Source organism: Anastrepha obliqua, chromosome 5 (genome assembly GCF_027943255.1).
Source record: "Anastrepha obliqua isolate idAnaObli1 chromosome 5, idAnaObli1_1.0, whole genome shotgun sequence".
NCBI classification, from domain to species: domain Eukaryota; kingdom Metazoa; phylum Arthropoda; class Insecta; order Diptera; family Tephritidae; genus Anastrepha; species Anastrepha obliqua.
In genome coordinates, this window is record NC_072896.1 from 36172180 (window position 1) to 36316358 (window position 144179).

At 35.1% G+C, this 144179-nt stretch overlaps 7 protein-coding genes across 11 annotated transcripts; 2 read left to right on the top strand and 5 right to left on the bottom strand.

Moving 5' to 3' along the window:
- Nucleotides 1-2316: 2316 nt before the first annotated feature.
- LOC129247622 (alpha-tocopherol transfer protein-like) lies at nt 2317-64675 on the bottom strand. Of its 4 annotated transcripts, none has more exons than XM_054886812.1 (6): nt 64660-64675; nt 53195-53350; nt 14485-14664; nt 3322-3416; nt 2940-3093; nt 2317-2872 (listed from the first exon to the last, which is right to left on the bottom strand). In XM_054886812.1, the coding sequence occupies exons 3-6, from the start codon at nt 14651-14653 to the stop codon at nt 2385-2387; spliced, it is 906 nt and encodes a 301-aa protein (XP_054742787.1). In that variant the 5' UTR covers nt 14654-14664; nt 53195-53350; nt 64660-64675; the 3' UTR covers nt 2317-2384. The 4 variants fall into 4 exon arrangements, with proteins under 4 accessions (XP_054742787.1, XP_054742786.1, XP_054742785.1 ...); XM_054886811.1 differs by lacking the exon at nt 64660-64675 and adding an exon at nt 54817-55017; XM_054886810.1 differs by lacking the exons at nt 53195-53350; nt 64660-64675 and adding exons at nt 18090-18185; nt 36705-36844.
- A 15921-nt stretch (nt 64676-80596) lies between these two features.
- LOC129248487 (heparin sulfate O-sulfotransferase) lies at nt 80597-82518 on the bottom strand. Its single transcript, XM_054888045.1, has 8 exons — nt 82160-82518; nt 81844-82088; nt 81713-81758; nt 81605-81644; nt 81396-81534; nt 81224-81321; nt 81041-81163; nt 80597-80947 (listed from the first exon to the last, which is right to left on the bottom strand). Exons 1-8 carry the CDS (start codon nt 82320-82322, stop codon nt 80704-80706), a joined length of 1098 nt encoding a protein of 365 aa, XP_054744020.1. The 5' UTR covers nt 82323-82518; the 3' UTR covers nt 80597-80703.
- A 2440-nt stretch (nt 82519-84958) lies between these two features.
- LOC129248319 (zinc finger protein 236) lies at nt 84959-86793 on the top strand. The gene is made up of 2 exons (XM_054887817.1): nt 84959-85246; nt 85302-86793. The coding sequence occupies exons 1-2, from the start codon at nt 85052-85054 to the stop codon at nt 86514-86516; spliced, it is 1410 nt and encodes a 469-aa protein (XP_054743792.1). The 5' UTR covers nt 84959-85051; the 3' UTR covers nt 86517-86793.
- Nucleotides 86628-87767, bottom strand: LOC129248320 (alpha-ketoglutarate-dependent dioxygenase alkB homolog 4). Its single transcript, XM_054887818.1, has 2 exons — nt 86944-87767; nt 86628-86876 (listed from the first exon to the last, which is right to left on the bottom strand). Exons 1-2 carry the CDS (start codon nt 87669-87671, stop codon nt 86678-86680), a joined length of 927 nt encoding a protein of 308 aa, XP_054743793.1. The 5' UTR covers nt 87672-87767; the 3' UTR covers nt 86628-86677.
- Nucleotides 87768-89197: 1430 nt separating this feature from the next.
- LOC129248392 (polyphosphoinositide phosphatase) lies at nt 89198-92157 on the top strand. Its single transcript, XM_054887923.1, has 3 exons — nt 89198-89406; nt 89468-91094; nt 91153-92157. Exons 1-3 carry the CDS (start codon nt 89326-89328, stop codon nt 92043-92045), a joined length of 2601 nt encoding a protein of 866 aa, XP_054743898.1. The 5' UTR covers nt 89198-89325; the 3' UTR covers nt 92046-92157.
- A 1556-nt stretch (nt 92158-93713) lies between these two features.
- Nucleotides 93714-95406, bottom strand: LOC129249211 (UDP-GlcNAc:betaGal beta-1,3-N-acetylglucosaminyltransferase-like protein 1). 2 transcript variants are annotated; one of them, XM_054888896.1, is made up of 5 exons: nt 95271-95406; nt 94837-95185; nt 94646-94776; nt 94083-94575; nt 93714-94023 (listed from the first exon to the last, which is right to left on the bottom strand). In XM_054888896.1, exons 1-5 carry the CDS (start codon nt 95286-95288, stop codon nt 93827-93829), a joined length of 1188 nt encoding a protein of 395 aa, XP_054744871.1. In that variant the 5' UTR covers nt 95289-95406; the 3' UTR covers nt 93714-93826. The 2 variants fall into 2 exon arrangements, with proteins under 2 accessions (XP_054744871.1, XP_054744872.1); XM_054888897.1 differs by having other exon boundaries at nt 93848-94023; nt 94111-94575.
- Nucleotides 95407-100589: 5183 nt separating this feature from the next.
- Nucleotides 100590-129352, bottom strand: LOC129248208 (inositol-trisphosphate 3-kinase homolog). The gene is made up of 4 exons (XM_054887673.1): nt 128795-129352; nt 104899-104994; nt 102286-102407; nt 100590-102099 (listed from the first exon to the last, which is right to left on the bottom strand). The coding sequence occupies exons 1-4, from the start codon at nt 129227-129229 to the stop codon at nt 101283-101285; spliced, it is 1470 nt and encodes a 489-aa protein (XP_054743648.1). The 5' UTR covers nt 129230-129352; the 3' UTR covers nt 100590-101282.
- Nucleotides 129353-144179: the final 14827 nt, after the last annotated feature.

Here is a 144179-nt window from a genome sequence, read left to right on the forward strand (position 1 = left end):
CTGCTTGGCTGCGGGGAAGTTAATGCGGTCGCAAGAGGGGCTAAAGTCACTAGACTCGTTCATAGTGGGATGCCGCAGGGTATTGGCCTTTCGCCCCTACTTTGGCTAGTTGCTATTAACGAAGTTCTGACAATGTTAAATAAGGGTGGGGTTCAGGTAGTAGCATACGCCGATGACTTGGTCCTGATGGTATCGGCACCGTTTCCCTCAGTCATGGCTGAGATTTTGGAAAGGTCACTAGCTGTACTCAGTCGCTGCCAGTTGCGGCCTCCGAGTCAACTCTGACAGCTCCGTGTGCTATTACCAAAAAATATAAATTTCCACCCTTTCAACTTCCCAAATTAAACAACCACGTTCCCCGCTCTCATCGGAAGTTAGGTATTTTGGAGTGATACTTGACTCCAAACTCCATTGGAAGCTACACATTGAAAATCGGGTAAAGAAGGCCGGTATAGCCTTCTCCTCCTGCAAATCTATGTTCGATAAAAAATGGGGACTCAAGCCACAGGTCGTGCTGTGGATGTACAACGCAGTGGTTTTGCCAATTTTAACGTATGGATGCCTGGTAGGAAGCTCTTCGGAAGGACTATAATAACACTAAACTGGGGAGGGTGCAAAGGACTGCATGCATTGGCATCACTAGAGCATGTAAAACTTGCCCCAGTGCTGCCCTGAATGTCCTTTTGCACTTACTTCCCATCGACTTTTCCGTCATTTCCATCGCAGCTCAAAGAACAATCAGGTTAAAGGAGGTTGGCCTCTGGAGGCAATCTCTCAAAGGACATGACAGTTAACTCCATATTTCTCCGAACTTCGTACAGATCTTTCTATCCGCGAACTAGAGTTTGAGGGTCGTGCATTGGAATCTTTCCAAATTGGCAGGATTGGATCGAGGGAAAATCTGCACCGAAGCTTGCACCTCTGTCTTCACGGACGGTTCTAAGATGGAATCGGGAGTCCGGAGCAGGGGTTTTCTCTAAATCAGCCAATTTATTTATCTCCTTTAAACTGTCGAACACTGCTAGTGTTTTTTAAGCAGAAGTCTTTGCGATCCTGCAGGTATGCTAAATGCTTAGGGAACGCGGGAGCGAGGGAGATATTAACATTTTCTCCGATAGTTCGATAGCAGAAGCTGTGGGGATCTTTCAGAGAAGGAGACTGTTGAGCACTTTCTCTGTAAATGTCCGGGCTTGGCAGCGCTAGACGATTAAGATCACTGGGCGCTCCTCGACAGCCTGGGGCAGCGCGCCAACCTCCAATCCAATCAATCTCCTCCATTATATCAACAGCTCTGGCTGGCTGTAGATATCTGCCTGTTGGAGGTCTCATAATGGTATCAAAACGGCGAAGTATTGTAGACATTTGCATCAAATAAATCGTATAGTAAAAAACATAGCTTTAGATTGAGGTCCAGACAACTTTTATATATTTATTTCTATTTTTAACAAGCAATTCTTTCTCATTTAAAAACTATTTTAACTATTTAAGTTGCATGCGATTTTTAAGTACAGTATTTGCTGTAAAGTCATATTTGTAACGGTAAAAGTAACATTTTTAAGAGTTAGGAATGCATTGGACAATAAGAATTAAAGCAATTATTTTATAAAATATTTAACTTTTTACATTTTATAAAATATTTATCTTATTTTAAAAAATATCTATTGCCTTCATTGAAAAACTAAATGTCGCGAGTATTTTTACTTCATGCCAATTGTGTGTTGCTTTCTATATTATAAGTAATTCTGGAAATTTATTTATTTATAAATTTTGCAGAAAATAAAAAAGCCTGCATTCCCTGCTAACCCCAGAAAAAAAATTATTTAAAACTTTCTATTATCGCATAAATTTTGTATTTATTTTTAATTTTTTTGTTTGGTTTTATATATTTTTTTTAAAGATACCCAAAAATTATTCATAAACAAAATAACAACTAACAACTAATAATATTTTAAATAGGTATATAAGTACAGGCATATTTTTTGAGCTGCATTTTTGCATTTAGGCCACTTGTATATATAGCGGCCGAATATAGCTTAATTTCACTACGCATAACATTATTTTCAAATTCATAATTATATCACTTAAGTAACGGAGTAACGGAATATTTATTGACATTTATATTTCAACAAAAGTGCTGTTTGGTCATATTTACCTCCTATCGTATCGCACCCAGCGCTTTTGAATACCCTTTAATAACTCCTTACTGCATATCAAGAAACTGGTAAAACCATCTTTTTTTTTGTTTTTTTTTTTGTTGCTTCAAACACTTCATACAATTCAAATATTTGCTACTACTCCAAATTGTGCATTTCTTACTTTTACAAAATTCGCTCAATCAATCCTTATATTCTTTCCAAGCAATCACCCATCCCTCCCTGGCGCACTCACTTCTTCTTGTAGCCATAGGAGTTTATCGCCACATACTCGTTGTCGCACAGCAGCAGCAGCTCATACCATTGGCCGCCATCGATGCGCTGCAACTCCAAGTCGCCACCGTATGTGGCAGGCAAGCATTTGGGCGAAATGTGTTTGTGCAGTGATTCGCGATCGGTGGAATGGAAATAGATGCGCGAACGCAATTTTTCACGTAAGAATGGCTTGAAGAGCGCAAAGACAACATTGAAAATTTTCGGTTGATTCACGATGTGTATGGCCTTGACACGCAGCGGCACTGAGTCTTGCAGCCAATCGACAATACGCTTTGCGAATGGTGGCGTAAATTGCCAGGTCTGTTGTAGACTCAGGCCGTCCATGTCGAATATCACAATGGCGCCGCAGATTTGTGTTTCCGGCTCTAGCATGGCTGCCTCCAGGAAGAGTACAGCGCCTTTGAAAACTTCATCGAGCGTGACTTGCTTGTGCTTCCAACGTTCTGAGGGGGTAAGAAGTAGAAAAATGCTAGTTCAGCAATAAAATGTAAAGACTACAACTCTACTTACTGCCCAGCTCGAGTAACAAAATACGACGACCGCATTGATCACGATTCGGAAAAACGGTGAGTATGTTGTTTTGGAAAATGTTGGCTTCCTTGCTGGGCACCAGACCGTCGTAGACATTGGCATGCTTCTGTTTGAAGGAGTAGTAGCGTTTGATCTGGAAATAATGATTTGAATAATTAGTTTTATTCAAGACATTTCAAAAATAGTCGGTAAGCGAAAATATTGAATTTCGAAAATCGTTCATTACTTGAAAATTTTAGTATCAATAACTTCGAACTATTGCAGTAAATTCGCTAACATTTTTTACAATTTTCAATTTTTCACAAATAATGATTTGAGGTGAATACTCCTATTGTAATATTTGAAACTTTATTTTACTCACCAAATCACGCGCACTCTCCGGATAAAATTTGCATGGACGCAAAAAGCGTACGAACCATTCATCGTTGTCCTTTGGGTAGAGCAAATCTGTCTCGGCTACAAAAAAAAATTATAAATTCAAAAATTTTAAATAAAATTCATAAATTTTAGTGTATTTGAGCAAAGGAAAGATTTAAGCTTTATGTTGTTGTTGTTGTAGCAGCATAAATATTTCCCATACATATGCGGGAAATGCTGCTGAAGTGACAGTTCTTGCCCAGATATAAATCCGAGTCGCTCCGGTTATGCAACTGTCGTGGAAACGATTTAAGCTTTATAATTCTTAATCGTTATCAAGTATTCATCAAAAAACTTAAATTATTTCCAACTTTGCTATTCTCAGGGCTTTTGCTGTGCCGAACTGGCACAACCTCAGCATTTCCTCGGAGGAGTTGTAGGGAAGATACTATAACTCTGAAGTTCCACAAGTCTTTTAGTGCTAGTTAAGGGCATAACGACCCCCAAGGATCAGTTTTAGGCCCACTACTATGGAACCCTATGTATGATAGCGTACGTAGACTAAATATGCATCCTAGAACGAAAGTCATTGGATTCGCGGATCATATTGCGGTGGTAATTGCGGCAAAACATATCCAAGATATTGAGAGGATCGCCAGCGAATCATCAAGTATGTAGTATCACGGCGCTTGCCATTGCCCGCCAAATGTGGACATGTAGTTGAAAAATCTTTTTATCATTTGATGTTTCACTTCCACAGTTAGCTTCAGGTTGGTTCCAAACTTCTTCGAATGTGCTCCAAGAAGATTTAAGTAAGCACACAGTTTGAAAAAAACAAAAATCGTGCGATCATAAAGAAGATACCCAAAAAATGGCATGACAAAGGCCCATATAAACCTATGCACTTCTTCGGAGACTATTGAGGAGGTTTTTCCCTTGTTGCTAAAGACGTCTGAATTGTATCCCATTAACAAATCACTTTTTTATGTAAAAAAAAGTTCAACGCCTTAAGCAAAAAATTTGAAAAATTAATGCGATTTTGAGACACTTCTATAGAGCCATGGAACTGGCTACTTAAAAGTCTTCTAAGATTTCTAATTAAAAAGTTGGAAATTTTGATGAAAATTTGTTGAATTTTTCTAAACTTCATTAAATTGGTAGTGTCAAAGGCGGTTGATAGTTGTCCAATGAGTTTTACGCGGTTTCTGCTGTCATTTCAACCAGTCTAACAAGCTTAGGAAGAATACGAGTATTAAAATTATAAAGTACGTTACACAGTTTTTGTCTGCCAACAGAATCAAATGTTTGCTTGAGATATACAAATATGTAGATGGTATAGAAGAACGTCGTATTGATTGAATTTTGACGTGATAACGTCTTATAATTCGATTTAGCCGGCTGCACGCACGAAAAAATGTGTCGTTACCTTGCTCATTAGGCGTTACCTTGCTCATTTGTCGTTACCTTGCTCATTGCCGTTACCTTGAATGAACTGCAAGCGAAAGCGCGGAACGAACGACAAAGCAAACGAAAGGCAACGTTCGACATCTTGCTCTCTCCTACTTAAGTGAGCGTATAAGTTAACACATGCAGCCCAACGGCAGCTGTAACATTTTAAAAAATTAAAAATCAACACAGTTCTTTAATTTATATATGTATGTATATGCGCATATATACATATATAAATTCACGTATTTGTATTTGCATATGCCTTCTTATTGATTATTATTAATTTGATTTACTTGAAGAATTTAAAATAAAACCAAGTTTGTTAATAATACCTGTTGTTTTAATGTTATTATTATTAATTTTTTTATTACATATGAAGGAAAAAATGTATGGTATAATAATATTTACCATATACCTTATAAGATATGTTGTATACTAATACATACATGTATATAAACATGCATATACATTTACAATTTCGCGCAATTTTCAAAAAGAATAAATCTATATGTAAAGATGCATACAAATCATATGGACATATCAAATATACGAATATATTCCGTACGCAAGCAAATGTAAGCTAATGTGCTTGAACTGCAAGCGAGAGCGCGGAACGAACGACAAAGAGCACAATCGGCCCCCGCGTTCGGGGTGAGCATATATATGTATGTATATGTATGTATATGCGCATTTGTATATAAATTCACATATTTGTATTTGCATATGACTCCTTCCTGTGTGCATGGTAATGAACCAATTCTCGATGATGATGCCTCTAAGTGTTGTTGACTTATTAACGTCTGATGCACAATCGAAATTGAACATATCTTTCATGAATGTGATAAATGTTTCGTCATTTTTCCAGTTTGTGTAAATGTAACTTGACCTATTCCATTGCAATTCCATTTACCTCCTCCTCTATATCCATACAAAATAGCTATCAAACAAATAAAATTAAAATTTTGTTTTGAAAATTGCAACCATTCCATCAATATTTTCTTATGACGTTGTCACGTTAAACTATCGTTCGTAAACCGACTTTACAGACAACCTCTTTTTCCTTAGTTTGTATAATTACTGCAGTTTTTATAGCTCTGGCTGAGCCTGAAAGTGTACAGAAAATACATTTACATTTCTTATACTGCTATCCCTGTTAGCATAACATTTTCTGTTAGCGCAGCAAAGCTGTAAAAGTAAGTTAACACATTTAAGATTTAACGTAAATTTAATATTACTTTTGGAATTCCACTTTTATAAAGAGTTTTTCTAAAGTGACGCCTAGATGTAGGTAGGTAGGTAAGATCGCAAGAGTACCCCAGGTACACTACAAGTAGCACTTACGTGCCGTTTTAATACCAAAATGTGGACCACTACCTGTGAAAGGATTTAGGGAGGAGATAAAACCGTCTACAGCCATCCAGTGCTGTTGATGTAGCGGAGGAGAGAAAAAGGATCTAGGCTGGAGAATTTCATCTAGTCATCTCCAAAGGGCACGCTAAGGAATCTCATGCGCCTAGCCGCCAAAGCCGGATATTTGCAGAAAAAGTGTTCCACAGTCTCTTTCTCTGCAGTATCCCCACAGCTTCTGCAATAGGGGTTGTACGGAATTTCAAGCTTGGTGGGGTAATACTTGACCCCAAGCTCCACTGGAAGCTGCACATAGAAAATCGAGTTAAGAACGCCAATATAGCCTTCTACGCCTGTAAATCTATGTTCGGCAAAAAAGGGGGTCTCAAGCCACGTGTCGTACTTTGGATGTACAACTTAGGTGCTCTTGGTAGCTCTTCAGAAGGCTACAACGCCACTAAATTAGAGAGAGTGCAGAGAACTGCATGTGTGGGTATCACTGGTGCTTGCAGAACATGTGAAGGAGACAACTTCCTGTAGGACATAGTAGCATCTTGAAGCAGATCTCCCCTTCCTTCTCTGTTATTCGCACTGACCTCTCCATCCGCAAACTGCGTTTTGAGGGTTGTGCTAGGGCTATCTTTCCGAGCAGGCAAGACTAGAAAGAGGGGAGAGTCGCTACGGATATAGATACCTCTGTTTTTACTGACGGATTCAAAATGAAGTCTGGAGTGGGAGCGGGGGCTTACTCTAAATCAGCCATCATTTCGGTCTCCTTTAAACTGCCGGAAATAAGCAGCGTTTTTCAAGCAGAGTTCTTCGCCATCCAACAGGCATGCAAAATGCTTCGGGATCGCTGTTGGGAGGGAGACATTAATATTTTTTCCGATAGTTAAGCTGCAATCGTCGCCATATTGCAGCTCTCTTCCGGTGAACTCCTGTAAGGAAGAACTCAAACGTCTCGAACGTGCAGGAAACATTTTCTTTATCTGGGTTCCTGGGCACAGGAATATAGAGGGAAATGAAATTGCCGATGAGCTTGCCAGGAAGGGGTTCCAGCTGTCCCCTTCTCAGACATCGATATCCCCTTGGCCGTGGTTAAAGGGAAACTACACAACTTCCTTCTAAAAAAGCGCAAGACAGATGGAGGTCTGTCTCATCGTGTGCAATTTCAAAAGCACTATGGCCTCAATACGATAGAAACAGAACGCTTAAGGTGATGGGAATTCCCCGCCATTCAATTTCCAAACTCACTACGGTGTTCACTAGTCACTGGGTGATCGGTACTCATGCGACGCCTAGATGTCAGTAGTGAATAATTCCTAAACGGTAACTTTTTTATGCCATCTTTCACATTTGCCAAGTAGACAGATGTACAATTTTACACGATAGAACCACGCGTTAAAATTATTGAACCTTATTATGAAAAGGGTCGAACTTTAAGAACAACTTATCGCAAAATTCGTGATTTTTTGGTAGAAATAATCGTCCAAATGAGTTGACTATTCAAAGTTCGTTGAAAAGATTTCAAGAAACTGGCTGTGTCAAGAATAAAAAAATAGAAAAAGAACTGGCACACCAAAAACTTGACGTTCTATTGAGAATATTGCTCTTGTAGCGCAAAGTGTTGCTGAACAACTTTCAACATCGATATTCGATTTCTCGACGTTCTCAACAGTTAGGCTTTCATGAATCGACTGTTTGGCGGATTTTACCGCATGGTGGGCATGAACAAAATTGTTAAGAGCCGTATTTAGAACAAAAATAGTGAAAATTGGAAGAATCTATATTAAATTTTTACATTTTTTTATTTTAAAACAACATCTAGGCGCGTCTTTTGAAACACCCTTTATATTTACGTATTATTTGATTGGAAGCCCTTTTATTAGTTTAGTAGCACCGTTTTTTTTTTGTTAGTCCATTAAACCAGATAGAAAAGCTCCACTTACATTTAAAAGCCTTTTAACCAGTTGAACCAATAATGAATTTGCTTTGCCAATAAACGTGAGCTAATAAATAATTAGTATTAAGCATGAAATTCATTACCAAGACTTTTTATAAATATTACATTACAAAAAAATCAACAAAAAAAAAATACGACAACAAATGTTAAATTATCGTCAAAGCAACCGGTCAATTCGTAAGTGCGTAAACAAACTTAGTTAAGATAATTCATTACCAAAATGATGCGAAAGACGAGAAGTAAATAAAAAAATTTGAAAAAAAAATTGAAATTGCCTATAGCTAAATGGTCGATTAGGAGGCGTGTTGACTATGATCAGCTGTAGCTGTACGTAATTTATTTCAGCTTTACGCGAATGTGAAGCAAACTTGAAATTAATATATTTTTGTTTTTTTTTTTATATTCTTATAAAATTTGATTATATTTTTTGCCGTAAAAACGCGAACTTGGTTCTGATTGTTTTAACATTGAAAAAGATATGTTAAGGTGTTCTCTCTTTTATGTGAACACGCACACACAAAACATAGTTGCACATACAGCGAGAGACAGGTGTAGTTAAAAAATATTATGTTTCAGCTGTTTGATAGAGAGTTGGAAAGGTTGGGATTTTCCATGGCAAAAAACTGTAACTCTGTACGATTATGACCCTGATGAGTATAATGACGGCAATGATGACAATTTTGATGCTGATTCAACATTCGGCTGACAATGAATTCGCTTCTTTTGTACTTGTGCACATATACACATACATACATATGAACGTATATATATGTATATTTGCATGTATGTGCATAAAAGCGTTTATTTATTAAGCAATGATTTTTTTTGCCCTGTGTATAACTTCCAGTTGCTCCAATGCTGTTTTGTTTCTTTTTCTTATTTTTGCATAAAATAATTTCGACACCTTTTGTTATTCAAAATGTTTAAGTCGTAGTAACCCTTTGTGATTAATCGCCGTGACCTTCAACTCGTAAAAATTGTGTGCTTTGAGCGAAGCAAATGAAGAGGCGCACACATATGTATATTAGGGCGGGTCGATTTAAAAATCACTCATCGCTCTGTGAAAATCGTATTATAGGGATCAAAATAAGAAACTTTGCCGAAGGAACCATACCTCTAAAACGAATTCTGATGCCCCTCAATTTGGGTCGAACGAAAAATCCCACTTAGACCCATTTAGAGTGCTCCAATCGAGTCCAAATGTATGACCGACCCCCACTAACTTTGGACGGCCGATCCACCCATGCCAGTGGCACACCCCCTGGAACTCCCCTGGAGGGTTCCCCATACAATCATTTCAAAATATTACCATTTTTGACCTTTACATGAGAAAAGAAACTAAAAAGTTCGACCCAAATTGTGGGACATCAGAATTCGTTTTAGAGGTATGGTTCCTTCGGCAAAGTTTCTTATTTTGATCCCTAGAATACGATTTTCACAGAGAAATGAGCGATTTTTAAATCGACCCGCCCTAATGTGCACATTTATATTTTTTATTACTCTACAGCACTTGTAAGTTATTTAGATTTTTAATAAACACCACCCATTAAAAAAATAATAATAATGCATTTAAATTTCAAGTGACAACGCCGGTCATGTTTCATTTAAAATGAAACCGATACACAAAATAAATTCAATTCAAGCACGGCGAAATTATGAAGATAAGGGCATTCAGATGATAAATTTTTTTGTTTTTAAATAATCATAATTAAAGTAAAAAAAACATCGTACTTCAACTTTACAGTTTCAAAACACTTAATCTATAGATAAAGAGCCTTTAACAAGAAGCGCCCAGATGATGTTTCCAGGTTTCATACTTTTTATTCAAAATACGTCTCTTAACAATTGTATTTGAAATATACCATAATTTAAATGTCCTCCATGTGGTAAATGTCTACAGATAAAATCCGCCAAACAGTCGAATCATGAAATCCTGATAGTCGAGAACGGCGAGAAATCGGATATCGATGTTGAAGGTTGTTGCGCTACAGCAATAGAACGGCCAGTTTTTCGTCTGCCAGTTGTTTTTCTATCCTGGATAGAACCAGTTTCTTGAAATTTTTTCACCAACCTTTGAATTGTCACTTCATTTTATAATTATTTCTAAGAAAAAAATCATGAATTTTGCGATCAGTTATTCTTAAAGATCTCCCATTTTCATACTCGGTTAATTTAGCTTAAATGGCTGCCCTTGCGAGGGGTCCACTTGGACAAATATTCAAAATTCGTCCATTGTGATACCATACGGGAGAAAGGAGAAAGGAGGGAAGAAAGGACCTTGGGATTAGAGGACGACGACCATGCACTTACGACGATGCCGTCGCAATATGCGCAGGTGTAGCGAAAAAGTGAGAGCCCATATCTATAAATCTTTAGCCGACGAGAGCAAGGCAGATGAGAAGAAGGTTATGAGATGATTCCACCTCGTCCTCCAGACAGCTTCTATAGAACGGACTTAAGTCAATCCCAAGTCTCACCGCATGGACACCTAACGGGCAATGTCCAATGGCTTTATTAGCCTTAGAAATTCCCTCGAGCGACTTTGCACGGTTTCACACTAGCCCAGCGCTAGCTGAGTTGACGCGAGACGCATCTTTCCAGGAGCAGACCACAGGTTCTCAAGATAACACCAAATTGCGATCATTTTGCGATGAAACCATCTCCAGGATTCCCAGTCTAGCCAACTAGCAGTTTCCCCCCTATGCCGCTGTGACCGGGAACCCAAATGATCCTGATATCGAAGTATTCGGAGGCAATCGAGAGGGAAGCCAATCATTCCCCGACTAATTTCGAACGCACAAACAACGAGCCCAAGGCCCTAATTGGTGCTTAGCTTTCGGTGTTCATATTTACACCCTTTACAGTAATTACTGAAGTGAGCAACCAGTCCACTGCTTCCTTAATTGCGGCCACTTCCCCTTGGAAAACACTACAGTGGTCCAGAAACCATTTTTATAATAAGAATCAATAATTTTAACGCGTTTTTCTATCGAATTGAATTGTGCTTCCGTGTACTTGGCGAATGTCAAAGATGGCATAAAAAAGGTACCACCTAGGAATAATTCCCTGCTGACATCTAGGCGTCAATTTTGAAAGACCCTTTATATAATAAATTCTCTCAAAAAATACCGAGAATTGAAAATTTAAAAAGCCAATTCAAAATGCTTATTGAAATTAAAAACCGGTCTTACGATAAATAAGGAATATCATCTGCGCCTTATGCGGCCTTTGACAGAGCAAATTCACCGAAAAACTACCTTTTTGTGTCTTACAGAGTCACGTATTGCCGTTTTTTTGCCGTGATTTTGAAATTTCTATTTTCGATATATCGGATACATTTCGGAAGCATCCGATTTTTTTTCTCTCTATGTTGAGTTTGGATTTTATTATAACCCAAAAATGTTTGGTACATTTACTTATAGAGCATAAATTTCCTGTCGTAAACAATTAACTTTTATGCCTACTGTAAAAAACCGTTATGTAAAAAAGAGTATACAAAAGTTGCCTTTCTTCTAGTAAAATTAAGATGAATACTTCATTGAATTTTATAGTTCTTTTATTGACAAATGGGTGGGCAAAATAACTTATGCATGACATCTTAGAAAATTTTCCGACTATGTCAGTTTGCTTGTAAATTGGCTAGGAATTAAATGCCAAAGTTTAGTTTGCATGTTAGCTTGTCGCGATAATTCCCATCCCTGCTATTAACTGACAATTATTTAGAAGAAACCCCGTTGACAACATAATCGCAATATTGAATTAAGAACTGTAAGCATTAATTATTGTAATTCGCGTAGAAAGAAAATTGGCTGAGTCTTAATTTGATACGAGCATTGTTTGGAGAGGCGCGTGTGGGGCATTCAAACCTACAATGAATATCTTGTAATTATAAAGCGAATTACTCATCAGGTCAATGTGCAATTTTCATTTGTCGTATGTAATTTATAACTGAAAAGGCGGTAAAAACTTCCAATAAAATAGAATAATGTTAAACAACACACTAGGTTGTTCAATAAGCTTTGCGGTTCGATAAGAGATGGCGTTGCTAGTAGCCTACATTTTTTTGTCATGTTGGCAAACTCTTAATCTTTTGGTCACAGTATTTTCTACAATGGAAAAAATCAAGTATCGTGCAGTGATGAAATTTTTATTTTTGGAAGGTTTAAAAGCAAAGGAAATTTATGAACGAATGTTCAAAGTGTATAAGGACATTTTGTCAACATTTAGTACAGTAGAGAGATGGGTTGCAGAATTGAAACTTGGTTGTACAAGCCTTGAAGTCGATCCACGTCATGGATATTCAAAAACAGCAACAGCACCAGAAGTAGTAGAAAAAATACAGGACATCGTATTGAAAAATCGTTGAGTGACTGAAAGAGATTTAGTAGAAGCTCTAGGCATCTCATTGGCCAGTCTAAGCAATATCTGTACTGAAGTATTGGGTTTCAAAGCTGTGTGCACAATGGGCGCTGCACTCGCTGACAATGCAACAAAAACACATTCGAATGCAACTTTCTAGCAACATTTAGCGCATTTTCGAAAGGATAAAGTGGATTTTGTGCATCGATTCATCACTATGGATGAGACTTGGGTCCATCACCAAGATGCTAAAGAGTGGTGTAAACCTGGTTCTTCGGCTCCGAAACGAGTTCGTGTCCACAAATCGGCTAAGAAGGTGTTAGCATCGGGTTTTTTGGGATGCGAAAGAAAATTTGTTTATGGATTACTTGCAAACTGGTAAAACAATAAATTCTGAATATTATTGCAACCTTTTAGACCAGCTAAAAGAAAAATTTCGTAAAAAAAATTAATCGGCAAAAGAAAAAATGGGTTTTCACCAGGGCAATGCGCGGTGTCACAAGATCATTTTGAAAATGGCTAAAATCCATTAATTAAAGTTGGAATGGGGAAAACGCATGCGTGTAAAGCGTTTTTCTTCAAGTGATGAGGTCATAACAGCTTTGGAAGCGTATTTTGCAGCTCTTCCGAATCTGAATTCAATAATGGAATTCATAAATTGGAATCTTGTTGAATCAAGTGTATGGATGTTCAGGGAAGCTATACTGAATAATAAAGTGTATTTCAAACCGCAAAACTTATTGAACAACCTAGTATGTACAAGTTATAGTGTCATACAATTTTAAACCGAGTTCTATCAAAAAGAAACTACTGTTCAGAGTTTGGATTGCAATTGGCAAAATTATTGTCGTAATTATTCGATTCAAAATATATTTGAAAACTGTTTAAGAATAAAAAGTATCTAAAAATACCTGGTAATGGGAGCTTGCTCGAACTCCTCTACTTAAATATATTCGTACATTAGACCATATCGAAATTGAGTCTGAATTATTTTTGGAAGGTAATTTCGAAGAGAAGGTACCTGTTTGCCAGACATAAGTAATTTTATGGAGATACCTCTCGCAACTTGTAAGCTTCTCATTAAGGACGCATTAATCAGGTCTACAAATCAGAGATGGATTAGCGTTAACACCTGTGAATTTGCTAGGCAAACATGGCCAAGGCTAAATTTACGTCTGTCCAAGAGTATTATAAAGCTGAATAGACTTCAAATCAGGACATAAGTAGGGGCCCTCACAGGACATTCTCTCATAGGAAATCATGCAAAGATATTAGGCGTTAACACGCATGATTTCTGTCGTAGCTGCAGAAATGAGGAGGAGTTGGAAACAATTCAACACCTTTTTTGCACATGCCCAGCTCTAGCCAGAAGCAGGAACCGATTTTTTAAATCCTACTTCTTAACGAATATAGATAATCTATACATTTTAGGTATCAACAACCTTTTACGCTTTGTCAAAAGCTCAGGATGGTTTAATATGGAGAGGGAAATGTAGCTCAGCCCCCGCGGTTCACAACGGACCCATTTCGTGGTCTAAGTGGCATCGTTGTCTCTATGTGCGATGCGGCTGCCAAACCTAACCTAAATTTCGAAAAAGCAATTTTTTAAACGAAACGAAGTGGTCGCTCTTTTACACATCTCATTATATCTTCGGCATTTGTATTCAGATTTTAAGGAGTGATATATCAATGAACTCGTACTAATACACCAGACTCCGGTTACCACCACCCTATCGTACCACCTTAATGATAGTAAATTATTGCTTGCCATACAAGTTTTGTTAAGAAAGGTTTTTTATACGAAGGCAATATACATTTTTCCCCCGGACGTACAGGTCGCCCTAACACACTTTTCGGCACGTCTTCGGAATTTACTTTTTCGATCTTAAAGAATATTACATTGAAGTTTTTTTAGACAATTTTTGTAATGTTCTTTGATCTCAAGTATTCCGTTATTCATGGTAAAACGATTTCAGAAGTTTGGTGAAGGGGGGCTGGTGAGCTCCCCTAAATACATAAATAAGCGTAAAAAATAATATTTTAACTTACCTTCCATTAATCGCTTTAATTCCTTTACGGCCTCTGCTTTGACTTCTGGTGATTCGCGTAATTCTTTTATAGCCACTTCCTTGGCACGCTCTGTAGGTTCGCCCAATTCGAATTGGAGCGTGAAGTCACCCAATTGCACCGAAGGCAGTGCGGAAATATCGGAGAGCATTGTGGGAACCCCTGCAAAACAGAAAGAGGGTAGTAAAATTTAGTACAATAAAAGATGTAAAATGGAAATATTGTATCCTGAAAATATTCTGGAATATACGTTTAAAAAATTCATAGGTGTAGCTTTTTAAAAAACTTATGGTTCAGTCCACTGAGAGGATGACTTATAGCGGCCACTGCCATATTTTTTCTGTCATGGAAAGGCTCCTCACAAAAAATCGTATGCCATTCGTAGGCGGTATAAAGCGATAGATCCTTGCATTTGTGGAAAAGTATCAAGATGCTCTTATATATAAATTTTGAAATTTTGTACTTCTAACCAAACACTCGACTACTCGATAGCCGATGACACATCAACACCGACCGTTAACAAACCCAAAATGTTGGATGTCACCTTCGACTTTTTGCTCTCCTTCAAAGCGCATGCAGCCGCAAATGCCACAAGACGGGCAAATCACTAGCCGACACCACTTGTGGTAAAGACAAAGAAATGTTGCTGGTGACATTTAAAGTATGATAATTGGCCGGTCAGTACTAAATTACGATGCGCCTGTCTGATAGCCTGATGCTAGTGATTCGCAGTGAACAAAGCATCAGACCTGTCAATATACTGCTATATTTATTTGCCAGCCTTCCATGCACCCGGTCAAGAAGTGCAGTAAAATGCTCAGAAAGCAATTTATACCGTAGGAATCACCGCTGCAGAAATTTGATAAAGCATGTTCCACCTCCCAGGCGAGTCAGATGACATCTCTTCGACTACATCTACAAGATCCAGAGCCAAACACAAATGTAACTACTGCAAAGGACAGTGTATAGACAGACATTGAACGACATTCACGGGAGACTCGCAACATCTTCCTAAACTCTCGACTCCGAATGCCGTTATCGGAGTCCAATCACCACGCATTGCAAACGAAGAGATTCAGCTGCCTCGTGAAACCCGCGTAACATTGGCTCAATTACGGTCTGGATATTTTAGCAGGTTAAACTAATACTTATGCATAGTAGCCTTCGATATACTCAATATATGCATGACATGCGAAGGTTCCCCGCATGATATTAACTACCTATTCACATGTCCTCTTATACCCACTCAACTAATACTTCCCTTCCTCTGGACAAAGTCTATCGAAACAGCACGTTTCCTGGGTCTGCAGTTAGTCTATCGTGAGTTAGACGATGATAATCTCTGACTACACCGCATCGGCAGGGCCTAGTAAACGGCTAAAACAACAACAACAATTACTATTACTCGCTAATGTCGAAAACTTGAACGTACAAACCAATGTCACAAAAAATGTAAAGCGGTATTGGTTGTTGAACCATCACTGAAAACATCGTGAGCCTTAGCCGACATTAGTATTTCGCGCGATGTTGAGTTTTCTTTGGTCCAAAATGTTATGGTAGGCATTATTACCATTGACGAAACATGGTTCTATGAATAAATATCGTATCGAAATGGATTAAAACTCATCGGATTAGAACTTTTCGGATTAGAACTTTTCAAACCCAACAAAAAACTCGATCCAAAAGGTTTTGTTGACCGTTTCCAAAATCTATTTGGAATTTTTTCCGCTAGACCAAAGACTAAGATATTTGATGTGCGCGTACTGAAGTGTTTGAGGACGAATGCTTGTTGTAAGAGGCGAAAATTCTGAAGAAATATTTCTTGAGCTACGAAAGAATTTTGAAATTACTGAGGTGAAAGTTACAGAAGAATTCACAGAAGGAGTTGAAGATGATTGCGAAATTGGTTATTGGAAAGAGTTTTGAAGTTTAAATGAAGCAGTGGAAAATTTGTATTTGTCTGCATGGAGATTACTTTGAAGGGACTGCACTACTATAAATATCGATTTCCGCATTGTACAGGAGCAGAAACATTACATGGTTATATGTATTCCTCTCCAGTTTACTCGTATTTGTTTGACTGGTTTGTATACTTCAGACATATCTTCTGCTCAAATATGAACGAGACGGTATCAATAAAACGGTCCGCGGTTGACATATGGCAAAAATAAATTTTTTGTTTTTTGGTAGGACTGTTATAAGCTTACATGGAAAATTTCAGCGTGATATGTCACATAGTTTGTTTTCTGTGCTACTGTAAACAAGTCAAGCTCGAGTGTGTTCTTCGAATTCTCTTTTATGACTTCAATTGTCTTAAAATGTTTTCCACGGAGCGGCAACTCTGTTCTTCAAAAATTCATCCTAAAGTGCTCATTTACACAGCGAAACATTTGGAAGAAAAACATTTTGATCGCGGGAGGAGAAGGGACGGGGAAGAGAGAGGGTATTTTTTTCTCTCGTACTGGCTCCACGCTTTGTACTTCTTCAAACTTAAAGTTGGCTGCAAAACAATTTTTGACAGTTGTTGCATTCGTTTTTTTTCTTTTCTGGAAGAAAGTTCTGAGTTATGCGTTAGTTTTCATTCAAATAGAAGAAGCCAGCGATGGTAAACATTAGATATGCTTGGGATGATTGGGAAATACAGGATAATTTTTGATAGTAAAGTGGGTATGATTTAAAAAACGTATGGGAAATTTAATATTGAACAAACTGTTAAACAAAGTATTAAAACAAACATTAAAATATTTAGCAGACTGTTGGCGAATGTTTTCCGCTTTACATTTTCACGGATTGTGGAAATTGCTCGTGGGTTTTCATTCGCTGAAACATTAAAAGAGAATTTCCTGTGTCCAGCTTCCAGATGTCTCTGGGTGTGAATCGGCACAAACTTCGCTATACTTGGAAAAGTTCAGAATTCTGTTTTAGTTCGTGGCCCTTTTAGTTGATTTAGATATTAGATATTTTGAGCTTTCCCTTTCTCCTTGAGCCTTATATTCCTTGTTACAGTTTTTAAGCTTATTTAACCATCATACAAAGACGTTGACCAAAATTGCGCTCATCTTCTGCACTGTCAAATTCAATCACACTTTACAGAGCACGCCGAAAGAAATGTTCGTGGCATTCTGTTCGGCGATTAGGAGTCTGCTTGACAACAGCACTTGCTCAAATTTATCCGACTGACCTTTGTTCGTGTCTCTTACACTGTAGGCAATTTTTTACAGTTTGTTGTAAACTTTGCGCAACTAATTAATCTTACAGAGTGTAATTGTTGTTGATGCAAAGTAAGCAAACAAAGTGAGTATACATAAATTAAGGTCATTAGAGAGCCCTTATGTAGCATGACTAAGTTGTTATGTATACAATGAGTAAACATGAGTAAGCTCAATGTTAATGGTTTTTTTTTTGTTTTTTGCTTATGTGAAATGAATTTTCCAATGACGAAAGTGCAATATACGACTCTATTAAGAGGTAAATATGTAAATATTTTTTTTTGTAAAATCACATCTAAATTTATTTACTCTTAATTATTGGTGTGAAGGGTTGACAATTTGTTTAACAATTAATCAGTCAGTTGCACAATTACTTACTCATTTTGTTGTATGATAATTCAAATTATCTGCTGCAACTTTTAAATCCAATATCAACGTGTTTGCTGTTTATTATTATTATTGATTTTTTAATCACTGCAATTTTAATTAATTATTTTAATAGCTGAGTATGATCGCAATTAAGTAAATATATGCAATTGTATGTGTATTTATGCTAACCGCTTTAAACCATTTTCTTTTATTACTTTTTCTTTTTTTTTTTTGTGCTTTAAATTTGTGTAACGTGGGTATAAAGGTGCAGTTTTTTCATAACTAACATAGACGCAGAAAACTATTAGTATATTTATTATTCGTGAACAGTCCCAAATTATTAAAATTTAAAAAGTTTTTTATTTGTAGACTTAAGAGATATGAATAGGAGAGCAATGCTGTATACATGGAATTTCCCCGCGGCTAACAAATGCCAACCTTGACATTGGAACGAAATAGACACAGCTGTGCTTCGACGCGTTGCAAAAGCGAAATAAGCGACACACAAACTTGAGCTTGTGCTTAAATTGCAAATTCAAATTTATTATAAAGCACCAAAAATTGTGTTTGCTCTTTTTTCTTTAAGCTTTGGACGCTCATTCATATCCATAAATTATTAGAGTTTTTTATGTTTTTATTGCTTGCATTTTTACTCCATATACTTTTATGTTAAGTACTAAAAATACCCATTAATTGGGTCTTAACTACCTAAGCTTATTATTTATCAATTTAGTGTTTTATTACTTTTTATAAAGGGTGCACAATAAGCTTTTTTTGTTGTTTTTCAATAAACGAATTTAATTGAAGACAAATAAAAGCAAAAAGCATCTAATCGATAATTCAGTTGGATTTCTGCTGGGGTTTATGAACCTGCGATTTGATACCGTTAGGGCTTCTGTAAATATTAACTTTACGAAACACGCAGCAAAATTTCAATATTAAGAAGGAAAATTGCCTAAATCAGCAGTTCAGAAATAAACAAACTCTTTGAATACGGTTTGCCTTGAATCAAATACATAAATTAGAGGGGGAAAAAGCAAATTTTCATTGCAAAAGAGGAGGTAGTCGAGAAGCTTAAAAAAATTCCATCAGAACTATTTCTATCGAAATATTCGCAATGAAAAAATATAATATTTCTCAATATAATGTGTTGCTGTTGTACAGAGAAATGAATTGCCTGTTAACATTTCTCGATAGCATAATAGCAGAGAATGTTAATGAAGTGCGAAGTCGCAAATGTTCAATAACATTTTTCGAGTACTCAATTGGAGATTAACATTCTCTGATAACAGGAAGTCGGGGAAATGACTTCCATTGTTAACTCACAACTGAATGAAATAAACAAAAAAAAGCAAAATAATTTTTTTAGTGTGAAATGGCATCATTTAATGTTTATAAATTGTTTGATTGTTACTTTACGAGATATCAATCACTACAGTCATCTACCGAGAAAATAATGGATTTCTTTTTCCCCCAAACTAATATGTTTACAGAGCAGAACCATTTTAACAGAAAGTTGAGAAAATAGCCTCACATTTATTTGTGGGGTGTCATTAAAAACAAAATTTATATAAAGGATGTCAGGCACTTAAACGCAATATTTTTCGTGTTTTTGCTGAAATACCCGCCGTTGCACACTGTGACTTTTTGTCGTTTTAGGATGCCAAAATTAAAAAAAAAAAGTTCTGCGAAAATGATTTTCTTTCGGTATGTTGTGTAAAAATGACCAAATTTTACGACAGTGTACTCAAAATTTATCAAAACAATAGTTTTAAGAAAGATAACCGTTTCCAAACACAAGTCGGTGCGTCAATTGAATAATTTTTATTTATTATCCGAACATCGCTATGAAGTTTGTCAAAAGATATAATACGAATAAGTATCAATTTCATAAAATTGAGTATTTGCTGATTAAATTTCAACAATTTTGTATTTCAGGGGTAAGTAAGAGGATTATAAAGTTTTTACTATCGATACAAATCCGCTAAGTAAAATATCACTAAAACAGCCATAGCTTAATATTATTTTTGATATTTTACTGAGAAAAACTTATATTGGTCCATCGAGTTCCGTCCATTCTTTAACAGCGAAACGACCTTTAGGATTCTGTGTTTCAGATACTGGAATAAAATTTTGCTACAATTTGCTACCACAGCTTTAAAAGAAGTTTTCATGGCGATTTCTCGGAAAGAACTTTTTGAAATTTGGATGACGAGCTCAAAAGAAACGCGTCGTGATGCGGTGTTAGAGAAAATTTTTGCGGTGATCGGAAGAGACGTGGATACTAAAAAGCTAGGAGAGCGTATAAAAAAACTGTGTTACCAATTTTCTTCAAAGTGGGAGGGGTCTTACCGAGTTAAGGCCCGTGTTTTAGCCCGTAATTACAGTTGGTTTTCCAAGAGTGAAGGCTTTGGAAAATACCGTCTTGATGTTGGGCCATCAACTTCATCCTCTATTAGATCCAATGTAGGTAGACCACATGTGGCGTTTTCCGATTCTTCTCTTCGCACAAAGAAAAGAAAAGCAAAGAGTCTTTTAGCAGTATCAAATAGCGAACAAGTGTTAATGGCGGCAGAAATGGGACTTAGATCAAACGGTAAGAGAAATTCCGCAATATTATTTAAAGAGCTGTGTTTGTCTTCACCGTCAAGAGGTACTGTGTTGAAAAAATCTCGAATTTCGAAAGAGCGCAACAAAAGTTTATCGCCAGACCAAGCACTTGCGCTGATAATAGATGCAAATGATTCAACACATGACTATAATATGCATAGACAGCATACATCAGAAATAAATCCCAAATTATATCCCTCGTATAACTGCATAAAAAAGTCCAAAGCTTTATGTTGCCCAGAAAAAATCACAGCAACCGAAACGTATGCCGAAATTGAGTTGCAAGCGCTTATTGATCATAGTACAAAAAGGTTGTGTAACGCACAAAAAGAAGTATTGCTGTCGATTCCCAGTATTCAAGAAGTTTTCGTGACTTTCAAATGGGGTTGCGATAGCTCGGAGCAAAAACGGTATAAGCAAAAGTTCAGCGAAGAAAATCAATCTGATAGCAGCATGTCTTTTGTTTCACTCGTACTTCTCCAAATGTATACTCTAGTTAATGAACGTAGAGTTGTTATATGGAGGAACCCTGTTCCATCATCAACCAGATATTGCCGTCCCATTAAATTTTTTGTTTGAAAAAGAAACGCGAGATGCTATTGTGAGAGAAGCAAAGATTGTGGAAGACCAAATTTCTAATCTTCTTCCTACAATAATTAATTTGTTATGTTTAATCTTTAGAAACTGTTTATTGGCTTACTATTAATAAAATAAAGATTAGTGATATATTTATCATTGAAACAATTTGTGATTATCTCCTTCATTGAGCAGTATAATGTAGTATAAAAAGGTACCCAGGGGCTGAATGAAATCTTTTAAATATTAGTCATAAGCCTCTAAGCTAAAGTTAAGAAATCTAAACAATTTGTATTTAAATTAGCACTGGAAAATGCTTTTAAAGTAGAAAATATGATTATGTGAAATTTTACCTTATATGTGGGCAAGGAGAAAAAGTGGGCGTATCACGCCCATTTTTATTCTCAAATCAGATTTAGGTATCTGCAACCACACTGCAAAATTTGAATTGAATTGCTCCGTTGGTTTGGCTGTTATTAATTTTGGCATCCTAAAAGTGAAAAAAGTCACACTGTGCGTTGGCAGGTAGGACTGCTGTAAGACGCGAATGCTTGCTTTTAATAATATTTAAATAAAAAAATGTGTGAAAAATATTGCACACTATTTTTATAGAAATTTTAAAAAGAAATCAGCCTTTGAGCCTCCCTTTATAACTTTTCAGTCACCCTTTTTTATTTCCTCTGCTTTTCGTCCGTCACAAATGTAACGTACATACATACTTTGCTTTACAATATACTTGTACATACGGTATGTATGTATGTATGCAGTTATAGACACATAATATCTTGCGTGTTCAAATTCATTACTTTATGCTGCTTAGTTTCATGACTTTCAAGTGTTTAATCAGCTACTCAATAAAAATCAAATATCGGCAAATAATGACGTAATCCTGCGCGATAAGAAAACTTGTCCACACGCTTCGCGAAACCGGTTCACGTGAACATGACTATTTACATAGTCAATTATTGTTTACAAAAAAACAAAAACAAAATTTAAACGCCTAATTTATTTATGCATTTCACAATTAATTACATGGAGAATTCAGAATTTAAGGAAATGCTTTTATATAAAAACAAGCAAAAAACAAATCAAAACAGACTAAACAGACTAAACACTTATTAGGCCTAAATACATAAATTTGACTTATTTAGCGCAAAAAACATTGAAAAAACTCAAAACACACATTTAGGGGCTGCCACACAATTATTGCTGAATATTCATCAATTAATCCGAAAGTAAATTTTTTTCATTAATTTCCAGCGGAATAAGCGATATTTAGCGTTACACTAACTACAAGTAGTAACGTAGGAGTCAGTTCTTGCAAACTGAGTAATTTAATACATATGTATTTCAGATAATAATAACAAATATAGTGTTGCACGTAACATTTTAACTGTTTTATTTTTAACTTCAATTACAGTATGCATGTTGCTGTTCTGATTCTCACAATGTAAGGTCATACGGTAACCGGCTGTTAAATTTCTCTTGTACCTGCCATAAGTATCTACAAACAAAAACGAAGTCTACAGTTACAGGCGCATTGTTCGTAACAGGAGCAGTACACCATCATAATAGATTTATGCTATAGGTGCCTGAAAAGCATTGCGCCTTATGCATTCTTATACATACATACATACATATTATATAAGTGAGCTTCAGAAAGAACATTTTGTAAGCATCCTTTGCTTAACTTAACATGGTTTGATCTCAAAAGCAGAATTTGACTTTACATGTTTGAGAAATGTTTAAGAAAGCTTTTCGCAAACAGAATGGCCATTTAATCAGCAATGTGAGTTTGAATTTATGCTAACTTTTTATGCATAATAGCGCTTGAACGATTTTTGCTGCTTTCCATTATAATAGTTTTGCATCCCGCAATCGAATAGGCGAATCCACTGTAAAAGCAGACCGGCTCACGGCAATGCGTCCATAATTTGGCGAAACATTTATTTTTTAAGGCCATTTTGATGCGAGCTGCCTTGGATAACATCGTGGGAGTACCGCTTAAGTAAGTAAGAATTGTTTAGTGAGCTTTAGGGTGATCGTGGTTTTTTGGTGGCCATAGTTTTTTACACGATAATAATTTCAGTATTGAAATTAAAAAATTCGCCATGTAGCGAAAATTTTTGAATATAGAAAATTGGAATATTTACTTGATAGGGATGATAATTAAGAAAAACATTTTTCTAATAGCGGTCGCCCCTTGGCAGGCAATGGCAAACCTCTCAGTGTACTTCTGCCGTTCGGAGTCGGCTTGAAACAAATAGGAGGAGGAGCTTCGCCAAACACCCAAAAAAGGTGTACACGCCAATTATATACTTAATAGAGTCTCGAGTGGGACATAAAATTAACATACTTAAGCAGAATTATTAAAATTTAATTGCACTATTTTTACCAAAGGTTTCAAAGTATCACGAATGGTTTGAAAGCAACGATTTGAAGGCGAGAATTAAAAGAGAACACACTGCTCGTACATTACCTCTCATTTACACCTTCTATAGTTATGTTTAAACAGCTCTGTTAAAACAGAAATGTTAGGTGGACATCGAGAATTTCACTGTTGAAACATGCCTGTCCGACCAAATGTCATCAATTGGCATCACTGCCTTAGGATCAGCTGTCATTCCATACTTTGACAACTCAATTTTCATTTTTCGGGTTAATTTGCATGCGCGAATACCGCGCTCCGATTTGTTGGACGCCATTTTGAAAATGAAATATTAAGAGAGCGAGGTGCCCATATGAGAAAATCGGACGAAGTTAAAACAGATATTTTATAGATGTTAAGACACACTTGGTAGAAGGTGAAGATGTGGTGTTAAACCGAATATGAGTAAACATAGCGTTGTTCTGATGCGAGTAACTACAAATAAATACTTGAAATTTCGTTAAAGTTTTGAATACTTTTTTACTCAAGGCTTTCGTGCAAGTATTCAGGTGGGTATAGAGTTCGCGGTTAAAGTATTTACTTGCTTTTCTTTCAAGAGTTTTTGTTTTGAAAATAAATGATTCATGCAGTCTTGGTAATATTTGTACATCGGAGCTACTAAAACGATTTGTCCAAATAGAGTTCCATAGTACCATTGCTATAACTACAACTTTAGACTCTATATTTAAATGTATTTACTTCAGAGACCCTGTGGTTCTTCAAGGGCAAACCGAAAACTCCGAAGCTCTCAATACTTCAAGCAATAGTGGGTCGAAAAAGGCATTGTGATGCCTTATGACTTTTGACAACACCCCCGAGGCCTCGTGCTTGTGAAAAAAGGACGAAAAAAGATCTGGGCGAATTTTCGAGACATATAGTGGCATCGATTCCGTTGTCAAAGAGTAACCTGTCAGCAAATCAGCATCTCTCTGCACATTTCAAATATTTTATAAAATAGCAAAGAGCTTTCTCTGTGTGAATTCTCGAATGAGTGCTGTACGAGTATGTAAGGATTATACATAGATTACAAGCACGGATGATTGATTACCAGGTTTGGCCATCCATAGTAAAATTGTGAAACTAACTTCGGCTGCCACATCACCGGGAATTCGACAGCAGAACTCTACCCGCTCATTGTACAAGTATTCACACACCCTTCCAGTGTTCAGAAGGCAACGAAATAAAATGAGGAATGGCTGCGTTGATGTTTTCGTATATCATCAACACAATCTCAATTTTTTCCGACCTCTGTTATGAACAATCCGCTGACACATCCCACGTATCGTCAGCAAATCGGAAGCCGGTTAACGGTCTCACGCTGGCCTTTCTATGTATCGCACGAATAAGCATCGAGTACTTATCTCAGACATTTCTGTGGTATTAATCATTTTTTCGATACTTTTGACAGGCGTCGAGTACGTGGCGGAGTCGAAAAACTCTAGGTAAATTACCATGTGGAAAATTCGGTAATGCACTGAACTCATTGGAGATCGCTTTCATTTGATTCAAGAAAGAAACAAGAAGCAAAGAAGCTTTGCAGCGTTGTGCCCAAAATATGTATAGGTAGCAACAACAAATAAAGTCGAGATTTTAAAGTAAAAATAGGTATTTTGATATATAGAAGAGTATTAAATACTAAGTATTTATCACAAGAAAGTCTACATTATGATGATGATGAATCCTCATTTAACAATAATAGGGCCATTATCGAGTCGTTGGAGCAATATTCATTTACCGTCAAAAGTCAAATCAGTTGTTATCAATCAATGTAGGAATCAGTTGTTTGGAACCCAATTGTTAGTTAGCAGCAGTGGAATAAAGTGTAGCCTTTGTGATCGATTTTAATCTTTACCCGGAGCCTGACATGAAGGCAACTGTACTCTGTAAATCTGTAGAACACATAGTAATAATAATAACAATAATAATAATCTCTCAAGTAAAGTGAAAACTGTCTAATGGCAAGTCTGAAAGTGCAGCACAGGGCACACGTGCAACGCGTGGGTTATCTATTGTACAAAAGTACAAATTTTGTAATAAGTGACTTCAACCAATCAATTGCTTATTATGAATTACACAACTAATAAATCAAGCAGACAAAAACAAAACTTACAGAGCAAATTCGTACAGAATTCATTGTATAGGAGGAGCGGATCTCCTTTATAACATTTATATACATATAATATAATTGGCCGTTACATATTATACTTTCTGGGTATTTGGCCGAGCTCCTCCTCCTATTTGTGCTCTGCGTATTGAAGTTGTTCCACAAATGGAGGGACCTACAGTTTGAAGCCGACTTCGAACGCCAGATGATTTTTTATGAAGAGCTTTTTCATGCTTCCTGCCTGCCTAGGGGTGACCATTGTTAGAAAAAACTTCTTCTATCATTTTGCTGTTTCATGCATGAAGATTCGAACCTACGCACCTCCGAATGGTAGTCACAGATCAACCATCAATTCGGCTACGTATATTTAAAACAAATTCTCATTGTTGAATGTGAACAAAAATGGGACACGCGCACAATTTTTAATTCTAGCAGCAAAAAATTTATGTACTTATATATTGACTGTCACAAAAAATGGTACGCAGTTTTTATTACAGTTTTGTCTATGCTTTTCTGAAAGACACTACAACAGTCGGGAAGCCGAAAGCTGAAAGAACTTTGTTTGATGGGCTCGTTCTGTATTACATCGTCCCTTTCCCCACTCTTCCCTCGCGGGTAGGAGGGCCGTGAACATTATAATGGCAAGTGTAGACGGAAAGCTCCGCACGGCGCACGATATATCTTGTCTGCAGATCTACCTGAAGGAGGTTTAATGTCACCTATAATGTTGTCGATGGCGTCGTTGACATTGCACCGGTCATAATATTTTTCATAATAAAATTTAAAAAAATAGCATATTTAATATATATATATTGCAAAAAATAGTTATACGATTTTTAGAAACACTCACTGTACATACATTTTATTGCTTCCTTTTAAAGCCATTATCTTTACACACGTGCAAATAGTTTGCTGACTTGTTTCACCCGGCAAATTTTGTAAATATTTATTTTCGTTATTAGTAAATAAATTTTTTGCTAGCATATTTATTTCCATAAAAATTAGCATATTTCCGCAACTGTAATTAATACAAAGTCACACAGGAAGCTGTAATGGTTGAGGTAGAACTGAGATAGTGAAAAATTTCTAACGCAAGCGAATAAACGAGTGGTATAAAAGCCGTTTGTGATGGACGAAATTGTTTCCGTGAAACAAAATGAAAAATAACTACCAGCCTATAGTGTGAGGGCACTAGCCTGCCATCCCAGAGGTTGTGGGTTCGAATCCCACGTAAAGCACGGACCTCGCACTTTTCCAAGTTTACCTACTTTTCCTGTTTCTAAACACAAATAAAAATCATTCCTTAACCCCAAAAACTTATCCTTTCCATCCTTACTCCCGCACAATAGTCAGCGCATTATTTGAATTGTGGCTCTTAAAACAAGCAAAAAACATATGGCATCAGTGGCGCCAGCAACAGGAAGCGGGCGACCGTGGTAATAGCGCAGACACACGAAGCACGAAATTTAGCGAAGTTCCCAACCAGCTGCACGATCCTTCTGCCAGAAAAATGTGAAACACAGATGGCGCTCCAAGCAGTAAAAAGGCGTTGTTCCTAAGCAACGACAGGTGGGCATTCCCACTACTTAGGACTGGTAACGGCTTGGTGTGTGCCGGTTAGCACGAGAAAGAAACGACTAGTGCGCCTTGTAGCGTGAAGAAGATTGGATTGGAGGTTGGTGCACTGCCCCAGGCTGTAGAAGAAACGAGCGTAAAGTGACCTTAGTCGTCTAGCTGCCAAACCCAATTTACAGAGAAAATGCTCAACAGTCTCCTTCTCTGACATGTCCGTACAGCTTCAGCAATGGGGGTTAAATGGTAACCCTAGCTTTTCCGTGTGCGTGCTGATCGTCCAGTGACCGGTAAACTCAGCTACAAGCTTGGAAATTGAATGGCAAGGAGTCCAAAGGGCTTTCTGAGTCCTTTGTATATCGTATTGGGGACAAATGGTACATGAAGAAATGGAGCTCCATCTTTTCTGCGCTTTCTTGAGAAATAATTTGTGCAGTTCCCCTTTAACAACTGTCAGGGGGATGCCGATGACCGGGTAGGAGGTCTCTGAGGCCAAATCAGTCCCCTTCCTGACAAGCTCATCAGCAATTCCATTTCCGTCTATGTTCCTATGTCCTGGAACCCAGATCAGAGAAATGTACACCCAGAAATGCACACCCAAGAGATTTGATCTCCTCCTTACAGGAGTTTACTAATTTCGTTCTGCATCAGGGCGTCGTCTTTTAAGTAGTCTCGAGTAAGTACTATAAGATAAATTGAATAAGAGAGATTATTAATGAAAATAATAATGTGCTGGTGGCCGCCGTAGCCGAATGGGTTGGTGCGTGATTACCATTCGGAATTCACAGAGAGGTCGTTGGTTCGAATCTCGGTGAATTAATAAAAACAAAAAAAAAAAACAAAAAAAAAACAAAAAAAAAAAAAAAAAACATTTTTCTAATAGCGGTCGCCTCTCGGCAGGCAATGGCAAACCTCCGAGTGTATTTCTGCCATGAAACAGCTCCTCATAAAAATATCTGCCGTTCTGAAACTGTAAGTCCTTCCATTTGTGAAACAAAATCAAGACGCACACCACAAATAGGAGGAGGAGCTCGGCCAAACACCTAACAGAAGTGTACGCGCCAATTATTTATTTATTTATTTTATAATAATGTGCTGCCTGCTCAGCAGTTTAGATTTGGAAAATTTCATTGCAGAACACAACAAGCCTAGAGAATTTGTAGCCACGTAAAGTCAAGTCTCAATAACCAAAAGTCGACCGCTTTAGTCCGACCTTGCAAAAGTCTTTGACTCCGTTTGGCACAGTGGGCTGCTAATTAAACTCATAGATTTAGAATTTGCTATCCGACTTATAAAGATTGTTCAAAGCTTTCTAAAAATCGTTATTTCTGCGTATGTTTAAGTAATGAATTTTCAGACCTAACGGAAGTTCCAACTGGTGTCCCTCAAGGATCAGTTAAAGGACCTATCTTATTCTGACGTGCTCATGATATAATTAGTAAAATGTAAAGTGCGCTGGATTATATCGCAAATTATTTTCACAGAAGGAAAATAAAACTTAATGCTGATAAAACGCAAGCTATCTATTTTACCAAAAAAAAAAAACAATAAAAAAAAAACAAAAAAACCATTTTGCCTAGCATAAACCTCATTTATAAGAGGCATGATATAAATTGGTCCATCACTATAAAGTAATTTTCTCCCTTAATTAAATGTATGTATATTGTTGACCAACATTACCAAATCTTAAGTATAAGGTATATTTAAGAACTAAGGTAGCGTACATCATATTCTTAAAGTTGAGTTTACAAAAAAAATTTACTTTGAATAAATAAATAAAATTAATTAGGTAAACTTTTTTATAGAAAAACACTTTCGAAAGTTTGCTATTGCTCATCAATCAACTTTTAGATAAAAAAATTATTTCACTTTCGAGGTGTTCTTTGAATTCAAGACCTTTGAATCCGATAAGCTAAGCTTAGATTAACTTCGATGGACTACTCTTAAAGAGTTCACTCAGCATCCAGAAAAAAATTATATCCCTACTTGTAATTAAAACTTCCAGATATTTTATTGTATGCATCCCCCTTTCCAAAAAAAGTGGACATAGACTACGCAAGTACTCGAAATCTCAAGCAAAGTAGACAAAGTGAAAGTTCTGAACGCATTCTATGCCTTGTTCCGTCTACAGCTTCTGTAGAAATCGTAATGCGGGTTCGGAGCTTGGCGGTCATAAAGTTAATAATGGTTCAATGCGCATTACTATTCTCATGATAAATCACATTTTCGTGTTTGAGAGCCTCTGAGATCATTGTGTACTGGAGTTGTGCAGTGCACTCTCCTCGTCATACTCCTCAGCTCGTACGATTAGTTTTACTTCTCAGATCGATTGTACAGTAAGCCCAAAGAAAGTAGATTCCGCTATCACTTCCCGAGTCTCAGAACTCAGTACAGATAGATGTTACGCTGTTGAAAATATTATAAGGATCTTCGACATTCTTGAACTTCAGGTTATTCGTCATCGACCTACATATGGTCTTGCTCTCGATCTGCCTATTTACCAGGAAAGTCTTTCCTACATGGCGGAACTGTCATGCTAAGAAAGGCAATCGTATAGATTTTGGCTTGAAAAACAGGAATTTTTCAGTCTCGCACGAAGAGTTACCAGGGAATCCTCCTCCAACTTCTGGTAATTTCTGAACGCTAAAGTGGAGTCAAATTTAAAAATATGTAACTCCCGTAGACCTGGTTGAAAAGAACGTAGCTTAGAAGTCGTCGCTGAATGTTAAAACAAATGCCATTCGGGAAAAAAGTAATTCACGTCATTTCTCTCAGGTCAGGAGGCCCGATCGGTTCGCCATGCCTTCAAGGGCTCGCTCATACAAAACTGAAGCCAAATTAAATATTATAACTTCTTACACTTCCAAGATTTAATTGAAGTTGTGGAACTTATGAGTCAGTCGAAGGTGGTGCTATGGTACGCTAGAGCACCTGGAGCAATTTATGAGAATAATTTATTCTTAATTTATATTTAAGTGCATACATATGCACGTTTTCTAAAGTATCTAAGGTTAGTTAGAGAAAGTCAAATGAGGCAATGGCTTTTAAGTTTTAAAAGCAGAATTGAATTTAAGCAATTAAAATTAACCGAGGAGATAAAGAATGTAATTAAATTAATTAATAATATTTGTATATGTGTTACAAAACCCAACATTATCTGCTAGAGTTCTTAATACATTTTTAATTGCATTCGATTTAAATTGACCTTTTGAACCTCATAAGTAGACTTGATTGAAAGGCATTTAGAATCGAATTTTTATAAAAAATCATTAATCAATATATACTTGGACTTGAAACTCACCATAGATCTGAACTGTATGCATATGTATATGTAAGTATGTACGCAATTGTATAGTTCAAAAAACTCATTTTCGAATTATATGAAAGCAGAGACATTTTGCCATATTTAAGTTAAAAAAATTATCTCATATATACTCAGATATACTTTGTAAAAAAATATTGAACAATTAAGAAATAATTAAATATTTTACAAAATAAGTAATAATAATTAAATATTGCAAAAAATATGGGAAATTAATTTATGGTTTCCTTTTCTAGGCCAAGATGGGTATACTAAATTTCATTAAATAGTCAACATATCACGGTAATATTATGTACCCAATAAGGGAGGATGGTTCCATATGTAGAAGTCCACGTAAGTGGGGAAAGTTACTGATCGCCATTCACTTGAGAGCGGCCAGGACGATTCTTCTGCATATGGTTTAAGCAGCTCACAACTCCCGTGATTAGCCCAAGTATCCTCTGGGTAGCTTCCGAACACCCGTTCGAGAGCGAGAAACGTGAGAAGTCGAAGCATCCCATTATAGCTGGTTGTGCGCTGGGTTTGGCACCCGCCATATAAAATTCCGCCCAATGAACACACGGGCAGACTAACACTCTATAAGGCTCTCATCATGCCCGTCCTAACGTATGGCGCAGAAGCGTGGACGATGACAACATTCGATAAGCGACGCTTGGAGTGTTTGAGAGAAAGACTCGGCGCAAGATTTTTGGACCTTTGCACGTTGACAACGGCAAATATCGCAGGCGATTGAACGCTGAGCTGTATGAGCTTTACGACGGCATAGACATAGCGCAGCGAATAAAGATCCAGCACCTACGTTGGCTGGGTCATACCGTCCGAATGGAAACAAATGCTCTGGCTCTGAAAGTATTCCATGCGGTACCAGCTGGTGGTAGCAGAGGAAGAGGAAGGCCTCCTCCGCGTTCGAAAGATCAGGTGGAGAAGGACTTGGCTTCACTTGGTGTGTCCAACTGGTGCCGATTAGCACGAGAAAGAAAGGACTGGCGCTTTGTTAAATTCGGTCAAAATTGCGAAAGCTGTTATAGCGCCTATTAAGAAGAAGAGGTTTTGTAAGGTATACCATACATATAAAAGTGATGCTTACACCCTTTATTGGGTGTTTGGCCAAGCTCCTCTTCCAATTTGTGGCATCGTGATATTTCTTCACATATGGAAGGATCTACAGTTTTATGCCGCCTGCGAACAAATGTTTTTTTGTGAAGCTTTTTATATGGGAGAAATGCACTCGGAGTTTTTCCATTCCTGCCACTATTAGAAAAAAACTCTTTTCATCGTTTGGCGTTTCTTGCACGAGGTTCCAAACCCGAACACTACCGAAAGGTACTCACGCATCAGCTCATTTGGCTACGGAGCGGTAGTTTTTCAATCTAACAGTTGAAAGAGGAAAGTAAGTGTAAATTTTCCCTCTCTGAAAAACTTTTAGGTACCCAGAGCCGCTGTTACTACCGAACTTCCATGCCTAATTTTTTCATCCTCATGAAAATATCTTACAGTTTTATTCTTTCAAAATTAGTTCGTACTTATTCCTATTATATGAACTTATTATTTCATTCATCTGGTAAATATGTCTGCGATTCTCAGCTAGCTTAAGCAATAACTATTTGGAATAGCCCATGATGATAGGTTAAGATTAAGGCTAGCTAAACTTAGCTATTCAACATTACATAGGTAAGAAGTGGCCCCTGGCCTTGTCTGGAGATTGTACATGGATGTAGATCTTAATTATGACCCACTATTTTGCAAGTCTTGTTAACGCTTAACGGATAATCATCGTCGATTAGACGAACACTTTTGCTCTTTCTTCATTTTTCGCGCCATTCGCTTGTCACTTTTCTTTCCTGTTGTGGTTTTTTATTATAAAAAGTATTATGGCAAATTTAAATGCTACATTTTTCATGCAAAAATGTGAAATAAAAGGGACTACGTCAATGCGACAAATATTACCTTGTATGTAACATAAGTTAGCTTTCAGAAATTACCCCAAACACTTGATGTTCTGTTAAAAATGTATGGTGACATCTACTAACAGAATCTCATTAGAAGAAAAGAGCTCCTATCCTTTACTTAAGGAGTCATAGTGATGGAAAATTTGTAATCCGTTTTCTTCGACTTTTTGGTTTTTTGAGTTCTGACGTTTTTGAAGTAAATGATCAATGAATATAAGAATTTTAGTAGTTTCATGAAATAATACCAAAAATATTAAAATGTGAATATTGAAGACACAGAGCAAACACAGTTTAAAGAAGGATTTGACCTCAAATTTTATTGAATTCTTATATTGCAAAAAGGTTCTGGTTTTCTATGAGAGGCTTTTCAAGGCATTAATACTCGCACATATCAATACTCGGTCAATCACTCATCCTCCTGGTCTTACTGTATGGCGTTGAGTCCCAATGGACGATGGACGGTTATTAGGCGCAAGACCTATAGTCCGATTTACGTGGCAAATGCATATCGAATAAGATGAAACCACGAACTGTACGAGCTGTACGCCGATATCGACGTAGTGAAGCGCATTAAAATTCAGTAGCATTTAAATTGACCATTCGCTCAACGTGACAATAACGCTCCAGCAAAGAAGGTGCTCCTGTCGAAATGCGCTGGTGGAACTCGCAAAAACCGACCTCCTCATCTACGTTGGAAAGACCAAGTCGACGACGACCTGACCGCCCTTGGTGTTTCTAACTGGCGTCAATGCGCGCAATTCAGAGGCCATTGGCGCAACATTTTGGTAGCGGCCAAGACCTACCATCAGTTCTAGTTGCTAGCTATGTAAGTAAGTAAGTAATACTGGCACACTTAGAGGTTCACTATTGCCGAACGAGATCCGATCAATGTAGGAAAAATCATTTTATCTACTTTTAATTTTGTTCTGTTACAACCTGGGACATATAGATTTATACACTTTTTGAAAAATTTTGTTCAACTATAAACCTAACTAATTCGTCAGCAATCAACTATATGCAACACGCATTAAAGCAGAGCGACAGCTAAACAGGCGATACTTGACAAAGAAACGGACTCTTAAGTCGACGTGGGACAAGTATGATGGGAGGGCAGGCCCAAATGGGTCGGTATAATTGGAAATAAATAAAACTGTGGGAAGATTAAAGTACATGCAACTTTTGCCAAACTGAATGTGAAGAGTAATTGATGTAGAGCCTAGTGCTCAACTGCCCCCCCCCCCGACGATTTTCTCAATATTTAGTAGTACCGGGAGGCGATTGGTGTATTGACGATTGGAGGTTTAGTTCAAGTTAAAGTCCAACGCTGATTTTTGATGTTTCCTCCTCGCGAAAAATAATATAAATAAAAATACAAAAAGGAATACGAATTAAAAAAAAATTAATACCAAAATTTAATTATTTTTAAAGGTTAAAATCTTGATCAAGTTTGGAAATTTTTTTTTATGCCTACAGTGGTACCTAAACCAAGTAGGTACATACGTATATAAGTTTTTAAAATATATTTCATGATTAACTAACTCACCGATCGATTTAAAAAATATGAGAATATGAATTTAATTTTTTTTTTTCAAAAATACAGTTTTAGAACGACCCTCGTTATTTTTACACATTTTCAAATATTAAAAAAAAAAAAAAAATATTACGTATTAAAAAAAATACTACGAATCAAAAAAAAAATTAATTAAATTTTGTTCAGGTTTGGAAAATATTTTTATTTGATGCACTAGAATGGTATCTAAACCAGTTAGGTACGCACGCATATAAGTTTTTAAATTATATTTTATAATAAGCTAAATGGTCTGACCGATTAACGAAATATGAATTTTAAATTGTTTTTCAAAAAAACATTTTAGAAGGACCCTCGTTATTTTTATACAATTTCAAACATTAAAAAACAAAAAAAAATAATTTAAAAATTAAAAAAATACTACTAATTAAAAATAAATTAATACCAAAAATTTTAATATTTTTTATGGTTAAAATTTTGTTCAGGGTTGGAAACTTTTTTATTCCTATATACAAGTTTTTAAAATATATTTCATGGTGAACTAAATCGGTCGATCGATTTAAAAAATATGAAAATATGAATATTATTTTTTTTTTTCAAAAATACGGTTCTAGAAGAACCCTCGTCATTTTTACACATTTTCAATTTTTTTTGTTTTCAAAACAAACAAAAAATATTACGAATTAAAAAAATACTACGAATTAAAAAAAAAAAAATAATGCAAAAATTTAATTATCTTTTAAGGTTAAAATTTTGTTCAGGTTTGGAAAATATTTTTTGATGCACTAGAATGGTATATAAATCAGCTAGGTACGCACTCATCCAAGTTTTTAAATTATATTTTATAATTAGTTAAATCGGACGACCGATTAAACGGAATATGAAAATATGAGTTTTAAGAAAATATTTTAAAAATAGATTTCTAGAAGGGCGTTCAGTATTTTTACACATTTTCATATGCTTTTTTCAACTACGACCCACACAGATGGTACTAGTACTGTGAGCCCATAAAAAAGTAATAAAAAATACTAATATTTTGTTTAAGTTTGGTTACACTATGCGACATTAACAGGGATACTGGATACAAAAAAGGTTCATTTTCGTTGCACTGTGCTATAAATATTTTTGAAATTCAGGTAATTATTTTTTGTTTGAATTCACTATCATTTACTTATTCAATTCCATCGACATATGGAAATTTCAGTCAGATCGGCCAGACAAATTATATGAATTTTTCATAAATTTTCAAGAGTTTTTGAGCTAACGAAACTTTACAAATCCTTATATTTAAATGTAAGAATGCGTGTGCGAGTATCCTCCACTTTCGCCCGGCTATAAATGTGACCTTGGTCCTTCCGCAAAAATGTTTGAAGACTGTTTCATGCTGTTACAACAAAAACAGGGCATCCTCCAAGGCAGTTGAAATGACCCGTACTTGAATATATTCGTCCCTTCAGCAACCTTCCGCAAAAATGAATTCTAAAGTTGTATGCTTCTCTAACTTAACCTTTATTTCCTTATATTTCGGAAATCTGAGCTACGCTTAGCGCATCCATATCAACTTAGCTATTCCAGCTAACAATTTTGTTAGGAATCTAAAGCATTTTTTTATCATGAAACATATTTTCCTACAAAATTGCAAATTCTTACAAAATTTAATGACCCACACCGAAAAGTGAGATTTAATTTTTGCATAGCTTTGGAGATATCAAATTTCAAGAAATCTACTAATAATTAATCATAATTTTTTTAATTTTTGTGCTAATTTGAACACTTCGAAAAGTTGTTTGCCAATTCTTCGTACTGTCTCTAGGTAAATGAGTCGGACATGGAATCAGGAGTTATGCCGAAAATTTATTAAGCTAAAACTGCCACACAACGTTGTGGCTTTGGCGCTTTATGCGCTTAACGATTTGTCCGCCATAGCACCTAGAACGCAAAGGATGGAGTTCTAGCTTAACTCTACCTTTTAACTTATTTGTGAAGAAGAAAAAAGGTTGCGAGTATTTTAAAAAGCTTCCCTATCTAAAAAGTATTCAATTTTAATTTAAATTTGTTCACTAATTAAATATATGCAAATCCTTCGAAATTCATCAGATATTTTTAGCCAAGGAAAAAAAATCGTTGCTCCTCGACTACAAAAAACTGCTATTTAATATTAATATAAAGATTTGCATTTCTCATATTCTCCTTTATTATTAAACCACTTGTCACCAACATTATTTTTTAACTTTATCTCTAATCAAATATCAAATATTTCATCAGATATCATCAAATATTCTACAAATTTTTATTTTTTTTTTTCATTTCCATGCTCTAAAAAAACATTAAATCTTTAAATGAGCGAGTTTTTAAAATTTGCAATGTCACCAATTTTTCATAAAAATACTAAAGCACATTTGCATATTAATATCCAAAACTCAGTTAATACTCGAATATTCTGCCGAATAAAAATCTCTTAATTGAAAATCTTGTTTTTAAAGCGATTTGCAGACAGACACAAACATTTTTATGTAGCTCAATTTTATAATTTACATTTATTTATCTTGTTTTATTATTTTTTAATATACTCTCAATACCGCCACGGAATTCAATATACTTGAAATTAATTTTATACGAATACGAAATCGCGTTTTATTTTTAATCCGTCCAACCAGCTTGCATACCAGTTCAAAGCGAACTGTTTATGCCCTAAGTAGGTAACAGATATTTTATATTTAGGCATCTGCTCCGTACAGAATCCAAAATGATCTTCTGTTCAACACCACAATACATACATACATATGGCTCTGTACAACCGACTTATTCAGTAAGCGCAACTGAGACAAGCTTCTTTTCACCTCAGTTGCGCTTTGGAGCAAGCTGACTCTGCAAATGAACTCAGGGCCTCAACATTGATGGGGAGTTTGTATGTGTGGTAAGGTGAGCAAGCGCGCAGAGTAATAAAAAGTTGTTTTGCTTTTGGAGCGCGCAAGATCAGCTGCTAACTTAAGTTGTGTTGTAGTTGTTGTTGTTGCTGTTTGGTGCTGTGAAGGTAAGTGGCAATCTCTGCTTGGGCTTGGAAGTTCAGATATTCAGTGAGCAGAGCGAACGAATTGCAAGCGGCGCTCTCGTTGTCACAACAATGGGTGGATTTATGTTCTAAGCAAAAGTGATAGAAACATCTCTCTAAGCGTGATTTCGGAAAAAAAGATAACTTAAGCTTTTATTGTTCGTATTTTGAGGATTGCATTGAATCAAGTGGGGGCGTGTATTTTGAGAGACATTTTCATTGCTGCTGTGCTGTTGCATTCACGTGCTGCTTGGCATGTACGAGCGTGGTTGCCTATGTAAGTGTGGAAGATATTTTCATACAATACCTACATTTATGCATATGTACACATACATATATGTAAGTATATACATATACTTATATATACGTGTATGTACATGCATATTTAAGTATGCATGCGCATTTGCATCATTGAGTGTAGTGAATTTGATTGTTTTTTTTTCAAGTATGTACATACACACGTACATGTAGGTACACTAAATGACAAATGTTGACTTTAAGTTCATAGGTAAATATTATATAATATTTAAGTTACGTAATTGCATTATAGCTTAAATATTTTCCCATATATGTATTACTAATTTTATTACTAGGGGATTTGGTACTGTGATCTGAACGATCTATTGGGTCCCCTTCAAAGATGCCCTTCAATGCCGGGCACGATGCCAGCACACGTGAAAAACCTAAGTTCTTTGACACATCATGACAAATTTCTTTTTATTGCCAAAGGCATAAGGTGTCTGGATTTCCATTTGTGGAACAACATCAAGACGCACACCACAAACAGGAAGAGGAGCTCGGTCAAACACCCAAAAAGGGTGTACGCGCCAATTATATATACATATATATATAAAGGGTGATTTTTTAAGAGCTACGTAAAATTCAGAAAAATGCATGAAATTTTTATTTAAATCGATAGTACAGTCTATATAACATAACGTTTGAAGATTATTTCATACAAATGTTGACTGCGACTGCGCTTCAAATGGTCCATCCGCTTAGTCCAATTTTGGCATACTCTTTCCAATGTTTCGGCCGGTATCTCACATTTAAATTCTTTAATGTTGTCTTCCAATGCGTTAATTGAATAGAATAGGCTTGTCTGAATAGACATGAGCTTTAACATAGCCCCACAAAAAATAATCTAAAGGCGTTATATCGCACTATCTGGGTGGCCAATTGACAGGTCCCGAACGTGAAATAAAATGTTTACCGAACTCGCCTCTCAACAAGTCCATTGTTACGCGTGCTGTGTGGCATGTGGCACCGTCTTGCTGAAACCACATGTCATACAAGTCAAGCTCTTGCATTTTGGGCAAAAAAAAGTTGGATATCAATTCACGGTAGAACTCACCATTCACAGTTACGTTACGATTCACAGCATCTTCTGGCTGATCTTCACTCCAAAATCGACAATTCTGCGTATTTACGTACCCATTGATCCAAACATGAGCTTCGTCGTTGAACACAATTTTTCGATAAAAAAGTGGATCTTCGGCCAACGTTCCAAGAGCCCATTCACCAAAAATGCTGCGTTGCGGTAGGTCGTTCAGCTTCAATTCTTGCACCAGCTGTATTGTGAAAGGCTTCACACCTAAATCCTTTCGCAAAATTTTCCACGTTGTTGAGTAACATTGATGGTCATCATTAACACTGGCCGATACAGCTGCGATATTTTCTTCAGTTCGCACTCTACGTAAGCGTGTTGGTGGTTTGATGTCCAATAATGTAAATTTGGTTCTAAATTTAGTCACAATAGCTCGAATAGCCGCTTCAGTGGGTCGATTAAACAGACCATAAAATGGAATAAGCGCGCGATAAACTTTCTTAACAGAACAGGCATTTTTATAATGAAATTCAATTAGTTGCAAGCGTTGTTCGTTTGTAAGACGATTCATGGTTAAATTATAGACCAAACTGAAGATGATTAACAGTGAAACAAAACACGAAACGTGCGTCAGCTGTTTAAACCAACTGTTTAAAAAGATAATAGCTAAAAAAATCACCCGTTATAAGGTGTTCGGAGCAGCATAGTTTCTTCCCAAACCACTTTCAGAGTTTAATTCAGCTGGCTTCTCGGATGATTGTATCGCTGCCTTCCAATCAGGGTACCAGGTTAACATATCTTATACCGACTTCTCTAAGGGCAATGTAATATTAATTAAAAAACTAGCCTACATTGGCTTCCACTCAGTCTTCTTGAATTGGATCTCATCTTACTTGTTCAATTGCCATTGCTTGGTTGTCGTCGACAATGGTCGATCTCTTCCTTTAGTTACTTGCTCTGGGCTTCCGCAAGGTAGTATTCTGGACCCACTTTTTTTGTTTTTGTTCTGTTTATCAATTATATTTGCTCTTGCTTCTCGTTAGCGAGATTCCTGCTTTATGCAGATGACGTTAAGATTTATTTGGCGATCAGTATTTCTCTCGATACTTCTCTCGATACTGAATTGATGCAAATTGATTTAGATAATTTCAATAACTGGTGTATCAATAATCGTCCATCGCTGCAAATAAATAAACTTTTCTAAGCCTGCCACTGTTAAAGACATCTCTTATCACGTATCTAGCATGACCCTGTCACATGTATGTGAAATTAGAGTCCTGGGTGTAAGTAATATTTGATTCGAAGTTTGAAATTAAAATTTGAAAAGGTCGAGCCAAGGAGCACCAGGAGATTTGGTGGCTCCTAAAACACTCAGGTTAAAAAGCCCATTATATTTAAAGCTCTGGAAAGGGGGTAGATAGTCAAGGAGGGAAGGAGAAAAGTATCTGAGAAAGAGACAGGAAAGAATCGAGACAGAGATAGAGATAGTTAATCCTGTGAGAATTTTCCTGATTCTTTGGCAAATCTGTAAATATCCTCCAGTTCTAGAGAACGAATATTACTCATTCTCATGACATCGGAACCCAAAACTCGTAGCCGTGCTCTAGCAAAGGCAGGACACTCACAGAGAAAGTGTTCAGTGCTATCCGCCTCCTCCAAGCATGGCAGGCACATTGGGTCCTCAATGATTCCAATGGTGGTAATATGCTGAACCCATGGGTTGTGTCCTGTAATGATACCGACCATCAACCGAACGTCTTTCCTTCTAAATTTTAGTAGAAAGTTTGACAGTTTTCTGTTCTGATTTGAAGTTTACTTGCTTGCTTGTGTTAGGCGTCATAGCTCCGATTTCTCCGACCCTCATATGCTAAAGGTAGGGTATACGCTTTTCGGATCCTATTCCTACCTATGAAGCGCGATGCTTATTGATCAACTTAAAATTATTCCAGAACAGGAAAATAATCTTAAATTTATCTTTCATTTTCGATTTGATCCGTGGTGCTGTTCACTGTCCGATTCTTCATGACAGGATTTTCTTTAATACTCTCTCAAAATCTCTTTATACGAGAAACGCTTCTATTAATAGAACTTTAATTCAATTTAATAAAATCTTTAAATTTGTTGAGATAGACTTTTAATTTTCGAAAGGCCGTCCAATGAACTTTTTTAAAATTTATTAATTATAAATAGTTTAATTGTAGGTTTTCTTTATAAAAGCCTATTAACCTTAAAATATCTTTACTTAGCCTATAGGAATCTATTATATTCATTGGCAATACGTTTGCAAAGTCTAGCGAATGTCGGTCAAAAACAGAAAAAATACTTTCTATTTAAGTGCGTCAGAGGAGTGGGTTTAAAAAGACATGTGGGGATTTGATTAGCGTCATACGATAAACCTTCACATGCTGGACATTTGTTGGAAATATCTGGGTTAATTCAGGATAAGTAGGAGTTTAGTCTGCTACGATATCGGGGTCGTAATTGTGCCAGAGTAACGGTGGAGGCAGCTGAAGTTCTTCGTCTGCAATGGGTGATGGTTGGACTCTGATAACGACATTCTGAGGGCAAAAGTTCATGAAAGCGTTAAGGATGCTTAGTGAATGTTGTTAATTGCCTGTCCTTACAATGTGAGGTTTAGTAATTTTTGTATATATAGGAGCCGGATCTCGACAGTCAGTTGATTGAGATGCTTTCTGAGGCCCTTGGAACCTCCAATAATTGCTCACTGAGGTGGTTCCTACGGTAGAATCCTAGAAGTAACTACCTGCTGAGCATAGTGCTATGCTCCTTTACACGCCTCGCTATGAAAACGCTGGATTGCAGGCATCAAAAGGCATGGCATCCCTCTTAAATGCAGTATTTAAACAACTCTAAATAAATTGTTTTCCATTTTTTATTAAATTATGCTTCCGTCTTGAGATATGAATACTACCGATTGAATATTAAAATGTTTTATTATCAAATTAAGACAATATTCTCACCAACAAAAGTTGGTTTTCTCAAGGAACGTGTGTTAGGTACAACACTTAGGTATGTAAATATGTATTTTAGGTACACGTGCCAATTTTATGCAATTCATTCAGAAAACATATAAAATGCGTACTACTCATTCACTTTTTATATCAAGATCAGCCATTTATGCCTGGTGATGTATATATGTATATATGTAAATGTGCATATGTAGTGTTAAACATATTTATACACATATCACGTTCAGCTACGCACATGTAGGCAAAAATCAAAGCACATGCACATCATGCCAATTTTTTATTGTTATTTCAATTTTTTCTTTGCCATAGACTAATAACTGTTGTAAAAGCCTTATGAAGACACAACTGACAAATTTTATTATTGTAGATATGTATGTACCATATGAACTATGCATTAGGGATGCAAATATTAGCGAATAATATTGATACCTCTTTTATGGAATATTTTTAAAGTAATCCCGAGATTTCGGGATTGATCCCGGGATTCACATTAGCACAAAACTTTTTTAATATGAGTAAAAATTCCACGACTCAAGCCATTAGAACATGCCATGAAGTAAGGTCATTTAAAATTTAAGGTAAACTGATGATGATGGTGGCAACCCTGGTACTTAACTTGACAATATTGCACAGTCATAGTTTTTAGCAGTTCAAAAAATGGTAATTTTATATTCGTGCAAATGCATAGCCCGATTTATTGAGCTGAGCTAACTGTAAAAAAATATATACAGTAAATATTCGATACTGGCGACACAAGTTTTTTTCTCATTGCGTACTCAGTACAGTATATTTTGTTTTTATGCGGTATATACGTTCTGCAAGAAACAGCATAAAAAAAACAGCATGAAAAAAGCTACCAGTTCTATAGTAAAACTATAGATACGTTTCAAAAGCGCTAAGAACTGCATAAATGTGAAATAATGTCCCATATTAAAACTATAGACACGTTCCATAGACCGCATGAATCTGAAATAATTAAATAAAATCGCATAAACAAAAAATTGTATTTTTGAAAATTATATCTTTATTTAAGAAACGTCAGAATCGAAACATAAATTTACATCGTCAGAAATTGAATCAGACAATACCCGCATGTTGCGCATCCGTTTAGGATTTGGCATAAAATCACTTCCGTCACTTGAGGAAATGTACACGTCTGATCTGGATGGAGATGCAGGCGGTTCCATACTTGTAAGGTTGGCATTTTTGATATAATGTGTAATGAGTTTTTGCTTAGCTGGTTTAGAATCTTGTTTATAAGTACAATTCCCGATATTTCGACATGCATTTTTTAATTTAAAAAAATCGCACTATTTCAAAACCGCATAAAAAAAACCCGCATGAAAACAGAATCTACTGTACTTGCGACATTAGAAAACTTTTACCCCGATACTTGCAAAATTTTTGTTTTGTCTTTCTCTTTTCCTCTTTTTACGTTGAAACTTAAGCTTGGGGAAGTACCGTCGATGTCATTCTGGTAATGACATTTTTTGAATTAAATCAGCTGATTGAATTTAGGGGAAGTACCGTCTCATTCAATTGCTGACGAAATGACAGTTTTGCGTTAATTTTTGCATGGTGTAGTCTCATAATGACAAAGAGAAAATTTACACTGCTTACAATAAAAGAAAAAGATGACTTTCGGAACAAATTAAATGCGGGAACTTCCATTAATGCATTAACTAAAAACTTTCACGTGCATAGAGCATCAATAATTCGAATTAAAAAATATGAACAATACATAAAAAAGTTTGTTACGCAACTGGAATCTGGTACAGATAAAAGGAAAACTCTTAAGATTTCTGAGTTTCCAAAAATGGAAAAGGCGTTGTTCGATTGGTTTGCGAAGCAAAGGGCTAAAAACTACCGCATTACAAGTGTTATGCTAAACGAGAAAGCCAAGTTATTATATTGCAAAATTCAGGAAAAGGCTGGAAACTTCCGCACTAGCAACGGTTGGGTTGCAAACTTTAAAAAAAGGCATGAAATATGATGACTAAAAATTTTCGGAGAAAAATTATTAAATAAGAGTAACTCCATGAGCCCATTGTTAGAAAAATTTAACAAAACAATTATGGATTTCAGTCTCACAAAAGCGCAGATATGCAATGCCTATCAGTCTGACTTATTTTGGAAGCTCTTAGCCGATAAAACTCTTAAGCGCACAGAAGAAGCATCGGCTCTGGAGCATGAAATCTCTAAGGAGAGCACGTTAGCTTGTACAAATGTTGCTGGAAATCATGAAGTAAAAATAATATATTAATTATTGGGAAATCGGCGAATCCGCGTTCAATAAACATTTTTACTGGATGACCTTAGCTTTATTTGAAGAATGTTTTCGCAGAACATTTGCTCCAGAGGTATAATAATAATAAATAAATAAGTAAAAGAGTTCTTTCGTGCGCAAAATCTTCCAAGAATATAATTTTTTCTTATTGATAATACTCCATGCTCTCCCAAAGAAGGCGAATTAAAGAGCTACGACGGCCAAGTATCGGTAATGTGCTTTCCTCCAAACTGTACGGCTCAAGTACACTCCATGGAACAAGGCGTTATAAGACTTATAAAATAGAACTACAAAAAATACCTCTTAAGTCACATTGTTGCTCGTGGAGAAACTATCGATGAGGCACTGCGAAATATCGACCTGAAAAATGCAATATGATTTTAAGCCAGTGCATGGGATGCTCTTACTGCACCTTCAATTCAGTCAACGTTTCAAAAACTGTTTGAAAAAGCATCTAGTCAGAGATTGTGACGATACCATTCCTCTTTCGGAGTTAGGATTACAGATAGCTGATGATGCATCCAATATTCGATTCATTACAACTTTGCTCTGAAAAGTAGAACCATTGCAGGCAGTCGCTCAATCTGAAATCGAGCAATGGATTGTTGAAACTCATTTGGAACCCACAACTTTAAGGGGTCCGTGCCAGTGGTCTAGAGCTCGAAAACTTAGGGTATTTTCAGGAATTTTTTTTTTACAATAAAAAAAATGAAAAAAGATATTTAAATTTGTAGAAATTTTTAATTTTAATCATTTTAAAAATTGCGCTGAAGTTGACCTTCCCGAAAAATTGAACGTTGACGGTGTCGTCTATTTATCTGAAACACAAAAACCAAAAAAATTATTAACCAGTATGACTGTAGTTCCGTACTAGAAAAAAATGGCGCGGTTTTGAATTTGGCATTCTAAAAATCGGGTTCAGTCAGTTTTTTAATAAAAAAATGCGAAATAATTGAAAGTAAGGTGATAACCATTGTTGTTGTGAACAACTTATTAAGATTTCAGACGATTCGGTTGAATAGTTTTTTTTTTGTTTGACAACACCAGGCCGAAAAAAGTCCTTTCGAGATAAATTATTTCAATGTTTGAGGTACAGGAGCGCGCGGACCGCTCTCTGCCTCGTTAATGGGCAGCAGAAGCTATAATATTATGAATTTCCACATGAAAATTTCACAGTATATTCTTAAGATACTATACTTTCGAAATATCGAAAAAACAAGAAATCAATTTTTTGAAATTGCTAGACCACCGGGTCTCCTTAAATGAAGAATACTGTAATGAAGACGGCGAAACAGTCGGTGAAGAAACTAACGACGTAATGGAGGAGGAGGCAATACCAGCATTCAATATACATATGCTTGCTTAAACAATGTTATAACGCTGCAGGGGCTCAGAATCAGTGAGGTACTGAACATGCGAGGGTGTACAAAATTTAATTAAATATAATAAAAACAAATAAACTTGGATTGGTATCAGTAAAAAAACTATTTTGTATGAAAAAAACCTCAGTATTTACGACAAATTTGCACCGAGCCCGGTTTTCATTACGTGCAGGAATCGAGTCTTTACTGTATATAGAGGGTGGCGCAAAATTAATCAGCCAATCTAGTTTTGATTAACTTTTTTATTAAATAAAAAAATGATTTTCGGACAAGTGTCAAATATGATTGACGAACGCTGCAATTTCAAAAATTATAAATTGTCCGATAGGGTGATTAATTTTGCGCCACTTTGTATATAGTTAAACTAACCGCTTATGCACTAGAAAATGCTTTTTTTAGCTTGATTTGTGAAAATTTTTAAACAACAAAAACTGACTCTGTTGGACTCGATATTAATGTTGCAGTAATCAATGCAAATAATTGTATACCAAATATACATAAATTCAAAAAGTTTTTTAATTTAAACCGCTTTTGTTATAAACAAATTTTGTAATAAACAGGCTTTTACTTCTTTCAATTCGATATTTAAAATTTCTCGGCATCCCAACATTGGCTCAAGCTAATCCCTAAATTTCCGACGCCTGAACTTTTTTCGGGATGCCGGGATCCCCCTCCCTAGCATGACAAATTATGGAAGTTAGAATCACGCTTTAGCTTTTTATGATATGGTTTCAACGTGCTTCTCATTCAGGGAGTTTTTATTTTATCAAATTTTTTATTACTTTTATTTCGTTTGACGTAATTTAGCCCATTTTGACACATAATGATGTGAATTTATAATGAGTATATTTCGCTTGTCTAGTCCATAATTTTTTGAAGGCTTCGAAGTACATTGTTCTTTGGCGTCTGTATTGCCATTTGTTAGTTCAAGGGCAAAGTAGTGTGGCAGCGGGTATTATATTTCAATTTTGTTTAATACGTTTTAAGTAAAATGATGGTTTTATGCTGCAAGGGAGCGAAGCTGGGTGTAAATCTACATTCTTGGCATTTAAATTTAATGCTTAGGTCAAGGATGGATTTTGGTTTTACATATAATACATTTTTTCCTAGCACGCGGTTTTGCCAATCAACTTTACATTTAATTTAAAACTAAAGCCTTTTCATAGTACTTCAACATTAACATATACGACTAGAATGATTTTAACATAAAAGTTCCTTAAACTAAACTTTTACACCAGTTCATTAACAAATCAATCCAATATATGTAACTTAACTATAATAATAAGATAAGGGCTGTCTAAGGTCATAGCTGTCGCTGCAGACACAAATAGATCTGCCTCTCCATCTGTTTTCCACAACAAAGTTCATCGCTTCTTAAACAGTATACACCTCCGCTTGAAACACAGATGCATGCATTCTAAGAGTGCAGTTTTGTCCTGCTGGATTCCACGTAGACCCCAGAACCGGAACCGTGCTAGGTCCTGGAGCCATGCGTGACAATGTGGTAGACCAATCAGAGCATCTAATGCCGCGCCTGAAGTAGTCGGAAAAGCTTCGGAGCAACAAATACCCACAGTGCGTTGTAATCTCGATAAGGTCTTCCTGACTCCCACGAGAGACACCACTGATGCATAGAACCTTGCTAGGAGAAAGACCCCACGTTTTCCCAAAGACACCTTTGCACTGCCAGACTGACTTCCAAAAAAGTTTACTATCGAGAATTACTCGAAATATTTGATTTCTTTAGATAGTTGGATTGAGACTGCTTTTAGCTTAGGCAGAACGAGTCCACCTAGCTTCCTCCTTCTCCTCCAGCATCATTGAAGGTGGTGAGTAGAGGATTGATCGCCATGCACCAGAGCAATGGAGATAGCACACCATCTTGAGGGTATCCTCTATTAACCCCGGATGACACCATCAGATCCTCCTGCGCCCGCACCGTGAGAATTATTTGGACTAGCATTGAACGAATCCAATTCACAAGCACCCGGTCTACACCATGTCTACCGGCAGAGCTGCACATACTGTTAAAAGCCCCCTCTATATCCAAAAAGATGCCCGTAGCGTAGTCCTTCCTGTTGATGGCCTGCTGTATCCTAGCAACAAGGTTTTGCAGTGCCGACTCGCAGGATTTTCCGCTTTGATAGACAAGCTGAAATGGCCTGTCCTTGCTTAGAGGAGGCGGATAACACTCAGCATTCTCTCTTGTGATTTGCTCGATCAAGGCTGCGAATTTTGGGTTCTGATATTATGAGAACGAGAAAAATTCGTTCTCTCAAACTGAAGGATATTTTCAGATTTACCAGGAAAATTCTTACAGGTCTAGCTAGCTCTATTCTATCCTCTTTTTTCCTCCTTTCCTCCCTTTCACTTTCCAGAGCTTTAAATATCATACAATGGGCTTTTTAGCCTGAGTATTTATGGAGTTACCAAATCTATTGGGGTTTCTTGGCTCGAATTTTCAAATTTCAACATTACTGCAGGTGTCTAGTTCGCAAGTATCAAATACTATTGACGTACCTCGCTGTTTACAAAACTATAACAATTTCTAATAAGGTGATTAATTTCGTGACACGTATTTCCATTTGAAAACGAATAATGTTAAATTCTCCGAATTTTAATTAGTTGCCATATTTAGTTTTCTTACGGGAAATGTAATACGTGAACGAAACTATTGCAAATCTTGCTATTATATTTTAACAGTTCAAATTAAGGGTCCCAGTGGTCTAGAATTTTCAAAAACCGATTTTTTTTTTTGTTTTTAGGCTTTTAAGAATATGCTGTCAAATTTTTGGAAGGATATTTTCGACTCCACAGCCGTTTTAGCAGGTAGAGTCAGATTCGTCACGCGGCCACTGTCAAAACTCAATTATCTCAAAAATACTTTTTTTCGGCTTGATGTTGTCAAAAAAACAAAAAACTATTCAGCCGAATCGACTGAAATTTTAATATGTTGTTCACAACATCACTAGCTATAGCCCATACTAGAATCATAATAATATTTCAATTATTTCGTATTTCTTTGATATTAAAAACTGAAAAAACCCCGATTTTTAGAGTGCCAAATTCAAAACCGCGACATTTTATATTTTTTTTATTCTAGTACGGGACTGCAGTCATATTGATTAATATTTTTTTGGGTTTTTTGTGTTTCAGATAAATAGAAGAGCCAAAATGGACAACACTGTTCAAGTGCAATTTTTCGGGAGGGTCCACTTCAGCGCCATTTTTAAAATCATTAAAATTAAAAAAAAAAACATTTTTATTTTTGTATGTAAAAGAAGTTAACTAAAAAGCCTAAAAAATTAAAATATCGTTTTTATTTTTTTTTTTTTTGGAAAAAAATCCTGAAAATACCCTAATTTTCGAGCTCTAGACCACCGGGACCCTTAAGCACATCCTTTAGCGGTACAACATTTCACTTCTGTTAGACGGTACATAACATTCATGTAAATGCCAACAGTCTGTTTACGGGTACTCGTATTCAGTTCGCGGTCGTGAGTGCACGAAAATAGCAAATGCATCTCTTGCTACTGAAGGTGCAGTTAAGGTAGGCAAGATATGTTAAAATAAAATCAAGGTCAGACCGGTTCCATTGTTGCCGGTTGGAAGTGGTCTAAAGGGGATTTTTTTCAATTTTTTCATATAAAAATGCTTTGTGCGGGCATACAACTACATATGTATATGTATGCAAACATAAATACATTTTAAACAGTCGCTTATTTGCTAGTGATTCAACTGGAAATTTTCAGCAAGGAAATGCCAGAAACTGGATGCGAACAATTGCTTTTAAAAACTACTCTATACTTATAAATATGGAGTAATACATAAATATATTCATATAGTAGACAGTCACTTGGGTACACGCACAAAGGTGCATACTATTGTGTTCAACGCCATGTCATCACAAACATCAACCTTCACAGTAATGGAAGTAACTGTTGTCAAAACCACTTTGTTTGTGCTATCACGGGGGTCATGTAGGGGTTTTTATATATATAGCTTTTAATTACATATTTAATTTCATTTTATTTTTTTTTAATACTTTTTTATTATTTTTTGCTCACCGAATGTGGCGCCGCCATTGAGATGAGTTACCGGAATCTCTGCACTTATCATTGCCATCTTATTGCTGCTGTTGTAATTTAATGTTTTTCTTTTTTATCTCGTATTGCTGGCGCATGCAATGCAAACTGGCCGTTCGAGTAAATATAATTACTTGCATTCACTTTTACTGAGATTTGAGAAAAATCGTTATTGACAAAGTCACAGTTGAAGCAGCGCGACGAGTTTAAATGCTTATTGGAAGCAAACAAAACGCAATGTCTTACGCTGAGCAGTAGGACAGACGCTTTACTTAGCTCATAAAATTAAACATACGAATATTGCATTAAAAAGCCGGCTATTGCATGTGTACTTATATGTATGTGCATATGTATGTAGGCATAGAAAATACTTAGTGTATGTAAATGGGGCGATGTCAAAGGGCGCGGAAAGTGTAAACCAAATCACAAAAGCCGAATACAGCAGTGTAATTAGTTTGGCATAATAGCTGCTCTGCCGTTATCCGAAAGCTAAGCACAAAAAGTCACACGCAACAATTATTTTACACAATTTTTAAATGCACTATTATTTATTCATTTAAGGGCCTGCTATTGTACACATAGCTCTTATTTTAAACTTTTCCCACAGCACAGCTGATGCTTTTAGTTGTATTTGTATTTTTATAACTAATAATAACACTCGATTCTTATTTTGCAAGTGGTGAATTTTTGTTGCTTGAAAACCGCTATAGACGATCCGCCACGAACGACCTTCGCTCCTCAACTGTATGACTCACTTGAGCGCGTCAACATTTTATGCTAACATTTCTGCTGACTGCCCACTATAAATTGGGCGAACAATAACAATAACATAATAATGTTTATAACAAACGCGCTATTGGCATCTTGAGCGCGTAGCGTCATAGCACTAGGCCATGGTAAAGCTTGTGTTGTTGATTGTGTGAATTTTGATGGTCAGAGTCTCTTGACTGTCTCTCCCGGAAATGCACTATTAACATGATTGCATAGTAAACATATACATAGGTACATATGTGAACATATTGAAGGCGTACATGCGCTGGTGGCCATGAGCTCTGTTAACAACAGCATATATAACATTAGAACACCGCATAACTAATAAAAAGTAAAAACAATAAGTACTCTTTACTCAGGGAGAAACAAACTCATAAACAAAACCAAACTCACAAATAAAAAACAAACTAAAAAACAACACCCACCTAGTTTCACCGCGAGAGCTTTGCCAGTTTTGCGCATGCAAACGAGTGGCGGCCCTGTTTATGTTACTCAAGTTGGCACTTTAAATGAGAGCACTGTCGACAAACATATGTTGGGCATATTTTTGCAATATGTGAGAATTTCCTTGAAGCAACAAGTTGTCACACCGTTTTTCATCGCTTGGAATTGACCAATTATTTCATATATGTCTTAAATGTAACTATTTCGTATCCAGTGGTCCAACTTTTTGAGTCATAGATTTTGCTAACACTGACTTGGGATTTAAAGCTATAATAATGCAGGAAGTTTTGCAATGTCAAATGCGAGTATGAGTAAAAACGAAGTGTTTTTGAAGTATGTACTACAGATGCATCAAAATTTGACCAGCATTTGGTTGAACATATTTCAAGGAGCAAAGTTTCGTGTAACTGAAATATTAAATTGAGGCTCTATGCTTCAATGGGAGATAAAGGAAACGATGATGAAGATGATGAAAGTATTAAATTATTTGAAACTAAATTGTAGTAACTATTAAAATTTTTCCTCAAAATTATATTATAATATTGTTGGAATAAAGCGAAATTTATCTTAACATCTACATGTATGTATATACATATGCACATATACATATGTAATAAATCTTCCAATCAATTTCTTAATTTTCAAAGAGATAGATGTCAACACCCACTAAAATATTTGTTTTATAGAATATTTATTGAATTTATTATTAAACTGAAATTTGTGACAGATTTTTACGTTGGACCTGAAATTCAAGTTGCATCGCTGGCAAAAAAAAGAAGATTTTCGAATACACTTTTCTTAGAAATACTTTATACCCATTATGTATTAGAAAATGGTGGCAATATCAAATAATGCAATTTTTTATTTAAACTAATTTAAAAAAATTTCATTCCATATCTATATCTAAGTATTTAACTAAAGTGTTAATTTGCAAAAAAAAAATCAGGTTGTAACGCTATCAAAAAAATTTGTTTAATAGATTTTTCATAGAAATAATGTTTATGGCTCGAGCCGAGAAGCACCGAGAGATTTGGTAACTCCTAAAACGCTCAGGCTAAAAAGCCCATTCTATTTAAAGCTCTGGAAAGTGAAAGGGAGGAAAGGAGAAAAAGGTAGAAGTAACATAAAGAAAAATATAGGATAGAATAGAGGTAGATAGACCTGTGAGAATTTTTCTGATTCATTAGTAAATCTGAAAATATCTTCCAGTTTGAGAGAACGAATTTTACTTGTTCTCATAACAACCGAACCCAAAATTCGCAGTCTTGCTCTAGCAAATGCGGGACACTCACAGAGAAAATGCTCAGTGCTATCCGCCTCCTCTAAGCAAGACAGGTAAATCGGGTCCTCAATGATTCCAATGGTTGTCATATGTTGACCCTATGGATTGTGTTCTGTAATAATAGCGATCATCAATCAAACGTCTTTTCTTCCAAGTTTTAGAAGAAAGTTCGACAGATTTCTGTTCAGGCTTATCACAAAACACTTTGCAGTTCTGAAACGTTCTAGACCGGACCATCGCTCTTTATGTGAATTGCATACATAATCGCTGATCCACTTCATGATTCCTGCATAATTGATTCCGATTATTGGTTCCAGCCCCTGTGGGGTAACCGCTGATCCACAGTTGTCCAATCCATCGGTAATCTCGTTTCCTTGAACACCGGAGTGCCTTGGAACCCATATAAGTACAAGTCTGCTCTGTCTTGGAACAGAATTAGGCTTCTTTTTAGATCTTAAACAATTTCTTGAAATAAAATTAAAATAAGAAAAATCATATTTAAAAAATTTTAGTTTTCGTTTTTCATAGAGTGACACATATTCGTATAAACGCACTCATAATTTTAGTTTTCCTACCTTCTCTCTCTTTTCTCAATGCATTGCTCACAACATCTTCTAACTTACATTGTTTGTCAAACTAACGGAAATTTCGATTGCATGCAAAATTCAAGTTTCGCTGTTGTTATTATATTTAAATCTTTGCATTTTAAGTATCATACTAAAAATATGAAGTTATTCGTATAAACGCATCAACTTAATTTTTAATATAGAACTTCTAATATTGTAGTTTATTTGTCCCCTCTTTTATTATAGTTATATATAGGTCCTATTTATAACTGACGCTTACACACTTTATTGGGTGTGTAGTCGTACTCCTCCTCCTATTTGTGGCGCGCGGCTTGGTGTTGTTCCACAAATGGAGTGACCTACAGTTTTAAGCAGACTCCGAAAACAAATGGTTTTCATGAGAAGCTTTTTCATGACAGAAATACACTCGGAGGGTTGCCATTGCCTGCCGAGAGGCGACCGGTATTAGAAAAAACTTTTTCTTCATTTTGGTGTTTCACGGAGATTCGAACCTACGCACTCCCGAATCGTGGTCATGCACCAACATATTCAGCTACGGCGGCCTAATTTTTTAATTATTCAATGATAATATAAGAACTTATTTAATGTTAAGCCATCTTGCAGGGCTTGCGCCATTTTGAATGTCAATGTAATAAAATTGTGCAAAAAATACATACTAAATTACGCGAATAGCATTGAAAATAATGAGTTACATTCTTAAAAAGTTACCACAAAGTATTCCATAATATAAATGCATAAATATGTATGTACCAATGTATAAATAGGTATTTAATAGGTACATTTTTATAATGTATGAAGAAATACAAGCTCATACTCACCAAGTTTCAAGAACAGCAGTTGAAGGAAGAAATATAAAAGCCGTTCGGCGAAAATCTCTCACAATGCTTAATAACAGAGGAAGCGACGCCTGAGTGTATGTACGAGTATATGTTAAGTATGTATGACCACTGAAGAAGACAGACGCAGCACGAAAGCTAAAATTTGAATGTTAAAAGTCATTGACGGTAGGAAATTAAATGTAAATAAACTTTTAATTGCATGCAATTTCATTCTATAATTATTATTTTTCCTTTTGCTGATTTGGTTTCGTGTTTGGAATTTTCATGCACTTTGCATACACACATACACACTAAGCCGGGTCGATTTGTGGGGAGGCAAAAAAATCGCCCATTGCTCTGTGAAAATCATAGGGAATCAGAATTCGTTTTAGAGGTATGGTTCCTTCGGCAAAGTTTCTTATTTTGATCCCTAGAATACGATTTTCACAGAGCAATGAGCGATTTTTAAATCGACCCGCCCTAATACACACACATGAATCATGTGCACTTTACAATAAATATAATACTATATATGTTCATGTGCATATGTGTATATGTGTATATGTGTATATGTGTGTGGATGTACACTATGTCAAGAACCCTTTTCGCCGCTAAGAAAAAAGAGGCATGGCAGCGTTTTTTTGAAAATATCTGCTAAACATTTAAGTTTCTTGTTTAGTTTCTCTCCCTCTCTCTCTCTCTCTCTCAGTTTAGTTCTTGTTTGATAAACATTTTGCACGTTTAGATATTACTTAATTGTTTTTTTTTATCACTTTTATTTTTAATTGTTTTTTTTGCTACTTTGAGCAATTTTTTTAATAAAAAATAATTTCGTCTTTGGAAGTAAACCACATTTTGTGTAATTTGTTTTTTATAAAAAATATTTTAGTCTTTAGATGTAAATCCCACTTTGTGTAATTTTTTTTTTTTTTTTAATACAAAACAATTTTAGTCTTTAGTAGTAAACCACTCTTTGGATAATTTTTTATTTTATTTTATAATATATATTTTATATTTTATAAAAAAATATTTTAGTCTTTTGATGTAAATCACACTTTGTGTATTTTTTTTATAAAAATTAGTTTAGTCTTTAAACGTACGTAATTTTTTTGTTATAAAAAATATTTTAGTCTTTAAAAGTAAACACACTTTGTGTAATTTTTTTTAATAAAAAATATTTTAAAAGTAAGCCACACTTCGAGTAATTTTTTTTATAAAAAATATTTTAGTCTTCAAAAGTAAATCGCACTTTGTGTAATTTTTCTTTTTTTTTATAAAAAATATTTTAGTCTTTAGAAGTAAGCATTGTGTAATTTGTTTTCATTTTTAAATTTAATTTATTATTTTTTAATATTTTAGTCTTCAGAAGTAAACTACACTTCGTGTAACTTTTTTTGATAAAAAATAGTTTAGTCTTTAGAGGTAACCCACATTTCTTTTAATTTTTTCTAATAAAAAATATTTTAGTCTTTAGAAGTAGATCACCTTCGTGTAATTTTTTTTTCAAAAAATATTTTAGTGAGCCTTGTGTAATTTGTTTTTATTTTTAAATTTAATTTATTATTATTTAATATTTTAGTGTTCAGAAGTAAACCACACTTCGTGCAATTTCTTATCCTTACTTTGTTGACTAGAATCTGTGTTTGCTGCACTTTTGTATTATTTACATTCACTAATTTTCTCTTTACTAGCAAAACTGTCGTCCTTTTTCTCTAGGCGCAGTTCTACAAATTATTCCCTTTTCACTTGACCGGCCTTATTCACGCGCGCGTATATGTACCGTATCTTGTTTATTCCACAAACGTTTATGACTTGAAATACACTTTTAATGCATTTCAATTTTATACTGATACTCATTTGACTCGCACGAAGATGTGCCCACTCAAATCGGACGACAAAAGTGAATCAATAAAGTTTAAAGTAAATAAACTCGCACGTACTCGTACGAGTACATATATAACTAGAAAACCAATCTACGTGAAATGCAATTTTCTTATTTACTTTGCATAGCTGTGTGTGTGTCCGTGTGTGTCATGCTTTATGAAGCGTTTAAAAAATTATAATCTTAGATGGAAAGAGAAATAATAGACTTTTGCTAATTTTTTGCATTTTATTCTACTTGTTTGCAAACAGGTATTACAATTATTCATATAGGCCAAAGAGCAATGCACTTGAAGAAATTGAAGCGATTAAAAATGAATCAGAAGGAGTTTACAATATCCAGCTCTTTCAATGACTGCCTGCCCGGTAATTGCCATGAGTAGATGCCAAAGTATCATAGTTGATAGCCTTAGGTGTTTTGTGAGTTGCTACTCTACTCTATCGGAGCGCATTAGAGCCCTAGCCGAGCAGGTACTGGGTGAATGTCAATGGGTTTCAGACCAAACAGATCCGTAATAGATTAAGCTTTCCTATTGGCTTGGGGAATAGGTTGATAGCGTTTTTTATGTTTTCGTTCATTTTACAACGGTTTGTTTGCTATTTGGCCAAGGGTAAGTATTCATTCGATAGAGCTCTTTCTGCTTTACAAAACTGTGTTAATTGTATTTTTGAGTTAATTAATTTTGAGGCTTAGAAATGGAATACTCAGTAGGCAAAAATCAACATTTTTGACACCTGCGCGTCTTTGCGCTTTCCTTTTCATCGAGGTCAAAACGCGGCCGAAGCATCTCGCTACATTTGCGATGTGTAGGGAGAAGGTGTCATAGGTGAGTCTACAGCAAGGAAATGGTTTGCAAAGTTCAAAAATGGTGACTTTGACGTCGATGACACGTTCTGCAGCGGAAGGCCTTCTGAATTCGATGAAGAACATCTCAAAGCATTCAAATCTCAAACCTTGAAGGAGAACGATTGCCAAACCAGTCGTGAATCGGCGGAAAAAATTGACTGCGATCATAAAAGTTCATTCTCCATCATCTTCATTCAACTGGATTTACTGAATAATTGGGAGCCTGGGTGTCTCACCAGCCCAACGAAAAAAAGCAAAGAAAGTCACCTTAAAATTTCTTCTCAGCATCTTGTCCGCCATTGAGCAACACGCGGCCATAAATTGAGCTTTTTGTACGGAATCGTCACGCGAGATTAGAAATGGTGTCTGTACATCAATATGAAGCAAAGAAAGGAATGGGTGGTTCCAGGTTAAGCATCGTCATGCGGTACCAGCTGGTGGTAGCATCGGAAGTGGAAGGTTTCCTCTGTGTTGGAAAAATCAGATGGAGAAGAACTTGGCTCAACTTGGTGTGTGCGACTGGCGCCGGTTAGCATGAGAAAGAAACGACTTTGTTAAACTCGGCGAAAATCGCTTAAGCGGTTATCACTTTAATCAAGAAGAAGAAGAAGGTTTCTCCTTAAAGTTTCTGCGAATAGCCCAAAAACTGATTGCGGTGGCTTGATTATCTGTCACGATCAGTTTCACGTTGTGTTAAGACCCGTTAAAGGCGACGCGGAATGCTAGGGAGTACCCTCTCTTCTTCATATGACACCACCAGCTGGTACCGCATCGAATAAGCTGAACCTTTATTCGCTGCGCTATGTCTATGTCGTCGGAAAACTCATACAGCTCATCGTTCCATCGCCTGCGATATTGGCCGTCGCCAAAGTGCAGAGGTCCAAAAATTTTACGCAGAATCTTACTCTCAAACAGTTCAAGCTACGCTTCATCAGATGTTGTGATCGTCCACCCTTCTGCGCCATACGTTAGAGCGGGCATGATGAAAGCCCTGAAGAGTATTAGTTTTGTTTGTCTGTTCGTCGAGAGAGGACTTTACTGCTCAGTTGCCTACTTAGTCCAAAGTAGCACTTGTTGGCAAAAGAGATTCTGCGTTGTATTTCAAAGCAGACATTGTTACTGGTGTTAATGCTGGTTCCTAAATAAACGAAGTCTTTTACAACCTCGAAATCATAACTGTCAACAGTGACGGGTGTGCCGATACGCGAGTGTACCGACTGTTTGTTTGATGACAGGAGGTACTTCGTTTTGTCCTCGTTCACCACCAGACCCATTCGCTCTTTATCCAGTTTCGAGAAGGCAAAACTAACAGCGCGGTTGTTAAGGCTGATGATGCCAATATGGAAGTTGATGTTCTGCGAAGAGATATTTCATTGAAACAACAGAACATACACACGGCAGCAGAAGTCTGTGTACAACGATTATTTTTACAAAATATGCAATGATTTTTATGTTACCTAAATATTTTTTGTTTATTGTTTTATAGTTCGTTTAATAAAATAAACCATTTAATATAAATCAAAATTTAAAACTTTCAAAAAAACATCAACGAACTAAAATTGTTTTTAGCGACATTAGCAGTTTTATAACTATTTCAATTTCAGTACAATAAAATGAAAATGTGAAGCGGCTCAAAATCCACATTGATTTTTGGTATTTTTTTCTGCTAAGATTCTTGCGAATTGTTCTTTTTTTCAAAAATTTCAGCCATCCTTACCAAAACTCAATGTGTTGTTGTTGTTGTAACAGTGTTTATTTTTAGCTGCTTCACACTTGCATTATTCACTCATATATAGAAGCAGTCTTTAGTCATGTCCATTTTCACTTTCCCCGGAGTGCGGAAAAAAAGTATTGAGAAGCTGGGTGGGTTTTTCTAGTTTTTTCGAGGAAACTTATGAGCCAGGTAGAGGTATTTTACTCATCAAGGCTTCAAACATATAAGGGCCATTATTTTTAAAAAGTTAAGTCTATAGAGAAAATATTTTTTTTTTAATTTATTTACATGTTGGGTGGGCTTTTCTAGTTTTTTCGAGGAAACTCATCTGTCAGGCATAGGTATATTCCTCATCAAGACATCAAACGTTTCATAAGAGATCAAATATGACCCTCATATTCTCTTTAAAAAGTTAAAATCTCATCCGAAACATTTTATAAGTCTTGAGAGATTCTAAAATGAGATTCTCCAATACAATATTTTTATTCTCCATGTACCAAAGACTTTTCAAGAAATACAATTAGCATAAGCCGCAAATGAATCGCAGCAAAAGTGAAGTTTATAGAATGAGAAAAAATTGTATTTATGAAAAAATTACCTACACTAGTCATATACAATTTCTACTCGCACATGCCACACGTAGTACTCATCTGTATTATGTAAACTGAGGGCAGCAGAGCGAATCATTCTGGTTTTCGCACTTTTCTCATCTCTCCTTTTGCAACCCCTCCTATCGAAATTTTACCGGTACTGAGGCATGCGAGTGCTATTTACAAGTATCATAGTTGTTGGGAGCTAAAATACTCGTACAACATTTTAATATTGCACAACTGGTTATGTTTGAGTTAAAATGAGAATTGAATAGTCAACATTACTTGCCAAACGGTATTGAGTGTTATTGGAAGGAAAACTGCATCGTTTCATTGGACCGCAGAGGTTAAGAAAGCTCGAATTCAATTAAATTCATGTATACGTGTACATATACATACATACGTAAGTGTTCATAAGTGTCATAAGTCATACTTTTATCTTCTACATAGATCGCTGTTCATTCATTTTATGTGTATGTAAGTGCTCAGTTACTTGTAGTTGTTTGCTTTATGCGCATGCGCGTATGACCAATCTGTCGTCGTCACGTATAAATTAAGTTAAAAGTCAACTTTAAATTCAATTTTAACTTTTTTACTAAGAAATATAGTGTGGCAATATAAGAGTAGTAGTGCACATGCCGAAGTAATTACTATTTTTTTGTAATTGTACAATTAATGCAAGATAATTTCACATTTTATGATTTGTTTGTACTTTACACTTTCTGTTGCATAAATAATTTTTTTTTGTGCTATCTCCAGGCCACTTTTTATTGTAATTGGCGTAATTGTACACTTGACAATTTATTTGAATTTATAAAAAAATATAATTTTAGTTTCTTTTACTTTTTATTTATAAAATTTTGTTTTAGTTTACTATTTATGTAATTTTTATTCTATTTTATTTTAGTTTATTTTGTTTTCATTTATTTTATTTTAATTTAATTTAACGTTTTCTTTTATTTCATTTATTTATTTTTTTAATTCATTTTATTTCAGAGTATTTTATTTAATTTTTTTAAATTTGGTTTTTTCTTAATTTTATTTAAGTTCGTCTCTTTTCTTTCGACGTGATAACGTCTCATAATTCGATGTAGCACCAAAAATGGTGACGTGACATTGCTCATGCGGTGTTACCTTACTTGAACTGTAAGCGAAAGCGCGGAAGGAACGACAAAGAGGCACAATCGGGCCCCGCATTCGGCAACGTTCGACATCTGGCTCTCTCCTACTTGAGTGAGCATATATATGTATGTATATGTGCATTTGTATATAAATTCACATATTTGTATTTGCATATGCCTTCTTCCAGTGTGCATGGTAATGAACCATTTCTCTGTTGAGAATAGGACGATGATAGAAAAAGTAGGAAATGAAAGGGAGTGTTTCGAGTGTAATGTGTCTTGAAAAAGGCAAATCGATAATGTTGCCTCTTAGTGTCGTTGACTTATTAACGCCTGATGCACAATCGAAATCGAACATATCTTTCACGAATTTGATAAATGTTTCGTAATTTTTCACGTTTGTGTATGGTAAATGTAACTTGACCTATTCCATTGCGATTCCATTTACCTCCTTCTCTATATCCATACAAAATACCTATCAAACAAATAAAATTAAAATTTTCTTTGGAAAAATGCAACCATTCCATCAGTATGTTCTTATGACGTTGTCACGTTAAACTGTCGTCAGTAAACCGACTTTACAAACAACCTCTTTTTTATTTGGTTGTATTTTGATTATTTTTTTACATTAATTTTATTTCAGTCTATTTAATTTTTATTTATTTTTACATTAATTTTATTTCAGTCTATTTTATTTTTTATTTATTTTTACATTAATTTTATTTTAGTCCATTAATTTTACTTTTTGTTTTTATTGTTTAGTGCCATTTTGTTTATTGTTTTACATTAATTTTCAGTTAATTTTTTTTTTGCATTCATTTCATCTCAGTTTATTTTATTTTTTATTTATTTTTTTACACTAATTTTATTTCAGTCTATTTTATTTTTTTAATATGGGAATAAGTTTCCGCCCTCGTAAAAGAGGTGTCCCTGCTGATTAATTTAGTGTTCGCTCTAGAAAAGATCCTTTTTCAGCTGACGTCAAAAATGTCTGCATTCGTCCCGAAAAAACAGCATTTGCGTGAAGTCATGCTTCATTATTACCTTTTAAAAAAAATTGCAACGCTCCAAGGAGTAGGAACAGGAATAATTGGGCCTAGAGCACACAAATCCCTAACACTAAGTACAGATACCACGATTTTCCATGCGGAGCTCTTCGCCATAATGGAAACAGTGGAAATCATATCCAAAAGAGGGTTCGAGAGAGTACAAATTGAAATACTTTCGGACAGTCAATCGGTTCTCAAAGCCTTGAGTAGCTTCACATTCAAGTCAGAAGTCCTAATGGAGTGTAACAATGCACTCAACAAACTGGCCAATCATAATCATGTCTCACTGATTTAGGTACCAGGACATGAGGTACACGAAGGAAACGAGAAGGCAGACTTTTATGTCAAAAAAGGGGCAAAAGGGCTATTTATTGGACTAACCCCGGCTTTAAAAAAAAATATATAGAAACAAAAATTGTCCAAACTAAAATCAGGGAACACTGGAACGGCACAAGCGGCCTTAATCACTCCAAAAAGGTCACTTTACCTGTAATAAACACTTTAACACAATAGTGTTACCTAGTACAAGATCATGTAGGTTCTGATGTGATGAAGAGGAGTCTACGGAACACTTAATTACCAACTGTGAGGCGTTAGGCCACATGAGAATCCTGGGCTCGCACCTACTAAGGGAGGAAGACCTACAATTGCTCCCTCCTAAGGAGCTGGTTCGATTCCTCGGAATACTATGTCTAAACAGTTGGATGTTGACAGATCAAACGTCGGAAAACGTTTGCCCGCGATTGGAATAGTCCAGAAAGCAGTTAACTGCGTGCCACGTCAATTGAAGGAGAAAGATATCGAGAGAAGTTTGGTGACGTATAAGATGCTTCTTGAACAACAGAAAAGAAAAGGTTTTCTACATAGCATCGTCACTGGCGATGAAAAATGAATCTATGATATTATGACAACCCTAAGCGTCGAAAATGTTGGAGCTTGCCAGGTGAACCAGATCCATCGACATCCAAAACAAAAATAAAATGCATGCTTCAAAGGTTATGTTGTGCATCTGGTGGGATCAGAAGAGTGTCATCTATTATGAACTCCTTAAACCATTTGAAACCAGAAACCAACTGGCGATCGTTACCGAGTGAAGATAATGCGTTTCAATCGAACTTTCAAAGAAAAGTGAACAGAATGGGAAGGTAGACATGACAAACTGATTTTGCTGCATGACAACGCCAGGCCACACGTTGCTAAATCGGTCCAGAAATATTTAGAGAGACTGAATTGGGAAATCTTGCTCCACACGCCGTATTTGAGAGACATTGAACCTTCGGATTACTATCTGTTCCGATCAATGCGGTCAACCCTTATTGGAGAGCGGTTCGCTTCTTACGAGAGCATCGCAAACTAGTTCAATGAATGGATCAAGTCAGAATAACCGGAATTTTCCGTCAGCGGAATCCGTATGCTGCCTGAAAGATGGAGTAAAGTTGTAACTTCCAATGGCACATACTTCACATAATATCATGGATTATTTAATATTTAATTGTTTAAATAATTCGTCTCTTTGGTTAAGAAAAAACGGACACTTATTCCCATACCCAATATTTTAAGTTATTTTTCACTCATTTTTTTCGTTTTATTTTATTTTTAAATTTATCTTTATTTTATTTAATTTTGCATCTGTTATTTTTATTGTACCTAATATCATTTTATATTATATTTTATTTTAATATTATTATATTTTTAATTTTATTTTATTATTAAAATTTATTTTTTCAATTTTTTTTGCTTACGTTATTTTTTTATATCGCTTTATTTATGTTACTTGATTTTTTATTTATTTTATCTTATCTTATCTTTATTTTATTTTAATTCTTTTTATTTCCAGTTGTTTTCCTTTAATTTTTTTATTTCATATTGTTTTTAAATATTTTTAAAATAATTTTTAGTTTGTTTGTTTCATTTTTTTAAATCATTTTATTTCTGGTTTTACTTGGTTTTATATTTATTTTATCTGATTTTAATTAAATTCATTTTATATCATATTTTAATTCAACACTATTATATTTTTATTTTATTTTTCACTTTTTTATATTATTTGGTTTATTTATTTTATTTTATTTCATTTTTGAATGTTTTTTAATTTATTTTTATTTTATTTCACTCAATTTTATTATTTTAATTTTATATCATTTCATTTATGTTTGTTTTTTGATTTTTTATTTATTTTATCTTATTTTAATTTTGTTTAACTTCTTTTTATTTCCAGTTATTTTCACTTAACTTTTTAATTTATTTTATTTTCGAATATTTTTAAACCTAGATTTATCTTATTTATGTTAGTTTTATTGCATCTAATTTCATTTTAGGTTATATTTAATAATTTTAATAATTTATTTTATTATTATCATTATTTAATTTCAAGGCCGCGACACACGAGCTAGCGTTACGAAAAACCGTCACGAAATGTATAAGCCTACGGCATACAAGCTATTCTCTTTCTCCGCTTTGTGCGATGCTTCGTGGTCTCCCCACTCTGTAGATACACATGCGCGTGATATTACAGGGGCTAGGAGACGCAGACGCCTAGACACGTAGAAAACGACGCGGATTTGTGTAGTCCACGTGTTCATTAAAACTAATATTATAATTAAATAATATTTAATATTTAAATATATATTCAGTGAAAGTGAAGTTAAAATTTGCAAATTAATTTCCAGTTAGAACAGGTAAAAAAACAGGATAAATTGTTATAAATATACTATGTTAAATTTAGTATCTATACGACGAAATTAAATATCAGTATATTGTGATTATGAAAGATCTATCTTACACAGTTCACAGGTACTGTTGAGGAAAAACTGCTGTGCCTTACTAAACCCGATTTGACACCACTAATTTGAGTATTTGTAAGTATAATTTTATAATAGTTATATTATTGTTTGAAAACTCTTGATCAAGATTCAATGTATACAACAAAGAGAAGGATTGTCAATATACTCTTTTAATTGTCAAAGTCTACGTACTCATGCTACTAACGTATTGAATCCAGTTATGGAAAAATGCAATGTGATAGTTTTTCATGAGACTTTGTTGCGTGAAGACGAGGAAAACAGTTTACCGAATTTTAACTGCATCAACCAGTGTAAAAGAAGTAATGTTCGAACCGTGAATGTCATCACACCACACTTACGATTTACAGCTGTACAGTCAACATCAAATGCAGCTATAGCAGAAGATGTCGGTGATATTTACATTTCTGTGTGCCGTGCGATAAATGGACAAAACATAGTAATTGTGGGTGTCTACATACCTCCGAATTCATATAGTAACGATATTATCGTGTTTTTACATGGTTTGTTATTAAGATACACTCGTGATGGTGGTAAACTTCTTCCTCAACGCGACGATCTGAAACCTCTCATATTAACTGGAGATTTCAATGTAAATTTTGCATCGGACACTTCCATGAAATTAATAGAATTTTTAGAACATCAACTGAATTTACAAATGAGCAATGACCGCTATATTTCAACAACAAAATCAGAAACAACGATAGATGCCGTATTTTCTCGCTATATCGACACAATCGAGTCAAGAACATATGTATTATATATACCCTATTTCAGTAACTACAAACCGATTGTATCCTTTGCTGCTATTGCACCATCAATACAAAATGTGCAGGCTATTGAAGCACGGACTAATGTAAAAATTTCGGAAATAAATGAATATTAATATTATCCACTATTATTGTATGTAATTTTGTAAAAAATCATTTCAATCCTCATTAAAATATTTAAATTTAATCCAGAAATTAAGAAGTTTCATTTCACTTTTTTTATTTTTAAATATTTTTAAATTTATTTTGCGTGTTATTTGTTATATTGCTTTATTTTTGTCATTTGATTTTAGATTTATTTTATCTTTTTTTAATTTTTTTTTTATTTTTAGCAATTTTTCACATATATTTTTCATTTGATTTTATTTTTGAATGTTTTCCAATTTATTGTTACTTTATTTCATTGTATTTCTGTTGTTTTTCTTGTAACTAATTTCGTTTTATATTATTATTATTTTTTTTTTTTTTTTTTAATATTGTTATATTCTTTTATTTTATTTTATATTTTAATTTATTTCTATTATTCATCATTTTCATTCATATCATTTTATCTGGTTCTTTATTTATTTTATCTTATTTTAATTTTGTTTCATTTCTTTTTATTTTATGCGATTTTCTTTGATATTATTTTTGTCTTTTTGTCTATATCATCCACAAGTGTAATAAATTGTTTCTATGTTGGGAATACGCACTTAGTAAATATGTATACCCGTTTAATTGGCAAGAAATCGCAAATTCAAGTCCCGTTCTAGTTCACTTCTCAATAACCGTTTGGCATAGTGCCCCGCTTGCGATTAAAACGTGTTGAACTAAATACTCAAGGGAGACCCCATTACTTTTAAGTAGCTACAATAATAGATATTTCGTAGACTAATTTGTATGTTTTAAAATTGTGAAATGGTGTGAAATGGAAAAGAAAAAGTAGTCCTATAGAATTGTAGGTATATGAACAAGCAAATATGTATAGGTATATGCTTGCACAAACATATATACATAGTAAATATTGGGTACAAAAGTAAAAAAAAACCCAAAGTGATTGCTATATATATATTTTGCACTCCATTACCTATTCACACAAACAAATTAATTTGTATTTACTTTAATCGCTTCTGCGTACATTTTGCGTCAAAGCCCTTTCGGTCGAGCACTTACTCGCAATCACCTGTCCTCGAGTAAGTCCGCCCGATTCATTTGCATTTCACTTGTTATACATTGCAATTCAAGTGCGAAACTAAGCGAGAAATGACGGAATTGTTTGCGGTTAAAATAATGGCGAAATTCATCTAGTAGAAGCTGCTTTGCACTGTAGGTGGTTGTGCAACAATTACAAAAATCAATGGGCTTTCGCCTCTTCTTTTTCTTATGAAATGAGGCCTAAGATATTTTAATCGGCTTCAAATAACAATTGTAACATTAAAGGAAGTATTTCTATACTTACGAGGTGTATTTAAATAATAAAGTGAATTTTCATTTTTCTCAAAAAATTTTATTTATTCATAAATTTCTGTTTTATCTCCTTCAATTAGTCCCCCTCGGATATAATACATTTGTCCTAGTGTTTTTTTTCAATCCTCGAAGCATTCTGATATGCACTTTTTAGTACAGGGTTGGCCATCTTAAACTGACCCATGTGATTATTAAAAAAATATGGAAAAAGAAACATTTTTTTGTGTTTCATTGTGAAAAACATTTAATTTAGTTCAAGGAGATTCGTTTACATCACTTTTTGAATATGATATCGCGCAAGTGGTCACCCTTAGCTCGTATAGCGTAATGTGCCCGTTTTTCGGCGTTTTCCATAGTTTTGGCCAGCGTCTCGGCCGATATGGCGGCTATTTCCCGTCGGATATTGGCCTTAAGTGCGCCTAGTGTCTTTGGCTTGTTGACGTAAACCTTAGATTTCAAATTACAGTAAAAAGTTATAGGGTTACTCAAAGGGTCAGTTTAATATGGCCAACCCTGTATGTCCTTGAGCTCTCTCAGCGATTCTGTTTTTATCTCCTCAATCGCAATTTTTATCTCCAAACCGTCCTTTCATGGTTCTCTTCAATCTTGGGAACAGAAAACAGTCGCAAGGAGCCAAATCTGGTGAATACGGTGGCTGACGCATGATAACGGTGTTGTTTTTGGACAAATAATCTCTCACAAGTAAAGATGAGTGAGCAGGTGCATTATCATGACCCAAAATCCCTGCATTTTTTCACAATTCCGGACGTTTCTTTCATAATACTTCACGCAAACGGCACATAACTTTAGAGTAATACTCCTTATTTACCGTACGACCTTGTGGTAAGAACTCCTGATGCACTACGCCATGGTAATCGAAGAAAACATTTAATCGAGCTTGGCGAGTTTTTTTAGTATTAGCTCTCCTGGACTCTTCCATTGGGACGATTGGGCTTTGATTTCAATGGTTATGACACATACCCATGATTCATCACCAGTTATGACCCTTTTAAGCAAATTTGGATCATCGTTGACGTCATTTAACAATTCCTGAGATGCTTATGCGACGTTGCATGGCATGAGCCAACCGATATGCCAATATGCCGACATCCTCAGCAACTTCTCGAACTCTGTCGACGATTCTCCATAACAATTTTCTTCACTTTCTCAACATTTTCATCGGTTGTTGATATGCTGGGGCGTCCAGGGAGTGTGATTCGAATGGTTATCTGGAAAGAAAGTAAATGTTCGAGGTCGAGCTTTTCTATGTTTTAAGCGAATATTCTTTGTTACACAATGTGGCTGCAGATTTTGGCAGTAACAGGAAAGTGATCGCTCCTGAGTTTAAGTGCTCATTATCGTAAGCAAAGCATTCGTCCCGCACTGTCTGATCGATTTGATAACTCTCTGTAAATGCGTGTATTTTTTTTTAGGGTCCGTAAAAATCAGACAATTTTTTTGCGGAGATTTTGAAAAATTTAATTTTTGACTGAGTCCGTTTGTCTTCTTGTCCACTGTACCGGGAAATACAATAAATTTGATAGGGATTCTGGGAGTCTTGCACTATAAACGCAAGTGCCTGTTTTAATAGTTTTTCTTGCCCTTACCCGTCCATAGTGTACAGGTCGTGCTAACATTTGGCCTCACGAGGATATTTATATGAAATTTTAAATAAATGATATATCAATAAAAATGCTTTTTATGAGCCTACACCTAAACAAAAACTATAGTTCGCTCATATTTTCAGAGAATTCATGCGCTCGTAAATACCATTTTTAAACTACGTCAATTATTTGCATAAAATTGTTTGGACATTATTTCATTGCTCGCGAGTTGCCACTTTCATTACCATATTATTACCCAGACAGCAACTAATTAGCGATTACGGATAATAACATCCTCCAATCCTAAAAACTAAACCGGTTTTTATTTTTCTTAATATTACGGCATTGTTTTAGTATCCGAGTTGTTGTAAATAATAAATATTAAAAAAAATTGCACTGCACAGGTGACTTAAGCGAAACAAAAAGGTCAAAACCATTTACATGGGAAATGTAATTGCATACGAGGGCCATCAAAAAGGCTGTATTTATTTAGTTGGAGAAAATTATTAGCATATTTACAGTTTTTTTTTATTTTTAATTTTATTTTTAATTTGCAATATTTTTTATTTCCTCTATACAATCTATTCTTTTAAACTTTTTTATCCATAGTTTGTAGATTCAGCTTTAAACATCTTTAAGGGGGGCCTCTTATCACTCGGCTTCAAAAAATCTATTTTTTTTACTGCAATCGATAGATGTATTATAGGAGAATATGTCCTCAAAATTTTATAGCGGCATTCAAAGTGATTTCGGAGTTACAGGGCTGTGTACCGTCCCTCGTGTGAGTATACTGTCTACCTTCTGAAAACTTTGAAACACGTTTTCTCAAAACCATGTTTTTGAAAATGGCGGGTAAGACTTATAAAAACGACGAAAGTTATGGTTTCAAACCGATAATCTATCTAAAGATAATTAAAATTCGCAACTAATTAACTAACAAAATACAAAAGAAAAATCATTTTTTAATGTTATTTAACACCTTTTTTGAAAAAAATAGCGAAAAAAAGCACTTTCTTTTCAATAATTAATTGTGTGTTCATTTTTTCATATTTTTATACAAGAGTAGTCTATTATATGCGGAAAAGCTCGCTAAATAAGATAATATTTTTCTTTTGAGTTTTTTACTAGCGCGAAACCAGAAGCTGTGCGAGATCCCTCTTTAATCATGCCTTCAAATAAATGCAAAGGATTATTCCTGTGTGTCGCTTTTTTCGCCTCGAAAAAAAATTGAGAAAAAACACCTTTTTTTGAAGCCACTGATAAGAGGCCCCCTTAACGATTGTTTACTCTGGCAAAAAAGAAATTTCTTAATGTCTTGTTAACGAATATATGCCAATCAACTTCTGCCAGAGCTTACCAGAAGATAAGCTGCCGATCAGCTGACAACCAACCATCATGTAAAAAATATTCAGTAACTTAATTTCCGAGAATTCTCTCTCAATGAGAAAAATATCAAAAAAAAGTGCATGAACGCAAATCCAGTAACGATTTGCAAGTTTGACGAACAGCTGATTAAATTGTTGGCAGGAAAAATCACAAAAATTTAAAATTTTTTCACTTCCGCACAATTTTGTTGCCACATCCTCGTTCCCAACTTGTTTAATGGTCATTTTACAGCATGACTATACCCAGTCTGTACGGTTTAAGAACCCTATTAGGTTGTTGACGTCTAAGCCAGACAGTTGTTCGAGACTCTCGAACAGCGTTTTGCCCAGCGTTAACATTTTGTCCTTCCATAGGGCAGGACATTCACAGAGGAAATGGAAGATTGTTTCCGTTTTCTCCGGTTGTTTACAACTGTGGCAGTATGTGTTGTGAGGGATGCCCATTTTGGCTGCTTGTTCTCCGACAAACCAAAAGCCAGTTTTGACTGCAGTTAGCCTCCACGTGTCCCATCGTTTCATGTTTATTAATGTCAACGATTGCTTGAGGTTGTAGGTGGGCCATAACGTTCTGCTGATTTTGCATTTCGTCTGGTCTCTCCATCTACAATCCGCGACTCGGAGGTATTTTAGGGAAATTGTACTCTTGACTGCACCTAATGGTGTGAATACTGATTCTGCAAGAGCGTTATTCGTGGCAGACCCCCCTCTTGCCCAGTTTATCTGCTTTTTCGTTACCTTCAATATTCCGATGTCCCGGGACCCAGTTTAAGGTAACATTGTGGTTTTCACTCAAGATGAAAAAGCTATTCCTACTTTCTTCCACCATTTAGCCTAAATGCGCTCATGGTTGCCGTCTTCTTGTAGGTCTATTGGAATAACGTGTACCAGTGCGTTGAGGGCCTCCCTAGGACATGATCTGATTGCACCGACCGTTACGGCAGAGGCTGATCTTCGTATTCTGCCGAGTAATTTGGTATTGTAATCTCTCCCTAGAGCTTTCTCCCAAACTACCGATCCATACGATAAAATTGCTCGCATAACCGCCTTATAGAACGTATGCTTAGGTTGAATACCCCATCTTCTTCCAAGCATACGTTTACAGGCATATAAAGCAATTTCAGCTTTCCTTACCCGTTCTTCGAAGTTTGGAGTCCAAAATTACCCTAAGTACTTTGCACTGGGTGAAAGTGAGAGAGTTTGTCCGTTAATATTTGGTAGAGTAAAGATTGGTAACTTATATCTGGTGGTAAAAAGCATGAGTTCTGTTCTACGCGGATTTAAAATTAAGCCATAGCCTGTGGCCCAAGAATTAAGCTAGCCTAATGCCCTTTGAATGATCCCCCTGGTCGTATTAGGACACAGTCCTGACGCCATTAGCACCACATCATCAGCGTACGCCACTGGCGTACACATAACCAAAGAAGTGGAGATAATACTCCCCCCTGTGGAGTACCCCTATGGACTCTCTTATGAGAGTTATGCTATATAACCCATGTTAGCTTCGATGATCTTTGTTTCTAGCATAGATATGATCCAATTGCTGACAAAATTTTCCATCCCAAAGTCTATTAACACCTTTTGAATAGCATCAGTGCTAACATTATTAAAAGCGCCCCGTATGTCTAGAAAAGCTGCCATGGTATACTGTTTGTTTACTAGGGACCCCTCTATTGTTCGGATTACCTCGTGAAGCACTGTCTCCGTCGATGTAAGCATGCTATGCAGTTGATAAACTAGAACTCTCCAGCGATTTTCTAATGTGCATATCTAAAAGCCGTTCAAAATTTGTTCAAATGGAAGGATGACAGACTGATTGGCCTAAAGACTCTAACAAGTTTCCAGCTTAAAAGGTGAGAATGATTTGATTGCGGGTGCAACCTTCTCTTTCGTTCCTATTACATCGACAAGAAGCTGTGGGTCATATCGGCTCTGCCGGATTCTCTCAACATCACTGCCATGAGCGCTACATCCCGGAAAATGAGTATTTGAAAGAAGCTCTAGAGATTCTTCTGCCGTAGAAGTCCAAGTAGCATCTGGCCTCTTGACCCAAGAAGCCATTGAATGATCTTTGAATAAAATGCGGGCAAGCCTCTCAGAATCTCTGGTAGATTCGAAAGAAGAACAGAAATCTCTACAGCTCTCTTTCTGGCTGCCTGTGCTGCAAAAGATATTAGAAATCTTCCTAGCCATGGAATCATTTCATATGAATTGTAGTTTTTCATATTTGGATTCAACTAACCTGACATCAGCTGCCTGAAAATTAAATTATTATTTCAATCCATCATTCGGTTAAGTTGCCATCATTAAAAGGCAATATTAACCGGTGAGTGCAGGAATAGCCATAAAATTATGCTTTTGAAGATTGTGAATTTCGACATTAACAATAATTCTTCAGTCTCAAGTAATAAACATTTATTGATTGACCTGAATGACAGCTAACATTTCAGATAAAGGGTGTCCGGTGGCAGAATTATGAAGTAAAAGAATCACTAATGATGAAAGTTTATCTAAATAACTAATACAAAGAAAACAAGTACAGGGTTTATAATTTTTTTTTTTTTTGGATTATTTCCTACAAATTTCCACCGTTACGTTGGGTACACTCTTGGAATCTGCTTCCGTACTCCATGCCACTCTGCCATTGGAGGCACAGCGGCATGGCGCTGAAATCATGTGGTTGAACTAAAGGTAGGGTTCTGTAATTGTTGACGGAAAAAATAGTCGTTTAGCATGCGGTGGTAAGATACACCGTCCACAGAAATTGATTGGCCCCGACGATTTCCAAAAAAATATGGTCAAATTATTCCACTGCTTGTCAATGCACACCCAACTGTCACTTTGGAACTGTGAAATGGTGAAGTATCTTGATTGATGTTTTAATAGTGGGATCTGTCCTTTAGGTGACCAATAACACTACACAAGATAGTGTTTACCGTACGAAATCGCTCCTGTCTTGTCTTGCCGAAATTTGTAAGCAAATTTTAATCGATAGTTTTAAGTGCTTGCACGATTTGAATTTTGAAGGGGTGTAGTCTAAGATCCTTTCTCAGTATTTCAAGCACAATAGATAGTTTTTGGAAACCCCAAAGTAACCGTTCTCTTGCGCACGGACTGACCCGGATTAACATGCAAACTTGTAGCGACGAGCTCAATATTTTCATTTCAGAGCCCGAAACCTTGGCACCCATGAACGAATGAAATCTTCATGTAAATGTCGAATGTTGTAACAAATTGTACGGCGAGCTTGACTTACATTTTCAAATATTACATGGTTTAATTTAATCTATAAATTCATTTGGTTGAACCGCTTTTTGTTTTTGTTGATAAATGCAAGACAGCTGATCGTTCATTTTGAAATCACTAGAAGTACTAGTACTACAACTTCCGACTAGGAACAGTTGCTCAGTTCATCTCTCTCAAAAGTATTGCCAGATAGAGATTTCTTCAGTAAAAGAACGACTTATTGTAGATTAGGTTAGGTTTTCGTGGCTATCGGCTTAGAGTAGCCAACTCTGTACCACTGTCCACCAGAGGCGTAGCGAGGGCGAGGCGAGTGAGGCGGCCACCTTAGGCGCCAGACCGAGATGGCGCCGAAATCTTACGGATATAATATATAATTTTTTTTCGTGGTACTAAATTGTCACCTTGCCTCGGGCGCTGAAAAAGCTCGCTACGCCTCTGCTGTCCACCATCACGGGAACCTTACTGTTCATTTTTCATGGAACCAGTTAGGTTCGCTTATGAAGAGAAGGATAGTATAGTATTTTCTTAACAACCTTGCTCTACTTCTTGCTAAGGCTAAACAATTACAGAGGAAGTGTTCTACTGTTTCTTCCTCTTCCTCGTATCTACAACTTCTGCGATATTCATGCGAAACTACTCCTAGCCTAGAATAGTGCCTACCTAACAGCCAATGATCGGTGGCACAAGACACGACCTTCGAGATGTTCTCTCTTGAAAGGTTGAGCAATTTTCCTGATCTTTTCTTATCTATTTGCGGCTAAATTAAGGGGTTATATACCTTGTGGTCCGGTGAAATTAGCGAAAGTTGGGTTTTTTTTTAAAGATATGTAGCAATAATTTTATTGTATAAAAGTTTTTATTATTGGATATTACAATGCTTAAAGAAAAAAAAAAGGCTTCGTTTGTGTAAAAATATTTAAAAATGGCGGAGTTATGGCGTTTTCCCCCAAGACCCTTGTTTTGGAAGAGGCTTGCGGTGGACGCGATTCAAGTCCACCAAGTCAACTGAAATCAAAAAATCGAAAAGATTTCATTAGTATAGGGTTATATCTTCTTAGTGAACGATCAATATATTAAATATTTTGATTTTTGTGAAAATAGGAACATGTTTTTAAAAAACTCCACTTCTACAGTCCTAAAATTGGCATTAAAAAATTCATATCTGCAAAATAAAAATTTATACATAAAAAGTTTATCGTTCACTAAGAGGCGACATCAATTACGAACAATTTAAAAAAAAATTATAAAAATCGGTTGAATACTTTTTTTGCAATCGCGTCCACCGCAAAAGCATTTTTGGAAAAACACGTTTTTGAGATAATCGCGTTTAAAGTTTCAAGCGCCGCATGAGGCCGTACGCTCAGGACGTGACGACGCACAATTTAAAACGCTGTAACTTTCGATCTATTGCTCAGATCTCTATGAAATTTTTGGAAAATGTTCTCAAGGGATTGTACTTTACGATAAAGAAATAAAATTTATTTTGATTTTTTTGAAAAACACAAGCTATATAACCCCTTAACCTGGTTGTAACGACAGTACTTTCTTCTCTCCATGACCTATTGGTCGCCGCAGCCGAATGGATTGGTGCGTGACTACCATTCGAAATTCAGAGAGAACGTAGGTTCGAATCTCGGTTAAACAGCAAAATTAAAAAAAAAAATTTCTAATAACGGTCGCCACTCGGCAGGCAATGGCAAACTTCCGAGTATATTTCTGCCATGAAAAAGCTCCTCATAAAAAATATCTACCGTTCGGAGTCGGCTTGAAACTGCAGGTCCCTCGATTTGTGGAAAAGACGCACGCTACACATAGGAGGAGGAGCTTGGCCAAACACCCACAATGAGTTTACGCGCCAATTATATATCCATATATATGACTTATTGGCCTCCTGGAGACTACTTGATGCGCAAGTTGCCATAGGAATCCCAATATTGCCTCTGTTTTCAAGCAGGGGAAGATTAGTAACATTTCTGGCTAACTCATCGGGCTTGCAGTTTCCTTCAATATCCCTATGTCCCGGAAGCCATATAAGACTGACCTTGCAGATGGTGCTAATATCATTTAGAGCTGCCAGGCATTCCCTACCAACCTTTAATCTTAGTATAACTGCCTCCATTGATTTTATTTATTTATCGTAGTTTTTGTTAAGGCGTGCGTGTTAAGGTACACAGTTACCTCCTTTATGACTAAGACTTCTACCTGGTAGACGCTACAGTAGTCCGGAAGTCAGAGAGATAATTCTAGTCCTAATTCTTTTGAAAAAACTCTATGGCCTACTTTATTTTCTAGCTGGGATCCATCCATGTGAAAATTGAAAACAGTTGCCATTTCCCCCTTATCATAGTGATACTTATTACTATCATCTGGCTCCAGATCCTATTTCATTCTTGGAGCCATCGGTAAAAAAAATATCCGTCAAACCTCCCTGAATGCATTCTGAATTGCTCCATTGACATCAAACTTCCTTCCAAATGAAACTATGGGTCGTCAGGTCGTCTTTAGTTGCCAGAAACAGCGGATACTCCTCAGATAGTAGGTTCAATATTTCTCTCTTCCAATTTCCGTTTTGTCGTGAACAAGCCTATGGTTGTTTTGTTCGGATCAACGGAAAGACCTTGTCTCATGCACCAGCCATCGATTTTGTCCAGAATCCTCTGCACTTTCGTGCAAAGCCTCCTTAGGGATTTACCCGATGTTAGCGCACAGACGTCGTCCGCATATGCTTGGACATGAAAACCGAGTTGCTGCATCTCCACTAGTAAAGAGTCTACGATCAAGCACCACAAAAGCGGAGAAAGAACACCCCCATGGAGACATCCTTGCTTGGCTCTGGCGGTGATTAGTTCGTCACTGTTCTCACCAGCGGTTAACAGCCTCTCAGAGCAACTACTCATAGTATGTAGTGTAGAGCCGTGGCCAAACCGGCGGGTTCTCCATTGCGCCATACTATTAAGTCAAAGCGTTGAAGCGGCGACCATGTGTTTTCCTACCAGATTTAAAGCAGACAAGTTAACTCGCATTTCCAGTGTTTTATTAGGGGTGGTCCTTAAAGCGCCAGTGACGACTTCTTGTAAATTCTGATTAAATCCTATGAACCGAACTCGTAAAGGAACAGACTAGGTATTTACGCTGTTTACTATGGAGGTAATATCCTTTACCGCAATTATATTTGCCACGTCACTGCTGTTTCAATACAAGTGGACTTTAGAGTGTTTGTTCCCAGGAGATATGTACTTTGTTTCGTCATTCCCCACTGCTGTAGGTAAGACCAATTTCAGACCAATTTTCCGAGCAGCTGAGGTTCGATATCGCCAAAAAACCTTGGAATGTTGATTTTAAGTGGATCCTTAGTTTATACCCATGGAAAGAAATCGTTTAACCTTAGATCATACGTTTGGTGAGTCAAACTCATTAATCATTCGATCTTCGATCCTACAATAACCTGATTATGCCACACAGAAGAACATTTATGTTGAATCTAAAAAAGAACGTAGCGCACGCCAAGTTTCATGAACTGAACTACGGTTTTCAAAATGAAGTTGCTATGGCTGCATCGATTCATTTTGATATGACAAAACTGCCATTTATCGAAATGGTCGCCACTCGCAAGAGTTTTGCTAGCTTAAAAGTCAAGTCTCTAAACCAAACACCCTTTACCACTTGAATATATGTAATGGCAAGAGAAGCATTCTGATGCCTGTAATGGCAAAGTCTCTGGTACAAAGCAAATCTCGTATGCTAATTTGTTTTGATTGAAAGCCTTAGCAATGTTTAACAGAGTGTTGAAATATCTATCAGTTGCGCAGCGAGCTTACAAAATCCAAAGTCTATATTCCACACATCAAGTTGATGATTAAAGCCCAAACGCTGTGAGCCGACTGTTCTTTGCCCTTTCTAATGTAGATATGCATACATAAAACGTGATTTATATTTCAACACGTATTTAAATTTAATTATAAATTTATCGGCGCTCATCGGAACACACAGATATGCTTACGTAACGTCATACATATGGACAAATACGTACGTACGTACTATGTAGTTAGATTCACTTGAAAACGGGTATTTTAAATAAAATTGTTGACTGAATAGTATTTCTTGGAAAGTTTTCTGATTTTCATTGCGAATATAATAGAATAGCCTTTGGCCTCAGGTCGGGAAAAGATACTCGTACATTTTTAAATTAAGGTGAGATACAAAATGCTTTCGTAGATCTTAAGGGGGTGGTAGGGTTTAGCGCTAAAAAAAAACACTTTTTTTTTTAATTTTTTACAGAAATATGGCTTAAGATACTTTAATAAAATCAGTTGCATGTTATTGTACATCTTTTCAATAAGTTTTTAAAAAATATTAATAATTAAATTTTGGCAAATAAGCCCATGACAGAGTTTTTTTGGAGATATGTTTTTCGAGAGGTGCTCTGCGGTGCCAATCGGCATTCGTCATAGAATCATCTGAAACCAAAAAAGTCGAATTTTTCAGTTAAAGTATGACGTAATGCTCCCCCCCACATGAATAAAATTTTTTTTTTTTCATTTTTGTAGTTTTGGTGGCAAAAAAACGTAAAACGAGCATTTTTGGCGAAAAATTTCGCCATATTTGTATGTGAAAAACAACCTTAAAAAAAAAACAGTGTGGGGGGGAGGTATTTTTGATTTAGAAAGCGTGTGCCAAATTTGAAAAGAATAGGTTGAATAGTTTCGGAGTTGTGATTGGCACCGACTTTTAAGAAGTCGTTTCGGGAAAAACGCGTTTGAAAAAATGACTCTGAAAAATTATCTATGCTCCGCATTCGAGGTAGAGTGCCTACAAAGGCTATAACTTTGAGAGTTCTGCTCCGATCCACTTAAAATTTTGACACAACATTCTTGAAATGATTTACTATAAGATGAGTGAAGAAAAAAAATTTCGATTTTAAGACCGGGGCGTTTTCCTGTAATAACAAAGACGGTGACTGGTGACTGACATCCAGAGCAATCTTAAATTATGGAGGGAACACTTCTTGAACCTGTTAAACAGTGATAGCTGCGTCTGTCACAGAGAATGTGAAGATCCCGATACCCCGATCGTCGACGCTTGGAATTGACGTTCCGCTACCCGACCATGACGAGGTGAGAATAGCGATAACGCGGCTAAAGAACAACAAAGCCGCGGGCGCCGACGGACTGCTGGCTGAGCTATTTAAACATGGTGGCGAGGAGCTGGTAAGCTGCATGCATCAGCTCCTATGCAAAATATGGTCGGATGAAAGCATGCCTGCCGATTGGAATTTAAGTGTGCTCTGCCCAATCCATAAGAAGGGCGATCCTGCAATTTGTGCCAATTACCGCGGGATTAGTGTTCTAAACATCGCCTATAAGGTTCTAGCGAGCGTATTGTGTGAAAGGCTGAAGCCCACCGTCAACCAATTGATTTGAAAGTCTACCATCGACCAAATATTCACAATACGCCAAATCTTGGAAAAGACCCATGAAAGGAGAATCGACACACCCCATCTTTTCGTCGATTTCAAAGCTGCATTCGACAGTACGGAAAGAAGTTACTTGTATGCCGCAATGTCTGAATTTGGTATCCCCACAAAACTAATACGGCTATGCAAGATGACATTGCTCAACACCAGCAGCGCCGTCAGAATTGGGAAGGACCTCTCCGAGCCGTTTGATACCAAACGAGGTTTCAGACAGGGTGAATCGCTGTCGTGTGACTTCTTTAACCTGATGTTGGAGAGGATCGTACGAGCCGCAAAACTTAATCGCTCAGGCACAATTTTTTATAAGAGCGTACAATTGCTGGTGTATGCCGATGATATTGACATCATCGGCCTTAACAACCGCGCTGTTAGTTCTGCCTTCTCCAAACTGGATAAAGAGGCAAAACGAATGGGTCTCTGGCGGTGAACGAGGACAAAACGAAGTACCTCCTGTCTTCAAACAAACACTCGCGTATCGACACCCACGTCACTGTTGACAGTTATAATTTTAAGGTTGTAAAAGACTTCGTGTATTTGGGAACCAGCATTAACACCTATAACAATGTCAGCCTTGAAATCCAACGTAGAATCTCTCTTGCCAACAAGTGCTACTTTGGACTAAGTAGGCAACTGAGCAGTAAAGTCCTCTCTCGACGAACAAAACTAACACTCTACAAGACTCTCATCATGCCCGTCCTGACGTATGGCGCAGAAGCTTGGACGATGACAACATCCGATGAAGCGACGCTTGGAGTGTTCGAGAGAAAGATTCTGCGTAAGATTTTTGGACCTTTGCACGTTGGCAACGGCGAATATCGCAGACGATGGAACGATGAGCTGTATGAGCTTTACGACGACATAGACATAGCGCAGCGAATAAAGATCCAGCGGCTTCGTTGGCTGGGTCATGTCGTCCGAATGGATACAAATGCTCCGGCTTTGAAAGTATTCGATGCGGTACCAGCTGGTGGTAGCAGAGGAAGAGGAAGGCCTCCTCTGCGTTGGAAAGATCAGGTGGAGAAGGACTTGGCTTCACTTGGTGTGTCCAATTGGCGCCGGTTAGCACGAGAAAGAAACGACTGGCGCGCTTTATTAAGCTCGGCCAAAATCGCGTAAGCGGTTATCGCGCCAATTAAGAAGAGAAAAGACTTCGTTTATTTAGGAACCAGCATTAACACCGATAACAATGTCAGCCTTGAAATCCAACGTAGAATCTCTCTTGCCAACAAGTGCTACTTTTGACTAAGTAGGCAATTGAGTAGTAAAGTCCTCTCTCGACGAACAAAACTAACACTCTATAAGACTCTCATCATGCCCGTCCTAACGTATGGCGCAGAAGCGTGGACGAAGACAACATCCGATGCAGCGACGCTTGGAGTGTTTGAGAGAAGAATTCTGTGTAAGATTATTGGACCTTTGTACGTTGGCAACGGCGAATATCGCAGACGATGGAACGATGAGCTGTATGAGCTTTACGACGGCATAGACATAGCGCAGCGAATAAAGATCCAGCGGCTTCGTTGGCTGGGTCATGTCGGCCGAATGGATACAAACGCTCCGGCTTTGAAAGTATTCGATGCGGTACCAGCTGGTGGTAGCAGAGGAAGAGGAAGGCCTCCTCTGCGTTGGAAAGATCAGGTAGAGAAGGACTTGGCTTCACTTGGTGTGTCCAATTGGCGCCGGTCAGCACGAGAAAGAAACGACTGGCGCGCTTTGTTGAACTCTGCCAAAATCGCGTAAACGGTTATCGCGCCAATTAAGAAGAAGAAGAGATGATCATCTTTTCTGTCCCATATGAATAACAATACCATATGAAAGGGATATCGAAGCGTATTTTGGCTCCAAGAACAAACAATTTTTTGAGCAGAGAATTAAAAATTTGCCTAAACGTTGGGAAGACATTGTAAATAATGAAGGAAAATATATTATTGATCAATAAATACTTTAAACATCTTTTTTTTCTTTAATTTTAAAACCACCTTTAAAAAACGCAGAGAACTTATGGACTGACCTTTAAGAAAAAGCAAAAAACAAAAATTCAATTTTTTGAAAATTTTGACTATCACAAACCCATTAAATAATTCGTAACTTTGGCTAAGCAAGGATGCCCAATAAAAATTCCGAATATTCCAAATATAAATGTCATTTTTATTGTTGTAGTTTTTTTATGCCTAGAATTTCATACGCTAACGCAAAACATCATCCAGACATTTTGCTTAGTTGATATTCTCAGTACACATACATACATAATTTAAGTATTGTTTAATAAATTTAAACAAAATATTTTTACTTTGAGTACAGTGCATTACATTATGCTGAACGCATGAAGTTTTTAGCAATACACATTCGTATATATATTTTGTATTTGCTTTTTTATTATTATTATTTCACATTTAGCTACTTTCTTTTACATTTAATTCCATTTATACGTGCAAATTCTTCACAAACCATAAACTATTTTAAATTAAGTTCTCATTTTGATATTCACTTTTTATGTGTACAAGTGTATGTATGTATGTATGTACATATACATGCATTTAATATTAGATATATTTCCTAAGCTTTCCTTACGTTATTTTCTGTATTGTCGGTATAAAAACGTTTTGGGTTCTTGTTATGATTTTTACTTACAAAAATACGCGATACATAAATAAATAAATGTACTTCGAGAAGGAGCAAAATACACCTATGTATGTTGTATGTATGCAAGTATGTATGCATGTGCAAACAGAAATAATAGGGTGTGTTCATTTCGTGCGTGTGTTTGCACGCGCAATTCCGCATACAATTTAACTAACATTTTAAAATTACAATACTTTATTGTTTTTAACTTTGTATACAAATGTAAATCTTACTAAAAAAATTCTGATATGGTATATAAAATTTTTGCTATGCTTTCTTAATGTATTATAGTATGTATGTATGTATGTAAGTGTGTAGGGTTGTATGCATGTATGTACGTATGTACGTATGTTGCATTGTTGCAGTTTCACTAGTTATTGCTTACAATAAGGGTTTTGATTTTGCGCGTTCCTAAGACAAACGCATATAAAGTTGTGCAAAAAAAACTAAATTTGAACTTGTAAAAATATAAAATTTTTACCTTTTATAGGTTAGTAAATGTCTTCCAACAAAGTTCCCCGCATATATCGAGGTATAATGGGTATTTTTACTTATAGGCCTTATTATTATGAAAATTGCATATAAATAGGCAGTGCATAAGTTAAAAAATAAATAAATAAATAAAAAATAAATATATTTTGAAAACAAAAAAATACTAAAAATTTACTTTAAGTCTGCTTATGCACTTATAAAACACCCTTCATCACAAACTAAATATAACTAAACTTATTGGAGGGTTGATAAACTGCAGTGTATGCATGCAGTTTTAGGGAATTTCGCGTTAAAAACAGCCGGCTTCACTATTGCACTTTTTTCTTTTTCTTTTTTTTTGCTATGAAATGTTTGACATTAACAATCAGCCAGCTGCCAACCTGCTTTGCAAATATTCTGCATTTTCTTTTACGCTTTTGTGCATTTCTTGCGCATCTTCGTCTTTTTGGCGAAAGCATACCGCAACTGCCATCATTTTGGCCGTATCTTTTCATACATAAATTTTTGCAAATGCTTATTATCCGGCACCGTCAATTTGCGTTTATTGTATTCGAATTGTGCCAATGCGAATTCGTACAATTCATTTTCCATTTGCCAGATTTTCGATTTATGTATGGTATTGATCGTTTCGTCATTCGGTGCAATCTTCCATGACGTTTGGCGCAGATGTGATTTATTGGAATGTTGATAGTGTTCACGAAAACCGTGAAATATGCTGAAATTTGCCAGTAAAAAAGCAAAGTGTTTAATGAATAACTGTTTTATATATATATATTTTTTTTTTTTCTACTGCAAAAAGGGTATTTACCGCGGCAAAGAACGTTCAAGCATATCGACAAAATCTTCCATTTGCTCTGTCACGCCAACCAGAAAGTATTCGTTTACCAAATTATGTTTAGCTTGCCCCAGTGCCCATTCACTACCGGGCTCCCTATGAAAATTAATAAAAAATGATATAAAATATAGAGTGCATTAATAATTATTTGCTTGCCAGCACTCCGCTGCATGTCCGCAAAAGAATGGTATTTGCAGCCACATATTCTTTGGATCACAGTCTGGTTGCTTCGATAGCACGCATTCGTCGAAAGTCTATGATGGTAAATGGTACGCGAAATTATATGGTATGTGTAAAAGCTTCGTTTAAAAACTTATGTTGTACTTACAATTTTATTACCCGCTTTTTTACGTACTAAATTCGGACGATAATTATCACCATAGCGTAGAAAATAATAGTATGAAACTAACCTATCCAAGGGCTTACGAACTATATTAATGTATATAGGTTTGTGCGCAATTTGAAATCTGTAAATCAAGTGAACGCAATGTCAACGCTATAAATTAAAATTTATATATGCCATAATATTATAATTACTTGGAGAAGTCCAAAAACGCCATGTGACCATGATAGAGCGCTATAAAAAAAAAACAAGTTCAATTCAGAATCATAGGATGGGCTACATTACTTTACAATCACTCTTACCTGGCTTCATTTCGTGCCACTTGGTCACATTACGCACAAACGTTATCTGTCGAAAACCAAGTAAGTAATATTATTAATCATTTTTATCCATAATTTATAGTAATTAATTGATTTTCATCACCGCTACTCACCTGATTGGGCAGCGATAGCACATGCATATTTGCCGTCACATTTATATGCAAAACATGAAATTTATTACGTTTGCACAAATCATAAGCAATGTTAACAAAACTAGTGGAGCCCGTTTTTGGTACGCGGTTGTACAGCACTACTAGCTGCTCGTCATAATCGAAGTTATCTAATGTTAGTGTGCCTGAAAAAACGTTATCTGCATCTTTATTAGCAGCCACTGCTATTCTGCTCAACGGTTTGATGGCTGCAAGTAACACAAATATTTTGATTTACGTAAATATGTGTTTTTACAAACTTGCCTACATTTACACTCACCATTATTCCAGGTCTCTTCAATGCGAACCTCTGACGACCAAATGAACCAGTAAGCTCCTAACGCCACCAAACAAAGTGCACAGAATGCAAACCAATGCATAGGCTTCCAACCAATCAGCATTTTCTTCAGTTTCTTATGCCCACACAATAGCCACTTCATCATTATCAACAACAACACAAGATTTTCCTTCGGCTAAGATATGAGCAGCGCTGTATTGCGCTCATTTTCGTTGGCATTCGTATATTCGTGCTAAATTTAAACGCATTTATGTTAACTTAATTACTTAATCCTTGCTAAATTTAAACAATTTGTGATACGAAAGCAGCTGGTAGACTTGGGAATATGAAAACACCCTTTACTCGTTGACTACAAATGAAAAATTGTAACGTGATCAGCTGTTTCTGATTAAATAAATGACAGCATTACATACAGCGAGTTGCCGGACCAGGAATTTGTATTTAGAAATTTTATTTAAATGTTATCTAAAATCACGTTCACATATGCATTAATTAGCAATAAATCCACAAAATCAATCTACCCGTTCACACATGGTAGATTAACTGTAAAATTGACAATCAGTCAAAACTGTTTTGAAACGTTTTTCTTGTTGTTGTTGTAGAAGCATAACATTCCCCATACATATACGGAGAATGCTGCTGTGGTGATAGTCCTTGGCCAGATATAAATCCGGGTCGTTCCGGTTACGTAGAACCAACTGTGGTGGGAACGGGTCGTTCCGGTTACGTAGATCCGACTGGGAACGTTTTCTTCGAAGAAATTGCTTTGGTGGAATATTTTGGTTTGTTTAATTATTATTAACGATATGAAGAAAAGACAAGGAGAGGGGGTAGATAATTTAATTGCGCAATTGGCTGCTAGTAATAAACAGTTGGAGGAAATCCGTAAACGATGTTTACTGAGGTAACAAAAAATTAGGGTACGAATACGCATTCGAAATTTGATATTACATTTTTTAACAAATAATAAGAGGAGCAAGCGTTTATGGACACACGTTTTTTCTGTAAAAGGAGTGCATACAAACCTGTTTTCTTTGCCGGCATCCATTTTATTTAGTTTTTACATTGACATTTTTCCTTACAAGCGTAAAAATAATGATCTGTTGCACAGAAAACACAGGGTTGTATGTAAAAAAGTGTGCTAATAATCCAGGATTATTTTATAATCTCAAATTTCGGGAGAGAAATTTTATATGGGTGTAGTTTCGCTTTTTAATTACGGATTGGGAGTTAAGCACGAAAAAATAGATACTCTACTTATATGTGAACGTACTTGAAGGCAGAATATTTGGTGGTTATTAAATTTAAAGACCACAGAGCAAGAGTGAACTCTCAAGAAAAAATTTCTACCGCCATATGCAATGCTCTAATTAGTGTTCTCGTTGACCGAATTCGAACTGTGCGACAAACTTAGTGAGCCTTGAAAGTTGTGGAAGAATTATTCGTTAAAAACAAAGCTTAAAGATTATAATGAGGGCCACTTATAAGGCTATCACAATGGGGCCGTTGCGGCAATTTGACGAACGTGACGTGTAAAACCCACAGCACGTACGCGACAATGTAAGTATTGAGGCATATAAACCAAAAAACATCTGCTGTTTTTCTTGTCGTGAAAGCAAATATTATATTTCATTGTGTATAGATAGGTTGTTGTTGGCTAGGAAATTATTCAAATGAACAAAAAAGAATTTATGGTAGTAGAAGACGATGGGTGCAACCATAACTTCAAGATGGGGCCGCACACTCATTTTTCAGGACCACTTGGTTAAGCCTAGCCTTTTCTCTACTCTTTTAAACTCTCATAGAAAAGACAAGGGTTTATTTTTATCGACTTAATTAATTTAAATCCCATTTATTTGCTGCATTTAATTTGATATAAACAAAAGAACACCATCGATACAAATTTGCGCTGTACACAAATTTTCTTCCTTGAGCAGTTGCCGTTTTCGCCTTACTTTGCCGTATGGCACGTGTGTGGCGCCGTCGACTCAAATACACATAATCTATTTTGCTGTTAGTCAAATTTGCTGCCGCAACGAACGAAACGGACACATTGTGACGGACCTACAAGGAACGCCCCTGAGGCAAAGTCCTTGATAAGATGTAAATCAAAATCCATTTAAACTATTTTTTTTTTTTTGTAAGAGCATAAGCATTCCTCATAAATCTTTCTGGAATGCTGCTGATGCGACTGTCCTTATCCTAATATAAATCCGACTCGTTCCGATAACGTATAACCGACAGTCGTGGGAACCGCGGTTTTAATTGTCAAACAATTGTAATAAATTATTTATATTAAAATAAATTTCTATTCGAAAGCTCTTAGGTTTCTTAAATTTTATTTTATTTAAAAGTCGTTAATCAGTTTTTTTTTTGCGCCTCCAGTTCAGATCTTATTAGCTGTCAAATTGACGAAATCTAAGAACAACAGTTAAATAGGTGACAGTCAGTTGTTGTTGTTGTTATAGCAGCATAAATATTTCCAATACATGTACGGGGAATGCTGCAGGAATGACAGTCCTTGGCCGGATATAAGCCCGGGTCGTTCCGGTAACGTAGAATCGACTGCTGTGATCGGTTCTTGTCGTTCAGTTACTTCCGTTATAATCTGATATACGAATTTTTTTAGAAGTGCACACTGAAATTAATATTTCCCAACTTCTCATTAGTCAAACAATTTTGGTACATATCCTATATTGCTTTCTACGAACCATGCAACCAAACTGTACCACCGTGCGTTACTGCTACAACAACAACAACAACCGTGCGTAGTGTAGAGTTTGACAATTGGTGCGTAGAATAATGTCAAAGAGAAGTAGCTTTCTGTGTTTGTAGCCGTTGCTAAATTATTGAATCAACAAACATTTTAAACAAATGGAAATTGAATTAAATACTACTAATCTACGTAAATTGTGCCGTATTTGCTTGGGAGCAGGTGAATATAATTTGTGGGAGCACAATGTGTGTTGGAGCAATATTGCGATGGGAAGTGATGAGATGGAAGCAAGCAGTCAAGATACTAAATTTATAACTGTACACGAAGTACTACAAATGTACAATGATTGGCAAGTAGGTTTGTAAAAAACTCCGTGTAAATTCGGTTCTAATCGCATTTGCATGGCAGCATACAATACTGGACATGGATGAAGAAATACAGTTGATATGCAAAGACTGCTTGAACGAGCTTCAACCTCACTATCGCTACTACAGACGCTTGCTTGATGCAAATAAACAAATGAAGCAGCTTTATGAGGAAGCGCTTCAACAGGAAGGCAATAAACCAGAATTGATGGCAGAACAAATGATTATTGAAGATGCGGGATTTGAGAACAATTTGTCAGAGTTTTTCGATATAGCACCGAAACAACCACAAGCAGACCAGAGTGCAAATATTATAATATATTCGGATAAAATAGATCTGGCTGCATCACACACACAAACAACAACAACCAAACAAGCACAAAAGCGTAAATTCGTGAAAAATCCGACATTTATACTAACAGGTGGTGTGACACAATTACTTGCACATGCAACAGGCGCAACAAGTTTTGGGACGACACAAGAAATTTCTGCTCAGTTACCAGAGACGAATTCATTATGCAGTCCAGCAAAACGGAAACGAAAGGAAGTGGATATGGAATTGCCTGAGCAAGAAAAAGAAGCAAGTAGTGATTTAATTACGGAGCACACAGTGAATGCTGTTAACCTAAGAATGGCTGGTGGTAATACATGCAGCAACAGTCAAGAAGTAGAAGATGGTGCTGTAGTAACTTCAGTAGAAAAAATTGTCCAAGGAATTCCGCCTAATGAAATACTAAAATTTGGGTTTGACCCTGATGAAGAATTCCATGAGCTCGTTACCACCAGCCAGGAGAAAGAGACGCCACTTGAAAGTGAGAACGAAGAACAGGCTGCATTGCCGTTCTCAACACTCAGGGCAGATGATGCTGGCCGCTCCATATACGTGTGCAAATATTGTCCTCAAGCTTTTACAGCACCCTCCTTTTTGCTTACTCATGCGCGAAAGTCGCACGCCTGTAAGTATTGTAGTAAAGCGTTTGTAAAGACCGTGGATTTATTTGCACATGTCAAAGAAGCTCATCAGGAGCACAAGTGTGACATATGTGGCAAAGAGCTTAGTACCAGTGGCAATTTGCGTGCGCACATAAGGCGCATACATCGGTTAAAAATGCCGAAAACTATGCCGACTCAGTTATTTGCAAAAAATCGTACTAACCAGCGGATGAGTATTATTAATGAAGAGAGTGGTGATGGTGGAGGGGAAAGTGCTTACATTGACGAAACCTCACAACCGATGACGGCTGAATATCTTGACTGAAGAGTATTTCTGATTTAATGTACATATAAGAATTTAAATGTGGTAAGAATTTTACTCAGTGGTCAAAATTGTTTCATCAAAGAATTATAAAAAAATGAAAAATATCCTTTTCCAGCTTTTTTATTTTTAAGAACGATTACGATTATTAACACTATCTTAAATTACAATTCTTTCATGTCTAACCAGTAGTTCTGTGCATTTAGTGTTACCTCATTGCCCTTCAATTTGTCTTCTCCATCAATATACATTGGTGTAAATTCCCTATAAGCAATACATACTCGACGTGTTTTGATGTCTTCACGCAAAACTGAGTGCTCAAATTGATAACGCGGAGGTCCGTACATCACAATCAAAGACAGGCTGAAAAGTATTAAAAATGAGCATTGAAACTTTGCAACAAATATATAGACATGAGCCGGGCGCTTACTTTGGCATGGGCACCCGTATAACTTTTTCCTTAAATAAATCAAATTCTTCCTTATCGATCAAAGGCAAAATCAATTGTTTATCATATTTCGACACCAAATCTAAATTATATTTAGTTGGCGTAGCAGAGGCATCGAAGGCAGTCAATGTGAGTACCGCATCACCGAGACAGTTCACTGTTACCACACGTTCGCCCCATATCCAGCAATCATCTACATGTGGATCAATGGATGCACCCTTTGACGGTTCATACTCCAATGAGCATTGTTCAATAGTTTGAAAGTCGGCCAACAAAGGCACCTGTCGTAAACGCTCCTGTATGAAACGGGTACTTTGTGGGAAACCATTAAAAGTGCCATTTTTTAACTTTCGTTGTCGAAAATTTGTCTTGGGTCCGAAATTTTGTTTGCGACGCCCACTTTGGGATGTTGCCCAAGGTAACGCATCTAAGCTTTGTATTAACATTTCACCCTCAGTTGTACTAAGAAATTGCTCTTCCACATATATTCCAGAAAATGGCAACCCTTCGACATTGTTGTGTTCTGGATGTTGAGCGCGCACCTCCCACGGATCCCAGCCTTCAAAGAGCCGCTCACATATTGGGCAAAATGAAAACGCTTGCAATTTTTTCAGTTGGTTCTGTAGTGAGGGTTTTAGAATGTTGAAATCTTTTTCACACTGTAGGCATGTGCGTACACCTTTGCAGCCACATGGACGTATGGTATTCATTTGAACGTTTTTTGTGTTTTGAATTATTATTTTATATTTACAAAATTGCACTGGGAATAATTTACCGACTATTGATGTTATCCGCGCTGTTCGCAATAAGAACAGCTGATTGTCGGCTTTGCCATATGGTCGATTCAGGTAACAGGTTTGTTCTTACACTCTTATCAGTAATAATTATTCAGCCGTAAAGTTTTTGAGCAAATGGCCACGATGTGCAAAAGAGTCGTGCTCGTTAACACAAAAATGTTTAACCTTGAGTTTACATAAGACAATGCTCTGCAGGCAATTTAAATACTCTTAACCTGTCATAATGACGAAAAAAGTTGTTTGCGTAGCCCAGGCTCTCAGCCAATTCATTTTTAAGCAACCACCCTATGCTGAAAACAGTGAACACCGTACGCAGTCCCTTACCGCAGTCCCTTACCATGCACAAGAAATCACCCCCGAGAACAACTAAGTTCTTTTAATTACATATTTACACAATACATCGGTTCGTGTGGGTATGTGTTTGGTTGTATCTACACAATGTTGATATTTTTGCTTACATACTTTTTCACACATCCGCGTTATCAGTTACAATTTTTCATTGTTTATTAAACCAAAGCCAAAACCAACAAATGCAAATAGATCATTTATCTATAATTAACATTATTCAACAGCATTTTTAAGCTATTTTAACATAATATTATAATTTTTCTAAGTTTATTTTGTAAATGATTTCGAAATGTCGGTATTACGGGATTTTTTAAAAATCTTGAAATAAAATCTGCGGTACTACGATACGAAAGGAAGGAATTTTTCATTTACATGGGGTTCTCATTAGTTTGATCAAAACAGCTGAGAGGGGATTGCGTTTACGGTGTTCACTGTTTTCAGCATTAATGTCGTTGCGTACAAATTACTCGATCTACTTCGATTCTTTCGCGAATTACAACGAAACGTCGCCGAATTGGTCACTAACATAAAATAACTTGCCAAATTTACTGTCTTCGAAAAATTAAGCCTAGTGACGAAGTCAATGTACGAATTCTGAAATTTTAGTAAAAAAGTGTAAATGTATTGATATAGTTTTTGCATAATTGCCCCATGTAAATGCTAAGTATTAGGTATTGATAATTTTATTCAAGGAGGACTTCGCTAACACAAAAAAAAATTTGTCATAATTAAAACGACAAAGTTTCTGTTCGATGCAAGGGGCCCTTCATTTTGTGCCAAAAATTTTAACCTGCACGCATTATCCATTTCGAAAACTTGTGATTTGAAAGCTTGTGGAACCATATCTTTTGTGCACCTCTGCTCTTGTGCCGGTTTAAAATTTACAGTTTACAGAAAATGGATTGAAACACAAAAATGAGTATAAAGATATATTTATGGTAGTTTCTAAACCAACTCAGATCAAGTGTTTTTTTTTTTCAGGTACCTTGTGATTTAATCCTACTATTTCTATTATTTTTTCAAGTCATTCCGGCTGGTAAGCAGTTTTGTATGCTACACAAAAGTCATAAATCTGGCAATGCCAATTGTGTTATCACCAAAGTAAAAGTCAGCTGAATTATAGGATTGATCAACATAATTATGTGAAATCGCTTGAGAATATATAATTAATTACAGCCAAATTGTATTAATCACCAAAATAAGTTATTGAAATCGCAAAATGAATAACGACAATCCAAATATATTCTTTAATCCTCTTATTAGTGCCATACAAAAGGTGGTGCTTTACGAAACCCGCACAGTGAGTAACTATCAAGAGGCATTGCGTTGGTAAATAAATTGCTCATTTGTAACTGTTTTAGCGCCTCTACCTTGTTGGCAGCAATAATCGAGAGACACGCTTCCGTTTGCTTACCATTGATCGTACCCAACATGACCGTGTTGTCATCGATGAGAACCCGAATGAGTTGAATGCACTTGAAATACGCCGATTCTTGGTTACACTTGGCAGTTCACCGCGCGTTACATCCGCCTATGGCGTACTTGGCTTTGTTCGTTTTCTGGAAGGCTTTTACTTACTGCTAGTCACAAAGCGCAAGTGTTGTGCACACATTGGCATGCATTTGATATATACCATAAAGGATACGGTGATGGTGCGCGTCAATGAACCGACAACATTGCGTACACCCCATCCTTACGAAGAGCGTTACAAAAAAATGTTTCAAAGCATCGATTGGCGCAGCAACTTTTATTTCTCCTATTCATACGATTTGACGCGCACACTGCAGTATAATGAGTCAGCACCACGCTTTGTTGGCCCCAATGTGGATTTGGAGCAAGATGAGCCTCTTCCGGATTGGAATAAACTTACCAACAATGTAGTTGCGCCTGATGAGCGTGTGAATTATGCGTTTCGTAGCAACTCGCGTACGCGCTTTGTCTGGAATGCGTTCCTCTTGCAGCCAATGCGTGGCGTAATGCTCAAGGATTGGCTGTTAGAGGTAACACATGGCTACATTAGCCAGTCATGTATTAGTGTTTTTGGAAGGCATGTTAATGTTTGTTTAATTGCACGTCGTAGTACGCGGTTTGCGGGCACACGATTTCTTAAACGTGGCGCTAACTGTCAGGGCGATGTTGCGAATGAGGTTGAGACGGAACAAATTGTCACAGATGGTCAACGGATGTGTTCTTTCACACAAATGCGTGGCTCAGTGCCTTCGCATTGGTCTCAGGACGTTATTAAAATGGTACCAAAACCACAGATCCAATTGGATATTTGCGATCCATATGCGCAAACACCAGCGCGTCATTTCGATCGTTTGCTATTCCACTATGGCGCACCAGTTATTATATTGAATCTGGTAAAGAAGCACGAGAAACGCAAGCACGAATCGATTATATCGAAGGAACTGGTCGATAGCATACGTTACCTAAACCAATTTTTGCCGCCGCAACACCGCATGAAGCATATACATTTCGATATGGCCCGCAAGAGTCGCGGTGGTGGCAATGTTATGGAAATGTTAGCTGACATAGCGGAGAGCGTAGTGCAGCAGACCGGTATGTTTTTCAAAGCGCGTGGTAGTGAATACACTTTCCAAAAAGGCATAGTGCGTACGAATTGCGTCGATTGCTTAGATCGCACAAACACAGCACAGTTTGCTATTGGCAAATGTGCGCTGGGGCATCAACTGGAGCTTTTGGGTTTTGTCAAATCGGCAAAACTGGAATTCGACTCGGATTGCGTAACGATGTTGGAGAATCTGTATGAGGAGCATGGTGATACGTTGGCTCTACAATATGGTGGCTCTCAATTAGTGCACCGTATTAAAACTTACCGGAAGACAGCAGCGTGGGCCTCACAGGGTAATGACATCATGCAAACGTTGAGTCGCTATTACAGCAATACGTTCAGCGACACAGAAAAGCAGCACAGCATAAACTTATTTCTAGGCTATTATATACCTAGCAGAAGTCACACAAAACGTATGTTTCTTATGTATGTAAGATTTGTTAATTTTGTTTAATTTTCCGGCAATTGCAGAAAATCAGCCTATTTGGGAACTCCAAACAGATTACTACATGCATAACGTCTACAAACCTCTAACACCACAAAATGAAACACGTCTTATAACGGATTGGGTGCGTCACAAGGTGCGCTCCTGTCTACCCTACTCAACCTCTGACTCAAATAAAATTGTCAAGGAACTATTTCGTGTGCATTCCAAAGGTCTCGAAATGATCGATGCTTACTCTAACTATCATCAGTCTTTCAAATGGACTGATCTTAGTGAGCACATAGCATTCGAGATAAGCCAGCTTGCACTGCGTTACATGCCAACATTTCGCACAAATTACTCACCATTCCAGCGGCAAATTCAGGAGCGCAAAGCACGCAAAAATCCCAATCTAACGGGGCAAAGTTCTACTAGTTCCACCAATAGTAATTCATCGAGTTCTACTTCCGAAGCAGACGACAGCTCATCCGATGAGGATTTAAGTGCAGGCTATGCTATTAAGGATGCCAAGCAAGCTGAGTCGGTTGAACAGGATGCATTTACACTTGAATCGCTGCTACCGCCTATGGAGGAAGTGTATGGATGCAAGATTACCAACCCATCCAAAGCGAACATGGCCATTTACAAGAAATATGTGCAAATGGGAAAATTATGTAGTGGAAGCAATAGTACTTTTGCGCTCTCGCCTTCTGGGGCGCCACGCGAACGCGATAATGAAATGGCTAAGCTTATGCGTGGCATAAATTTGCGTCCACTAAACGACTACGGCCATGATACATACTTGAGTGTTAAGCCACCAACAGTGAGCGAGGAAAGTCAGAAAATATATGCTGAATATTGCAAGGTGCCGCGTAATTTTAATGCAGTGCCGAGATTTGAAGAGTTCGATGTACTCTATCGTTACGTGCAGATGCTTTAAGCTGTTGAGGGATTTGAGCAACAGTTTTAAAAAAATTAATGTTACCAATGTTAATATCGTTTCCACGATATTCCACGGTTCTCCGTTACCGGAATGACGCGGATCTATATCCGGCCAAAAAAAAATACTCATGTGGAATATTTATGCTGTTATAATAACAACAACAAACTAAATATTGTATACAAGGTGGCACAAAATTAATCATCCCATTTTGTTTTTGAATAACTTTTTTCCTAAAAAATGTTTTGAGTGATGGAAATCTTTATTTTGACCCTTAAGCGCTCCATTGGTTGTCTGTTTGTATGCTGGAGCTGTCTAGTGTAAAATTTGATTAACGTACAACGCCATTTGCAAAAATTATAAATCTTCCGGTATATACCAAATCTTGCCATAAACCGTTCGAGCAAGAATTCGCAGAAATCTCCTTAGAAAGCAGAAAATCATGTCCAGGGAAATGAATGTATCAACAAGATCTATGTCAAGACCAATTAGAGATGATCTCTACATAAAAGTCCTCCGTCTCCCAGCTGGTCATCTTTTGACAATGCGATTGAAGAATATTAGATTCGATAGATGCCAGCAATTTCTTCGGTGACACCCGGCCAACGGCCATGAAAATATTCTTTTCGCAGAATAGAAAATTTTCGCTGCTGAAAAAGTTTTTAATAAGTAATACGACAAAATCTATGATAAAACTTCTAAAGACGCAAAAATTGTTGTTCCAAGGGTTCAGCGTGACCACCATCAAGCCTCCGAAATGGTTTAGTGGGGTGTGTGATGTAAAGGCGTTACATCTCTTTATTTCTGTACCAGGGGCAAAAATGTACCAGGAGGATGTCTTAGAAGGCGTGGTGAAACAGTTGAGCAATGGTCTCTTCAATGGAGAGCGTCGAATCTTCCAGCTAGATTCCGCTTCTGCCCATAAGCCACTCACCAGTGGCTAAAAAAATATTCCTGTACTCATAGCCGCAGAAGATTGTGTCATCACTAATTCTATCGCATCTTCATTGGCATCTCTGTAGATTCATTTTAGATTATTTGTTTACTATTCATTGTACATGCTATTTTTCACACAGTTCATTCTTTTTTCTGGATATGAACTCATTTTATGTAAATGTTAGAGTGAACTCAATAAAGTTGGTTATCCTGATCTGTTAGTGGTGACAATTGGACTACAGTTTGTGGTCAGAATTGGAGAACATTACCTGTCGAAGACCTCACAGCAATTTGGAGAGTCTCAAACAATTTTTGGTTTGTGCGGCGACGTCAAGCAAATGGTGACCATTTCGAATGAAAAATAAAAAAATTTTTAAATGATAACTAAAACTAACTTCATTAAAAAAAGTATTATAATTTCATATCTATAACGGACTTAACTTGTAACAGAAATTATGGCAGGACAAGTTCGATATACATATGTATAATTGGCGCTTACACCCTGTTTGGGTGATTAATTCCAATAGGGTGATTAATTTTGCGCCGCCTTGTATATAGCATGGCATACCTATATTATTTGAGTATAAAGTATTATGATTAGCCTTTAAGCTTTTACTACACTCGTGTACGCAATTTTCAATTGAAATACTCCACACAAAACCACTTCAGCGAAAATTTGCTTTTCTCTGCTATTCATATGAATTTTTAATAAGTAATATAAAAATGGTTTGCTGTACATTATCACAATTGCATAAGGTTGGGTAACTCACAATGTTAATACAGCAAAATACATATAATCAATATTGTGTAAAGTAATGCTCCATGCTCCCTTTGCTTCGCCTAACTTACGTAAATAATACGTAGTCCCTTCCTTCGCTTAAATTTAAACTATTTAGATTCTCTTCGAAAGCACCATTGGTGAGATCTAATTTCATGCAAATAAGCAGTGGTGGTCGCGCGTGCTTGAAATGCACAATGGGCACTAAGTATGTGAAGCGATGCGCTGCCTCATCGTAATGATTGTATGATTTATTAATTTTTTCTGCAATAAATAAAATATATTTTTACTCAAAAAACTGCATTAGCCTCAAACTAACTTACTCTCATCCACATCGCAAAAGGCACGCACTTTGCATTTTTCCGCTTGCGGCAAGTCGCGAAAAAATTTACGTCCCCGCTTTCCAGCATTCCAAATTGTGAAACCACTGCGCCACGGCTCGCGACACAGCACATGCATCAGCAAATGTTGCATGCGCAGTTGCCAAATCGTGTCCGCTACAATTGAGAACGTCGTAGCCGCGGGATGATAACGATAGAGTAGCAAGCAGTCGTTGACGCGCATTACGCGTCCGCCGCGGTCAAGGTGAGCATAGAAAAAAATGAGATCTTCTGGTGTGCCATAGCCGTGTTCACAAAAACCCTGAGGTATGCGTTCGTAGACCTGCCGATGGCATAGCCATGTTGGCATGATGACTGTGGGGCCATTAGCAGTGTAAATTTGTAGCGTCAATTTTAAGTCGTCTAATTCGTTTGCCCAGCGTGCGAAGCGACACGTTGAATTGGCAGGCGCGCGCACGAACTTGCAACCAATAAGCTGAGAATATAATGCGAAAACTTTGACTTAATTGAATTATAATGTCATTAAAAGTTTACTCATTACTTACAGCATCTTGGTTATAGCGCGCTAGCGCGTATTGCTGCTGTATACGCGTTGGCAGCATTTCATCGTCTATATCTTGAAAGCACAAATAGAAGCCGCTAGCAGCTTCTATAGCGCGATTGCGTCCATACCCCACTAAACGAAGTAAGTAAAACCATTAATGCTTTTTCATGCTTCTGAGTTTGAAATGTTCACCTCCTTTAGAATTTCCGCTTTCATTTTGCACAATATGCATTGGTATCCGGTAGTTATTAAATTTGTGTTGCCAAAGTTTCAACATATCCGCTGTGCCATCTTTGCTGCAATCATCAAAGACACAAACCTCAATTTGAAACTTTTGTTTCTGTTCCACTTCCTCCTTTGCCGTAGTGGACGCCACATATGCCAGCAACTCATTACCATCCACATTGTTATGCTGTTCTCGGTGCATTTGTTTTGGTTGCAGTTGTTGTTTTTGCAAGCGCACAGCTGTGCATTGCTGCAGTATCGACCGAAAGCAACTATCAATCCACTTTTCACCGTTGAGAACTGTGACAATTATCGACTATTTCGGCATTTTTGTGTCCGCGCAAGAAAAAAATAATAATAATACACCTTGATTGCCATTTAATTTGAACACTTGCACGTACCACTGTATCCTCGTTCATTGATGGAGACAGCGACAACAAATAAATGAACAGTTGCCGGCAGCAACACAACCAAGGCGATTGGAGTAGAGCTAGAAGAACACTGCGTTGCCAGATGACGTTGTCGAAATTAAACCAATTCAACCTTTAAATTCAGAAAAATAATATCTTTTTCAATGATATGTGATAAAAATATTTTCTTTTTAAACCAGTAATGAATAATTGGTTTAGCGGCAAATTGTTTTAAAAGTTATTAGTCGATCAAGTACAAGGAAAAGCTACATCAATCTGGCAGCAATATCTTTAACTGTTGTGGATGGCATTCGAGAGAAATTTAGTGGAATTCGTTTGGTCGCGCAATTGAACGTTTGGAAGCGTAATTGAATGAAATACATTTTTTTAAATATCTTATTAGTCGTTTAGTTAGAAAATTGTAACTCATTATATTCTGTACTAGTACTAGAAGAGCTTGTGTTTGTAGGTAAAAGTATATGTGTTTGCAAGTGAACAAACGTGATGTAAAGTTGATGCCGTCGGTTAGAAAAATGCAAGTTAAGCGTCAGTGGTACATATATTATATAAAACTTGCGAACTAACGTGCAAATTAATCGGAATAGAAAAAATCACTGGAGATCATTTTTTACAAAAGTCAGCCCCTGTTTGGTGTGCATGATGAAAAAACTCGAAAGGTAAGGCCAATATCAGACCGTTAACCCATGTGAAAAGATTTTTAAAGGTGATGGTGAATTTGACAGATATGCCCACGTCAAAATTTAGCCTTAGCTTAGTGAAACACAAAACGAATGACGTAGAAACCAAAGTTCCCCTAATTTTTTTTTCTCCACACCTAACGAGCAAACCTGATATCTATCATCCTTGCCGTTAACCGGCTCTCAGTAAATATGAAAGAATCAGCTGATTGGCTTACATAACTGGGGTCATGAGAGCGGTTTGTTTACGAAAAAATTGAGATTGTCTTTGTGATATACGCAGTCATCGCCAATGCTACTTCGCTGTTGTCTGAACAACGTCTAATTGGATGAGTGTGTGAATACATGTGAAATGAGCGGGCAGAATTCTGCTGCCGCGTACCCGGTGACGTGCATGGTGAAAATATGTTTTATGGTATGGCCGTTAGCTGGCTCTCAGCGAATCAGCATTAGCTGATGGGCTGACGTAGCAGGGGTAATGAATCGGTTTGTTTACAAAAAAAAAGTAAGAATGTATTAGTGATATACGAAAAAAGTCAACACAATGTCACTTCGTTGCCATCTAAACAACGACTGATTGGACGAGTGTGTGAATGCGTGTGAACATCAGGGATGAGCTCCGGAGTGAAGAGCTAGGGCTAAGGGAGGATTGCTGGCACCAAACTATGGAGCTACGCCAGGCGATATCCTTGAGGTTGAGGCATTTTGACCAATTGCAGCCAGAAGAAAGGTACATGCTTAATCCAACCCAGATCTATCCTGAGTTTATTAAAGGAACTGGGTCTGGATGAGGTACTGTGTTGAGTAGGGGACGAAAAAGACCATTAGGTCGAAGTGCAAACCCCATAAATCATATCTAATCGAATACATGTGAAATGATAGTGCAGAATTCGGCTGCCTCACAATTTCGTTTTTCATTATCGTTATTGGCCAAATCTGGTAAATCTATCGTCCTTCAGCAACTGAACAGCAAAGTCCCTATTCAGAGAAGGAGAATAATCTGTTGGCGCCGCATCATTTCCATTTCCATTCTATATAATGGCGATTTACACGGCCCTTGAGAGGTCGGTCCTATATCTAAAGCTTTTTGACCTTTTTGTGGTGAGCAACTGATATTAAATGGCGCACACTTCTTTAACATGTTGATTGAAAAGTCAGCATAATCACCTTACAATTCCTAGGAAATGGAGTAGAAATTATCCATTTCCTGTAAATACCAGGTGGTTCAATAAGTTTTGCGGTTCGATAAGAGAGGGCATTGCTACTAGCCTAAATTTTTTTTCGTTTTGTTGGTACACTCTTCATATGAACGTATGTGAAATTTCATTTCAATCTGTCAATTCATCATTTGCTTAGAAACCATTTAGTATCGCCGTGTCACTGTATTGACTATAATGAAAAAAATCAAGTATCGTGCGATGATTGTATTTCAATTTTTGGAGGGCTTAAAAGCAACAGAAATTTATGAACGAATGTTGAAAGTGTATACGGACTTTTCGCCATCAATTAGTACGGTAGAGAGATGGACTGCTGAGATTAAATGTGGTTGTACAAGCCTTGAAGTCGATCTACGTCAAGGACGTTCAAAACAGCAACAGCACCAGAAATCGTAAAAAAAAAATACAGAAAATCGTATTGGAAAATCCTCAAGTGACTGAAAGTGATTTAATAGAAGCCCTAGGCATCTCATGGGGCAGTATAACCAATATGTATTTTGATTGAACCTATGGGGATCAGAAAGCTGTGTACACAATGGGTGCCGCATTCGCTAAGAATGGAACAAAAATACATTCCAATGCGACATTTTGAGCGTTTTCGAAAGGGTAAAGTGGATTTTGTGCGTCGATTCCTCACTATGGATCAGACTTGGGTCTATCACCATGATCATACCTAAATCAAAACAATAGGCTAAGGTGTGGTGTGAACCTGGTTCTGAAACGAGTTCCTGTCCAGAAATTGGTCAAGAAGTTGTTAGCCGCAGTTTTTTGAAATTCGAAAGAAATTTTGTTTGACATTACTTGCAAACTTTTTTTTTCACGAGGTCCACCGGACCTGGTGGTGGACCGCATGAAAAAAAAAAATCTTTTGCAAACTGAGTCGTTTTTCACAATTTTTTTCTTCAGTTGGTCTAAAAGGTTTTTCCAGTTTGCAAGTAATCCTCAAACAAGCATTTTGACAATGGCTAAAATCCATGAATTAATCTTCGAATTTTTGGATCATCAACCGTATTCGACAGATTTGGTCCATCTGCTTCCAGAGCTAAAAAAATATATGCGTGGAAACCATCAAATGATCATCAAATGATGAGGTATAACAGCTGTGGAAGCGTATTTTGCAGCCCTTTCAGATTCTCACTTCAGTGATGGAATTCATAAATTGGAATCTCGTTGGAATAAGTGTATGGATGCTCAGGTGGACTATACTGAATAATAAAGTGTATTTCAAACCGTAAAATTGTGTTTTTCTTATCGAACCGCAAAACTTATTGAACAACCTAGTATATCCGCCCCAAACAAGTTTTTTGCTTAAGGGGACCTGGTGGTCTAGAAATTTCAAAAAATCGATTTTTTTGTTTTTCGATATTTCGAAAGTATAGTATCTTTAGAATGTACTGTGAAATTTTCATGCGGAAGTTCCCAATATTATAGCTTCTACAGCCCATTAACTAGGTAGAGAGCGGTCTGCGCGCTTCTGTACCTCAAACTTTAAACTCATTGATCTCGAAACGACTTTTTTCGGCACGGCGGGGATGAAAAAAAAAAAAACTATTCAACCGAATCCCTTGAAATTTGGATATGTTGTTCACAACATGTATCGCTATCGTCGAAACTAGAATCATAATTTTATTGAAATAATTTGCTATTTTTTAAACTAAAAAACTAGTGAAATAAACCCGATTTTACGAACTTTTTTTTTCAAAAGCGCGCCATTTTGTCAATTTTTCATTTTTTCGATTTGTTCTAGTTCCGACCATAACTGCACTCTTTCTGATTAAGAATCTTCTTGAATTTTATGTTTCAGATGAGTAGAAGTCTCGAAATCATCTACGCGGTTCGGGTTCGATTTTTCGAGATTTCATAATAATAAAGGCATTTTTATAATAATAAAGATTGTTTCAAAAGTAAAAAAAAAACTTTTTGTATGCTCAATAAACGTACTAATAAGACCGAAAAGTTGAAACATCGTTTTTTAAATTTTTAATGGCAAAAAAAATCCTGAAACTAGGTGAAATTTTCGTGCTCTAGACCACCGGGTACCCTTAAGGGGGGAAGCTGGTCTAGAGCGCAAAAAATGGGCATATTTTATGAATTTATTTTGACTCAACAAAGGAATCAATCGAAAATCTTGTGAAATAGGTTTAATAATATAGCTTTCATGGTACAAATACAAAATTTTTCGTCTGAATTAATTTCAAAATGGCCGCTGTCCAGCAGTTCTCCTAAGGCGCCTTTTTTTCTAGTGGGTCCATTGCCGAAGACGTAAACTCCTTAATTTTTGTCCTGGATCAAAAAATACAATTTTTTTAGTTTCTATATAACAACAGAAAGAGACGTACGTAGGATTTTTTCGATATTTTGTTTTTTCGCGAAATGGTGCACGTTTGAACAAAAAGTTACAATTTTCACTATAAAGAACGATATAAAATTGTTGATTAAAAAAAAAACTATGTAATATAAATAAAAAATCCTACGTACGTCTCCGGAGAAAGGTATTTCGAATGTATTGTCAAAATTTCGTAAGAATCGGTAAAGATTTGTTCGAGTTATGTCTTCGGCCAGTTTAAAAAAAGTGATTTCGAGAAAAACGCGTTTAAAGTTGTAAATAGCGTTCGGGGCATACCTGCGAGGCACTGCCGTCGAATGAAAAATTTGGGCATTTAGACATTTTTGCTGGCATCCCTCATTTGGTATATTATTTCTAAGACCCTAAAGCACCTTTTAAGACAAAAAAAAATTTTTCGATTTTTTCAAAATTCTAGACCAGCTTCCCCCCTTAAGGGGGCAGATACCTGTAAAAGATATAAGATAAAGAATTGGCGTACACGATAACTCGAAAAGTTATTGACCGATCTATCTGAAACTTTGCACACATTTGTTTTATGATATTACTTCTATGGGAATTTACAATTCGAAAATTTTTCAAAAAAATAATTTTTTCGAAGCAAAAATAGTAGGACAATTCGCCCCAAAATTTATTTTTTTAAGTATTTTATCCCGCAAAGTTTTTTTCCCATTTTTTTTTTTGAGTTCATATAGAAATTATGACATTAATAAACAAAAAAATTTTTGGTTTTTTGTATTCAAGTCACTGACGCCAATGCTGCAATGCCCGCCTATTGAGAAGTCCCGTTGTGACCGTCTTGGAAGAATTGAGTGTACATCCGCCATTTTAAATGATTAAAATAAAAAAAAAGTTTTTTATATTATTTTAATGTATAAATAAACTGTATGCGAATTTTGAAAAAATATATTGATTTCTTCTATTTAAATAATTTTAATGAAAATCAGGGAAAATATGGCCTTTTACATGTATCTGTCCACTTAAGTATCCGTTAAATTGAAACAATTTTTTTTTTAATTTAAAATTCAAATAGATTATTTATTTCGTACTCACTTAGTAGCTTTCTTTTTTTTTTAATAATATAAAAAGATCGTAAGACTAAAGCTTAAACATAAACATACATATGTAGCTACAAAAAAGGATCATACAATTATTTATTAAGTAACTTTCTAGCTGCAAAATTACAGCTGTCGTTTAATTTAGATTTTACACTTTTCATTAATATACTTAAACAATAATTCCTGTTTTTTGTTGCATCTTCAGTTTAGAAATAATGAATGTATGATTTTTGTATTTACAATTTCTGGAACTTGATGGGCATGAGCAGCATAAAGCAGCTAACTAAAATACTTTTAAATTGTTTATGGTAACGAAATCTTTGCGGCAAAATCTTCATCATTTTCGTATGTAGGTATGTGAATTAATGATATGAAAATGTAATTGTGATTTTCTTTTGTTTGTTTATAGGTTGTTTCCAATATGGAAAATACAAAAGTAAATGAAAGTAAATAAATTCAATGCTCTATGCAACTAATATTCGTATAAATGCACACAATGCAAATCAGTCTTCTGGCAAAATAAGAACAAACATGAAACACCTACACATACAATTTGTTTTGAGCTAGGAAATATTCACACATTTCGTTTGTTTTATCTTAATTCATATTATTCCCCTAATATGAAGGAAGAAACGTCAACGTTTCTGAACCACCGTTTCGCAGCACCGCTGCTGTTTTAGTGCGCTTTATATTTGCAAACACTTTCGACTGCCATGACTTGCATAAACATTTTCGAATGCGTTGACAAGCTCATCCATGCCCTTGAGTAGGCCTTCCTCGCAGTTGCCGGGTATCCAAGTCGCACGATGATTAACACTAATTCCCACTGGTAAGGGTCGTGACTTAGCAAAATCGATTAACCAAGCGCCAACCTTATCATCATCGTAAACAATAAAAATGCTGGAGCCAACGACTTCGTGTCGCTGAAAGAATGCTGATTTCTCCATTACTAAACGCAAATGTTTTAAACGCTTGATTAGTTCTTTGGTTACAGAGCGCTTAGCACCCAAGAACTGCTCTATGGTTTGTGTAATTTGATCGCTATTGCGTACCGTCTTCAGATCTTTGACGGGCGGTCGTCCGCGTAGGCGCAAAGCTTCGATGCGAAAACCTTTCGATTGCGATGAAGACATCGATTCGCGAAAAAGCATGTAACGTAGTTTGGTGATTGCCTGTGCTTCGTGCTCCTCTAGCGTTGGCGCCAATGGATCGACTGCCATCATTTTCTTATACAAATCCGGACGCAGCGTCTTGTTTGTGACTTCCGATTCGAGAAAAGTGCGACAACCCATTTTAATGTCCATGACACATGGATCTTTGAAACCACTCAATAGATCCTGTAGTTCGATAAAGTACTCGCCATTTACTTCTTGTGCGCCATAAAACTGTGGTACAATCTTGGCGGTTTGCGGTTCCTGCGTGAGCATCTTATAAGCGAGCACCTCATTGTCCGTCAGATTGGCCACGCGTTTGCGTACAATGCCGGCAGTGGTGGGGACAATGCTAAAATAAAGAAAGAAAAATAAGAAAGGTAAGTTAAGTGTGTCGCAAATAAATGAAGTTATAGGTAAGGAAAACTAGAAGATTTGATTGTGATTTCGACTGATTAATTGTGAAAAAAAAAAAACAAAAGTAGAGCATAGAATTATTTGACAAATTCAGTAGTGGAATACATATACGAGTGCTTACCTCTCTGGATGTCCGGATAGTTGCATCCAACCGGGCGGTTTAACGTTTGCGTTAAAATGCTGATTGTTTTGATTGTGCTCCAGCAGCGCAGGCGTTGCGGGTGCGCTCAATTCCAATGCGTTCTACAATAAAATAAAAATAATACAAATCAGTTGTTTACTCCAAAGCATGAAATAAGGAAAATTGTTAAAGCGGGCAAATGATTTTGCACTTCGCCCAAGAAATGCGTTGATAACAGAGTACTATATGGCGCATGTATAAGTATATGTATATGTGTGTGTACTTATAATATATACAAAATAGCATACATAGCAATGCGTATAGGTATTTTTTATGCGTGCGTATGTAGAACAAGTGATTAAAGTCTGTCTTTTGAATGTCAACGCGTGTTGCCAATGAGGCGGCTAGACCGCCGCCAGACATCAATTTGTGTTTAAATTCTATTGAAATCACTTAGTTGATCATTCACAATTCGTGTGTGAAAATTTGGGCAGTAAAATGATTTATGATGAGACGAAGTATTTTATGCTTACGAAATCATAAATGACTTAGTTTAAAATTACTATGGTTTGGCTTAATTCTTTATGAGGTCACGGTGATGGTACCGAAATGACGTTGTTAGAGACTCTTGAGCGCTTTTCGTTAATTTAATATGAAAAATTTAGTAAATATCGAAAATAACACCCCGGAATTGAAATAATGCCAATACTATGAAATATTTGCCGCTAATTACCGCTTGCATACTCCTCTTCGCACATTTCAATAGATTTGGGCGCCATTAGCAGCGGCGAACAAAGCTTCGTTTTCATCTCTCGCGCCTAATTGAAATGCCAACTATGTTGTTGGAGAGACACAGTTTCCAATAACATAGGCGACACAAGGGAATTGTTTGTTTTCGTGTATTTGTCATTTATTGTACAACGACAAGGAAAAAGGTCACAAGTGACGCAGCTAAAGGGGTGAGTGAGTACAAAGTCTGAGATTTGTTGTGCGGCAGAAATGCAAAATGAAAATAAATGCAAAATATATATGGAAGTAACTATGTAGAAGCAAGGACGTGCTAACAGTGCGCTAGTAGTTTTTGGTTTTTATAACAACAAAAACGAAAATATTAAAAAACGAATTAGCTGCGCTTAAGCTAAAATATACAACCTATATACAAGTATAAAGCGCTTAACAATTTCAAGAATCTAAATGATAAGCGGCCGCCATAGCCGAATGGTTGGTGCGTAACTATCATTCGGGAGTGCATAAGTTCGAATCCTAGTGCATGAAACAGCAAAATGATGGCAAACGTTTTTTGTTAAAGCGGTTGCCACTCTTCAGGCAACGGCAAACATCTGAGTGTATTTCTGCCATGAAAAAGCTCTTCATAAGAAAATATATCTGCCTTTCGGAGTCAGCTTAAAACTCCATTTGTGCAACAAAATCCAGACGCACACCACAAATAAGAGGAGGAGCTCCGCCAAATACCTAACAAAAGTGTACACGCCAATTATTATTATTTTTTTTTGTGATATGATGAAGCCAATTCATTTTTTAATTTGCATGCCCGCACAAATGAAAAATGTTTCACGCGCTGAATGCCTGATATGTGCACTCACTCCAGCGCTATAACCTTTAATTTAACCTCATTTGCTTCTACTTTTTGGGAGTACGTTATTTTTCCAAATTAAGAGCTCCGCAACATCACACAGCAGATTGTCAGACAATAAATGCCAATGAACAACAATTAGGGTTTTTAATTGCTTGTAGCTTACGAAATTTCCAAATGTTAAGAAGGTTTATCAATATTTTTTATTTTTTTAAAGAAAATGGCACAAATGAAATAAGATTAGGTGCAAGTCGGTACGTGCGCGTCCTAGGTTGATGACAAATATACTTAAATTTCGACGCGTTGGCAACAATGACCACTTTATTCCTGGAAGTTTTAATATTTAATTCATATATATATTTTTTTGCGCGTACTAAACGTTTAATTGAATGTTGAAATCTTGAAAATGAAATGTTCGTTTGGCAACAAGCTTGGGAGTAGAGAATAGAGTGGCATAATATAACAAAATCATGGCAACTCTGCTGGGCTTGACAGCGTACGAATTGTGCACAAGTTAAAATGCGGTGTGCTAGGATGCGCTTATATTTGTTTTTGTTGTTTAAAGCCGGAAGTCAATGCCTTTATTATTTCACATTTACAGTTTTCTTTTTCATTAAATTTTACGCTAAACATTTCCATATGAATGTTATTTCGTTTTGCTGCTTTCTTTCATCACAAATACTTAACAGCAATTGTGTATACAGAAAAATTTTTACCTTCTGCTATTGAACTGATTGCTTGTAAAGTAAAAGAGGCAAACAAATACACGCACACATAAAATATTGTACAAAATCAACGCTCTGGGCAATAAAATTACAGTTTTAATCGCATATCTCGCAAGCTGTATTTATTGTTTGTGCACGCAACTTATTTCTTTGGCGCGAACGAGCGTGTGTGACGTGCGGTTGAATGTTGGTTTTAAGTATGGAAAATTTTTGCATTTACTGTGTTAATATTTGATGTAGTTAAATAAAAATATTGATATAAAAAATATTTGCAATGTATGCGTAAATACTTACAATGGCCAGAAATTTCAACAATGACATCCGATGTGGTGGGGGTAGTATATCACGTTGATTCAAATAGTCGGCCATATAATTTTCAAAGTCGTTTTTCTGCAAGGAAATAGATGAAAGAATGTGACGCGTTAGTTGGTTGTTATGAGGTAAAATGTTAAAAAAATTGGGGTAAAATTTAAAACATAATTTTATTTTTATAAGAAAATACAAAATACTATTTAATGATAAAATGTTTTAAAAGATATATAATAAAATGTGATATAATTTTTATGAAAGAGCCACTTAGAAATATTTTAAAATTAAAATCCATTGTTTTATACTTATTAAAATACTGGGAAATGTTCTTAAAATAAAAAAAAAATTGCATATTATCTAAAAAAAAAATTGGGATAAAATTATTAAAAAAAAATGTTTTGAATTAGAACTTAAATATTACGCAGTTTTTATTAAAATATCGCTAAAAGTATTAACAAATATTGAATAAATTTGTGTGATAAGAAATAAAAAAAAAAATTTAAATATTATGCAGCTTTTATTAAAATACCGCTAAAAGTATTAACAAATATTAAAAAAATTTGTGTGATAAGAAATTAAAAAAAAAAATTTAAATATTATGCAGCTTTTATTAAAATACCGCTAAAAGTATTAAGAAATAATGAATAAATATTATAGAAAATAAATAATAAATCATTCTTACAAATATGTCGCCAGAGATATTTTTTTAGTTCTTCTTAAAAACGTCATCTAAAAGTATATTCCCCTAATTCTCTGTTTACACGAATTTTATTTAACACGAGTTAGAAACAAAAATAATTCTTTTTTTACACAACTTGTTTCGTTTTAACACGATTTTCAATATTTTATGCATTTTTTTTTGTAATTTCATATAGCAAATAGAGTGAGATTTCTCGACGCATGCACGAAGCGTTTAAATTAGTCGCAGAAAAAGTCTCTGAGACTCGGTAGATTTTGCACTCGCGTTTCATAATTTATTTCTAGTAATATAATTAATGAATTAAAATGTGTAAGCACGAAATAAATTCTTAAGTGAACTGTAAAAGGAATTTTTTAATATTGTTTTCACCTAAATCTCTTTTTACGCGAATTTTTTTGGGAACGTATCGAACGTGTAAAAAGAGAATTAGGTTAAAGAATAAAAAAAAACATTAAAAAAATTAAAAAAAAAATAAAAATATAATGCAATTTTTGCTAAACCGCTATTAAAAATTAAAAAAAAAAAAAAATTTATACACCAAATAAAACTTACTCTATTTTTATTTCGCACTACTTCTTGCCTATCCAACCGTTACGCTGTGTGCATCCCGTTAAACTGTACGATCTACAACTCACACAATCCGAAGTATTTTTAAGAGTTTCTAATATATTTCATTTTGCGTAACAATATGTGACATTTTGTCTCTTATCAAAAAAATGTGTTTCATGATAAGCGTTGGTAAAGCATACAACTTCCAAGCAACCCCTGTGCGCTTGTAGTAAAGTAGAAATGTTCATATGTACATGTATGAAAAAAAAAACAACCACAATAACAAAATCATAGCCTAAGTAATTGTTTTTGCAGACATCAATGCTCACTCGACATTCGACAGCTTTCAAAAACAATTACCTGCAAAAATAATGAAATGTTGGATGATAAAGTATTGTAACATGCCATGCTCGACAATTAATCGAAGAGTAGGAAACAACAAAAAAAAGATAAATAAATAAAAGTAAAAAAAAAAAAAATAAAAATAAAAAAAGATAAAAAAGCGAAAAAAGCAATTACATGACTTTGCTGATATTTGCAAATCACTAAATTTTTTATCAAACACACTTTCGACAATTTTGGCTTGTGCTTGAAGTGGGGGGTTAACCATATCTGCATGTATTACCTGTTTGCAAACTTGTCGACTTCTTTAAACGCTGCTAAAGTGCCGCTTGAGGAGCAGCCAAATACAGTACATACATACGTACATATAAACACATTAAAGTGCCGATAGCTGCGCGTGAATTTGCTTTTTTGCAATCTTAATTGATAAAGTTCTTGAAGCGCGTGTGATTGTAGTGACAGCCAGCAATATGACAAGAAGTTTATGAGAAGCTCAGCAGCATTAGAAAATGAAAATAAGTACAAAAAAAAATTCAAATAAAAATAAAAATACAAATCAAAATTTTATTCAAAAAGCACACAAGTAACAAATAAACAAACGCTTTCACATCGCACACAGTGAGTGCTGTGGGCAAGCTTTTGCAGCGCTACTGTGCCTACTTACTATATATGTAGGTACATATGTGTGTATAGTATGTAGGCAATGCGCTTTCTCTCCACTCATCAATACTAATGTGCATTATTTGACACGTGAAACAACAAATTGATTTAAAGAAAAGAGAAGTAGAGAGTAGGGGTGGGATTATTTTCGAATAATATTCGAATAAACATTATTCGATTGCTTTGAAATTGGATTGATGCGCAAATGCATGTGTGTATGTATCTATGTATGTATGTAATTTCAAAAAATTACGCAATAGAAGAAATTAAATAAAAATATCACTTACTTTTTGTTGCTAATGTGTGTACAACAGATACATGTCAACAACAACAGATACATACATGACATATGTATGTATATGTACATGTACCTACCCTGCTGAGTGGTCAATAGTAGGTAGATATTTCTTTGTATATTTAGTTATAAGACACTATTTGTGATAAATAATTATCATAGTAAATGGTTTTTGAAGTATTTATGTACGTATGCTTTTGCTAACGCTCTTCCTTTTAAAGTAAACAATTTTTTTTAATTCGATAATAAAATATATATTTTTTATTTCTCTTAAAAAGAAGTCTGAAATACATAGATTACGTATTTCAGTGTCACATGCAGTTTATTGCCTGAAATGTCCATATACATACATATATAATTCTCATCGCCAGTTACCTAAGCGTATGCATGGTCGTAGGACTGTCTGCACTCGTTTATCGGGCTTAGGTCAGTCAGTAGCAGGTAGAGTATATGGGTATATGTATGTATGTGCATATAATAGTACTGCGAAAAGCAAAAAACCTAAAACAAAATAATTTCATGCCTCAAGCAAGAGTAGTCCGCTAATCTAAGTAAATATTTACCAAAATATGAAACAAAAACAAAGCGCCGACACAGTAAAAAGTAGGTAGTATTTTCATTTAACACGTTCCCTGTACGCTTAGCCACATATGGTTCAGTAAACGTGCGCCTGATAAGCACTGATACGTTCCTGAGCCATATGTGTGTCAGCATAGAAAAAGTTCCCTGAACCACATGTGTTTCATGAACATGCAGAAGCAAAAATGGACCATATGTGTTTCAGGTAGAAATACCCTGCATCCGTTTTTTTTGTTTAGTTATTATTATTACTAAAGCTATCCTATGACTACAAAAAAACAAATTTTTCAAAAAACCCTGTTGGACTTGACGGTCAATTTTGCATTTTTGTATTGGGACAGGGAACGTGTTAATATAAGCCTTTGCGTGGTTTTTGAATTTGCATACATAGGTACATGCACTTGTACAGAAACCGATTAGTAGTCCGCTTATCTAAGTAAATATTTACCAAAAATATTCGAATAGTGAAGTATTCAAATAGTAAGGTATTCGAATAGTGAGGTATTCGAATAGTAAGGTATTCGAATAGTGAGGTATTCGAATAGTAAGGTATTCGAATAGTGAGGTATTCGAATATTAAGGTATTCGAATAGTGAGGTATTCGAATAGTAAGGTATTCGAATAGTAAACTATTCGAATAGTGAGGTATTCGAATAGTAAGGTATTCGAATAATGAACTATTCGAATAGCATTATTCGAATAAACGAATAAAAAATTCGAATAAATATTATTCGAATTACGAATACCTCTCGAATAAAAGATTTTATTATTCGAATAATTTTTATTCGAATAGTCCCACCCCTAGTAGAGAGTAATAACTACACTGCAGTGAATTATTTATCGCTAAAAATGAGCAATTAAGCAGTTAAGCGCACATTATTTAAGATTTATTAGATACAATAGTGACCACAAATATACATACATACATATCTGTCTACTCATTCAAAGTTCATAAGAAATATTTAAAAATGCATTCAATGTAATAAACGCGTCTGAAATGTGTTATTCACGAGTTGCGGTCGTATGTTAGCGCGAACCCATGCAGGTCATATTGCTCCAGCATGTGAAATCACTATACTTATATGTATGTATGCATAGATAAGCTGATTGATTTGTTAATGTCTACATACGTCAATCGATTTCTGTTTTATGTATTCATTTCTAGAAATTCAAAACCAAGCGAATTCGCAAAAAAGTAATAATTAACTTAATTGTTTCACAGCGTTTTGCAGTTTTTAGGCGAAAAGAGAAAATTATAAAAAAATCGTATAATAAAATAGAAAAGTTTGTGGTAATAAAAGCTGAATCAGACACACACATTTTTGGTGATAACTATTTTAGGTATACAGTAGGTTCTGTTTTTATGCGGTAGATACGTTCCGCAAGAAACAGCATAAAGAAAAAACAGCATAAAAAAAGCTACTAGTTCTATAGTAAAACTATAGATACGTTTCAAATGCTAAAACCGCATAAATCTGAAATAATCGCATAAAAAAGGGCACTAGTCCCATATTATTACTATAGATACGTTCCATAGACCGCATGAATCTGAAATAATTAAATAAAATCGCATAAACAAAATATTGTATCTTTGAAAATTATATCTTTATATATCTTCTATACTTGTAGGGTTAGCATTTCTGATGCAATCTGTGAAGAGTTTTTGCTTAGCTGGTTTAGAATCTTGTTTATAGTACAATTCCCCATAGGTCGACATGCATTTTGTAATTTAAAAAAAAACCGCACTATTTCAAAACCGCATAAAAAAAGCCGCATAAAAACAGAACCTACTGTATATACACACATACATATACGCACTTCAAGTGTTAATTAGCGATAAATTTTTCAAAAATGTATGCGTGCATAATGGGTGGCAATTCACAGAAGGCGGCAATTGTGCGCATTAGGATTGGTAACGCAGCGTCCGAAATCTGTTTGAAGATATGCATGTAAGTACAGCGCAAGTGATAAAAATTAATGGCATATACTCGTATATACCATATCTGTATAGTATTACATAACCGATAGTAATCGAGTATTTCGCCAAATGCTGTATGTAATTAAAAATGCAAATGTGCGCCGCTTCTAAAACGGAAAGCTTAATAGAAAATCTGACGACTAAACAACTCGTAACAGAAAGACGCGTCAATTGTAGATTTCACATGTCTGCGTCGCAGTGGCGTAGATAGCTTCTTGTCATGGCGGGACGGTGGGTATTCTAATATGAGCTTTTGCAATGTAACCTAAAAATTTTTAAACGAATTTACAATGAAACATTTTTTTGTGGGAACTTATATCAAAAACTTGGAGTTGGATTTAAATATAATAACCCATGCGACCGCAGCGAACAGCTGAGAACTGTCACTTCAGCAGCATTCCCCGTATATGCATGGGGAATGTTTATGCTGCTATAAGAACAACAGCAACCAGCCGAGAGCAATATCGCGTGCTTATAGCAACGTTCGTTTTGTTTTGGGTGATGAACTGTAATGATAACGGTAATCATATGTGCCTGCACTAAGTCCGCTCGAATAATCGTAGTAAGGCATTTGTGAGGCATTTAGAAAAGTATTTAAAAAAAAAGAAAAAATACAGCAGTACTGGAGAGGATTTTTTTAGAATTCAGGTGTATTTGAAATACGTCTAATGCACAATTTTTTCTAATAATTATAACCAAAATTGTAAATGTGTATTGTGTATACGACCTTTGCTAAAATTTGCTCCCACGTAACTTGCCGATGCTCAGCATTGTTGGAAATTCATTTAAGCGCTATACAAAAATTAATGTTCTTTATAAGAGATCTTAAAACAAACAAAAAACATTAGAAGATGTATGATATTTGAGAGCATTCCGATTTCAATAGCGTACTTTTTAAAATGACATTTCTCACGCAGGCAACAATTTCTCTTTAAAGTTGTTAAAAACGTGGATTTGAAAGAGAAATAAATATAAGAATAATAAATAAAGCTGATAAAGGTAGATAAATATATAAGTACGCATATGTATGTATGTATGTATGTAGATTACAAAATGTTCGCGCACACTCAAGCTCGACTTGGCCGCAAATCAAAGCGTGATTCATATATTTTTTATCGCGGTTGCTATACATATTTTAATATATACGAGCATACATACATATGTATATTAGCTTGGGGAAAAAGAAGTTCATTATTTTTCTCTCTCTCATTTATAATGTATTTCTTTTTCTCCAAACTAATATAATGTATCATCCCCTGGCATGGAAACAAATCCCCTTGATACCTCTTCATCGACGCTACTGAGTAGCCACTATCGCATAGCTTAATCGCAGCAATTTTAAATCTGAACTCGAATTTGGTTTAAATAAAATAATAATAATAAATATAAATATATAAAATATAAATAAATTGCAGTAACTATAAAATTATAATGCATGCAGCTCTTCTGTTGTTTGATTTGCAAAAATCTACATAGTTTTAACGAAGTGCCCACAAAACGGCTGTTGTTACTTGACGTTCTCTCTCGGAATGCTGAATTAACATGGTATTGCTAACACAAGCCTTTCTACATACATACATATGTTTCTGTTAAAATCAAACGTATGTTTATGTGTAGTTGTTATTAAGCACATTGTCCACACTCTTTGAGCGCTTAAGCTGGGTAATTAACACTTCCGAACATTTGCAATGCCTATATAATTAATTATCTAGCTCAAAAAACAAGAAGAAAAAAACAATAATAATGAATAAATAATACAAAGTGTGTGGGTCTTATTGACTTATCCATTATCGAAAATCATTTCATTACATATTTCAAATAGTGCAAACATTGTAATTGCTTTGTGATACAGGGTAATATCCACCCCCATTAAAATCGAGACTGACTTTCCCCGCCACATAAGGAGAGAAGAAAAAATACACGTGCACATACCTACAGTAGTTATGCCTATGCAGTGTTATCTAAAAAAATGTTTTTTTTTTGGTTTTGTTTTTGGGTTTAGTTATCTCTTAATTGTTATCAACAAAGCAATATTTATCTACGCTAATAACACTGCATGATCCGCGTTCAAAGGCGCTTTTCAGTCAAACAAAACATTTTTTTTTTACATTTATTCTGTTATCTAAATATTCTGTGCATACCCTTTACGTTATTTAGTAAACTAATGGCTAATGAAGGCAAAAAGTTGTGCAGTAAACAGCTGTGTTCAATGCATAGTAAATGAAATTAGCTGCGAGTGACAGAGACTATTGAGAAGGAGGTAAATATGTAAGCATGTAGGGGAAAGAGGATGAGAGTAAGCTGAATATTAATAAACAGCTGTGCTTTTTGTGAGTTCGTCAGCTGTTAGTTGCAGTTGTTGTATGTATATAATAGATAAATATGTAGTTGAATAACTAAAGAAAAAAAATACTAATTCTTAAAATTTAACTAAAAATAGTTAGAAAATTAAATATTTGTGTAAAAGATAGAAAAAAAAAGCTGAAATAAGTTGGTTTGCCTTTTTCAATAACAAATCAAGCTTTTAGATGTCGCTGCGTACTAGTAGCTTAATGCCTTAAACGCGCCTTACCGACATTTAGTTTACATTTAAGGTCTAGTGACGACCTTAATTTTTGGATCAATCGATTGTATGTAGAAGTAACTGGGTAAGAATAGACAACCAGTTACTCGTTTTTTGCTTTTGCTTACTTTCCGATGGGATTTTGCGGCTATTGTGTTAATTAAAAAAAAAAAACCGGTACGCTATATTTAACGCTACTTCAAAGAAAGTATAAAATCGGCGGCCCGATTTATTGTGCAGCTAAGTGGCAATTAATTGATTTAGTATCTAAAATAAAATAAAGTCAAATTAACCACCATTTATTTTTTGGTAGCGGGATAAAGTCCAGCGTTAAACACTCGATTTTGCTTATATGTATTTTATTTTTTAAATTCTTTCGAGATTTTTATTTTCTTAATTTATTAGGGAAGGCTGCCCAGATTGTATATTGATAAGTAAAACAAGTTAGACTTTCATTAGCATCAATTGAAGTCTAATAAAAAATCAATAAATTTTCTAAGTGTATGACTCAGTTCGAATGGCGTCAGCAAGTGTGCCTAATTTATGAACGGAATACCGCCTTTCAAGCAAAATCTAAAAAACAAGCATAAAAACATACAAAAATATTCAAAAAAAAAATTGCAAAAAAAATTAAAAAAACACACGGCATGTGCACATATCTGTGAACTTTTGACAAGCCAAATTAAGTGACTTAAGCAGGCGTTGATTTCTAGATTATGAGTTGAGCTTTCACAGCTAAATATTTATGTACTATGTAGCTAAGGCTAGGCATGATTAATGGCTGAGCTGTTACTTTAGCGCTCGCCAATTTAGTGTTGCTTTTATCCATAGAAAGTGCTAAGTCAACATAAGCTGTTTTGTAAGAATCTTCTATGAATAAGTAAAATATTCTATCCGATAAAAATCAGAAATCAAATACAAAAAAGAAAAAGAAACAACAGTTGTTTTGAAACCTAACCACGACAGACGAGGCAGCTTTAAAAATAATTGTAAAAACAATTGTACAACAAAATACCTTCACGTATGCGCGCTGTTAGTTCAAATAAATGACATTTGTTATTTGTTTGTTTCTATCTCAATTATTTGCATAACAATTCAATAAGAAATTATTGAAAAATTATTCAAGAAATTGCTGAAGGTTTTCCTAAACTGACGCATTAACAATTTCTTGTTATTGTAAATTAATAAGTATATATGCATTTATTTTTAGACTTTTAATGCGAATTATTATTATTAGTAAGCAAACCATATTTGCATTATTAATTCAAGCGCATACTCGGGGTTTTAAAAACTCTATGGAACGAAGGTGGGGAAAACATTGCAGTGAATTATTTTAAAATAGTATTTTAATTGAATGGTATGCACTTGCATTTAAAAAATTGCATTTTTATCTTGGTATAGGGTGGCGCAAAATTAATTAACCTATTGTAAGATTTATAATTTTTTCACATTTGTGAACTAACAGCCAAGCAATGGAGCGCGTAAAGGTCAAAGTAAAGATTTCCATCATTGAAAACAATTTTTTCTTTTTATTTAGCAAAAAAGTTATTCAAAAACTGCAATGGATGATTAATTTTGCGCCACCTTGTACTATACATAATAATAGATAGAATATTTAGTAAAATTAGAGCCTGTAATTAACACTAATACACGTACACGAGTCTCGAACGTTTGTCTTAAAAGGTGTGCTGATAATAATAGTTCGCTGGTCGATTGTTCAATCAATTAGTTGGTATTATATAATTTGAAAATAGATTATAAGTAGAAGTGATTTCTACGTTGACGTATTTCTTTATTTGAATTTGCATTTATTATAATAGGTAAGTAATTTCGGAGCCAGAATGAAATAAAAAAATACCTCATGGACTGGGCGGCTGACTGGATAAGTGAAATAATGAGTTAAGTCTGGGTTATAAATACATGAAATAAAAAGCACACAAAATAAATGAAATGAAAGGAAAAAATAAATGAGTTAAAAAGGAAAAATATGGAAAAGGAAAATAGGGAAAATTTATGAAATGGAAAGAAAACATAAATGAATTCAAAAAGGAAAAATAAATGTTTTGAAAAGATAAATTAAATTAAATGAAAAAAATAAATGAATTAAAAAAAGAAAATAAATGAAATAAAAAGAAAAAATAAATTAATTCAAAAAGGAAAAATAAATGTTTTGAAAAGATAAATTAAATTAATATAAATGAAAAAAATAAATGAATTAAAAAGGAAAAATATGAAAAAGGAAAATAGGGAAAATAAATGTTTGAAAAGAAAAAATTAATGAAATGAAAAGAAAATAAATGAGTTCAAAAAGAAAAAAATAAATTAATTAAAAAGAGAAAATAAATGCATTGAAAAGGAAAAATACATGAAATAAAAAGACAATTTTCATGGAAATAATAAAATAAAAAAAATGCTATTTTCCAACTAAATCAGTCGGAATAAAAGACGCAGAAGAAGTGAAAAATTTGTGTTGTATGATTTTCTTAAATAACGGTAGATTATTAAAAAGCGAAATAAAATGAAACAAAAATTGATTAAACCAAAATTTGGAGACGGTAGATTATTAAAAAGCGAAATAAAAAGAAACAAAAGTTAATCAAAACTAAAATTTGGAGAAAAGAAAACAAAAAAAGCTATTTTTGCAATCGTATCAGTAAGAATCAGACTAAAAGCTGCAGAAGAAGTTACAAAATTGAGCTCCACTGCGATTGGGCAAATACAAAAATTACAAAATACAAAATAAAATTAAATAAGGCTAAATTGTAAGTAACTAAATGAAAGAAATATAAAGAAAAACCATGGGATAACACAACTGCATTGACAGAAGTCTGTAAATGCGCATATTAAACCTCGATGAGCCGCGCCTCCAAGACAAAATCAGATTGCCGCGCGAATGCATTTTGTTCATAAGTTTTTGCGCGCAAGTTTTCAGTATCTACACATAAATTTTGCAGTAAGTTATAAGCATAAAATAGTATAAATAATGCATTTAAACATAGCATAAAGCAGAGGAAAAATATTGAAAATTCTCGTGCGCATGCGGATCTCTTAGCACCAGTCAAAGCAAGCAGCGCGCAAGCAAATCGCACGATAAAGTTTTCTAAAAGTTTTTATATTAAAAAAATATATTTATATCTCACTACTTTTTGCAACCATCGCGCAAACAAACACAAAAAAAAGCTCAACTAGTTAACGAAGAATTTCAACAAATTTAACGCCTTTGCACAGGTTCTTTGTTGATTTGTCAGCCACATAATTCGCGTTTCGCATAAAAAACGTAATTTTTATTAATGAATTTCAACGTGAGCGGAATTAATTTATGGCAACATAAAAAATAAAATAAAATAAACAAATGAAGGTATATTGAACACAACAAATATTTTAGTTGGCGTGGCCGATAAAGGAGAATTATGGCAAGATACGCTTGTTGTTTGTAAATAAGTTGGCTGCTAGAAGTGTGCGAAAGTAAAACGAATAGAATGTTGCAAGAGCGATGAAAAAAGAAACAACTCAAAGAGGATGTTTTTTTTTTTGGCAGTTAAGCGATAAAAAATTACCGTGAAGTCAGAAAGAATGCGTGCACGTGCGTTAGCGTTAAATCCACGAATGAATATGTGGTATGTAGGTATATTCACAAATGTGTATGTGTGTGTGTATACGCTTTGTAAATTGTGATACATTATTTTTAAGCGGTTAAAATTATCATTAGACGCCTTGTTGTAAACTAATATTTTACTATAATAGATTGCATTCTTACAATGACAAGTGCCAATTGCATGCCAGCTTTTGTTGTGACACGTGTCCCATATACATCTACATACATACAATTTTTATGCCTATTCGGGCATTGAAACGTCAATGACAGCGTTGTAGCTTTTGTATTTGTAAACAGCATTGCAGCGGTTGCCATATCTGTTTGGTTTCGTGCGTTGCTACCAATCAGTAGTCTCTCATTTCGATGGTCAAAGTGAGCATGAAATAACGTGTTTTCTAATAGTTGTTGTTTCTTAACAGACAATGGCTAACTACTGAGTGCTCAAATACCATTAAAAAGCCTCTTATAAAAAACCATCTAACATTCGGGGGCGGCATACAACTGTAACTCTCTCTCGCTCTATATTTATTCGGAGCGCAAAACATCAAAGGTTAACCGTTAATTGGAGGAGAAGCACGGCCAAGCACATACAAAATATGTATGCGCCAATTACATATATGCATATATGATATTACATACATATGACATGTAAAGTATGTACGGTATTGCATTTGCCAAGTAAAACAAAAACAAGTTCACAGAAAATTACCGCATGCTAACAACAAAATTGTTATGTAAATTATACTAAATTATGATAGATTATACTTATTGTTAGTAATAGTATTTTAAACAATGCTGCCTGTCGCGTGAGTACAAAAACAAAGTTTAATACATACGAGTAGTTCGTTCATGTTGTTTCTTTTTTCACCCAAAATTGTTAGGCAAAAGCGGAAATGTCACTTACACATCCGTCAGCCGTCAGTCGTCAGCTTGCAGTCAAGCACGTCAGCTGTTCGTACGTATGCAATAGGCACGTTAACTTCATACGTCATTGGCACGTCATGTCCTCGCTAAAATGCAAGCACATGCCGGCAAAAAGTAGTATTTTGTGCGATTTGTGTATGCAAAATGCATTTATTAAACAAAAATTTACATTTTCATAATGCACATATTCCAACAAACGGCCGTAATGGCCTTGTGTATAGGTACATATGTGCAGGACAAACAGGCCGAAGGTCTGCGGTTCGATGCCCACTGTGTATATTAAATATCAAAAAAATGCTTTTTTTAATATGTAGCCTTAAAGGCTTATCGCAAAAATCAGCTGCCAGTATAAAAGTATAGGATGACTGGAGACGTGAGACAAATTCGAGACACACACCATAAATTCCAGGAGCAGCTGATAGATGCGCCATACGCTTTGTATTTACAATTTCTGGGGCTGCCACAATAAAACTTTTGAAAAAAATAAACATGTGATGCATATACATATTTGAGTGTATATAAATAACGGCATGTACATACATACATTGTGGTTACACCTCTTTTTTGCGCCACCCAGTGCCTGGTAACGAACGGTAAACTTTTATTGATTGCACGGTGATATGAAATTTGTCAGAAGAATAAACATTGGAAATTTTTAAGGGAGTCACTGACGCGTCAGCGCTAATTGTCGTGTATTATTAGATTTCATGAAAAATTAGTAAGTTTCTGCCAATTTCAAATGTCGTTGTAAGTTGTGAAATGTGGCTATAGTTTGCCTAAGCGATTAGCAGGCCAGTCAAAATCGAGTTTATTTCAATATAATAATTAATTCAGTATTCAACGAATAACCTTGCTGCAATATATGTGCGTCTTATGTATTGTTAGGTTAGGCGGTCACCCATTCAGTCTACTCGCACTTTGTTATACCTTAGAGAGGCCTACAATTTATTTTAAGTCTCTTAAACACAAATTTTTCATTCTGTATGAATTTCTTCATTTCAGTGAATGAAGGAAGGAAAGTAGTTAACGTTTTAGTGGTAACAGTACTAAATATGTGGCAACGACTCCATCCACAACTGGGACATTAAAAGTGCTCGAGTAATTATTCGCTGCGCGCATATTTCAGTTAATATATGCCACATTTTTTAAATTCTTAACATGTTCACAGACTATTTTTTTTTTTTTTGTTTATTTTAACGCTTACATACATTTTTCGCCTTACTTTTGCAGCTTCATAGCATTTTTATTGCATTTTTTTGTTTTTGTGTGTAGCAAAAAGGTTAAACTGTGTTAACAGTGGCTTAATGCTATTTAACATTTATTAATGCTTTATTTAAATTATTTGCATTGACGTCAGCACGCAGCGCTGTTGTCAGCTAAGCATTGTGTTTGTATGGAACCGTTTTGTTGGTATTTTCATCAAATTTCTTTTGTATGGAGTGGTGTATTTGACAAAGCATTTTGTTGGCGGCATACGCTTTGAACACTTTTACCAATCAGTTCACAGTTGTAGAGGTGTAAAATAAAAGAGAGGAAAAGTAGCTGGAGAAGCTGGGGAAGCTAGAAAACCTATGCCAATTCTTTTTAACATTAGTGTTGGAGCAAAAAACAAAAAAACCAAAAAACAAAAACTTTTAAACGAACGCGTCATCACTCGGCAGACCGGTTCAACGTACCTATAGCGATTTGTATTACCTAAGAAACGAATTGTATGCGACTTTTCTAGACAAAGTGACTGGGACTTGTGCTTTTAGCGAGCAACACTAATATAATTAATTTTGTTGTTTTCTTGTTTCTTTTTATTGTTTCTGTTCCCAAAACCAGTTTTAATATTAAAGTAACACTTAACTTTAGTAAAAGAGAGTTGCTGCTCAACACCACTACTACAATCAAGTCAAGCCTCAATTCAAATTGATGTTGCTGTTGCCTGTCAAGCTCGCTATTCTGAATGAGTGTTGTGCAGGAAAAAGTATTGAGCATGAATGTATGTACAGATGTGAAGAACTGTAATTAAAATACACACCTTTAAATTGCTTCAATATGCCATCAGGTTTTCTTTTTTTTTTTTGTTATTTAATAAGATTTGCACTTGAAACAAAATTTTTATAAATTTTTGTATGGTAAATCAAGTGCTTCAGCTACCACGCAGCAGCTTAAGTAATTTAAGCACGTGTAAGTAAATATAGCAAAAGCAAAATATATGAGATCAAATAAAATAAAATATTATTTTACTTAAAGCTACGTATGCCACTATCAAGCGATGCAAAAATGTTTAAGAAATTTAGAAATTTTTTTTGGATTTTTTGTTTGTAAAATTTTTTTTATAAGAGCAATGTATGCCGTGTAGCTGCCTATAAATGCAAAACTTCCATCTAAAAATATCATAGTTTGAGCAATTTATGGTGTGAAATTTTCTAATGGAGTAGGCAGTTCATAAAAAATTTACTATACATATTTGCTAGTAAAGTTTATTTGAAGATTTTTGAAGTAAGAAAAGACGAAGTTTTATGCAGAAATATGCAAATAATATTTTCTTGAAGAAAAAGTATAACAAAAAGTAAGAAAGTAAAATCAAAATTATTTTTGATAGTTTCTTATATTTAAGCATTGATGATAATAAATTTTAATACATGAATTCTGGATTAAAAGAGGCATCAAACCCCAAACAGAGCATCTTGAGATGTAGTGTAACAATTGGCGCTGACACCCCTTTTACTGGACATTTGGCCGAGCTTTTCCTCCTATTTGTGGTCTGCGTCTTGATGTTGTTCCACAAATGGGAAATGTATGCTAGTTGAAGAAATTTATGCTAGATTAAAATAGAGCTGACGAAGGTGATGAGGAACTGATCTGGGATCTGTGGTAACAAGAATGTTGACGATGAGGCGTAGGCTCGGAATAGTGATTTTTTAAATATTTTTTTGCTTTTCTTAAAACTCTTCATCTTCCAACATTTAAACCGCTGTATTCTGTCTTAAGTTCAACGGCCTTAAAATACAATATCAACTTTTTTTTCCGAAAAAATGCAACCTTGCACACCAACGGGTATCAAATTATACACAGGCACTCGTGTAAGTGTACTTCATTCGCGTTTATGCCGCTTGACTTTGATTAGACATTTCTTCAATACCAAAGCGATTTACGACTGCTTATATACAATAACGGACATTAACATAATTACTTGCCACTAAATGGCTTAAGTGATTTTTGCACAGCTTATGTGAATATCTAAGACATATACGATCGTTAAGCGTTCTATGCTGCCTCAGAGGCCTTGTTAAACCTATTAAGTGTTCACCTTCTTTTTGCACTTTAAGCTACACTTTTAACAAAAAGTCAATGTGCTTTGCAAAAAAAAAAAAGAGCCATGTTCAAAATTTATGTAGGTAGTCCAACATGGCGTGAATAAAGCTGATATGAGCGGTTTCACGTGTATGTGGAGAGATCATGAACTTGTGATAGCGGCCAAGTGTGCGAATACATAACAACTGTCAATATGGGCTAAAATGTGAATGTACTACCTTGTTTAACGTTTCAGCCATACAGTTGAGAGCGACCCTCAACCTCAATCTCAAAGGTGCAGCAAACGATTTTGATAAAAAAAAAAAAAAAAAAAAATTATAATAAAAATAAAAAATATATATACATAATTGTATAAAAAATAATCGAGAATAAAAAGAAAAAAGTCATTTAAATTAAGACGCGTAACAATATGAGAGCGCGCCGTCACTGCTAATGTGCGTATTGCCGGAAATACCCGCAATTTGGCAGGAGATAAAAATGCAAGCTGTCAAAATGTTGAAATATATTTATGTGCGCTGATATGATTTTTCGCAATAAAATTTGCATAATTACATATACACGACAATTTATTGCAAAAGTCAATAAACCCCAAGCATAAATGGGCATGAGGGGCACTGCTTTGCCGACCAGCCGACTTACATTTCACGGCTCTCAATACTCGGTCGCACAGCCAACTAACGCCACTTTGTCGCCTGTGGTCAACATGTGATAAATGTCAATTTGCTATAATTAATTGTGTGTATGCACACATGATGTTTGACGTCTGTCAGCGCTTGCTTTACATACCTACGTATGTACATATAGACATACTTTAATTAAATATTTATTTATAAGGGATTTTTAATGAAAAAGTATTTTGAGAAGACAAAAAAAAAATAATAATTGTAGACTTGACATGCATACAAAAAATATATTTTATTACATCACTTGCCCCATACACTCTGTGTCAATAAATCTTAGCCAGAATACCAATAGCTGTGACAAATTTATGCTCGTTTTTTACAACTATCAACTTATAACTCAATTGTTGGTGTTTTGAGATCTGGTAAATCGGCGCACACCGGCTTACTTTTGTGTAATTAAATATGCATGCATGTAATGATTTTTTATTATTTATTTTGTTTGTTTGCGTCTATGTCAATGACATTACGTAAATGTGACGGCGAATTGACGACGACGGCGGCGAGCATGGATTTGTAATGTTGTCAGCAATTTGATATTTCAATGAATGAATTGTGTTATGTATTGTGGTGACTATTTTTAATTGATTTGTCATAGATACAGTGTTTCGATGACTTTAGCTTTTGTTTTGGCTTTCTATGATGAGCCAGCATACATACATACATATAATGAGTAGCATTGCTATAAATAACTGACAGTAATTGACAATTGAATTGTCAAAGCCTATTAGTGTTGTGTTTTTTCATATATGAAATTGTGTCAAAGCAATTTTAGCTGATTGGCTGGGTGCGAAGAAATTAAAACAAAAAATCATAATAAAAAAGAAAAATTAAAAATAAAAAAAAATTAAAAAAATATTAAAAAAATATTACAAATATAAAAAAATTTAAAACAAATTTAAAAAAATGTAAAAAATAAAATCAAAACAAAAAAATTATAAAAAAGAAAATTAAAAATTAAAGCAAAAATATTAAAAAACAAAATTAAAAAAAAATTAAAAAGATTCATAAATACATTCAAATTAAAATTTGAAAAATTCGAGCCCAGAAGCACACTCAGGCTAAGACGCCCCTTGTATTTAAAACTCTGGAGAGTGAAAGGGAGAAAAGTTAAGGACGAAAGGATGCTCTCCTTTAACCTAAAGGAGAGAGGGAGAATTTTCCAGATTCTTTGGTAAATCTGAAAATATCCTCTAGTTTGAGGGAACGAATATTACACATTCTCGTGACATCGGAACCCAAAGTTGCTCTAAATTTTTTTTATTTCACCATACAAAACGAGTGAAAATTCATGGTGAGATATAATTCCCCATCGTTTCAGCTTCTATGCAATGCATATTTTTTCCGGTATATGAATTTGAGTTACCACCAAGGCTCAAAAATACCTACTGCTAACATTGCAAGCGTAATTGGACACTGTGTGGCCATTTCCTAACTTACTAGCTCAAATTTATCCAACCTTGTTTGCTCAAAAGTAGTCAGCGCTCATTAACACGTTGACTGCCGCGCCGGCACCCATTGCCCGGCGCATGGCTTTTCAATGGCGCCGCGCCGGGCAATGGGTGCCGGCGCATTGTTTTTGGTGTGGTGGTGATGCACACTTGCGGCGCTGTGTGATAACCAGCAAATTTCGCTCGGCAGTCAACGTGTTAAAGATTCCCAAACAAAAAAAAAAAAAACAAAATAAAATAAAAAAAAATTAACAAGTAAAAAATAGATAAATAAAAAAAAATGGAAAAATAAAAAAAAATCAATAACATGCCATGTAAAGTAACAAGCGATTGAAATCAGTATAAAATTGAGCAGACATTTTTGTAAGTAAATTCAAATATTTTAATCATACGCGTACGCGATATTATAATTCCGTGGGTGCTATTAAAAAATAATCTTGATAATGTGTCGCCAACGTAGCTATTCGCAAAATGTGTTACTTAACGGCCACCACCACCAAAGCGCACATTTTTCACTAATTGCATTTAACCTTAAGTTTATCAATTGAAAAAAATGTTATAAATAGAACAGCTAAAATGTCATAAATGTCAACGAAATCCAGCAATGCAATCGAAATTATTTCTATTCAAAACTACTGTGCTATTATAACAAAAAATTTGAATGAAATATTTAATAAAAAAAAATGTAGCTGCAGTGCCCAAGAAAGCAAAAATTTTTTCTATGCAAAATATTAAAGGAAACCTTTGTTGTTAGGAGCGTTCGATACTCGTATGTAGCCGCTATGCGCATACAAATATTTAGACACGTAATTTATGAAGGTAGAAATATTTTAAAAATATAATTTTTATGGCTGTTTTAATTACTGTCAACTTTACTCGATGATAACCTCGCTTCGTTGCGTGATCCCTTAGTTTTGTGCGGCAAACTTTTCACTTCGACGCGCTCCCACGAGTTTAGAATGTGACAGGAAATTTGTTTGCTATGCTATTTTTATTTAATTTTTTTTCTTAATAAGTTTTTAATAATGCAGTATCGAAAGCCCGTTATTAGTGTGCATCAGGCGCTTCAAGTGAAATGCTATCTTGCAGTCTGCATGGGAGCGTGAAAAATGAGCTAAGCAAATGGGATGCGATCAGATAATAAAAATGTAATTTAGTCTACTTTGCTCTGGAATGTCGCCGCCGGTCATGCCTTTATTGTTAACAATTATTTGCATGCACATGCATACAAGGTGGCGCAAAATTAATCAATCAGTTTTGTTTTTTAAGAATTTTTGTATTAAATAAAAAAAAACATTTTGAGTGATGGAAATCTTTATTTTGCATTTTATGCGCTCTATTTGTATACAAGTATCAATTGTATGATTGACTAATCTTCCGATAGGGTGATTAATTTTGCGCCAGATTTGATTGACAAACGACGCCATTTGCAAAAATTATAAATCCTCCGATAGAGTGATTAATTTTGCGCCACCTTGTACTTCATATTTTTGTTATTTTTTTTTTACATTATTGGTGTTGTAATAGACATTCCTGATGTATAAGTAAATATTTGCACCTAAATATTTGAAATAAATTTTACATGCATTAGTAATCCTGTGGGAATTGCAATAATTAACAAACAGCTGGACTGACGGCCTTGTGTGAATGGTTTTGAAATCACTTGTTTCAACAAAACATCACTGTGCAAATAAAGTCAGTAATAAGCTAGACACATACCTAAAGTTCCAAAGAATGTGTGTGTGTGCGTGTGTGGGGAAGAGTATACACCAATATTTGAAGTGACGTTATTAGTAGGAGAAAGTGTTGGATTTTGAGTACTTAGAATGACTTAAAATAAAGGCAGAGAAGTAATTTTTATGAGCGGCGATTTTCCTGCTGATCAATTCCCCTTCAAGATGCCCCTTAAGAGGAATAAGTACAAAGTGGCCCAAAATTAATCATCCACCTTAGTTTTTGAATAACTTTTTTACTGATAAAAAAAAAATGATTGTGAGTAACGGACTCATTTATTTTGCGCTTTAAGCGCCATTGGTGCTTGTCTGTTATACTGACGCAAAATTAATCAATGAATTTTGTTTTTGAATAGCGTTTTTACTAATTAAAACAAAAAACAAACATGATTTACTTGTCTTGAAAAATAAAAATATGTCTAAAATCCAATTATGTCAGATTATAAATCTTCCAAAAGGGTGATTAAGTTTGCGCCTTCTTGCTTAAGTGAAAAATAAAAATATGTTTAAATCCAATTATGTCAATAAAAAAATCTCAAAAACCTATTAAAATTACAATATATTGAATGAATTGTATTTATGTTACTTTGGTAGCTGCCCTTTTACAACATCTAAATTATCATATCTCATATTTTTTTCTTGCTTTTTTCACTCCTCTTGGCTGCAAGGGCGCCTCATCTGATTCACTCACCAATAGTGGCTTTCATTCGCAATTATCCACACTTTCTTCTCTTTTTTTTTGCTTCTTTTTTTCATCATTTATGCATAGCAGTAATCGCCACCGCCATTCGCCTTCAACAAAGAGCACCGCCCAGTACAAGAGAAAACCGGATATCCGCATACAGTAGGTTCTGTTTTTATGCGGTAGATACGTTCCGCAAGAAACAGCATAAAGAAAAAACAGCATAAAAAAAGCTACTAGTTCTATAGTAAAACTATAGATACGTTTCAAATGCTAAAACCGCATAAATCTGAAATAATCGCATAAAAAAGGGCACTAGTCCCATATTATTACTATAGATACGTTCCATAGACCGCATGAATCTGAAATAATTAAATAAAATCGCATAAACAAAATATTGTATCTTTGAAAATTATATCTTTATACATATATCTTCCATACTTGTAGGGTTAGCATTTCTGATGCAATCTGTGATGAGTTTTTGCTTAGCTGGTTTAGAATCTTGTTTATATGTACAATTCCCCATAGGTCGACATGCATTTTGTAATTAAAAAAAAAACCGCACTATTTCAAAACCGCATAAAAAAAAGCCGCATAAAAACAGAACCTACTGTATTTGATGAATAAATGCGGACACACATAAATTTCTTTTAGTATACCAATTGACGTCACTACAAAAACTAACTTTTTGACAAGTGTTAAGCGAATTTGTAAAGTAAGCCAAAGAAGAAAAAAATAGAAAATAAAAGAACACAACTATTATTGCATAGAAGCCATTCATGCTTTCGTTTTACGTCTTTGAATTAAAAATGAGTCGAATATTTTATGTATTAGTACAATATCGGGCCAGTCAATGGGAGTAGGAAAGAAAGCAAATAAAGTAACAATACCGAGAAATAATGCAAAGCAAAAAAAAGCAACAAACAATTTGAAAAATTGCAGAAATAAAAAAAGGTAGTAACTGTGAAATACTGAAGAAAATTAAAGAGCGAAGAAAGACGTGCAAAAATTACAAAAAAACTAGAGAAATTTAAAAAAAAAGAAAAAAAAACTACGTGATGATTTTGATGAAGGTAAGAAGATGAGTCAGAAATTAAGATAATGAAATTAATGAAAGGTTGAGCCTACTGCTGTAGCTCCAAATAGCTTTAAGATTTATGTTGTAAGCTAATTTTAAGTAACAAAATAACAAAAAAAAAAATTAATGGCTGTTTGAAGCGAAAAGAAGGCACTTAAAAAATTTCACAAATGACTAAGAAAAGATGCGAAAAATGACAGCTAAATAATTTTTGTGAGAGAATTTTTTTGAAAACTGCGTAAGAAATTCGAAGCGAACTTGGTACAATTTTCAAAAAGTTGAGACATGAAAAGAAAAACGACTGCTAGGTAATCTCGTTGAAGGAAACAAGGTGCGTAATGCAAAAATAATATGAAAAAACTCCTTTGGAAAAGTGCTACAGAAATCCAGAGCGAACGAAAAAAAACGAAGAAATATTTGAAGATTAAGAAAAAAATGCGGGTAAAGGCGAAATTGGGTGAAAAGTTATTGAAAATATAAAGGAAAAATTATTGAAAATCTCGAGAATAAGGGATAATAAAAAAAAATAGACAGAAAACGAAAAAATATTTGAAGGTTATGAAAATTTGAATGAAAACAAAAATGCGAGTAAAGGAGAGATCATATGACAAGTGTTTGAAAATATATAGAAACAATTATTGAAAATCTCAAAAATAACGGATAATCAAAAAAAAAAAGACACAAAACGAACGAAAAAATATTTGAAAATTAAGAAAAAATTTAAATGAAAGCAAAAATGTGATTAAAAGTAATTGAAAATATAAAGAAAAAACTATTGGAAAATCTTAATAATGAGGGATTATCATAAAAAAAAAAACATAAAACGAAAAAGAACGAAAAAATATTTGAATGAAAGCAAAAGCAAGGAGAGATTATATGAAAAGTTATTGAAAATATAAAGAAAAAATTATTGAAAATCTCAAGAATAAGTGATAATCATAAAAAAAGAAACAAATAAGTACAGGCAGGAAATTTCAGTGAAGGTAACAGATGAATAAGAAAATAATAGAATGAAAAAAAAAAAATAAAAATACATAAATAAATGAAAAATATTTCTACAATAATATATTTAAAATTCAACTAAAAAAAAAATAATAATATAATAATATTATAAAAAAACTAAGATAAAAAAAATACTAAAAGTTTTAAGAAAAGAAAATAATTAAAAGAAAATCACAAGTAAGTTATTTCTGTGAAGTTAACAATCTTCGTAAAATAATAATAAAAAGAAAAACATGAAAATTATTTCTAAAATATTTAAAATTCAACTAATAACAAAAAAATAAAAGATTTCTAAGATATTTAGAATTCAATTAAGAATATAAAAAAAACTTTAATATAAAAAGGGTACTAAAAATTTTAGGAAAACTAATAATATTAAAAAACAAAAATTAAGATAAAAAAGCTACTAAAATTTTAGGAACAGGAAATAATTAAAAGAAATTTACAGGTAAGTTGATTCAGTGAAGTTAACAGTATGAGTAAGATTATAATAGAATGAATTGAAAGTAAAAAAACTAAAAACATTATTTTAAAAATTAAAACAACTACTAATTTTTTCGATAACAAGGATAAATAATAAAAACCATAAGTCTGAAATTGTAGTGAAAGCAATTCACTTTTCCAAATCAATAATGATTTTATTATTCAATAAATAAAAAAAGCAAATAATTTGAAAAAATTATTAAAACTAAAATTAAAAAGCTAATACGCAAAACTAATGAACAAAAAACCACAGGTGAGTAATTCTTGCAAGGCGAAAATTAAACGGATTAAAAATAAACGAACTTGCACACCACCTATCTTAAGATAAAAGCAAATACATATGCGCACTGAAATTTGAAAAAGCGCAGTTATTAAAAACATTACACCTACATTTGCACAAAAATACGATTTGAAAAATGTAGTCATGAAAACAGACGGTAGGTGATTAATTGTTGTAAATAAACAAACAAGTAAAGAAAAAAAAAAACAAAAGCGCGCCTAACAAAAAGAAAAGTGCAAAACAAGATACAAATGTTAACACCTTGAATAAATCAAAACGAAAGAAACACTTCGAAACAAAGCCAAAATAAATTCTAAAAGAAACATCAAAAACAAGCCATTGTTAACACCTTGAAAAAATAACAAACAATTTGAAAAAGTGTAGATATCGGGCTATCTGGCAAATCGTAAACATTTGCACCGCAAACTGACAAAACTACTTCAGCGAACGGTATATTTCGTATCGGAAATAAATCGAGAAAAGCCACATATGTATGTGCATACATACATACATATAAGCACAGACAGGGCGTTGACTGCGCCATTTACATTTAATGAACTTATCATATGAATTTTAATATTACCCACATGCTAAAGTCCATATGTAACAAATTTTAAATTTTATTTTCATTCACAAGGCTTGTGCCGTGAGGTTGACGATAAAGGGAATATCAGATTACAGACTGAGTGCCGACTGATTGTACATATTTGTTTAATGTATACTTATAGTATTTGCATATGACTTAAACGAATTGAAAATATGTTTTTGGCGTATTTTTTTAATTTTAAGGAATGTGTTATGTCAACAATTCATATATGTACTATGTGCGCTACTTGAATTTCTCTCTTATTTAAATAAATAGATAATGCCGAAATAATTTTGCTCTAGTTATTAATATTGATACAAAAAATTTAAAAATATACAAAGTAAAAAAAAATTATATATACAGATCATTCTGCATCGCCCTAATAATTGTCCATCTCAGTTATACTTGAATTTAACACATCATAGTTTTTACTCACCTCATTATTATTATTGTTGCTAAGGCAATTTTGCATTTGCTGTACATTATCCACATTGTTGTTACAAGTACTGTGCTGCATTGCGCCACTCTCACTAACGTTAGCTCTACTTGTTGTTGTACTATTTGCTCTACTACTGCTATCCAATGCAATTAATTTCCATAGTTGTCGCAAACCAATATTATCCACGCAAGAGAACCGCAGTTTCTCAGTTGACCAAGCCATGGCGGCGGCGGCTACAGTAACTGCGGCAGCGGCCTGTGTGGTCGTCGTTGTCGACGTATGATGACGTGAATGCAAATGGCGGTGGTGGTGGTGGTTTTGATGATGATGACTTTTGTGCTGATAGTGGTGTGCTGTAGTTGTTGCTGTTTGTGTAGCGTGTTGTTGCAGCAGTGTAGAAGTCATAGTTTCCATATACAGTTCGAAGGGGAAAATTGCGAAAAAAATTCTCTTTTTGTGCTAATATATACATACATAAAACTGTTTTATGTTTGATGTTCACTTCACCGTTTATTGGCTTTTTGTTAGTGTTTTTTTGTTTTTCAGATCTGGTTACTTTTTAAGTTTTCACTTGTTAGTTAAGCTTTGAACACTTTTTGTAAACTACTTTCCACATAGTTTCTTACAATGCACTATTTTGCTTTACAATTTTCTATGTTTTAAACAATAAGTCACTTTTATTGCTGCTGTCGTTCACTATGGCAACAAGTAACCGGTTTTACAAGTTTTCACTTTAAAATTGTAGCTTATATTTTATTATAAATCTTTTCAATTGCGTTATTTTTTGCATTACATGCACACTGAGCATTGCGCTTTTGTTTTCAAATAAACGTGCTCTATTTGTTTTAATTGTAACTTAGATTTCTTATATCAATGCGCGTCATTCATTTTAAAGGTATTTGCTTTCTTGCTTTGCACTAAAGAAATACTTAACGATCTCTTCCCAACGTTGCATTTTCTACAAGATTTCACGGTGAACTGGTTCCCACTGCTCAAACGTATGTCTTTTTATTAGCAAGCAGTGTGCGGTTTGGATGGCAAAGTTAACAGTGGCATACTCTCGTAAATTGAACGCTCACCGATCGTTGGTGAATGTTATTAACAGATCATTTAGGTACGTTAACAGAGCTGAGCGCCAACTTGGGCTGATCGGTAATGTTCTGGTGAGCGCACTAAGTGGAGTGAGAAGCATGCAAAAATACATGCACGCAAATAAAACACGCACATACATAGCATACAAGTTGAACGGTGAGCGAGCGAAGCTGGTGTGAGTAATTAAAAATAAAATTAAATTGCTATGTATAGATGATTATTTCAGCCGTGATTACCATCTATGCACCGTTACAATGATTCTCATTTTTCATACTTTTTAATTCGCTGTCTCAGATTTAAATATGTACTCTGAGGCTCTCATTTCTCTCTCTCATTTTGTTAGTTAAATATTCAGGTAATATCTTCGTTTTTGTTTTTGTGTGCGAAAAGTGATTAAATGGCATTCTTTCAACGAAATAATCATTCTAGTCCACAAACTTATGTTTTAAATGTTAAATTTATTCGTAAATACGCCCACTTTTATGTACCTAGAAACATATTTGGCATTTTTTTTTCTAAATATTGCTACTACTAATACTAGGCGTTGAAAAAATAATATGTACTCATTTGCATGTATGTACTTATGTAAATATGTGGATCATACAAAAGCAAAAGGTGTATCATATATAGGACCCATGGATTTTGGTGACTATAGATCTGTTCATGTAAAAATTATCCAGTAAATGCCCAGAAACTTAATTTCCGAGAATTTGCTCTCAAAGAGAAAAAAAAAGCAAAACCAGTAGAAAATTGCAAGATTTAGGAAGAGCTGATTAAATTGTTGGCGGGAAAAATTACAAAAATTAGAAAAAAATTCAGTTGAGCTACCTCGCATTAAATAAAAAAAAAAAAAACATAAAACAAATTAAATACAAAATAACGAGCTTAACATCACATGATTTTATTTTGTCCATAATAATTTATTTCATTTCATCAACGCTGTCAGATGAAAGTCATTCCATTAACAATTCTATTGTTTTGACAATTACCGCTTTTTCATATTTTCCTTGCTTTTTATTGCCAAATTTGTTAAAAAGATACCTTCAATGTTTTCGATTTGTACTTCGGAAACTGCAGCAACGGTAACGTAACTGGAGACTGTGGTTCAGGAGTGCATACCTCCGATTGCCGATTCCTATTTAATATATGACTTCAAATAAACTTTATAAATGTTATCTAAAATAAATTTACATACATTCTCCATTTTAATATATTAAATATTCTTTTTTAACTTTAAATTTGACTCAATTCGCAAATTTTAATTTGTGTTTATATTTACTATGTTTTTCTCTCTTGCAAAAATGTATCCAGTAAAAACTTTCAACTTCCCCTCAAAATGAAATGTAATTTTTCTCTCTCATTTTCCCCTACTTTGCAAGTTTTGTGGATATACCAAAACTTATATACCATCATTTTTAACAATTGCTACAAATTATTTGCTTCATTAACAGACCTAAAGACTTCTCTTCCCGGCAAATTCTATCCCCTATCCGTCAATCCTGAAATAGAGTCCAGAAATATGAAAGATTGCAGCATATTGGTTAGGGTATGAGAGGAAGGACATTCAATTTTTTGGATAGACATCCAGCCTAGTATGCTATATAACGAGTGGCGCAAAATTAATCATCCAATTTAGTTTTTGAATAACTTTTTACTAAATGACAAAAAAAAAATATTTTGATTAATGGAGATTTTTATTTTAACCTTCACGCGCTCCATTGCTTGTCTGTTTGTTCGCAAATGTCAGCTGTTTAGTTCATCATAAGTGTTAAATATGTTTGACGTAAGACGCTAATTGCAAAAATTATAAATATTCCGATGGGGTAATTAATTTTGCGCCATCTTGTGTATGTTGAACTTATGGGATAATAAATAAATAAATAAAAATAAAAAAAAATAAAAATGTAAATAAATAAAAGTAAATAAACGAATAAAAAAAATTAAAAAATAAATAATAAATAAAGAAATAGGTTAAGTTAGGTTAGCCTGGTTGGCAATAAGCCACGCATAGACCTTTTGGTCCCTAGCGATAGCAGATGGAGACCGACCTCTATGAATCTCTAAAGTGGCGAATCTAAGTAGGGCAGGGAGCTCCGCTTTTGAGGCGTCTTCCAGACCCTCAAACAGTGGGGCTCCCAGGCATCTTAGTCGCGTTTTTGATAATATATCAAAAATAAAGAAATAAATAAATAAACAAATAAAAAAAGCATAAATAAATCAAAAAAAAAAAATATATATAAGAAAATAAAAAACAAAATAAATAAATAAAAAATAAAATAAAATAAAATAAAAATAAATAAACAAATAAAAACAAAATTAAAAAATACATAATAAATAAAGAAATAAATATATAAGTAAAGAAATAAAGAAATAAATCAGTAAAGAAATAAATCAGTAAAGAAATAAATAAATAAAGAAATAAATAAGTAAATAATCGCGCGTATAGTTCATCAAAATCTAGCGGTTGCCATGTTTTAAAGTAGTCCACTACGTCATCAGCTAGAGGAAGCAGAGAAAAATGGTAAGTGAATGCGTGGGTTTTTTGACTCATAAAATCAAGTTTGCCGAAAGTTACTAGAAAGTTGATGGTCCATGACTGGTTGCTTTCAGTCGCTTTATTCATTACTAGAATTTCTTAGCTAAATAAAGCCCTTAAAGTAGCAACGCTCATCGTTTGAAATTCTAGCTTTAGTCATTCAAATCATGTTTCCTGCGCCTGCATACATTTTTATTTGCTCATCATCGCATCAATTGATTCTTCGGAAAGCCCATTTGCTACGTCATTACAAATTTCTCTATAAATGTGAAGCTACGTGCAATTATCACTTTTCGTCTGCTTGTTTTCTTTTTGGGGATTTTTCGAAGTGGTATTAATTTGAAAAATGTCCCCAATCATTTATGGGAATTTTTATATGTATGCTTTCGAAGCTGTATATGGACGTATTTTGGCATGCCAGTACGCACGTACGTACATATGTATTTATATATGTATGGTTTATATTGATACAACTACTGATGAAGTAACAAACATTGACAATTGTTTTCACCAGTGTTAGTTATTTCATAAGAGCAGCTACTACCCTCGGAACGGACACAAATAAATAAAATCAACTTTTATTCGATTATTTGTGCTTCTTCTTCACATTTTGCCCGTCTGTAATCGATCGTTACGTTGGCGCTGCTTACCGAGATGCATTTACATTTATTCTTCTTATTGCCAGCTGGCTAATCGGTGGTTTAAAATATTAAATCCCCATGAATGATTATATCAGTCAGTGACTTTGTTCGGTACAAAAATATTGACCATAATTGGGTTTTTAATAGGCTTTTTATAGCTTAGCAAAGAAATTTGTAAAACAAAAACAAAAATTACACTTTATCGAGATTCAAGGGCAGAAATTAATCTATTCATTAGCCTTGAGCTTAACAAAATATTTGTGATAAAATAACAGCGTTTCTCAACATTTTCTTCTCTGACAATGTCACTCATTACAATTCCTTATCTGCTTGAAATCAAAATAATATTGTGATTTTTTAACCAAAATATTTGCGTGGTATGACTACATCACTGGAGAAATTTTTCTAGCGGCTAAAAAGGACACACCATTAAGTTTGGAAAAAGAGAATAGCCACTATTTCATAAGTGCCGAGCACTCAGTTTGTAGAAGGTGGCGTGATTAGAGTAGTTGATTTCTGCTTCTTCATTTCTCTTTTCATTTAGAGTTGGCAGTAAAATGGAATGACGGAATGTTGTTGATGTGCTGTAAATGCTATCTCTTTGTCATTCGTTCCATTCTTCTATTCTCTTTCCCTTGACATTTCTAGTTTTATTCTAAGTGTTGTTGTTGCGCGAATGCTACCACCTTGGGTAGATTCGCCTTGTTTGTAGTTATATTATAAGAAATTCGTGTAATTGTGGAAAAAAATGAATCGCACAGCTAATAAATCCTCTCCATAGGTGTCATGCTCTGTATAGCTCTGTTGGAGCAACATACACTGATAGACAAAAGTCTTTTTTCAACGCTATTTTTGTGCTTTTCGCCCATAACTAGTCAGTAGAATGGGTGTACCTCACAATGACTTCTACAGGAGTTGCGGGAATGAAGAAGCAATTGAGTCGATACAACACTTCCTCTGTGAATGTCCTGCACTTCAAAGAAGCTGTGTCAAATATTTTGGCGATTATTTCTTTAAAGCCCTAGGAAATTTACAAAATTTCTCACTGAAGGGACTAGTTACCTTCTTAAAAAGATCTAAATGGTTGGAGCAACTTAGTTTGGGGATGAAAGTCAAATGCACGTATCACAATGGGCCTTAGAGCCACCGAGGGTCTTGTTTTAGACAAGCATCCTGACTAATCTAGCCTAACCTGTCTGCCTGTTAGTTTTTAGTTCTAAGTGCAACTGTATTATGGGGTTAGGCTCGAAAAATGATGATTTTAAATAATTTGTTTTTGCTAGCCAATTGCTTTATTTTTCAAAAATAAAAACATAGCATTAATACATCATGTTCCGACTTGACTTTAGGAAAATTTCAACAAAAAAAATTAATAATTGTAAAAGTTATCGCTGTTTGTGTGGAGCCCGTTTCTCCAGAAGTCCCTTGCAGTGATCATCACAAGTCCTTGGAGATTCATCTAAAATCAATCGGACAAGAGAAATTAGTTTTATTAATAGATAATCTTGTGCCTCATCGTATCTTTTTTGTTTTTTTCAAAATTAACAATATGGCAGCCTCAGAAAATATATTTCAGATTTTCGAGAAAAAAGCTGACCAGTAATTGTTTAAAAAAAATCGAAATTTTGAAAAAAAAAATCCTTTGATCACCAAGCGGTTTTTAAGTTACAGTGATCACCACTTTAAAAAGCATAGTTTTGAAAAACACAACGCATTTAAAATTTTGCTATCGACTTATGAGCGCCCGAGCACTCTTGTTAATTGTTGAATAAGTCGAAAAGTATTTGTCGGATTTACTTCAAATATTCACACAATATTTTTAAGATATTATACTTTAAGAAAATACAAAAAATACCCAATTTTTTGAATATTCTGACTAACCCCAACCCCTTATACTAGAAATAGAATTTTAAGTTTTGTAACTTTCATTCGGGAGATGTATTATAAAAGCCTAAAAATCGCACATATACATCCATATTTTTTAGATAAATATGTGAATAAAATAAATAAACGGAAATTTTCATATACCGCTATCTCGAAAAATGGAGCTAATATAAAAATTACGCCATTAAATTTAGAAGTCCTCAATTAAGTAGGATGAATTATCAATACCTTTTTTCCACATTTTTAACTTGCTTAGTGCAGTTGATTTTCTATATCAAAAAAAAATTCGACCTATTTGCCTACAGCTACTCAATGGCATTTATAAGGTCACTTACTGAGTCAATTAACTAGAACCGCTCAATTTTTATTACAGGTCGATATCACTTTTTTTCTAATTCAATTTGTAAGTTAATCTTCATTCATCTTTCTTTTCAGATTTTATTTGTACTTATACTTGCAATTAGCTGTTCGTATCAGCAGATTTTAAATACTCAAACTTTTACTGTGCATTGCAGTGTAAATCTTTTGCATTAGATTGATAAGAAAAAGGTTTGCACTACAAATATTTCCATTTATATGCCATTCACATTGCACAAGTCTATTTTCATATAGTACTAGCACACATACATACATACTTATATGCATGTATGTATATATGAGCATTCGCTCTAGCAAAGCATGCGACAGAAATACGAGTGAATCGCGCCAATCGTTTGGCCCTTCGTGCCGCGAGTGAAATTAATATATTAAATTTTAATGCCTGCATATATGCACACACACTTGCAAATGCATACCTTTGCGCATAGCAAAGATAGCAGCTATGCACTTCCCAGCTGGAAGTAGTTTTCTTAACCCTTACTGTATTTCAGTTTTAGTTACATACATATGTATCTGTTTTATTGAATACTAGCGAATAGGTTAGGTCAAGTTAGGATAAATGGGTGCCCACGCGAGAGGCCAATTTGGACAAAGAATCAAAATTCGTCCATTGTGATGCTGTACAGAAGGAAAAGAATCAATCAGAGGCAAAAAGGAAGAAGGGCTTGGTGATGGGGGATGACGGCCAACGGTGACTAATTACATTTGTATTAACCGTTACAAGCTACTGATGAAATTTATCAGGTGTGTGATATTTAAACCTGCTAAATCCGCAGGTGTAGCAAAAAAATGAGAGCTAAGATGTCTGAAATTTAGCCTGACGGGGGCACATTTGCATATTTCCGCGTTAACCCAGCGCTCGTTGAGTTGATGCGAGGACCATCTTTCTACGAGTAGACGACCGGTTCTCATCCTCTAAATTTAGAAAAATTCAGGATAAATTTAAGTGGTTGAAAAGAGTTTGAATAAAACGGCAATTAAAAAATTGAAAAAAAGTGGGTTTGACTTGTTATTGACTTATAAAAAAGGGAGCACACAGTTTTCATATTTGCTTTGCCTCTCTCACTTATCGCGCTTAGTGGAGTTTGGAGCACAAGGAACAGCAATTTTTTTTTAATGTTTCTTTTATTTCCAAATTTTAATAATAAAATTTATTTTTATTATTATTTTTTCTTATTTGGTTAGTGCCTCTATTCAAGTGAACCAATAAATTCCAGCTGCTGCAGTTTTACAGCATTTTTACAGCAGAAATACCATTTTCTATTTTTTTAGTTCTAAAGATACTATTTTCAAGCCATGTAAAAAGTTATTATGGGCAATTCTACAAATTTACAATTTTTTTCGAGAAAGCAATTGGCGTTGAAATGTGAAATGCTTAACTCACCATAGATAAAGTTAGTTAAAGCGATTAGTGTTTCAATGCATCGCAACGTGTAAATTATAAAATTATTCCAAGAAATAAATGAAAATAACGAAACGAGGACAGCGCGGAACTGCAATCTTTGCGTTTATGCACTTATACTTACATACATATATGTATACACATATAAAGGGCTTTCCAATAAGAGGTGTTATTTTGATATTCAAAAAAAAATGTTATTTTGTAATATAAATAATCGGATGTTTATTTCATTAAAAAGAGGAAGGTATGCCGTTAATAGTGGAAAATAGCATCACCACGACCACGCTTACAGGACAGTATCCTTTTCAAGAAATTTTCCATAACCGAATTGCAAAGTGGCTGCTCTATGTCCTCGATGTGTCCATTTGGCTGTCAACACAGAATAAAAAAGGCGAATTAATTTTTTGTTGTCTACTTTTCCAATACTTTGCCGTGACAATCAAACTTACAAAAAATATTAGTAAACAAAAAAATATTGGAAAAAAAATGTCCGAAAAAAATACGAAGTATCGGTTAGCAGCTTATGGGGAAAAATTGTGTTTGCAGAGGAAAAGTGCAAAACGAAGTAGGCTATCAGAGGCTTGTCAAAATATAATATAAATTTATTAAATATACTTGCGCCTTCATGTGTGTAAGCATATACATAGTATAAATAGAACACATTAAGGATGCCCAAATTTCCTAACGGAGCCAAATTCTACGACCTTTTAGCATTCTTGGTGTCTTTATTACTCAAAAGTAAGAATATAAAATTTGAGTGGACCCAATTTAGTTTAAGTGGGCCCATAATAAAATTAAAATTCATGTCGTTATGTGAAAAAAATAAATTTAAATATCAGGTCAGTCCATAAGTTCGTGCGTTTTTTAAAGGTGGTTTTAAAATTAATAAAAAAGATGTTTAAACTATTTATTAATCAATAATATATTTTCCTTCATTAATTACAATGTCTTCCTAACGTTTAGACAAATTTTAATTCCCTGCTCAAAAAATTGTTTGTCTTTGGAGCCAAAATACGCTTCGATATCCCTTTTTATAGCTTCTTTTGAAAAGTAGTTCTTGTTACTCATATGGGATTGAAGTCCACGGAAAAGGTGATAATCACAAGGCGCAATATCCGGAGAGTATGGTGAATGTGGCATTAGCTCCCATCCGAGCTCGTTCAGCTTGCCTAATGTTTGCCTTGCGGTATGAGGTCTTGCGTTGTCGTGGTGAAACAAAACTTTGCGTCTATTCACTAGAGGCGGTCGATTTTTCTTAAATGTCCCATTCAGGTTTGATAGCTGATGGTAATAATAGCCAGCAGTTATCGTCTGGTTTGGTTCCAGAAGTTCATAATAAACAATACCGGCCATATCCCACCAAATAGACAGGAGAATCTTCTTGAGGTGATGGCCATCTCTAGGGGTCGGTTCTGGTGTTTCATCTTTATCTAACCATTGGCGTTTGCGAACAGGGTTATTGTAAAGGACCCATTTCTCATCACCAGTGACGATACGGTTCAAAAAACTTTAATTTTCTAGCCGTTACAGCAGCTGAAAACGCCCATTCACTCTCTGCTGAAGTTTGCGGACGGAAAGTCTATGCGGGACCCATTTTCCCAGCTTGGAAACGTTTCTTAACTGAACCAGCTGCCTGTGAACTGTTCCATGCGATGCATTTAACCTCTGAGCTATCATATCGACTGTCAAATTTGGCTCAGCTTCCACGAGTTCGAGCAAGGCGTCGGAGTTAAAGACTTCGAAGACGTCGCAGTTACCACTTCGGAATTTTGAAAACCACTTTTGTGCAGTCCTTACACTCACGGTATCCACTCCGTGAACAGTGTTTATTTCTGCAGCAGCAGTTGTTGCATTTTTACCACTTTTATAAAAAAAATACAAAATATGCCTCTTATACGCGTTCGAAGATTCCATTTTATTTTTTAAGAATACGTGCTTCTATCCGCGATTAAAATCATTTGTTGAATGCACAATATATCAAAGAAAATATAATTAGTTCCGTTATATTCCGCGAATAATTATTTGTATGCAAAAATCGTACAAAAGTGAAATTATGGGTAAAATACGCACGAACTTATGGACTGACCTGTTATATTATTTTCTATTCCGTTAATTTAATTGAAATTAAAAAATTGACTAATATTTGCCTTTTTAAATTAAAAGTAGAAAAATCGGTATTTCTTTCGGCAAAGAGTATTTTTGATCTTCAATCTCTTCTGAGGTCTACCACCAGTAAATCCACGATAACAAAGCGGGAAAGGTAATCAAAATTGAAAGAACTTGAAAGTTGGACACCTCTAATGTATATAGAAACACACATAAAAGTAAATCCACAATGCAGACGATTTTGATTTCATTATCAGTTTTTCTTCGCTGACGTCAAACGAATGGCTCGAGCGAGTTATTGCTGATTTCGACACAAAGTGAATTTCTATAGTAAATGTAGCTGCATTTGTATGTTGGTGCATATACGTATGTATAAGCGTGCATGTAATTTCATATATATGTATATGTACACTTGTGCTCACAATTTTCTCAATATTTCTTAAGCTTTCAAGAAGAAAATTCTCAAAATCATATCCAAAGAAAAAAACAAACAAAATTGCCAAAAATCAACGCGAATTTGGAGCGATTTCAAACTTTTGGTTTATTAAAGTAAAATTGAATGGATTACAAAATTGTTTACCCAGAAGTTCTGCAAATTCTGTAAAAATTCAGGTTAAAAAATTTAAAATTTTAATGATCATTTCTTGAAATTTGTTAAAAATTTGTGAATATCGCACAAATTTTAGATCTTTTGAATTATGCTTTTAAAAAAAGTTAACGGAAAAAAGTTTGCATAAAAAATATTGCGAATATTGTAAAAAGATGAAGTGACTTAATTATGTGAGCACCAGTGTAAAATTTGTTTTGATCTATATAATACTTATTTATAGCAAATTCATTGTAAGTAAGAAGTAGAAAAAAAAAACAACTAAAAATATAAATCATTAACTCATGCTCCAGTGGAATTTGCACAAATTTAATTTAATTTATAATATAAACAAGGTGGCGATATCAATTGAAAATCATTTTTATTCATTAGATTATTTCCTTATTTATAAAAAAAAATTTGTTTTCAATGACAATAATAAAAAAATGGCTTCCCTTGACGTAACACATGCCACTGCAGTTACGCCAGCTCAGGTACGTCTGAAAAAAAAATTCGGTCCATTATTCATTAGGATATATGTATGTATGTCGCTATGGTGGGTAGCACATTTACAAAAAAAAAAACAAAAATGTTCTATATATTTTATCTGTTTATTGGAAAAACAAAAAAAAAAAACGATTTTTGCACGTTGTCGGTCTTAAAAAAATAGAAAAATCTTTTTTTTTATTTTAATCATTTAAAATGGCGGATGTACACTCAATTCTTCCAGGAAGGTCGCAACGGGGCTTCTCAATAGGCGGGCATTGTAGCATTGGCATCAGTGACCTGAATACAAAAAACCAAACATTTTTTGTTTATTAGGGTCATAATTTCTATATGAATTAACAATAAATGAAAAAAAATTCGAGGAATAAAATGCTTCAAAAAACCAAAAGAAAATGAATTTTGGGGCGAATTTTCCTACTATTTTTGCTTCAAAAACTTGTATTCACATAGAAAGTAATATCATAAAAAAGATGTGTGCAAAATTTCAGGCAGATCGTCAATAACTTTTCGAGTTATCGTGTACGCCAATTCGAAAAATATAGGTTTGAGAAAAACGCGTGCAAAATTTGAATACAACGTAACCATACCTCTCCCAGCGCTCGAACGCAAAGAATACCTAAATTTACGTTCTAAAATTTTTTTTTGACATATTCTTAAAGGATTATATTAACATTTTATGAAAATTTTTTTTTTCGAAATTTTACAGATATCTGTCCCCTTAAAGAACTGTAACGTCTAAACAACAACGAATTTCAATGAAAAAAAGTATAAACTATCATCTTCTCTTCTTAATTGGCGCTATAACCGCTTCCGCGAGTGAAGCCAAGTCCTTCTCCACCTGATCTTTCCAACGCAGAGGAGGCCGCCCTCTTCCTCTGCTACCACCAGCTAGTACCGCATCGAATACTTTCAAAGCCGGAGCGTTTGTATCCATTCGGACGACATGACCCAGCCAACGTAGCCGCTGGATCTTTATTCGCTGCGCTATGTCTATGTCGTCGTAAAGCTCATACAGCTCATCGTTCCATCGTCTGCGATATTCGCTGTTGCCAATGTGCAAAGGTCCAAAAATCTTACGCAGAATCTTTCTCTCGAACACTCCAAGCGTCGCTTCATCGGATGTGGTCATCGTCCAAGCTTCTGCGCCATACGTTAGGACGGGCATGATGAGAGTCTTGTAGAGTGTTAGTTTTGTTCGTCGAGAGAGGACTTTACTACTCAATTGCCTACTTAGTCCAAAGTAGCACTTGTTGGCAAGAGAGATTCTACGTTGGATTTCAAGGCTGACATTGTTATCGGTGTTAATGCTGGTTTCTAAATAGACGAAGTCTTTTACAACCTCGAAATTATAACTGTCTACAGTGACGTGGGTGTGGATACGCGAGTGCGCCGACTGTTTGTTTGAAGGCAGGAGGTACTTCGTTTTGTCCTCGTTCACCACCAGACCCATTCGCTTTGCTTTTTATCCAGTTTGGAGAAGGCAGAACTAACAGCGCGGTTGTTAAGGCCGATGATGTCAATATCATCAGCATACGCCAGCAATTGTACGCTCTTATAAAAAATTGTGCCTGAGCGATTAAGTTCTGCGGCTCGTACGATGCTCTCCAACATCAGGTTAAAGAAGTCACACGACAGCGAGTCACCCTGTCTGAAACCTCGTTTGGTATCAAACGGCTCGGAGAGGTCCTTCCCAATTCTGACGGCGCTGCTGGTGTTGAGCAACGTCATCTTACATAGCCGTATTAGTTTTGCGGGGATACCAAATTCAGACATCGCGGCATACAGGTAACTCCTTTCCGTACTGTCGAATGCAGCTTTGAAGTCGACGAAAAGATGGTGTGTGTCGATTCTCCTTTCATGGGTCTTTTCCAAGATTTGGGGTATTGAGAATATTTGGTCGATGGTAGACTTTCCAGCTCTGAAGCCACACTGATAAGGTCCAATCAGTTGGTTGACGGTGGGCTTCAACATTTCACACAATACGCTCGCTAGAACCTTATAGGCGATATTTAGAAGACTAATCCCGCGGTAATTGACACAAATTGCAGGAGCGCCCTGCTTATGGATTGGGCAGAACACACTTAAATTCCAATCGGCGGGCATGCTTTCATCCGACCATATTTTGCATAGAAGCACCTTACCAGCTCCTCGCCGCCATGTTTGAATAGCTCACCCGGCAGTCCGTCGGCGCCCGCGACTTTGTTGTTGTAAACTATCATAACATGAAAAAAATCGATTTTTTCGAAATTCTAGACCAGAAGGTGCCTTAAGCTTTAAATAATAAATGCGAAAAAACAAAATTTCCAATATTTATTATTATTTTTTCTTATTCGGTTAGTGCCTCTATTCAAGTGAACCTATACATAGAACAATATTACAACTCCTGAAGTTTTACTGCTTCGAAGTACCGTTAGGTGGAATAATATTTTGGAGCATGTTTATTTTCGAGCAAAGTACAGTCTTCACTTGAATTATAAGAAAATTCTCAAAATCATATCCAAAGAAAAAAAAAAATTGTCAAAAATCAAGGCGAATTATTGCAGTAAAATTGAATGGATTATAAAACTGCATACCAGAAGTTCTGTAAATTCTGTAAATTATCAGAAACCCTTGTATTACTAGATCAAATAATATTACCTTAATAACTGTTTTATTCCATAAAAAATATTGCATCTAATCAAGTGAATGTATTTGAATGCTGTATTTGAATGCTACAAAGTCTAGGAAAATTACACTGTGTGACAAAAAAAAAAAAATTAAATATACTTTTATGGAGACCTAGCACAACTGGTGGCTATAGAAAAACTAAGAAAAATGGTATAGGAGAAATTTCCAATACACCCCCAAAATCTCATTTTATGGCCATAAAACCGTTTTTCAGTAGGTTGATGTGAAGAATAACTCCTAACTTCGCCAATTTCCATCCGATTTCGAATTTGCTTTTTTAGTTCGAAAGAACAAAAACAAGCCTTTTTGACAGTGTGTTGACATTTTTTCTGAAATGACAACTGACGAGACTGTAGACGGAAGTATTTGGAATTTTTTTATTTTTTCTCTATTTTTTCAACTTTGACATAATTTTTACGATATTATCCGATATTGAGGATTTTTTTTAGTACCCTACTGTTATACTAAATTTAATTTTGCGTCGAATGAGCTATATTTGACTGTAATTGAATTAAAATTAATAGAGTTGTGTGAGTTTTAAGATTTTTTTTTTTTACTAATTTGGTATGTAGTATGCATCGAAGCATAAAAATGATAACAAGTGTCATTATAAACACATAATATTTATTGGAGTATTGTGCAGTGAAGCACTGTACGGTATGGTACGGTGCGGTACGGTTCAGTACACAACGGAACTGGTTCCAAACTTAAAAATGCATTGGAAACGGCCCTTTGGAGTTTAGTATGGTACGGTACATTTGTCATTCTCTTCATCAGTTTTGAATACATCTCTGTAAGAAATTCGATCATCATCATTCATCTTAAGTCGTCCTCAACTAAATTCCATTGTTTAAATCGAGAAGCGAGCGTTTCAGATTGTCTTCCCGATAGAAGTAAATCACGAGAAAGATCCTGAAAATCTGAATTCGATACAAGTCTGAACCAGACGGAAAGTACTCTTCATCATCAGGTTTATTGTTATCAGTTTGATCTTCATCAGCAATGAGTTGAATTTCCTTCAGTTCATGACCTGCAGTTGAGTCAATCATATCGTCCAAGACTACGGGGTTCTTAACAGTTGCAACATCAGCATACTTTATGTGCTTTCGAGTTTTATAATGATGACCGTTTACGTCCGTTTTACAAAAATAACAATCATCTGGTTTATGATAAGGCTGATGATGCCACATCATCGGAGAATATTGAGAAATTCGACTTTTCTGGCAACGTTTTGATTTATATCTCTTGAATTTCAATGAAACAAACAATAAAACTTTGACGTTTTAATAAGGTCTAATTATAATAACAAACTTCTTTTGTTAATCAATGTACAGTGTGAACTTTGGTACACTTGGGAGCTTTTTCATATTATTATTGAAAAAAAATGTGCTATAATATGTCAGATATTTTCGTAAGTTCTAAACAGTTCTGTTGTATGCAGTACAGTGTACTCTTATGTATACATATACACTCCAATAAATATTACGCATCTATAATATAATAACGTATCAAACACTTCCTTATTCCCATTTAGCGTAAGCTATACCTACATACCAAATTAGTAA

What these genes read in the sequence shown, in the direction of transcription:
- LOC129247622 (XM_054886809.1), bottom strand. Translation starts at nt 49,332, where the DNA reads ATGGCAATGATAAGTGCAGAGATTCCGGTAACTCATCTCAATGGCGGC. An exon ending in CAATGGCGGCGCCACATTCG is followed by an intron (nt 14,665 to 49,274) that starts GTGAGCAAAAAA and finishes TCTGTTTTGCAG; the next exon opens with GGGTTCCCACAATGCTCTCC. An exon ending in CGGAGAGTGCGCGTGATTTG is followed by an intron (nt 3,094 to 3,321) that starts GTGAGTAAAATA and finishes CATTATTTCCAG; the next exon opens with ATCAAACGCTACTACTCCTT.
- LOC129248487 (XM_054888045.1), bottom strand. Translation starts at nt 82,322, where the DNA reads ATGATGAAGTGGCTATTGTGTGGGCATAAGAAACTGAAGAAAATGCTG. An exon ending in GCGTTTTTGGACTTCTCCAA is followed by an intron (nt 81,535 to 81,604) that starts GTAATTATAATA and finishes CTTGATTTACAG; the next exon opens with ATTTCAAATTGCGCACAAAC. An exon ending in CTTGAACGTTCTTTGCCGCG is followed by an intron (nt 80,948 to 81,040) that starts GTAAATACCCTT and finishes GGCAAATTTCAG; the next exon opens with CATATTTCACGGTTTTCGTG.
- LOC129248319 (XM_054887817.1), top strand. Translation starts at nt 85,052, where the DNA reads ATGGAAATTGAATTAAATACTACTAATCTACGTAAATTGTGCCGTATT. An exon ending in AAATGTACAATGATTGGCAA is followed by an intron (nt 85,247 to 85,301) that starts GTAGGTTTGTAA and finishes TTTGCATGGCAG; the next exon opens with CATACAATACTGGACATGGA.
- LOC129248320 (XM_054887818.1), bottom strand. Translation starts at nt 87,671, where the DNA reads ATGAATACCATACGTCCATGTGGCTGCAAAGGTGTACGCACATGCCTA. An exon ending in ATACGGGTGCCCATGCCAAA is followed by an intron (nt 86,877 to 86,943) that starts GTAAGCGCCCGG and finishes AATACTTTTCAG; the next exon opens with CCTGTCTTTGATTGTGATGT.
- LOC129248392 (XM_054887923.1), top strand. Translation starts at nt 89,326, where the DNA reads ATGAATAACGACAATCCAAATATATTCTTTAATCCTCTTATTAGTGCC. An exon ending in TGCTTTACGAAACCCGCACA is followed by an intron (nt 89,407 to 89,467) that starts GTGAGTAACTAT and finishes TAACTGTTTTAG; the next exon opens with CGCCTCTACCTTGTTGGCAG. An exon ending in TAGCAGAAGTCACACAAAAC is followed by an intron (nt 91,095 to 91,152) that starts GTATGTTTCTTA and finishes CGGCAATTGCAG; the next exon opens with AAAATCAGCCTATTTGGGAA.
- LOC129249211 (XM_054888896.1), bottom strand. An exon ending in AAGCGGAAATTCTAAAGGAG is followed by an intron (nt 94,777 to 94,836) that starts GTGAACATTTCA and finishes TACTTCGTTTAG; the next exon opens with TGGGGTATGGACGCAATCGC. An exon ending in CGCGCTATAACCAAGATGCT is followed by an intron (nt 94,576 to 94,645) that starts GTAAGTAATGAG and finishes TTATATTCTCAG; the next exon opens with CTTATTGGTTGCAAGTTCGT.
- LOC129248208 (XM_054887673.1), bottom strand. Translation starts at nt 129,229, where the DNA reads ATGGAAACTATGACTTCTACACTGCTGCAACAACACGCTACACAAACA. An exon ending in AGGTGAGTAAAAACTATGAT is followed by an intron (nt 104,995 to 128,794) that starts GTGTTAAATTCA and finishes ATTTCCTTGCAG; the next exon opens with AAAAACGACTTTGAAAATTA. An exon ending in CTATCCGGACATCCAGAGAG is followed by an intron (nt 102,100 to 102,285) that starts GTAAGCACTCGT and finishes TCTTTATTTTAG; the next exon opens with CATTGTCCCCACCACTGCCG.